Below are 144179 nucleotides of genomic sequence, written 5' to 3'. Positions count from 1 at the left end.
TAGAAAAAAACTCAGCGATATAGGTACGAATTGTAAAATGTAAAGTTTCACGGCCGGAACTGTCATGATTAATAAAATTCTTTTCCGGGCTATTATGCCGTGGTCTGATGGATTTCGCATTGTAACCCAACGTTTCGTCCCCATCTGCGGAGGACATCTTCAAGGGGGTTCGTGGCTTCCGTTAACTTCCGAAACACACACTGTCTCACTACTGACTGCAGCAAATTTTTGTTTTCGCGTGCTCCCGCGCATAGGCGTGACGTCACATGTTTTGAATACGCGAGCGCAATTGGCCGTTGTCGGTTGCCGCCGTCCGCTGTTGCTATCATCCCATGGCGGAAGACTGGTACACATCTTCTTCAGCACAGGCATCCAGATGTCATTCAATTTCACGCCCTCGTCCTTCCTATTAAAATTCCTGGGGTGTTTCATAATCTCTATAGCCTCTCTGTAAAGCCTTTCATGATATCCGCTTGTGGCTGCAAGTACTTGAGTTCTATCAAAATCAATGTGGTGGTCTCCTGACTGCAAAGCGTGTTCCGCAACAGCTGATCTATCAATCTCTCCCCTTCTACAATTGCCCTTGTGCTCTTCTAGTCGTTTTTTGACCGTTCTTTTTGTGGTACCCGCATATACCTCCCCACAACTACACGGGATCCTGTAAATTCCTGCTTTTTCCAGCGGTTTACGAGCATCCTTAGCCAATCTCAGGTGTTCTTGTATCTTCCGGGTAGGTTTGTAAATCACCGCGATATTCCGTTTTTTCAATATTTTCCCTATGCGGTCAGTGACGTCCTTAATAAAAGGCAGGAAAACTTTCGATTTTGCAAGCGCTTGTGCATTGCTATGATTTTCACGCGGCGGTCTTAACGCTCTTTTTATCTCAGCAGCCGAGTAACCATTCCTGAGTAATGCATCAGTGAGGTGTTCCAGTTCCGTATCCAGTAGCCCAGGTTCACAGATGTTCCTCGCTCTATCCGCCAACGTTTTTATTATGCCTCGCTTTTGTTGTGGGTGGTGGTTCGAATCCCGGTGTAGATAACGATCCGTGTGCGTGGGTTTCCGGTAAACGGTATGGCCTAAGCTACCATCCTGTTTCTTGTAAACTAGCACATCCAGAAAATTTAGTCTCCCTTCTGCCTCCTCCTCCATGGTAAACTGAATCTTCGGATTAATACCGTTTAGATGTTTGTGAAAACGGCCTAGTTCCTCTCTGCCATGCCTCCACAACACAAACGTATCATCTACGTAGCGGAACCAGATATTCGGTTTTTTGTTGGCAGTTTCTAGAGCCTGCCTGTGCTGAAGAAGATGTGTACCAGTCTTCCGCCATGGGATGATAGCAACAGCGGACGGCGGCAACCGACAACGGCCAATTGCGCTCGCGTATTCAAAACATGTGACGTCACGCCTATGCGCGGGAGCACGCGAAAACAAAAATTTGCTGCAGTCAGTAGTGAGACAGTGTGTGTTTCGGAAGTTAACAGAAGCCACGAACCCCCTTGAAGATGTCCTCCGCAGATGGGGACGAAACGTTGGGTTACAATGCGAAATCCATCAGACCACGGCATAATAGCCCGGAAAAGAATTTTATTAATCATGATATAGGTACGACATAAACTAAGTGCACTACAGTGAAATGACATCTCATTTCTGTATTACAGTCTTAACTCTAATTTATTTTATTCATTGACTCATCTTAGAAGCATGCTAAATATAAACAACTAACTTAGAGCCTGCTGTTTCCCTCGCTTAGACTGTACGGCCTGCAGTAATTTATTTGTTGTTTTCATTTAATCGATTTTTTATGTTTATCACAAATTGCAACATCTTCTATGATTTCCACGCTAATTAAGGTCGTCTAAACATGGCCTTTTCCGAATATACTTCTGGCCAAAAACCGTTTCCGGTATCTCGAGTCTAAATTTCCGTTAATCAAGCCTTTTTCGTCTTGTGGAGGTATTTCCATGGCAACTCTCATGCCCTAACAAATATTTATTTATATCTACCTGAGAAGAGAAATATCAGTTTTCATAAATTTAGCTTTGCATTTTTTAATGCTACGAAATATTTTTTGAAAAAAATTCATCCCTTATTGCATTCCCTCATGAGTTCAATTTCCAGAAACACTGTTACATTGATTTTTTTTTCTAAATGAGATGTCAAATATCAATTTTCATAGCTATAGCCCTAAAAGTCCTTTAGTACTTCCTTAGGAATTATTTGTTTTCTAACACACTTTTACCTACTATTTACCCCCTTAATTACTAAATTACCAAAAATGCTGAAACACGTATTTTTTACTTTCTGACTGAGTAACGAAATACCAGTTTTCATAGCTCTAGCTTCAAAATTCTCTTAACAGGAGCACCTTTCCAAAAAAAATTTTCTCCCCTATTCCACCCCTTAGGAGGAGTTTTGTGGACACTCCCTTCTTAATCAATGACTACAGTATAAATTCCACACCCTCTCCAAACTTGAAGCTTCTATCCTTAGCGGTTTGGACTGGCCGGTGATGGGTCAGTGAATCAGTCCGACACTATTTCAGCCCCGTCTGGGTTGAATTTTCAAAAACAATGAAACAAAAATTGTTTCATCTGTAACTGAGAAGTTACAGATGATTTTGGTTTAAAAATGCTTTCGCAAGGGAATGATTTCATAGAACGTTTATCCCCTTAGTTCATACCCTTAGTGGCTGAATTTCCAAAAACAGTGACATGCATATATTTTATTTCTGAAAGAAAAGCCAAATACAAATTTTCATAGATTTAGCTTCGAAAGTGCTTACACAATGAAATATTTCCATAAACGCTTTCTCCCCGCGTTTCACTCCCGCAGGGGTTAAATTTCAAAAACCGTGAAACACGTAGCCTTAATTTCTAACTCAGAAGCCAAATGTAAAATTTCATAGATTTAGGTTTAAAAATGCTTTCATAATAAAATATTTTCATTAAAAAATCTCATCCTCTATATCGCTCCCTTACGGGTTGAATTTCCAAAAACACTGAAACTCCTTTTTTTTACTTGTAAATGCAATAATTCTGGAGGTATAGATTATATATTAAATTAATAAATCCAGTTTCCAGGCATTTATTTCCTTACGCAAAATTATGGTTTCTTCTGATTCCCTCGTAGAATGGTCTGAAATAAGTAAATGTTCAGCAAATGTAGAATGATGCTCATTTCACACTTCCCTAACCAACAGGTGCGTATTATATCTGGCTTTAATAGCTCTACCAGTCTGCTCTATATAACAGCTAGGGCAATCTTTACAGATGATTTTATAGACGGCTGAATTTGTGAAAGGATCATGCTAAGTTTTTAAAGTAGGTACTGAATTTTCTTCAGACAATTATTTGTGGAGAAGGTAGCTTTACAACCGTATTTTGTGGTCAAAAGACGGTATGTCCTCAGAGACACATTACCAAAAAAAAAAGTATCGAAATAATGTTGCCATTTCCCTCTTCAATACTCTTCAGTTTGTTGTTACCTAGTGTAGAAAATTTTTTATTTGCCCTTTTCTTGCTACGTCTTCTTTAAAACCATTATTGCTAGCAATAGTCTTAATGAAATTAATTTGTGTTGTGTGTGTGTGTGTGTGTGTGTGTGTTGTTGTTGTTGTTGTTGTTGTTGTTGTTTTGGGGTAAGAGACCATACAGCGAGGTCATCGGTCTCATCGGACTAGGGAAGGAAGTCGGCTGTGCCCTTTCAAGGGAACAATCCCAGCATTTGCCTGGAGCGATTTAGGGAAATCACGGAAAACCTAAATCAGGATCGCCCGACCCGAGATTGAACCGTCGTCCTCCCGAATGCGAGTCCAGTGTGCTAACCAATGCGCCACTTCGCTCAGTAATTTCTTTCCGAAAATCGTATGGGGAATGTGGTGTTGTTAAAGCACGACTTCTTGCTGAATGGAAAACGCAACTTTATGAGTCTGTGATTGAGAGGAATCAGATGGAATAATATTTTCAGTAGGTTGTCTTACGATGAATATGGAAAGGTCGCTGCCACGTTTCAAATATGTACAATTTAGAAAGTCATTCAGAGGTCACGTTAGTTTCACTTCAATGCAGTATTTTTTCAGAAAACAATTCTCAAACACTTCATAGGTAGTCAATGATGCTCTCATTAAATGGTTCAAATGGCTCTCACCACTATGGGACTGAACATCTGAGGTCATCAGTCTCCTAGAACTTAGAACTACTTAAACCTAACTAACCTAAGGACATCACACACATCCATGTCCGAGGCAGGATTCGAACCTGCGACCGTAGCAGTCGTGCAGTTCAGGATGAAGAGCCTAGAAACGCTCGGCTACAATGGTCGGCTCATTAAGTTTGCTCATAATTCTTATCGCAAAACCACCTCTACTTGCACCATAAAAATCAATTGGATTGTATTTTCCATCATTTTAAAACATTTTGTAGATTCTGAATTAACTGATGGAACACCTATCTCAGTAGTAGTTTAATTTGTTGCTAAAGAATTTTATTCTGCCCTCACGTCTTTATACTGCTGTTCATGCTGCACAGCTTCTTCAATTAATACATATTCAAAATGTTGTCTATTTCTAAGCACCTCTGTCTAACACACTACCACTCTATCCAACAAAATGCTAACAGTTTTAGTCAGAATTTCTCCTAACGCATTTCCCTCAGAACACAGTTCTCATCACCTTTATCCTGTTCATTCTGTGACTTTTCCAACCTATCCCCGAAATCTTTTTCTACTTTATCGACTCTGTCGTTAGCCAGGCAAACTTCAGAAATCATGCCAACATCTTCCCTTACAGTTTCTAATTTGCAATCAATCATCCCTTCTGTATTAAATCTAGCTTTTTTCCATCCCTGCTTTTAAACTTTGTGCTACATTTGCCTCTACATTTACAATTTTCGAAGCTATCTTTATTTTCACAGTACTTAGCTCTGTACCCAAGGCTCCCATACTAGAGTGCATTCTCATACTGGATTGCATTTGTAGCAAAATTTTCATTACTTGAGACGACGTATCGTCTGAAAATTGCTCCCCCTACCTGATTTTGGACTATCCGTACTATCAATATGTTCAATTTCGGCACTCTTACGTTCAAAACAGGACTAACTGGTCCAGTAGTACTATGTGAACCACTCAGACTGATTGGTTGATCATTCGTTGTGGGCTACATCACTGTCGATGTCGCTGCAAGTTTGCCTCTGGTGAATGTGTAGATGCTGCTGTTGTCGACGATCTCGAAGTCACTGCTGGCAAATAAGTCTACGATTCCATGGCTATCACTGCTTCTGTGCTATTGCTGGCAGGTGCGGACTCAAACTCACCACGCCTCTGCGTAGCCTTCTTCTTTCTTGAACTTCCGCACCTAACTTCCTTTCACATAACTTTCACTAACAGCTCTCAAGCATGCATATACAGCAAAATATTTGCTCAGAGTTTCCATACAAACTGCCTACCATGCAATAGATTTCGGACCCAGATTAAAGAATATTGTAAAGTGTTAGAATGACAGTTGCATTTCTGAAAGGACTGCATTCGTATCCCGGATGAGAAAACCGCAATAGTGACGGTACCTAATGGTTACTACAGAGTGTAGTTGCTCTTCCTAACAGCGTCTCATGCAAGAAAATCAGTTACGTCTTTACTTTTGGTTACTTATACTTCTGGTATTGAGGCTACCTAAGGCTCTATTTAAAAAAAATAGCTCGATGTAGTTGCAGGAGCCGTGCACCTCTGCTTTGATGCCTCATAGCTAAATCGCTGCAAATACAACCTGTAGCAGTGGTTCTGCAGTCAAACCGTCTACGCACTTGGTTAGATTAGCGAGTTAATAAAATATACAGTAATTCAAAAAAAAAAAAGTCTTCAGGCCACGAGTGGCCTACCGGGACCATCCGACCGCCGTGTCATCCTCAGAGGAGAATGCGGATAGGAGGGGTGTGGGGTCAGCACAACGCTTTCCCGGTCGTTATGATGGTATTCTGTCGAGTAGCTCCTCAATTGGCATCACGAGGCTGAGTGCACCCCGAAAAACGGCAACAGCGCATAGCGGCCCCTATGGGCACCCATCCAGGTGCCCTCCACGCCCGACAGCGCTTAACTTCGGTGATGTCACGGGAACCGGTAAAATAAACAGTAATAGGAAATAAAAGTTTTACAAATAATTTAATGACAGTCATTCGAACCTAACGACTCTAACTGATGTAGACGACAGACAGTTATGTTGAATAATGCTGATTCAAGAAAGGACATCACAAATATACGGAAAGTTGTCCTACGATTTTCAATTAAAATAGCCTTATCAACTGCAGTAAAGTTACGTTGAGGCCGTTACGAGAATGGTAGCAAAACCCTCAAACCAAATAGTCATCAAAGATGTACGAAAACTAAGCCCATTTCATAATCACAATTCACGAAACATTCAGCACCTCAAACCAGGCCAGAGTCCAACATAACACCACACTCGATACAAAGAATAATAACTCTTTCTTTTTCAATTGTCAGTTCCATAGTCCAAGCAGTTCATGCTCCTACTCTGGATCGCCTTCGGACCTCTCGAAATACAAAGTTCCTTCAGCTATCAAAGTATGGTAGCGGCCGTTCACTGCCCAGACTCAGTCACATATATCTGATCGTCTACCATCGTTACCAGAGGTAGGTCTCCTTCTTCGAGACTGTAATGTAAAAAAATGTCACTGTTGAGCTCTTCAATAGAAAAGTCCCAGTTTCCACTTGATTCTCATTGTTTCTGCTGTTGTCTGCTTCCCCACTGTCTGAAGGCCATCCCCACAAAATTATACAGCTCTGCAGACACGATGTGATCCAACTTGACCACTTCCCGGACTAAACTAATGTATTACGACAGCATTTAAATAAAGAAATTTCAAAACATTCAGTTATATTCAGATGATTTAGAATAAATAAAAGTAATAGTTGGTTCATAGGTAAATAACGCAGTATGCTTGCGCAAGGGGGCTCACTTTAAGTGAGAATGAGTTATCGTTAAGTGTTACTTAAACATTTATTTGTGCCTTCTGACAGAAGCCTCTTTTGTTCGCTTTTCGGTTGTGGTGTCCACTAACACATGCGACTGACCCCTTTTTATTAGCACAGTTCCTTAAGAGCACCTGTTATCAACATTTGAATAAAGTTACCAGCAAAATACTACAGTTGAGTGATAAAAAACATATAAAAGAGGTAATAAATCAAGAAGTAGATGTATTGAATCAAAATATAGATACAAGTCCGTACTTTTGAGAAATAGTAGCAACTATGTCGTCTGAGGTAGCGCATGTTGAAATCGTATGAAGCGTTGTTAACTCAGAGGTTCATTTTGAAAATGTATATTCACTGTGAACTATTAACGTTTGTTGGTTTAAAGATACTGAAATATTGTACCACTGGATGCGCCTCCTTTATCTGAGACCAGCGATGTATTGAGGTTTGTATTAATACTTAAATGTAGGTTACTGTCAAATCTCAAAGGACTGTAACTTACCCATCTTTAAGATCGTCTGACACTCCGTCATTTCTTGGAGCACCTCTTGCACAAAGGTAGACGAACAAATCGCCTACATATTCGTAACGTTACAAGCTAAAGCCTTATCGCAGGTGTTGCTAAGAGGAAGGGTATAGGCTACATTGAAAAAATTTCTTGTGCTTTATGATCAATCAGTAGAGTTCCTTTTTTTTTCAAACCGAAAGAACCAATAAGTAACTTCATCCAAACATATTAATGAAATGTAGAATAAAAACTGATATTCTTTGGTTCTTACTTTAATTATGTTTTGGAGCTGTCAGGAGGGTCACAGATAGCCGTTTCTCTTAGTCTAGTTTTCTTGAGTCTAACTTTTTTCTGTGTCTTTAATGAAAACCAGGATAAATGTTTAGTACATCGTATGACTAACGACTCGTCCGAAATGAACCCACCTTTTAACTTAAAATTTCGATCAATACTACGCGATCAATTCCATATACTTTACATTTATCACATTGTCCTCAGAATTATCTTCAGTGTCTCAGCAACCTATGATTTTTACTTCTGGTTTGGAAAATCTTCTAGAGACTTTACAGAATCGCTTTAATTCTTGCTGTTAGCCTCCTACTTATCTCAGTGAATGTACTAAAAAAAATTTCATTGAAATAAACGAAGACTCTTGTGTAATTATTAATATGTTTCTCCTCCTTCCATAACCAGCATTGTTTTGTTTGATTTTGCGCTAGCAAGTTTAATCATAGTTGGGACTTTTTCAGTACAGTTTAGTTATTTCTTTACGAAAAAGTGAGAGACAATGTACCTGAATTTTGGGCCAATGGGATTATCACTCCTTTTTATATACAGTAATTATCTGTGGTAAATTTGTTAGATTACGTTTTAAGTCACTGGCAACCGCCTATCATTTTCAACTACAGACCGCCTATCATTTTCAACTACAGGTCTGTTTTATATTCAGCATTCCTTCCACAGCACAGAGATTAACAACAATGCATTTATGGAAGTTTACAGCTGAACTGTAATGTCAAATAACAACAACGAAACTCAAACGCTTTTTGTGGGTGGACAATAATAACTACTACTTGCCATTTCTAACTAAATTTTGTTTGGCAAACATTCACACCTCGCCTTAGTTTCTTAGTCGTCTTCAGGGGCTTATACCAAATATTTCTGCCATGTTTATTTTATCATTATTTTTTAAAATAATTTCTTTGTGCATTAAAGATGTTTAAATCAATATGTCCAAATAATCCCGGGTACGAAGAACACGAAATTCGGTTGCAAATGATGAGTAACAGTTATGTCTTTTCATAAGGTGAACAATATTGAACTAGCGACTGTGCTACGATGACAGCAAATATTAATAGTATCTACAGCAAAAATGGAAAAATATTATTTAAAAACTTTTAACTCCTAAAAACAGAAAGCATAAATTTTTGTATAAATTTTCTAAAAGAAACTTACATGATGATAATAGCACTGCAAGAAAAAATATTTACTGAGGAACATCTCTTCGATTTAGAACTACATGGAAGTGCCAAAGAAATTGGTACAGGCATGCGTAAATACAGTGATACATAAGCAGGCAGAACATGGCGCTGCGGTCGGCAACGCCTCTATAAGACAACCAGTGTCTGGTGCTGTTGTCAGATCGGTTACTGCTGCTACAATGGCCTGTTATCAAGATTTAAGTGAGGTTGAACATGGTGTTCTAGTCGGCGACGAGCGATGGGACAAAGAATCTCCGAAGTAGCGCTAAAGTGGGGATTACCCTGTACGACCGTTCCACGAGTGTACCGTGAATATCAGGAATCGTGTAAAACATTAAATCTCCGGCATCTCTGCGGCCGCAGAAAGATCCTTCAAGAACGGGACCAACGACGACTGAGGAGAGTCGTTCAACGTGACAGAAGAGCAACCCTTCCGCAGATTACTGCAGATTTCAGTGCTGCGCCGTCACCAAGTGACAGAGTGCGAACCATTCAACGAAACATCATCGGAGCCGAAGACCCATTCGTGTATCCTTGATGATTGCACGACACAGAGCTTTACGCCTCGCTTGGGCCCGTCAACACCGACATTGGACTGTTGATGACTGGAAACATGTTGCATGGGCGGATGAGCCTCGTTTCAAATTGTATCGAGCGGATGGACGTGTACCAGTATGGAGATAACCTCATGAATCCATGGACCCCGCATGCCAGCAGGGAACTGTTCAAGCTGGTGGAGGCTCTGCAATGGTGCGGAGCGCGTGCAGGTGGAATAATATGGGTCCCGTGATACGTCTAGATACAACTCTGTCAGATGACACGTACTTGAGAATCCTGTTTGACCACCTGCAACCTTCATGTCTCTTGTGCATTCCGACTGATTTGGGTAATTCCAGCAGGACAATGCGACAAACCACACCCCCAGGATTGATAGAGAGTGGTTTCAGGAACAGTCTTCTAAGTTTAAACACTTCCACTGACCACTAAACTCTCCAGACATGGACCTTATTGCGCATGTCTGGAATGCTTTGCAATGTGCTGTTCAGAAGAGGTCTTCAGCCCCTCGTACTCTTACGGATTTATGGACAGCTGCGCAGTATTCATGTTTTCAGTTCTCTCCCGGACTACTCCAGACATTACTCGAGTCCATGGCACGTCATTTTGTGGCACTTCTGCGTGCTCGTGGGGGCCCTACACGATTCTAGGCAGGTGTCAGTTTCTTTTGTTCTTCAGTGTATTTACCAATAGGTTCCCTGACATGTGACTGGCTCGAACACTTCCTACGTAACAGGACACAATACGTTTTCCCCTCCAGCGAGAGTTCATCAGAGACATACACTATGTGGCCTAAAGTATTCGGACGCCTGGCTGAAAATGACTTACACGTTCGTGGCGCCCTACATCGGTAATGCTGGAATTCAGTATGGTGTTGACCCACTCTCAGCCTTGATGATAGTTTCCACTCTCGCAAGCTTACGTTCAATCAGATGCTGCAAGGCTTCTTGGGGAATGGCAGCCCATCCTGACGGAGTGCTGCACTGAGGACAGTTATCGATGTCGGTAGGTGAGGCCTGGCACGAAGTCGGCATTCCAAAACATCCCAAAGGTGTGTAACGTTACAGTAGGTGTCGTTACATGATTAAAAATTAGTGCCAAAACAAATCTTCATATTATCTGATATACAAAAATCAAAATTAAATCGATATTTTATGCAATTAATTAATCTGAGCCCCAACAACGGCATGCCTGTAGAAACAATATGGGTCGACATGTTTCTTTTTTCATTCTTATGTGCACGTCTTGTGTCTTTATTTCCGTTTTTACCGTACCTGAAAATTGTGGTCAAGTGTGAGCGATTTGAATGTAGTAGAAGACGAACCAGAGAAGTGGTGGATTTCTTAATCTTCTACTAACCTAAACGGTGTCGGTGGAAGGCAGAGAGCAGGAACAGGAGGGTTTGGTCAAAGATGTGTAAAGCAAAACGTTTTCCTAGCAGAGGTTACTCATGAACCTCCCCCACCACCTCGGGCGGTTCGGAGAGAGCTCCGCGCGACGGTGACAGAGTGAGTTGTTCTGAAGACAGGCAAGCGACCAGACGTCCCCTCAGAACGGCTGTGTCGAACAAGGAGCTAAATGTATTTTAATATGTTATTAATTTGTTAAACTCAACAATTTCTTCTCGTAGCTATTTTTGCAACGATCATTAGGTACTGATTACAATTTTTGGTTCAGTTAACAGGTTGTAGAATAATGTGATTTCCGTTAGGCGCGACCAAGCCGCCTATAAATTCAAATCTCAACCCAAACCCTAAAAGTTATAGCTTGACTTCTTATTTTTAGTTGTGGTGAAAATTTTAAATTACAAAAAGCAAATCAAGCGTGCATTTGGCAAGACGAGTCGATTTGCTTCCTGCTCGACGCCAGCCACGAGGTGCATACAATTCTTCTGACTAAAAATGCTGTCGAAATTTTGCTTGCGGTGTGGATTTAGCGCATGGGAATGTCTGCATTTCAAAATTGAGCAGTGACCACGTGTTCCCAAGATCTCCCCACCCCACAGGACTCTGCAGATTAAGGCCAACGTGGCTTGTAATTCTCGAGTGAGAAAGACATAGGGTCTTTTATACAACTGTATCGTGAATGTTTTATCGATTTGTTAAATACAAAAAGATTACTGTTAACATGCGAAAGATTAGTCAAATATAAAGATTTTGTCATTTGAAGCTTACTTCCGTTAATTTATTTCTCTAGATGTCGGAAAAGAGTGTGATATTAGTAGCAAAACTTAGTTCTTGGCACAACATCAGCTCACGGCACGTAGTTTTCTCTGGCTACCCCAAGATTATCATCGCGTTATCCGTTGCGACCTTAATAAATTCCATCGGTAAAGAGATTGTACTGAAAATTTAGATGACCCTAAACCTTAATCAAATAACCGGCAAAATAATCAGAGAAAGTTACGTCGCCAAGGAAAAATAAGAATTTGCACAAAATATTCTATTACAGCAGGCTGGAACAAAAAAGAAATAACAAAAACGAAGTTCCTGCTAGTGAAAGTAAGCAACCCTTCATAGGCTGCCACCAGCAAAAGTAAGTAGCATGCAAAAAAATTGAGTTACAGGAGTTCTTTAGGATTCAGGTCAGGACTCTGTGCACGCAAGTCTGTTACAGGCATGTTATTGTCGAGTAACCACTCCGCCACAGGCCGTGCGTTATTAATAGGTGCTCGATCGTGTTGAAAGATGCGATCACACCATAACACCACCGCCTCAAAATTTTACTGATGGCACTACACATGCTGGAAGATGACGTTCACCGGACATTCGCCATGCCCACACCCTGCCATTGGAGCGCCACATTGTGTAGCATGATTCGTCACTCCACACAACATTTTTCCACTGTTCAATTGTCCAATGTTTATACTCCTCATACCAAGCGAGGCGTCGTTCGGCATTTACTGGTGTGATGCGTGACTTATCTGCAGCCGCTCGAACATGAAATCCAAGTTTTCTCACCTCCCACCTACCTCTCATAGTACTTACAGTGGATCCTGATGCAGTTTGGAATTCCTGTGTCATTGTCTGGATAGATGTCTGCCTATTACACATTACGACCCTCTTTAACTGTCGGCGGTCTCTGTCAGTCAACAGACGAGGTGGGCCGGTCCACGTTCCCACTTCACTATCATGTCGGAAACAGTGGACCTAGGGGTGTTTAGGAGTGTGGAAATGTCGCGTACAGACGTATGACACAAGTGACACCCAATCACCTGACTACGTCCGAAGTCCGTGAGTTCCGCAGAGCGCACCATTGTGCTTTCTCGCCATGTCTAATGACTACTGAGGTTGCTGATATGGAGTACCAGACAGTAGGTGGCAGCACAGTGCACCTAATATGAAAAACGTATGTTTTTGGGGGTGTCCGGATACTTCTGATAACAAAGTGTGGGTACGTCAGGAGTGTGCAGGAAGTGTGATAGGACGTCTATTACTTTCCGTATACATATATGATCTAGATTAGATTAGATTAGATTAATACTAGTTCCATAGATCATGAATACGACACTTCGTAACGATGCGGAACGTGTCAGGTTAATGAAAGATGTCTGTACAAGATATTACATTACACAAAATATTGCATGACACTAATGCTTAAGTTAGTTTTTTTCCCTCCCTTAATTTATATCTAAAAATTCAGCCAATGAGTAGAAGGAGTTGTCATCTAGAAATTCTATTAATTTATTTTTAAATGTTGGTTGACTATCTGTCAGGCTTTTGATGCTGTTTGGTAGGTGACAAAAGACTTTTGTGGCAGTATAATTTACCCCCTTCTGTGCCTAAGTCAGATTTAACCCTGCATAGTGAAGATCATCCTTTCCCCTGGTGTTATAGCTATGCATACTGCTATTACTTTTGAACTGGGCTGGATTATTAACAACAAATTTCATAAGTGAATATATATACTGTGAGGTTACTGTGAGGATCCCTAGATCCTTAAACAGATGTCTGCAAGATGACCGTGGGTGGGCTCCAGCAATTATTCTGATTACACGTTTTTGAGCAATGAATACTTTTCTACTCAACGATGAATTACCCCAGAATATGATACCATACGAAAGCAGTGAATGAAAGTAGGCATAGTAAGCTAATATACTGAGATTCTTATCACCAAAATTTGCTATAACCCTAATAGCATACGTAGCCGAACTCAGACGTTTCAGCAGACCATCAATGTGTTGCTTTCAGTTTAACCTCTCATCAATGGACACACCTAAAAATTTTGAAAATTCTATCTTAGCTACAGACATCTGTTCAAAGTCTATATTTATTACTGGAGTTGTGCCATTTACTGTACGGAACTGTATATACTGTGTTTTATCAAAATTTAAAGAGAGTCCGTTTGCTGAGAACCACTTAATAATTTTGTGAAAAACATCATTTACAATTACATCACTTAGTTCCTGGTTTTAGGATGTTATTACTATACTTGTATCATCAGCAAAAAGAACTAACTTTACATTTTCATCAATATAGAATGGTAAGTCATTAATGTATATCAAGAACAGTAAAGGACCTAAGACCGAACCCTGTGGGATCCCGTGCTTGATAGCCCACCCCCAGTTTGAGGAATCAGCTGTTACATTAACATTACATGAACCACTTATTTCAACTTTCTGCATTCTTCCAGTTAAGTATGAATTAAACCATTTGTGCACTGCCCCCCTCAAACCATAGTGATTTAGCTTCTCTAAAAGAATTCCATGATTTACACAGTCAAAGGCCTTTGAGAGATCACAAAAAATACCAATGGGTGATGTCTGGTTATTCAGAGCATTTAATATTTGATCAGTGAAAGCGTAAATAGCATTTTCTGTTGAAAAGCCTTTCTGAAAACCAAACTGACATTTTGTTAGTACTTTATTTTTACATGTATGAGAGGCTACTCTAGAATACATAACTTTCTCAAAAAATTTTGATAGAGCTGTGAGAAGAGAGATTGGGCGATAGTTGTTGACATCCGACGTATCCCCCTTTTTATGCAATGGTTTTACAGTGGCATATTTCAGTCTATCGGGGAAAACACCCTGCTCCAAAGAGGTATAAACATACGTGGCTGAGAATCCTGCTTATCTGTGGCGAACAAGCTTTAAGTATCTTGCTGGAAATGCCATCAATTCCGTAAGAGCTTTTACTTTTCAGTGAGTTTATTATTTTACTGATTTCAGATGGAGAGGTTCGTGGAAATACAGTTGTTTCAAACTGCACAGGTATGGCCTCTTCTATTAGAAGTCTTGCCTCTTCTAGTGAAGATCTAGATCCTACTTTCTCCACAACATTTAAAAAATGATTATTGAAAATATTTCCAATTTCAGATTGTTTGTTAGTACACTTGTCATTCAGTTTTATGGCACTAACGTCTTCCTGTGCTCTTGGTTGTCCTGTTTCCCTTTCAATAATATTCCAAATTGCTTTAATTTTATTATCAGAGTTACTGATCTCAGACATGATACACATGCTTCTGGACTTTTTAATAACTTTTCTTAGTACCGCACAATAGTTTTTATAATATAATATTGAACAATTTCGGGGTCAGTACTCCCTCTTGCTGTTAGATACAGTTCTCTTTTACGGTTGCAAGATGTTCTTATTCCTTTAGTTAGCCAAGGTTTTTTATATGTTTTCTTGGAATTATGTTTCACTGTTTTCTTGGGAAAACAATTTTCAAATACCCTTAAAAATGTATCGTGAAATAAGTTACATTTCAAGATTGCATTCCATATACTTTTCATCCCAGTCTAGCTCCTTTAGTCTTTCCCTAAAGTTTGATATGTTGGGTAGGGTGGGAAACACTATGAAGTTGTTTGCTGACGATAGTTTGGCCCAAGGGTTGGTGCCGAAGATGAGTGACTAGACGGCTTAGACAAAATTTCTGGTTTGTGGGATGGTGGCAGTTGTCTCTAAATGTACAAAATTGTAATTTAATGCAGATGAGCTGGGAAAACAAACTCGTAATGTTCGGATGATGCTTTACACAGTCAAGTCGTTTAAATATCTGGGCGTAACGTTGCGAACCGATATGAAATGGAACGTGTATTAGAGGATGCTTATGGGGAAGACAAATCGTCGACTTTATTTTATGGGGAGAATTTTAGGAAAGTGTAGTTTACCTCTAAAGGAGCCTGCATATAGGACGCTGGTGCGACCAGTTCTTGTGTACGGCCCCAATGTTTGAGGCCTATGAAAGGTCGAACCAAACGAAGACATCGAAGCAGTTCAGAAGCGAGTTGCTAGATGTGTTACCGATAGGTTCGAACAACGCTCACGTGTTACATAGATGCTTGGGGAACACAAATGGGAATTCCTGGTGGGAAGGTGACGTTATTTTCAATTCTACAATTCTACATCTACATCTACATTTATACCCCAACGGTGTGTGGCGGAGGGCACTTTACGTGCCACTGTCATTACCTCCCTTTCCAGTTCCAGTCGCGTATGGCTCGCGTAAAGAACGACTGTCTCAAAGCCTCCGTGCGCGCTCTAATCTCTCTAATTTTACATTCGTGATCTCCACGGGAGGTATAAGTAGGGGGAAGCAATATATTCGATACCTCATCCAGAAACGCACCCTCTCGAAACCTGGCGAGCAAGCTACACCGCGATGCAGAGGGCCTCTCTTGCAGACTCTGCCACTTGAGTTTGTTAAACATCCCCGTAACGCTATCATGGTTACCAAATAACCCTGTGACGAAACGCGCCGCTCTTCTTTGGATCTTCTCTATCTCCTCCGTCAACCCGATCTGGTACGGATCCCACACTGATGAGCAATACTCAAGTATAGGTCGAACGAGTGTTTTGTAAGCCACCTCCTTTGTTGATGGACTACATTTTCTAAGGACTCAATTAATTTCATATGTTCATTCCATTTCAAATCGTTCCGCACGCATACTCCAGATATTTTACAGAAGTAACAGCTAACAGTGTTTCTTCCGCTATCATATAATCATACAATAAAGGATCCTTCTTTCTATGTATTCGCAATACATTACATTTGTCTATGTTAATGTTCAGTTGCCACTCCCTGCACCAAGTGCCTATCCGCTGCAGATCTTCCTGCATTTCGCTACAATTTTCTAATGCTGCAACTTCTCTGTATACTACAACATCATCCGCGAAAAGCCGCATGGAATTTCCGACACTATCTACTAGCTCATTTATATATACTGTGAAAAGCAATGGTCCCATAACACTCCCCTGTGACACGCCAGAGGTTACTTTAACGTCTGTAGACGTCCATCTATTGACAACAACATGCTGTGTTCTGTTTGCTAAAAACTCTTCAATCCAGCCACACAGCTGGTCTGATATTCCGTAGGCTCTTACTTTGTTCATCAGGCGACAGTGCGGAACTGTATCGAACGCCTTCCGGAAGTCAAGAAAAATAGCATCTACCTGGGAGCCTGTATCTAATATTTTCTTGGTCTCGTGAACAAATAAAGTGAGTTGGGTCTCACACGATCGCTATTTCCGGAATCCATGTTGATTCCTACAGAGTAGATTCTGGGTTTCAAAAACGACATGATACTCGAGCTAAAACATGTTCTAAAATTCTACGACAGATCGACGTCAGAGATATAGGTCTATAGTTTTGCGCATCTGCTCGACGACCCTTCTTGAAGACTGGGACTACCCGTGCTCTTTTCCAATCATTTGGAACCTTCCGTTCCTCTAGAGACTTGCGGTACACGGCAGTTAGAAGGGGGGCAAGTTCTTTCGCGTACTCTGTGTAGAATCGAATTGGTTTCCCGTCAGGTGCAGTGGACTTTCCTCTGTTGAGTGATTCCAGTTGCTTTTCTATTCCTTGGACACTTATTTCGATGTCAGCCATTTTTTCGTTTGTGCGAGGATTTAGAGAAGGAACTGCAGTGCTGTCTTCCTCTGTGAAACAGCTTTGGAAAAAGGTGTTTAGTTATTACGATGGTCATCCTCTGTTTCAATGCCATCAATATCCCGGAGTGTCTGGATTTGCTGTTTCGAGCGACGTACTGATTTAACGTAAGACCAGAACTTCCTAGGATTTTCTGTCAAGTCGGTATATAGAATTTTACTTTCGAATTCACTGAACGCTTCACGCATAGCCCTCCTTACGCTAACTTTGACATCGTTTAGCTTCTGTTTGTCTGAGAGGTTTTGTCTGCGTTTAAACTTGGAGTGAAGCTCTCTTTGCTTTCGCAGTAGTTTCCTAACTTTGTTGTTATACCACGGTGGGTTTTTCCCTTCCCTCACAGCTTTACTCGGCACGTACCTGTCTAAAACGCATTTTACAATTGCCTTGAACTTTTTCCATAAACACTCAACATTGTCAATGTCGGAACAGAAATTTTCATTTTGATCTGTTAGGTAGTCTGAAATCTGCCTTCTATTACTCTTGCTAAAGAGAGAAACCTTACTCCCTTTTTTTATATTCCTATTAACTTCCATATTCAGGGATGCTGCAACGGCCTTATGATCACTGATTCCCTGTTCTGCACATACAGAGTCGAAAAGTTCGGGTCTGTTTGTTATCAGTAGGTCCAAGATGTTATCTCCACGAGTCGGTTCTTTGTTTAATTGCTCGAGGTAATTTTCGGATGATGCACTCAGTATAATGTCACTCGATGCTCTGCCCCTACCACCCGTCCTAAACATCTGGGTGTCCCAGTCTATACCTGGTAAATTGAAATCTCCACCTAAGACTATAACATGCTGAGAAAATTTATGTGAAATGTATTCCAAATTTTCTCTTAGTTGTTCTGCCACTAATGCTGCTGAGTCGGGAGGTCGGCAAAAGGAGCCAATTATTAACATAGCTCGGTTGTTGAGTGTAACCTCCACACACAATATTTCACATGAAAACTGTTGAGAAAATTTTAGAGAAACGGCATTTGAAGCTGACTGCAGAACGATTCTACTGCTGCCAATACACACTTCGCGTGAGGACCGTGAAGATAAGATACGAGAAATTATGGATCATACGGGGGCATACAGACAATCGTTTTTCCCTCGCTCTATTTGCAAGTGAACAGGAAAGGATACGTTTGGTAATGGTACAGGGTACCCTCCGCCACCCACCGAACGGTGGCTTGTGAAGCATGTATGTCGTAGTAGACGTAGATTTAAGGTAAAACCAGGACAGACGGTTATGAAGAGTGTACCACAGTTGGGAAATTTTCAGTATTAACAAAACCACGTTGAACTTACTAATATATTTTGAATCAATTAGTGACAGAATTTCCGACCTACTTTAATCCATCAAAGGACTTTTACACTACTTTAAATATATCTGCACCAAAAAATGAAAAAAACTGAACTCGGAAAAGTTCATCACGTTGCTATACGTAGACATTCTGCAATGGACGTACCTAATGTAAAATTTGCTATGAGTGCCGGTTTAGATTCAGACCACAAGCCTTCTGTCATCAAATTCAAGGTTAGACGAATCCTCAGAAAAAAGAACCAATTTCAACCGAAAAAGTTTTACATACAGGAGTTATGTAGAGAAAATAATTTCAAAATACTGCCAAAAAAAAAGAGTACCTATATAGTGGGGAAAACTTCAAAATGGCACTACGGAGTCTGCTGAAAAATGTGTTGCTCTTAGATAAAAATGGAAACATGCCTGATGGAATTATAATTGAACAGGTAATTATAAGAGGGAACGAGCTTGAAATCTGTGGAATGCAAATAAAACTAATAAGAACATCGAAAATCTTATAGCAGCCAGATAACTTGCATCAAAATTTCTCGAACACATCCCATTACAACATATGATATATCAACTAATGTCAGTTGTGTAATATTTTAAGTATGACAACAACAAGGACTTTTATTTAACATTCAGAAATAGTGGAGAGTCCAGGCCACCAACAACAGAGCAAATTAGAGAAGTCATAAACCATTTTAAAAATTGACAAAGCCTTAGGAGAAGAAAATACAGCTGGTGAATTGTGAAAACACTCTAGTGACAAGATTATCATATGTTTAACAGAAAACATTAATGAAATTGCTCTAGTTAATATTATGAAGGAATATGGGCTCGATAATAAAACAACAGGTGTAAATAAAGGAACGTTAACAAACACAACGTAGAAAGTAAAATCTGAGGCGTAACTGTCAAAACAGTTTGGAATAAAGTCAAGACTAATACAAGTAGGTGATTTGGAAACACTACTTTTAAAATGTGTATTTAAAAAAGTAGAGAGAGAACAGAGGGCATCCATCAATTTTAGGGGTGTTAATCTAGAAAGAAGCTAAAATCCAATTACCACAGATTGTCTTGTTTTTGCAGACATTATCGCTTTAATCACAGACTCATGGATAATGCTAAAGAACAAATCAGAGAAATAGAGGAACAAACAGCCAAAATAGGACCAAAATATCATTCGAAAAACCACAGTTCATGGAAAATTTCATTGATGGCCCCGTAAAAAATTAAAATTATTGACAGCGCACTATATGAAACAAACTATTTTAAAGACCTAGGAGAATGCATACTGAACTATACAAGAGAAAATATAGAAATAGGAAATAGAGTACATAAAATGAGAAAGGTATGCCATATGAGAAAAAACATATAACAAGAGAGCTTTGTCCTGGATCACCAAACTAACACACAATCGAACAGTAGTAAGGCGTGAAATACCTTATGAAGTAGAGATATTTAAACTAACAAGACTTGGGGATCTTGAAATACGGGAAAAAGTTGAAAGAAGAACTATAAAAGTAACAATAATGATTAACACAAATTGAGATTCAACAGACAGATATGTCTGCCAATGGGAAAGCTAACTGATGTAATGAGGAAAAGAAGGCTACAGATTCATAGCCACATATACCAAATGGATCGTAACAGACAAACCAATCAGATCTTCAATTACTAAACAACTACAAACCCACATGTTTTAATAAAATTGACAAAGATACGAAATTAAAATCGATATAATAGGTAACATACCATTTAGAGAAGGAACATCGAAGGCAGAATTTCAGGAAAGAAGTAAGTGTCCAAATGGAAAGAAGTAGACTCAGGAGGAAAGGAACGATATTCTCCAAGGATGAAGGAAGTCTAGGAGCAACGAACATTAATCACAACGATGTAAAACCAAAGTTCTTTTATGGTACCGCCAGAGAGGTTACTCTAATAAACAAATAAAACCAGGAACGTGAGAAGTCGGCGGTGAGACTACCGTTGCGGTTGACCTACTTACACTCGCTGATTCATATGTTATAATGCAGTCATACGGCAAGATTTTTCTTACGAACTTCCGAAAATTGGTATTCAGTCGGAATTAGTGTAGCGACACAAGTTTTAGCCAAGTTTCTACTTCATTAAACTTAAATGTACTTGTTTCGGAACTCGTGATTCAGGAGTGACGTCTGGATTTGGAAGTGACCACTTTTCAGCAAGAGTGGAAGCCCGGTGCTCGGCCGCTTGCGTCAACCTGGGGGGCGAGGCGGCCATCTGTTTCCCGACAGTGCAGCGAATGGGGGCGGTCGAGGATTGACGTATCTCCACATCGGTTGCCCCTTATCAGCGAAGGAACTCCATTCCGAGGGCTGCTTTCTATTCATAGCCTCCTCCGTCCTTCCTTAGCACAGTTCCGGAGGAAACTCCTCACACGTTCAGGGAACTCGTGACCAAAAAAGTCTCTCCCCCATAAATTTTTCACCTCGATTGCAAACGAAAGTACCGAGTGTGTGAAAGCCCTTATTTTCTGATTATCTATGCGCAGAAAGAATTGTCAGACTAGTATGTTAGTTGGATATTCACAAGAAACTTAACAGCTCATGCATCCAAGTTGCTGACAAGAATAAGGAACAGAAGAATGGAAAATAAGATTGTAGATGTCTTAGCTGACGATCGGTTTGGCTGTAGGAAAGATAAAGGCACCAGAGACGCAATTTTCACACCGCACCTGATAATGTAAGAAAAATCAAGACCCGTTTATATGATTTATCGATCTAGAAAAAGCGATAGGAACTGTAATATGGTGAAATATGTCCGAAAATCTCGTAAAAATTACCGTGACCTGTAGGGAATGACATGTAATATATAACATGTAGAAGTACCATGACGGAACAGTAAGAATCCAAGACCAAGAACGAAGTGACCTGATCAAAAAGGATGTAAGGCGGAATTGCTGTCTTCCTCCTCCAATGTTCAGTCTCTAAATTGAAGAAACAATGACGGAAATGATAGAAAGTTTCGTAACTGGGTTCGAAACTTAGGGTTAAAGGAACTGAATGATAAGATTCGCTGATAACATTGCTATTCCCGCTAAGAGCGACGAAGAATTACGGGACCTTTTGAACAGAATTAACAGACAAATGATCAAATAGACGATATGGATTTAGAGTAAACCGAAGAAAGACGAAGTTAATGAGGAGTAGCAGAAGTGAGATCAGTGAAAAATTTTCAGTTACTACGGACGACGAAGAGGACGAATTGACGGAGTTATTCCATCTTGGGAGCAAAATAAAACATAATGGAAGAAGAGAAGAATTAGTATGTTGGCTACAAGTGCTACTGTGAGCTGAAGAGGTTGGTGCAGGAGAAAAATTCATAGCGGGTCCCCGCATCAGACCAAACAAAGAATGATGGAAAAAAAACTGTAGCTAAAATCTGGATTAATTGCTCCTATAAAGACCCGAATATTCGTACTTGTATTAAAATACAGTCTCTTGAGTTAATGCTGTAAAGGGGGTGACTATGATGAGAGACGTACTGCATAAAATTTTCACGGTGTATGAACAGAGATTGCGTTGACGGTCTGGTCTGTATTTTTGTGCAGAACACGCTGCAGCAGACGTTTCATCCTTGGAGCCAACTGCATCTCTGGTCGCAAATGAAACCACATCATTTTCATCTCTTTCCTCCTGTTATTTCTTCAACAATTACTTGTTTGCTTGATGAAGACAGTGGTGGAGCTGTCAGTTGGCAGTTGATGGTTGAATGCTGACATCATAGTTAAAGGTAGTTTGCTTAAACCAGTTATGTTTGACACTGATGCAGGGTATGTATGGGTTGTGATAAAACCTTCAGCATTAACTAAGGCCAGAAGATGGCGCCCTGAAGTGCCGAAACTCGTAACTACACAATAAATAAGATCATAAGGACGGCTGAAGGCGTTTCATGTTCTGACAGCAGTGGCGGATATTATCGAATGCTGGGACTTTCATCGACAATTATCGAGGTAAGTGCACCGAGAGCAACCGAATTAATATTATTTAAGGTTGCAGGCTTTCGCGCCGTTGTCACAGAAGATACAGTCTTATATATTGTTAGGCATCTTAGTGTTAGTCTTCAGTTTCTACTTATACAGTCGACGTTTATGAGATGTCTGAGGACGTATGCAATTTCATTAGAGATGACGGCTATGGGATTCCAACACCATATGGAGGTGTGCAGCGACATCTGGGAATACTAATTTGATACATTTAATAAAAATAACACATGGATTAGAGCAAGGAATGTTTTTTTTTAAATGAAGAGCATGTCAATCACATTCAATTACAGGCCTGACCAATCAACTGAACAACTCGCTAAGGTAAAAGAAAAACGAAAATCGTGATGAAGCTTTACTTCGTTATGATATAACTTTACGGAAACAAAGATGACAAAAGTTTTACGTCGATTTTCACTGTTTTATGCTGAATTTAAATGTGCCCAAATACTCGTTTACTGCAGTCGAAATACACAATATATTAAGAGTGAAGTCGCGTATGAGACAATAGCTTGAATTTGCTTTAGAAGAAATTGTAATTCGATGATTTACAATTTAGAAAGTCGCAATATACCACTGTTTAATAAATGACTATACGTTCTACTAACATTTGAACTTACGGTGCTAAAATAGATAGATGCCCCAATTAAAACTGATAGTTACAATTTACAGTAGATTCAGAAATAAATTTCAACAACCAGATTGTTTATTCCGTTGGTGGAGCATTCATGTGGTCAACCGCTAGAGTGGCACATAATAGTACTAAGTGGAACGCATGCTAGGCCACGTGGCTCACTGTACAACTATCACTCCCACATATCAGTGCACTCACAGAGGAGCTTAGGTAATATTAAAAGAACTCTGAGATAGTACTTACCAATACCCGTTGTAATCCTACTGCACCGAACTTGTGGAGGTTTGTTATGTTGACCCTGAATGGAGCATTATGAATAGGGATATCCAATAAGAGAAGACAACCGTTCTTAGACCACCTTTCTCGTGAATTACCATAACATATGGTACTCAACTCACATTGGGCAGCCACGTTTTGACAATTCGAAGGACCTCCAGCCATCCAAAGTAGACAAGCACGTTAACTGTATTTGCCTGCAAACTCACAGAGCCTCGGCTCACTTAGACTTAACAACAACACCACAAGTTACAAGTGCCAACGACTACTAAATACACAAACCGCACAGAGATTTAACAAAGGCGCCGGGTGTGAGCACAGTAGCGAAACTGTTTAAACAATGGTCGGATTCATCACACATCTGAAACACAGTTACTGCAGTTACTAAGAGAACCGATAACACTGGAATACGCTGATGGAAAAAAACTGCACCATCAAAAAATAATTAATGAAATTTCGGGTGTACATTTGTCGAGCTAACACGTTGAATCACCAGACTGACGTACCAGTTTGCCGTCAAGTTGTGTGGGGTAATTGCGAGAGTGCACCTGCCGTAATACGATATCACACTCTACACCATAACTCCAGTCTAGTACATGTGGAATACCTACGTCTAATTTTCCGTAACATGCACGACGGTGCCATGCTTTAAGGCAACACTGGGTCGTCTGTAGCTCAAACGACACTGCAGTTGTCTTGTCAACAGAGATAGAAAAACAGACTAATAACCACATGCGTTCCCGCATCAACGCAACTGGACTTCGAACTGATTGTATGTAGATGACTACTATGTACTCACAACATTTATGACAAATCTCTGGAGTCCTTTAGTGTCATGGGACAATATGAGAGAGACAGGTGCAGTACGGTGAATAATAAACCTCGTTTATTAATCATCGAGGGAACTAGGAGAGGTTAAGTTACTAGACTCGCGCTTTGTAGGACTGGGGTTCATAACGCATTCTGGACATTCATATGAGATTTCCCAAAGATTCCCTAATCAGATTTACGCGAATGCTGGGGTTTGTCGTAAATGGACATGGCTGTTTTATTACTTCCCTGTTTTTTGTGTCTCCAAAGACTTTGTCGTCAGCGGGACGATACATCTAAATCATCCATGCATGTTTCATTCGTTTGCTACCCCGAGAAAGGAAAGGACATTGCTTGCATTGTTAATAAACTATTTGTTCTGGTGTAAGAATGTGCGATTTATTTTCGACCTTTAAATGTCTCTACATGTTTCGACACATTTCGTGAAAATCCATTAACCCTGTCGCAGTGGGTGAGCAAAGATATCATACACCCAGCTAAAAGTAAAAAGGGAGAATCTGATGAACGGTCTCAGGGAAAACTGGACGCTGAATTTGTCTGATCACAGTGAGGAATATGTATGCACTCATAAGGGTGGTCCTTTGAAGGTGACCACTACAAGCCGAACATAATAAACAAACATATTTGCAACCTCAGTCTATGTTGTTTCTGTTACAGTTTTTCCCGACAAAGTGCATAAACGCCTTCTGTAATTAACTGGTCGTGTGCTATCACTGACTTGGTCGGTTTTCATAAATTTGTAGCCTTAGAAAGCAATTAAAGTTAAAAAACAAAACGTACTATATTTGCAGTTCACAGTTAGGTCAATTACATATTATCAACTCCTCATTCTTTTACAACTTTTGTCATCGATAGCTCCATTTAGTACCACAAGACCTATTATTCTTTCCTCGTACTCTGTTCCTCATAAATCTTAATGACAACATCCTTCTGTTTTGTCTACCCTTGTATTATCCATCAACTCAATTTTCAGCGTGCTTGCATAGCTTGTTCCACAACTCATGTTAAACATTTCTCGAGGTTGTAGAGGGCACTAAGAAGAATAAGTTTTACGTAGCAACCCACGTCTGGAAACGTCATCCAATGACGCTGCACAGCGTCAAGGTAATAGGCGCCTTTAATGCATGTATATACAGGGAAATTGCGTTACAAACATTCTAGGGTGATGAAGAAGGATACCTGTAACAATTTGAGGTAAGGGTCCCTGTAAAGGAAACGAACGAGTCGGAAGTAACAAGCGAAAATCTTTCTGAAATCTTTTCACCGTGGGATACATGTACTGGTACTGTTATTGCTAAGATTGTAGGGTAGGAAACTTCCAAAGGTGGTAGTATGGAAGAGAAATATCTAGTAAACTTGGGCTCTAAAATCAGACCTTAAGGGCTATTAGCACTTGTTTGATAGAGATGTGTTCCATATTAGAGAAGATGGGCAAGTGCTCATAGTTCCGCAGGTATGCGTTTTAGAACCCATATTTACTGGACTTTTTTTCTTGCTTTCGTCCACACTACCACCCCTGAAAATTGCTTAGGCAGCCGTCTTAGCAAAAACAGTACAAGTACATGTATTCCACTGTCACAGGTATCCGAGCGACTTTCACTTATAACTTTCGACTCGTTCGTTTCCAATACAGGAACCCGGTCCTCAAATTGATACATTTATCCTTCTCCATCACCCTTTAGCGTTTGTAACGGAATCCCCCTGTATATACATCTATTTTCATTCGTCGGAACCTATAACCATGATGCTCTCTAGCGTCGTTGAATGACGCTTCAAGGCAAGAGTTCCTATATAAAATTTGTTCCACTGGGTCCCCTCTGCAACTTCTACACGTATATAACATGAGCTGTGGCACACCCTGTATGACACCTCAAACGCATCGATTCACTCATTTTACAGCTTTCCAACAATGATTCACTTGAATGTTATGGCATGTCTTAAACGTACATCGTAGGTTAGGTCTTTCTCAAATAAGGGTAGATTTTTTTAACTAGCAGACACCGTTTGGCTAGAAATTGTATTTTCTCCTGTGCTATTCTACTTCTTACGCCGTCCTTCCTTCTGCTAATTTTATTTCGATATAAGCACCTCTTCACTTCACTTATTACATGATAGTCAATCATTTTCACTTTGTAACTAACTTAGTTTCTGCTGCCCGTCGGTTCTTTCGGCTTCCTTTGGTTTTATTCCAGTCTATACTCTTCATCAGTAGCCTGCTAATTCCATTAAAAAAGTAACGTAGTTGATCCTCACTCACACAGAAAATAACCATATCATCGGCAAATGTTATCACTGAATTCCTTTTATTATGTATTTGAAATCCGTTGGAGTTATTTTCGTTTATTTCATTCTTTACTTCCTGGATATCCAGGTGGAAGAGTAGAGGAGAAAGACTGCATCCCTGGATTATGCCGTCCATATTTGTGGCCTGTTCGCTTGCTTACCGTTCGAAGCAAACTAATATGCCACACCAAATGGTGTCTTAGCCTTGAAAATTATTTCTGCTCTCTTGTAATATTTGCAATGAACGACAAACTAAACCTTCAATTCCCCTTCTCCTTTCGTTTCAGGACAGCTAAAAATGTTTAAGCAAGCTTCACGCATCTTCTAATAATCCTTAATCTGTTTAACAACAGTCCCTCCTACTAACAGCTTACTTTTCTACATTCTCGGAGCTATTTTATTTTGAGGACATTTCCACTTCATAATGTTGGTCCACTATTTCCATTCGTATCTTGTTTAGTTATGCCACTCTAGATCTTCACGCAGTTTCATCAGATAAATGTATTTTTCATTTGGCATTTCAAAGTCATGTTTCGTTTTCTTATTAGTCTGATGAGGCCCATTCTTCTGATGTGACATATTTTCCTAACTTCTCTTTTAATTTTCCTATGTACGCTCATATTTGCGTTTTACGACTCAATTTACTTATGTGAAGAATTAATTGTTCTATTGTTTTAAGATCTTTCTCCACCATTCTACTTATCCTTCCCCAGATTTCTTCAGTTTGCGATTGTCTTACTGCTCTTTAACGATATTTTGTATTCTATAGAGTGATTTTTTTATTCCACATTTAATTTGTGAAGTGGTAGGCAACATCCATCCCCTGTGATCTTCTACATCTACATCTACATGCATACATCGTAACCCACCGTACGGTGAGTGGCGCAGGATACCCTGTAATACTGCTAGCCATTCCTTTCCCGTTTCAGTCGCAAACAGAGCGACGGAAAAGCAACTGTTTATATGCCTCCGTATCAGCCCTAATTTCTCTACTCTTGTCTTCATGGTACTTACGCGAAATGTACGTTGGCGGCACTATAACCGTTGTGAGACGCCTGCGCTAGCAGGACAGGGTGGATTAGGTTGTGGAAAGGGGCCAAAATATGTTGCTGTCAGTTTTACTCAACATAAAAACTTTATTCATCAACACACAATATTACAGCTAAGAAGTAAAACACTCAAAACGTCAATCGACCTGCTTTGATTAAATTCAGATCGGCTAAAGGCCAGACTCAAAATCCAAGACACAAGGCCTAAGCAAGAAATTGAAATATAAGGTTCTTCTGGAGGTTTCACCCAAGAATATTTTCTAAATATCCAGTCTAAACAAGGTGAAGGACTTAGCAATTTAATTTTAATGGAACTTGGCTGGAGGCCGCATATTAGGCAATAAGAAGAGTTTCAACCAAAAGGCATAAGGCCTTATCTTATAACAAAAGCATAACAATCTTATGCCCTAAGTGCAATACAAGAACATTAATTTAAGAGACATTAAAACTCGGCTGAAGGTTGCACATCAAACAAATAACTAAAATCCAAAAAGGGAATTTATTACATAAAACACAAGGAACCGCGCTCTGAATTTTCCAAGGGTCGACCTGGGATTGTGACAAAAAAATGGTTCAAATGGCTCTGAGCACTATGGGACTTAACAGCTGTGGTCATCAGTCCCCTAGAACTTAGAACTACTTGAACGTAACTAACCTAAGGACATCACACACATCCATGCCCGAGACAGGATTCGAACCTGCGACCGTAGCAGTCGCGCGGTTCCTGGGAGTGTAACACTAACGCCCTTTTAGGTGATACAGGTAGCCCTTCCAACGACTGCTTAATCTGGAGGCAACCCAATCGACAGACAGCCTACCGACCAATCAACCAAATCAGTTCCGCTTCACGCAACCAGCAAAACGACCACAAGATTTCAAATACACGACACACAGAATATTTGCGCCCATACCGACCAACAACACAGCTATCGAACTACAGGCCGCGCTGGACAGCAACAACATGACGAGGAAAATACACTGCCTAAAATTACGTCAAATACCAGGGCAGGTAACCACAACGTCAACGGCCACAAGGCAGAAGATACCGCTGGTGAACTTCCATAACAGGGAATAAATAAAGTTAAATTTCACAGAAAGACTGCTGGGATCTTAGCCGATTTAAATACTCACACTCTGTTGGTCGCGGGAATGTCCCAAAAGCGACAACCAGGATCAAAGATGAAACGTAACCAGCTGAGGCTCAATAGTAAGCTAAGTGAGGACTCAACTTTCATGTTCAAGACCGGTGGGCGACGAGCTTCGTAGCACTCGCAAGCAGCACCTCTCACTCCAACCGCGCGTATACTCCGCCTGCGTCTCCAGACCGACTCTGAGCGACGGGGGCTTGTTTGCTGCTCCACGCCAACCAACCGACTGGACGGCTGGCTCGTCCGCGAATGCTGCTCCGCCGTGACTGCACGGCTGGTGCATCTCCCACTCACTGATAACCGACTCACGACGACCCAGAAGTACTATCGGTCGCTCCAGAGATGGTACGACAGTGCGCTTATCGATACGCGCTGCTGCTGCCACTCACGGGAAAGTAAGGCAGGAAGTTAGTGACGCCAGTAAATGGAATATGGAATAAGAAAACGAGGTGGCGCTACAGTAAAGAAGATGACAAACAAATAATGGGATGAATACGAGAGGTGCACGGCTCACGTTGTACAGTCAGCCTTAAATGCCGGATCTCCAAACCTTCTCACTAGTGCAAGAAAAGAACGTCACCATCACTTCAGTGATACCTATCAATTCCCACAGCATCTCCGTAATACTTGCGCTTTGTTCAAAACAAACGATAAGAAAACTAGCAGCCCATCTCTGAATTGCCTCGAGGCCTTCCTATAATCCGACATGGTGCGCGTCTAGGACCCTCGCACAGTACCCAACAATTGGTTACAGTAGTTTCCTATCTGTGGTCTCCTTTACAGATGAACCACACTTTCCTCATCTTCTCCAACTAAAATGAAATTGATCAGTCACCTTCCGTACTGCAGTCCTTACGCTCTCATTCCATTTCGTATTGCTCTGCAACGTTACGCACAGATATTCAATCGTAGTTCAAAAATGGTTCAAATGGCTCTGAGCACTATGGGACTTAACATCTATGGTCATCAGTCCCCTAGAACTTAGAACTACTTAAACCTAACTAACCTAAGGACAACACATAACACCCAGCCATCACGAGGCAGAGAAAATTCCTGACCCCGCCGGGAATCGAACCCGGGAACCCGGGCGCGGGAAGCGAGAACGCTACCGCACGACCACGAGATGCGGGCTTCAATCGTAGTGATTGTGCCAAGCAACACACTACTAATGCTGTATCGGAACATTACGGGTTTGTTTTTCCTTCTCATTTGCGTAACTTACATTTTTCTACATTTATTTCTAGCCGCCATTAACCACACCAACTAGAAATTTTTCTGTCATCTTGTATCCTCGTACAGTTACTCAACGACGACATCTTACCATACACCAGAGCACCATCAGTAAACAGCCGTAAGCCTGCCAGGCAGATCATTTATGTAGACTGAAAATAACAGCGGTCCTTTCACACTTCCTTGGGACATGACGAAACCGTTTTCTCTAGTAAACACTCGTCGCCGAGGACAACACACTGGATTCTGTTGGTTAAGAAATCTTCGAGCCACTCATATACCTAGGAAGATATTACGTATGCTTGTACCTCCGTTTACGGTCGGCATTGCGGCACTGTGCCAAATGCTTTACGGGAATCTAGAAATGTTGCTTTTATTCACGGTTCACTGGCTCTCATGTGAGAAAAGGGAAGGTAGAGTTTCACAAGAATGATACTTTTCAGAACCGTACTGATTGGGTGGACAGAAGGTTTTCCCTCTAGTGGAAATTCGTTACATTTTAACTACGAATATCTTCAAGGGTTCTGCAGCAGTCCGATATTAGTCTGTAATTTAGCTTGACCTCTCTTTTACCGCTCTTATATGAAGGGCATATTTCACTATTGGTAAAATTCCATTACCTCCACTGTTCTGCCTATAACGCTTCTACAATAAATGATCCAAAAAAAAAAACAGAAAGAAAGGTTCATCTCTAGCAAGGAGCCATATGCTTGGATATTTCTGGTATCTCACCTGCAGAGATTTCAGCTGTCATTTAACTTAAAGATTCTGTATCTCACAATGAACAAAAAAGGACTTGTACCACTATTGAAATAAGCCCTTCATATACGTGAGCACCCCGCTCTTTTTTTTTTTTCAGGCACTTGGGATTTTGCGCTGGGCGAAAGATTCGACATAAATGCAACCTAACTGAGGTGTCACTGCGGTAGAGTACTCTTTGTAAAAAAGAACTGGGTTTCCTTCGGGACCTAGTAACTTCTTGCTCCAATATTTAGGGATTCTCCTACATCGGGCTTTATGATCTCTCAAGAAATTTCGAAACATTTTACACAATTATGAAGAGTGTTATTGACGTTGTTTTTGAAGTTCGAAAGAGATTCTAAATCCTGAATTATATGCTGTTTCTTTTAGTATTTCTATTGGTACTTGAAATCCATCCAAGCCACACTCTTTTTATTTTTCTTTTGGTTAGAACTACCGAACGACCGAGGAGTGTCGTCACTTGTTAACTTAACTTTGTGTTTAACAGAGTGGATACATCTTTGCTTCTGTGCCCGGAACAACTTTTTAGTTGAAACTGTCTGACAGATTAAAACTGTGTGCGGGACCAAGACTCGAGCTCGGGTCCTTTGCCTTCGGCGGGCAAGTGCTCCACCATCTGAGCTACGCAAGCACGAATCACGACGTTCCCACAGCTTCAATTCTGTCAGTACCTCGTCTCCTACCTTCCAAACTTCACAGAAGCCCCTCTGCGAAGCCGTGTCTCCGCAATATCCTTTCTTCCGTTATAACACCCCCCCCCCCCCCTGCTTCCCAGGATTTGCGAAATTACAAGTTGACAATGACCGTGAATTATCAATTTTGACCCGCATCGGGATAAGGCACCCGAATCCGAAGTAAATAATGATTACTCCGCGGGAAACAGGAGGCGTTATAACTTGATCGTTATTGAATGAGTAATTTCATTCAATAACGAAAAAATGGCTCTGAGCACTATGGGACTTAACATCTATGGTCATCAGTCCCCTGGAACTTAGAACTACTTAAACCTAAGTAACCTACGGACATCACACAACACCCAGTCATTAAGAGGCAGAGAAAACCCCTGACCTCGCCTGGAATCGAACCCGGGAACCCGGGCATGGTCATTCAGTAACGGTCGGTAAATGAAATAACGGAAATAATTTGGAAATAAATTTTGCCAGTGTATATTTTGTCGAAAGAAATGATTAAGTTGTAAAAGCAATTAAAAAATTCGTCGCCAGCTCAACTGATGAGCGACAGTACTGTTAAGTACGCGAATATTTGTGTCAAGCCGGCCGTAGTAGCCGAGCGGTTCAAGGCGCTACAGTCTGGAACTGCGCGACCGCTACGGTCGCAGGTTCGAATCCTGCCTCGGGCATGGGTGTGTACTATGTCCTTAGGTTAGTTAGGTTTAAGTAGTTTTAAGTTCTAGGGGACTGATGACCTGAGAAGTTAAGTCCCACAGTGCTCACAGCCATTTTAACCATTTTTGAATTGTGTCAAAAATAAAGTTTACCTGTTTGTAGCGCAGCAGGTGGAACGGGAACTTTTACGTAAGTGCTGTGTCAGGCTCAGTAGTCATATAAAACAATGTCATAACAATCTAACTACACTTAAACATTAATGGTTAACTTTCAATACGTCTTTTGATAATTATTTTGTTCATAATTTGTCAGCTAAGTGCAATAATGACAACACAGATAATTATCTATCGAGATTTTGAATAATGAACTGTCATTATGTCTTTAAATTAGGTACTTTGCACATTTTAATCTACTGATAATGAAATATATTGCCAATAATTGACTAACTATATTTTAAATGATAATAATTCATTAATTGGGGGATTGTCAGTTGGAATAAGCTTTATAGTTTCGTGAAATATCCCTGAACTATCTTCAGCTGAATATCCATTTAAATAAATTTTAATAATCAAATTTATTACTTCAGTCTATTATTAAGTTACTACGTTTGGCGTAAGCTTATTGAGTGCAACAATTAACTACGATAACCTGTCCGGAATTTACTCTTCACCGTCAATGCAAATAATTTTATAATTAACAAATTTTCTCTTGAGAATGGCGTGACACACTCGGTTCAATAAAGTAAGGATCGGAAGGAACCTACTTGGTGTTATTGTCGGGTGGAACGTAACTGCAACACTTCGATTATAAAGTGCTTGTTATTAATTGTTCAACTTCAGAGAAAAGCACAGTCACTGGCAAGCCTTCTACAATTTTATTCTACGAAAAGTAAGTAGATCTTACTTCCCTCGTTGTCGGTGGATCGACGGAAGTCCACGGCAGCGACACAATGTGGCAGCCGGCTTTTACTGTTGCGACTTGGGCCCCACAGTGCGCTTCACATTCAAGTCCTCGTTTTTTCAGCACTATGGCCATTAATCCATAATAACTTGCCGGGCCATACTTCCAGATATGCCGACCATTACTTTCCCATCGTACTTAGATCCACACACCAGCCGTTAGATGTAAGAGAGCTAGGAACAGCAGCACTCGACTGTACGTCTTACTCCGAGCACGGCGTCACTGCTAGTATTGCCCGCTGGGCGCGGGAGCGACAAAACAGTGTCTCTGACTTCAACATTAACTAACTATGCCCTGACTGGCCAGTATTAAGTATTGCATAATTTAAACATAGTATTTACAATACATATTTACAATAGACAATACATCGTATACAAACAGTTAAGTAAGTGAAAAAATTCATAGCAAGGACTGCGTTGTAGCGTCACACCGTGAGTGCTACGTGTGCAAGGTTCGCAGAAGAGCTTCTGTGAAGTTTGGAAGGTAGGAGACGAGGTACTGACAGAATTAAATCTGTGGGGACGGGTCGTGAGATGTGCTTAGGTAGCTCAGATGGTCGGTAGCTCAGCGTCTTCGGTCATAGGGCTGCTCGCCGTCTGTAACAAAAAACTGAGTGAAGGAATCAACGATCAACTTGAACGGATGTCTTGTGAAGTCCGCCCAGACCAAATGCAACGAACAATACCGAACAAAAGAAGATGATAGAGCGCTTGCCGCCAAAGGTAAAGGTCCCGTTCGAATCTCGGTCCGGCACACCGTTTTAATCTGTCAGGAATTTTCATATCAGCGTACACTCCGCTGCAGCGTGGAAATCTCATTCCGGAAACGTTTCAGTTGTTTTGCAGATTATTTTCCCCCCAGTGTCTTGTGAAACACGCGGGCAGTGTCGCCAACTTTTCGGCTGCAGCTGACAGCTGCCACTGATGATGATCGGCTACAGGCCTGCCAACACAAGCCATTCCCGGCAATTACGCGCGAAACGTAGTCGCGAAACGGATCCAGCCAAGTCATTAACGCGGCTAACTTCATTAAAACACTGCCGCCATAATTGCGCCACCGCGGCCAGCGGCCAGTCTGCAACCCACCCCCCCCCCTCCCCCCCCGAAAACCTGCTACGCCCTGCCATGCCCTACCACACCCCAATAGAGCCCCTCCCACACCCTGCAATTTAATTCCGCCCTCCCACGCCTCCCCACCTCTCCCAGCATCGCTGCCTGGCTCTGTAAATATATACCTACAGGCTTCGGCTCAGTTATCAGCTAGGTTAATCGGTTTCCTTGTAATTGCGTAAAAACCTTGTTTATAAACGCAGTGCCACGCCCATAAACAACTGACTACCCCGTCCCCTGCCCCGAGGCAAAAGGAGAGAAAAAAAATTGGCTATATACTGGCTGTTGCGAATTAAGAATGCTGTAATTAATGAGGCGACTATGTTCCGTAAACGGTTTATTGTCAACAGTAAACTTTATTACCCTGGGGGATTACTTCCGGATTTAGAGTGGATGGGGTAATAGCCTGCCTGCATATCGCTGCGGCTACGCCGGTCCCCGACGGCGAACGTCACGCACCCGGCAGCTGCTTTTACGGCCTCTCTAGAAGCTCCAGTATTAGAAAAAAAAAATCTCATTTAGCAAAGCACGAGTCGACATGCTACTCAAAGAGTCTCACATTCCACAGAGTTTTTCACTGATCGAGACTGAATACTAAGATCGCTTGCAGCGGTTTCCATCAGTAACCGCTTTATGGTGAAATGCAGAGATATAAGAGGCACTGGACTGCCGCATCTTAAACCCCCTAAAGTCTATGTGATAATGAGTGACTTGTAACATTATGTGATTGCCTTATCATTTTAAATCATTCACTATTCGAGCAGTCGCTCGGCACCAGCTACAGTTAGCAAATAATGTTGCGAGAATGCAACAAAGGTGAACGTCCTGTGGCGTAACGTGTTTATTGTCGAAGCGCAGTCAGAGATGCAGTGAGTTACCGACTTTGAAAAGCGCGGCGCGATAAACGGACAGAAGAAGAACACTTTTACACCTTCTTTTGTTGTACGAGATATTCTCGATGAACAGTTACTAAATTTTTTGCCTTATCTCTCGTAACTTGTGTCGGACGCGCATGTCTTGCCGCCGTATTATTATTGTTAAACATAATATTTTTTTAGTGTAATGTAAAAGTACAATACTAAAAGTGCAATACTGCATAGCAGTAGATTTATTGTGCGAAGTGTATGTCAAAACGTCAAAGGCATTATTTTCATTACGAGAAGTGCCAGTCAAAACGGCATCCGTGTTAAATCCTTCATTGCAGTGTAAATTTATCTATTGATTGCCATAAATTCACAGTTAAATGGAACTGGTGTGTGGACTATTTATTTAGTATAGAATCTATGTCTCATTCCTTCATGAAGTTATTTCATTTTCTTTATGTTTCTGCCAAATAGAGAGTTCACATTCACGAATTCTTTCGTAGAAATCGGACGGAAGTTGCATGCGGTGAAATATTCTACTGGTAAATGCATGATAAACTACGATCCCTTAGGAAATTCATGTTGAATTATCCACAAATAATTATATTTTGAATAGGCATTTACGCTCCTCTGCAATGCAACTTCCGACTGATCAGACGATCCAACAAGTAACAGCTGCACACGGTCGGCGTTCACAAATATATTTCCACCGCTGATTATAGCTGTATGTTCCAGCACAAAAGTAAACATATTGTTATAATTAGCGGCTACCAACGGAGACATTTATAACTGTATGTTTACGTATACACATTACGTAAACATATCGTTATAGACTCTCCTCTTCAATGAGCTATTATTTACCATCTGTATGTAAGCAAATTTGTAAGCATAAACACGAAATGCTACCGCTATATGACTACATAAATTCAAACTCACTTCACAATTTTTATACATAAGAACATCTAATAATTATAAACTGAATCTGACTGCATACCACCGGTCTGTCTCTATGTACACAAAAACGTAAACGGTCGTTTGTTGTAAATAGTGTAACTCAAAGTCCTTGATCGATTGATTCGAAATTTTGACTCAACGTCACATTCTAATACAGGAGTGTTTGTAGGTACCTACGTCTTTATGCGTATAAAAACTCAGAGTATTCTAATGCAACGTTGTGTCCAAATTCCAAATCATTCGGTCAAAAACTTTCGGAGATTTTCGATTACAAAAGTAGATGTTTGTTTCTACAAAATATCAGAACTCCGAAAGTTCTTCGGGTATGGTTTACTGGTTTAAGATTAGAATACTTGTAATGAATCTGAGACTGCGTAAAGAATAAACAAGACTCAATGTCAGAGACAGGGGAGAAAGAGGATACAGACAGAACGTTGGAGAAAAATGGACATAGAAAATGGGAAGGAGATAGAGTGAGGGGCAAGACACGATAGGGAGGGGGGCGGAAACATAGGCAGAGAAATGGGAGGAGCTGATGGACTGAAACAGGGGGAAAGTGGGAGGGAGGAGGAGAGGACACGGGGGATGGAGAGAGAGAGAGGGCGACGGGGAGAAGATGGAGAGAAATGTAGATTACGGCGAATAATCAGTACTTACACTTATTAGAAACGTGTGATCTCTCTTTTCCTTATTTTCCTTTTAAGCAGATTGACCACAGCCATGTGTGGCTGGGTACAGCCAGTTGTAACTAAAACTACACTACTGGCCATTAAAATTGCTACACCACGACGATGACGTGCTACAGACGCGAAATTTAATCGACAGGAAGAAGATGCTGTGATATGCAAATAATTAGCTTTTCAGAGCATTCACACAAGGTTGGCGCCGGTGGCGACACCTACACCGTGCTGAAATGAGGAAAGTTTCCAACCGATTTCTCATACACAAACAGCAGTTGGCCGCCGTTGCATGGTGAAACGTTATTCTGATGCCTCGTGTGAGGAGGAAAAACGCGTACCATCACGTTTCCGACTTTGATAAAGGTCGGATTGTAGCCTATCGCGATTGCGGTTTATCGTATCGTGACATTGCTGCTCGCGTTGGTCGAGATCCAATGACTGTTAGTAGAATATGGAATCGGTGGGTTCAGGAGGGTAATACGGAACGCCGTGCTGGATCCCAACGGCCTCGTATCACTAGCAGTCGAGAGGACAGGCGTCTTATCCGCATGACTGTAATGGATCCTGTAGCCACGTCTCGATCACTGAGTCAACAGATGGGGACATTTGCAAGACAACAACCATCTGCACGAACAGTTCGACGACGTTTGCAGGAGCATGGACTAACAACTCGGACACCACGGCTGCGGTTATCCTTGACGCTGCATCACAGACAGGAGCGCCTGCGATGGTGTACTCAACGACGAACCTGGGTGCACGAATGGCAAAACTTCATTTTTTCGGATGAGCCCAGGTTCTGTTTACAGCATGATGATAGTCGCATCCGTTTTTGGAAGCGTCACGGTGAACGCACATTGGAAGCGTGTAATCATCATCGCCACACTGGCGTATCACACGGCGTGATGGTATGGGGTGCCATTGGTTACACTTCTCGGCCACCTCTTGTTCACATTGACGGCACTTTGAGCAGTGGACGTTACATTTCAGATGTGCTACGACCTGTGGCTCTACCCTTCAAGAATGGTTCAAATGGCTCTGAGCACAATGGGACTTAACTTCTGAGGTCATAGGTCCCCTAGAATTTAGAACTACTTAAACCTAACTAACCTAAGGACGTCACACACATCCATGCCTGAGGCAGAATTCGAACCTGGGACCGTAGTGGTCGCGCGGTTCCAGACTGTAGAGCCTAGAACCGCTCGGCAACACCGGCCGGCGGCTCTACCCTCCATTCGATCCCTGCGAAACCCTACTTTTCAGGAGGATAATGCACGACCTCATGTTGCAGGTCCTATACGGGCCTTTCTGGATACAGAAAATGTTCGACTGCTGCCCTGGCCAGCATATTCCCCAGATCTCGCACCAACTGAAAATGTCTCGTCAATGGTGGCCGAGCAACTGGCTCGTGGCAATACGCCAGTCACTACTCTTGATGAACTGTGGTATCGTGTTGAAGCTGCATGGGCAGCTGTACCAGTACACGCCATTCCAGCTCTGTTTGACTCAATGCCCAGGCGTATCAAGGCCGTTATTACGGCCAGAGGTGATTGCTCTGGGTACTGATTGCTCAGGATCTATGCACCCAAATTGCGTGAAAATGTAATCACATGTCAGTTATAGTATAATAAATTTTTCCAATGAACACCCGTTTATCATATGCATTTCATATTGGTGTAGCAATTTTAATGGCCAATAGTGTATGTAAAACAGCATGCATATTGATTCTGTAGGACAAATTACATATGATACACAACTTCGCCCAGATACATAGAGGTTAAAGCCAGACATTGTGGCTTAAGGAAGCCTTATCGTCTGTATACTGGTTGCTCTCACATTAGCCAGTTAAGAATGTACGCAAGTTTGACATAATACGCTTCTGCATACTGTCGTTCACGAAAGACACAGACTTCTTGCAACGAGGACAGTTAAACTGAAAAATTCATTATTGTGTATATTCTGCAGTATGAATTCATTTTGTTAATCACGTTTTTTTTTTATGCCTACAAGTCCAGCTTGAGGTCTTACTACCATCGTCGCTAAAGAGGTTGTACAATATTGGTGAGAATGATTGAAGAAAATATTACATACTGAGATTGAGTTGCGAATCCAGAGTAAAAGTTACTTCTGAAATGTTTGTGGCAATGCCATTACATGTGTTAAAAACTAAATAAATGCAATTGGATCAAACTGGAGCAGTATTAACGTTAAATCTTAAAAAAAAACAGTATCTATATAACAAATTAAATTATAGACCTCGATGAAATAAAACTAGTAAAAGATAATGAATAATAGTTCGCAGAGTATTACATACGGAAAGTGATACAGAAAAAGTGCAAACGATTTAATGTATGCAAGTGCGTAGACAACCACAATAAAGCAGATAAATACATGAAGCTAGGGGAAGACAATGAAAAGATAATCTGGGAAACTTTGAGAAACAGTGAGTTTTAAGTGAAATTTGAAAGATGATAAGTACTGAGTTGTGTTTGGTAATTAAATATAAATCAGGGCTGTTGGTCAGATGTTAGTTGATATCCAGGGCTTCCAACACATCGCTGTTTCGGCCTTAGTTTGCTAAGTGGATGGTATGGATCTGTGGCTGCAAACGTGAAGTCGTAATTCTGCAGTCTGCATCTGCGGTCATGTTCAGCCAATCTAGTTAACTTTGCCTCCGCTTGACTGACCAAGGTAAAACTTATCACAATCACGACAAGTGATTCTTTGCCCCCTCACCCCCCCCCCCCCCCCCCCGCACTGTTGTCTAGTAATTAGGCCTTTTCTCTGTTACTGGAAATACACCACTATCGAAAATAAATATAGTAGTTATGTTTTCAGGATTTCGGTGTTTTGGTTGCACCGTCTTTTACCTGTCCTAGGTATGGGATTGTACAATATATCCTGCAAATATTTGAAAGAACAGCAAAGGGAGTGTAGAGGTGGCGCATATTTTGCTACTTACGTTTCCTGTGTGGGGTGTAATCAGGTCAGAGTTTCAGCCCTTGACGAAACGTTAAATATATTTCTGTCTATAACAATTGTCTGAAATTTTCTTTGGACATGGTAACATTTCAGGGACGGTGCAACACCTAGCAGAAAGCTGTGGGCTACTGGGTATTGTGACCAAGACGTTTTCACTGTGTCTGTAGTTGAAGTTCTTATATAAATTTTAAAATAATGTATTTATGTACTTGCATCAATGGTTTGATCTAGGAAGTTTAGAGATTTATTGCCAATCTCCATTGTAAACTGAATAGTTGCGAAAAGTGTGTTGAGCTGCCTTGTTGTACCTGTTCACATTCACTGCACATTATCTACATACCTGGACCGGTATTTACTGCCAACGTGCACTCAAAGAGTCTTTTTTCAAGAAATGTTGTTCAAAATTGTCCGCTATATTTCAGCCTCTAGTGGACTGAGAGGGAACTCCTTAGCTAAGTCACCTTACAGTATACCGATTCCCATGGAACTGGAAACAGTTTTGTGCTATGAATGTCTGAGTAATCAGTCTCAAGTCATCCACTGCCACAGGGTTGACGTTAGATCTGTATTTCAATTGTGTCAGAAGATCAGTACACCCTCATACCGGAATTTATTTTATTTAGAAGGTGCACCGAGTTTCTACATCTACATCATACTCCGCAAGTCACCTAATGATGTGTCGTGGAGGGTACTTTCGGTACTACTATCTGATCCCTCCAACCCGTTCCACTCACTAACAATGGGAGGGAAAATGATTGTCGGTAATCCTCTGTATTGGCTCTGTTTTCTCGAATTTTCTCCTCGTGGTCAATACGCGAGATATATATGTTGACTGACTACTCCTGAAAAGTGCTGTCCCGAAATTTTAATGGTAAATCTCTCCGTGATGCACAACGTCTGTCTTGCGAGTGTTTAGCATCTCTATAACGGTCTCTCGCGGGCTAAACGTTCTCGTGACGAAACGCGCCCCTCTTCGTTGGATCTTCACTATCACCCCTACCTAATCAGTCCTACCTGATATGGATCCCAGATAGATGAACAATACTCAAGAATCGGGCGAACAAGAGCCTCATAAGCCACTTCTTTCGTGAATGAGTTACATTTCCTTAAGATTCTTCCGATGAACCTGAGTCTTGTGTCTACTTTTCCCACTATTTGTTTTATATGGTCATTCCCCTTAAGTCGCTCTGGATAGTTACGCCTAGATATTTTACGACAGCTGTCTCGAGCTATTTGTCATCAATAGTGTAGCTGTACAATAGTGGAGTTCTTTCCCTATGTATGCTCAATATGTTACATGTATTTACGTTCAGGGCCAAGAGTCTGCACCATTAATCAATTCTGCTAATTCTTACTGTCTTCTGGCGTTGATACTTTGGTATAAACTGCATCATCTGCGAATAGCCCTAAAGAACATGCCCTACTAGATCATTTATGTACATTGTGAACAGCGACGGTCCTATCACACTTCCTGTGTACTCCGGATATTACATTTTACCTCTGTCGATTTAGTTTCGCGCTTTTCATCTCATGTATGAATAACTTTGTAGGGCTTCTGTAAATCATTTATTAGCATGTCGGAGGAAGAAAATTATTGACGTTTTCTTTCAATTAAGCAAGTTTATTGTAAAGCAATAGTCCTACCTTTATCAAATTTTGTGGCAATGATATCTTGCTGGTGTAGTTTCTTTTCGAAAACCTTGAGAGTGTGTAGCATCAAGGCATTAAAGCACAGATGTTATCACACCAAAATTAATATCAATGTATTACGAATTTTGTGTGATTTGGTTTCATTACATTTATTTTACTGGATGTTGTTACGAGATTTGCTCCATTTTTACGTTAAACATGAGAAACATTTTATATAACCTCGCTAGTTCAAGCGTGTGGAGTACTAGGAGTGTTACTGTTGGGAAAACGGTGAGGAAGTCCCTCTTTGTATAGGAGGTGTAAATACGGCAATAGAAAAGTTGGGCAGGTGTGAGTGAAGGCTGCAGAAGGGGACAGCCACGACTGTGCGACGATTTATTATGTTGACAAAACCCCAGACCCTCAAACGAAGCTAAAGTGTCTTCTATTTATCTTAAATGAGCCTCGGATGGAAATCATATTTGTATGTAGCGGCCTGGCATTTGTGGAATGCGTGAGTTATTGGTTTTATTGTACTAGTTAAGCTGTTTTGTCAACTGCAGGTACATGTATCATTGACCGGCTTCATGTCACCTGTGTTATAGTTCTTTTTCTAATCCACGAATACTTCTGAGTGATTATAAAAGTGAAAGTATTTGTTTGCACACTTAGGTACATTGATATCGGAAGTCTTCAGTCTCCCACTCTGTGGGGTAAGTCAGTGTTCTACTGCTCCATGTGATCAGAAAGTTAAATAACTACATAAAATATTTAGTTAATATGCGTGCTTTTATTTAAATGCGTGTTTAACACTGTGTTTCATGTGCTTAAGGTTTGGAAGCAACAAAAGTGGAGCTTGAAGTCTTGTTACGAGACATATCAGATTAGGGGCCCAGTACTCCATTAACTGTGGTTGCGATCAGTTACATACTTTTCATGAAAGAGCATTGTGAAACTTCCTCCCACATAAAAACTGTGTGCCGGACGGAGACTCGAATTCGGGATCTCAGAAGAAGGTACCAAGCTCGAGTCTGCGTCCGGCACGCAGTTTTCCTCTGCCAGGAAGTTTCATATCAGCGCACACTCCGCTGCAGAGTGAAAATTTCATGCTGGAAATAGTACGGTGTTTCCATTCTGTACAACTGTCTATAGTAAAGGTGCTTCTAAAAGCAGCATTGTAGACCATAACAGTTTTACGGTCCCCATATTTTAGACAGTGTAAGTTAGTAATGAATCGACTTTCATTCAAAATCCATTAGTGTTTCTGTATTTTAGATACTGTATAGTTTAGTGCTAATTAACTTCCATTCAAAAGTATTGTTTCCAGTACGAATGCATGTGATTAGGAAAAGTTTTTTATGGAAGTATAGCTGAACATCACAACAGCTTCATGTTTCCCATATGCCAGACACCATGCTGTCCATTAATAAATTAATTTCAGTCAGTGAGTTTACTGTTGAAGCTATAGCCAACTGGTAAGCTTGCAAGCTAAATACTGTGACAGAGTTTGTTGCTTTATACATAGTTAACGATATGCGACCTTATGGTGGTTGTAAATGATTGATGCTGCTAGTGTGTCGTCGATTGATTCCATTTTCATTCAGAATTTTGAAATTGAAGTAAGTTTCAAACTTGGATAGCATTACAAAGTTTGAAAATTAATAATACTTATTCTGAAATTATTTGTGCAATTTCGCAAATACTATTACTACGGCCTGAGGAATCACATCATTGGTTCATCCTGTCATTTTAATACAATGCCTTTAATACAATGCTCTGCCTTAGACGAAAAGGATTTCACAGTCTGATTTCTTTAACTATTTGGACACAATCACACTCAAATTAATCCTGTAAAAGAGTAAGACTTATTTTGCGTGCAGTAAACAACAGTATTGAGTATTATACTAGTCTCCTGCGTGTTTCTTTATTGTAATTTAAAACACAAAATTGTAGAGTTACACTCAAATGCTCTGCCTTTCTTTAGTGCAGAGCAACTAAACTTTGAGCACACTTCTCTTTAACTATGATTTATTCAGTATCTACATTAAGTATATCTAGTTGTTTTTCTCATGGAGGTTTAGAAGGACCGTATTTACAACCTTTCTCAAGAACTAGGTGAGTTAGAAACTGCTGCTGGTGAAGCTAAGAGGCTGCAGCCCCTTCACTAGTCTTATCTGCGATGGGGCATTATCTCATTTAGGAAATATACTTACAGTGCCTAATCGGATAACCGAGATACGGCACTGCCGCTTGGCACTGCGCACTAGGCAAGAGATTCGCCATAAATTCAAACTAAGAGCCACTGGTGTAGAGTACTTTTTGTAAATCAGAGTTGGGACTCCATCACGGCCTAGCGACTTTTGCTCTGAAACTTCTTGTTTCTCCTGCATCAGGCTTAATGATTTCTCGTGATATTTCAAAACATTTTACTTAAAAGTGACGTCGTTTTTCATATTCGAAAGATATTTGAAATCCGTAATTTTATGCTGTTTCTTTTAGGATTTATATTTGTTCTTGCACTCCATCTACACTCCTGGAAATTGAAATAAGAACACCGTGAATTCATTGTCCCAGGAAGGGGAAACTTTATTGACACATTCCTGGGGTCAGATACATCGCATGATCACACTGACAGAACCACAGGCACATAGACACAGGCAACAGAGCATGCACAATGTCGGCACTAGTACAGTGTATATACACCTTTCGCAGCAATGCAGGCTGCTATTCTGGCCAGGGTAGTTGACTTACACCTTCTAGAGCACGTTGGGTGGCACGGGATATATGCGGACGTGCATTGTCCTGTTGGAACATCAAGTTCCCTTGCCGGTCTAGGAATGGTAGAACGATGGGTTCGATGACGGTTTGGATGTACCGTGCACTATTCAGTGCCCCCTCGACGATCACCAGAGGTGTATGGCCAGTGTAGGAGATCGCTCCCCACACCATGATGCCGGGTGTTGGCCCTGTGTGCCTCGGTCGTATGCAGTCCTGATTGTGGCACTCACCTGCACGGTGAGCGCCAAACACGCATACGACCATCATTGGCACCAAGGCAGAAGCGACTCTCATCGCTGAAGACGACACGTCTCCATTCGTCTCTCCATTCATGCCTGTCGCGACACCACTGGAGGCGGGCTGCACGATGTTGGGGCGTGAGCGGAAGACGGCCTAACGGTGTGCGGGACCGTAGCCCAGCTTCATGGAGACGGTTGCGAATGGTCCTCGCCGATACCCCAGGAGCAACAGTGTCCCTAATTTGCTGGGAAGTGGTGGTGCTGTCCCCTACGGCACTGCGTAGGATCCTACGGTCTTGGCGTGCATCCGTGCGTCGCTGCGGTCCGGTCCCAAGTCGACGGGCACGTGCACCTTCCGCCGACCACTGGCCACAACATCGATGTACTGTGGAGACCTCACGCCCCACGTGTTGAGCAATTCGGCGGTACGTCCACCCGGCCTCCCGCATGCCCACTATACGCCCTCGCTCAAAGTCCGTCAACTGCACATACGGTTCACGTCCACGCTGTCGCGGTATGCTACCAGTGTTAAAGACTGCGATGGAGCTCCGTATGCCACGGCAAACTGGCTGACACTGACGGCGGCGGTGCACAAATGCTGCGCAGCTAGCGCCATTCGACGACCAACACCGCGGTTCCTGGTGTGTCCGCTGTGCCGTGCGTGTGATCATTGCTTGTACAGCCCTCTCGCAGTGTCCGGAGCAAGTATGGTGGATCTGACACACCGGTGTCAATGTGTTCTTTTTTCCATTTCCAGGAGTGTATTTCTTTTTTTTAACTTTATTTTGCTTACCACTACCACACCGGAGTGTCGTCACATTTTGACTTGACTTGTTTGACACAACTGATACACTCCTCCTACTGTGCCCCAAACAACGTTTTAGCTGTTTTAGGTTTGTCGTCGGGGGTCCACAGCCGCTTGTGTATGTCCTGTATAGAAAACTTTGAGTTGCAGCGCGGTGGTGTTTAAGATTTCGTGTGACTTGATAGGAAATGCAGTTCCTTGCAGGATGTATCTTAACATTTGTAGTTTCGAAGGCGAGATAATGACGAGACGTGAAATGTGAGTAAACTAAAATCGGACCATTTCACTTTTGTGTGTAATATTACATTACGAACTTTACGTAATTCTGAAAAAAACCAAGAGATATAAGTTCCTAGGAGTAATAATGCGGAAACAAAGAAGAAAAATCTGGAATCACGAACGAAATTATATTGTCCTACTATCTACTGGGGAATAAAACTGGAAGAAAAAGCTTGTAAGTGTGTTGCTTTCGATTTCATAAGAAATGGGAAGATAAAATACTGAGCCGCACGGAGTGGCCGTGAGGTTTACGGCGTCATGTCACGGACTGCGAGGCCCCTCCCGCAGGAGGTTTGAGTCCTCCCTGAGGCATGGGTGTGTGTGCTGTTCTTGGCATAATTTAGTTTAAGTTAGTTTAAGTAGTGTGTAAGACTAGGAACCAATGACCACAGCAGTTTGGTCCCTTAGAATTTCACACTCCAACATTCATGGTGGTGTCTGTTTGTCCTATACAGTGTCTCCCTACCACTTTCGCGCAACGACGCTCTGAGCGTGTTTTTTAGGGAATTGACTAGTTTGAACCTGGGACCTGTTGCTGGTAAGGAGACACCAGACCACACATGACATGTGGAATTCAGAAGAGTTCAGTGAGACTAGCGATGATATAAATAAATACTTAATGATTTCAGCATCAGCTCCACTGCACTCCCTGTAAAAGAATCTTAATACTAACTAAATTTAGTGGAAGGGGTTCAAGACTTTCCTATTTTTAGTTAGCTGGTAAAATAACGTCGAAAAAGCAGTTACGTTTAGCATTGGAAATTTTATTCTACTCACAAAACATCGTTTATAAATTGCACTATTGATAAAAGGAAATGTTTTAATATAGGGTGGTAAAAACCAAATGCGTTCAACAAAACTGTGAACGAATATTCCCTGAGTGGGTTTCCAAGTTCTACAATGGATCGAAGGATGACCTATGCCATATCACATTGTGTGCTCATAGCAGTAGGCTGGCGACGTGGGTGTCCAGTCCGTCCCTTATCGTAGGGCCTTCTAGGTTAACACGGTTCTGCTCTCGACTTCTGTTCTCGTTTCTCCCCTCGGAACTGCGTCTGTCTCACGGTGGGAAGGTATGACATGCATTTAGGCATTCTCGTGTTAGTCTGTGGTATTCCATTTGCTCACTCGTTACTTGTATTATTTTGGTTAAGTTAATGTCACGATTTATTCGGAGCTATGTGACATATTACTGGATTTGCTTATCATGTCAGGGTTTTCATGGAAGGTGTTGCCTTTGCCTGACACCTTACAACACACACAAAGAAAAAAAAATTATGTGTAGGTAAATATATGCACTGCACAAGCAAGAAGTAAATGTCCAAGAGCAATTGTAACATTAACAGCAGCTTGAGTCCCAAGGGAAGGAATAATTGATGAGTCAAAGCATTTCACAAACGGTGATAAACCGGTACAATAAAAATTAGATTTTACTCGTGGTAGATCTTAATGCTAGATTTGCAAGTACGAGTTTAGTAATTCCAAAAATAGTAGACATATTTATAGAAAACTTACGTAATGAAAGCAACAAAATGCCACGATACTATACTACCTTTAATCATTTAAAAATCACCAACAGTTGCTTTAGGAAGAAATTTACCGGTTCACCAAGTGGATATATATTACAGATTACATAACGTTAAGTGAGGGAGTTTACCAGATGGGTTATAGATACTGGACTTTGTCGGAGATTGGATATTGGATCAAACAACCCTTTATTGTTGAAAATATTATCTATGCAAGTTAGAGAAAACCAAAGTAATCATTTAAGGTACAAAAGGAAGAACAAGTATTTAAGGAGTAGGTTCTACATTCTAGAAGGTTCCAGCAAAGGAGATCTCTGCCAAACTCGGAACACGAAAACGTTAACAACTCTGAAAACCGTAGACGACTTGGAAGAAGAATAAAAAAACTCGAAAAACAGCATCAACAAACACAGCTAATGAGGTTATGGATTGCAACTAGCATATAGAAAATGTATAGGGGACAGGAAATGGAAACCACAATCAAAGAAACTCAAGAAGTTTTCAAGAAATAATTCCACAAACGAAAATTATAATGAACGTAAGCAGAAAACATTTAATGGGAGACACAAACTTCAGACGGCACTCGCAGATTCACGAGAACGCTTTATGCTGCTATACAGTTTGGCAGTTGCAAGAGTCGTGGGGCATGAAAAAGAAGCAGTGGTTGGGAAGTGAGTGTGAGAGGGATGACATTAAATCTGTATACTGAGCATACGCTAAAGGAAACAAAATAAAAATTTGGAGTAGGAATTAGAATCCATGGAGAATAAATAATAACTTGAGGTTTGCCGATGACATTGTGTTTCTTTCAGAGACTGAAAAGGACGTATAAGTGCAGTTCAACGAAATGGACAGTATCTTGAATGGAGGATATAAGATGAACATAAGTAAAAGCCAAACGATAAAACAGCAATGTGGCCGAATTAAATCCGGTGATGCTGAGAGAATTAGATTAAGAAATGAGACACTTAAAGTAGTAAATGAGTTTTGCTATTTGAGGAGCAAATGATGGACTAAGCAGAGAAGATATAAAATGTAGACTGGTAATGGCGTTCCTGAAGAAGAGAAATTTGATAATATCGAGTATAGATTAAAGTGTCAGGAAGCCTTTTTCTCAAAGTATTTGTATGGAGTGTAGCCATGTGTGGAAGTGAACCGTGGACGACAAATAGCTTAGACAAGAAGAGAACAGAACCTTTCGAAATGTGGTGCTGCATAAAAGTGCTAAAGATCAGGTGGGTAGATCAAGTAACAAGAGAAAACATGAATAGAATTGGGCAGAAGAGGAATTTGTGGCACAATGTGACTATAAGAAGGACTCGGTTGGTAGGACACGTTCTGAGACATCAAGGGATCGCCTATTTAGTATTGGAGGGCAGCGTGGAGGGTAAAAATCGTAAAGGGAGCCAAGAGATGAATACTATAAGCAGATTCAGAAGGATGTAGGTTGCAGTAGGTACTCGGAGATGAAGAAGCTTGCACACGACAGAGTAGCATGGAGAGCTGCATCAAAGCAGTTTCTGGACTGAGGACCACAAGACCAAGAGAATAGTTTACACTGGAGGCAAACAGTCGCTTATAAAATGATAAAAACACTCACTATACATAAACAGGGTCGTATATGTGTCAATAATATAGGAGAGATGTAATGGAAAGATCTTTACAAAAATTACAATATGATGATAGTTGAAATCAGACATTACGCAAACAAACTGGCTGAGAGGCTTAGATCATATTAATGTGCAAGACATAACAGAGGCTCTGAAAGGTAGAAAGAACAAAAAATCCTCTAATATCGATGGCCAAAGTCGTAAACTCAAGACTAAAAAATATCATACAGAAATTGCATACATAAAAACAGTAGGTTTTAGAAAGGGACGATCAAGAGCTGACAACGTTTTTACATTAGAATTATGGAAAAGAGACGAGAATTCAATACGGAAAGCAATCTCGCTTTTTCAGATTTGAAAAGACATTGGATAATGTGGAGGAGAAATGCTATGGGATATAAGGGCTGAATGAGGTTATACATGTGTTCTGATAAATGCTATTAAAAGTCTACAGACACCGAAGTTGCTAAGGATGCGATAGACATAGTTACAAAGCCAATGCACAAGCCGTTGTGCCCGAGCGGTTCTAGGCGCTTCAGTCTGGAACCGCTCGATCGCTACGGTCGCAGGTTCGAATCCTGCCTCGGGCATGGATGTGGATGTGTGTGATGTCCTTAGGTTGGTTAGGTTTTAGTAGTTCTACGTTCTACGTAACTGATGACCTCAGATGTTAAGTCCCGTAGTGCCCAGAGCCACTTGAACCATTTCGAACACAAACATCACAGGTAAGACAAGGATAGTTTATGTACCGACTTTCTTCAGTACATACATAAGTGAAGTGATCAGTAAATGGAAAACAGTAAGTAAAAAAATACAGGTTTTTAGATCCTAACACTATACGAAATGCAATATTATATGCAGATGACCTATCACTGATTGCAAAAAATGGTTCAAATGGCTCTGAGCACTTTGGGACTTAACATCTAAGGTCATCAGTCCCCTAGAACTTAGAACTACTTAAACCTAACTAACCTAGGACATCACACACAACGATGCCCGAGGCAGGATTCGAACCTGCGACCGTAGCAGTCGCGCGGTTCCCGACTCAAGCGCCTAAAACCGCTTGGCCACAGCGGCCGGCTCACTGCTTGCAGAGAATGAAGATGACCTTCGGACGGGAAAGTTACAGAAGAAACACAATACAATCTAAAATTGTCTGCAGATAAAGCGAAAGTGATAGCTCTTCAGGATATAAAACCTTGTGTTACTAGTGCTTAAGTGTAAGCCAAGAAAATCTTTCTTAACGTAATAGAATCACACTTTTTTTTAACTTTTTGCTAATTCGTGTCTCTGAACTTTACGATATAAGATGTAGTCTTGTTGTTCAGGTCGTCAAAGGAAACCTGTTCTATATATGGGTGTTCTGAACCTAGTACTGACTGCTCAATCCTCTCTATCAGACACACTAAACTTGCAGTTCTTTTCACTGGGCTTATCAAGTCTGTTATAGTCCTGTCGCCTTATTCCTGCCTCGTATGACAACCTTGTACAACTCTACTCTCAGTTATCGTGTGTGTTTATCGTTCCACAATACAAGAGGTTGGTCATGCCTACTCAGCTACGCGTTCTTGTTGTAACCTTGAACGGCTGTGTAGCTTCTAACTACGGACTCACAAAGAACAATAACGTTGCGCTTCTAGCATGTTCCTTATTTAAAACCCACACTTTTATGCTTCTTAACCACGTGAAAACCTGTTTGTTTTAATGTTAAGGGTATCGTAATTGTTCCGAGACATTTTGGTGGAAATTTAGGCAGGTCGTTCCGTCGACAAAAAGTATTTAACATTTCACTGTTCTGCCTATCGTTTTGACAATGAAATTTACCACTAAAGGACATTGATAGTATTTACTACTAAACCAGTTACCAATGCAAATTCATGTTGGGATATATTGCTTCTGAAAAAAATGTACCTTCTAAATTCGGTCGCCAGTCCTGAAGGGACTGGTTTGAAAATTGTTCTGTTCATTGAACTAGAAGCAGTTACTGAGTTTTACAAAACCATAGCAGTGTCAACGATTACTTTTGGATGTGAAGCACGGGTGACAACGAGACACAAAGAAAATAGGAGAAAGCAGAAACTAAGGGAAAGCAACATGTGGACCGTATGGGTGAAGAAGTCCCCATACACGAGACGGGATCTCAGCACATGAAATGAATAAAAACGAGAAGAAGTACTTGTGTTAATTTGTTGAAAGGACTAGTACGATAGTTTAATGACACGTTGCAACAACTACTGTTTGCAATTTGGACTTAAGTGTGCACTCACATGACTAATCACAGCTAATTTCTTGTTCTGTCGCAAGAATATATCGTAAACACTCACACACACTCACTGACGAATGTTAATGCTTTTCTGATTTGTGCCCCACAACGGTTATGTGGGAGATTAGAACGTCAGCTGACGACCTAGTGCACTATTCTTAGTAGATTCGTTTGAAACTATCTACCATTTTCCCTGATATTTTTTTCTGGGTATCATATCTACGTGAGTATTGCACTCAGTAACCTGTATAATCTCCTTTTCATATTCTAGTCTTTGTCTCTCGCTCTTATCTTTGCCTCGAACGAAATCTGCTTAACGCTGTCTTACCTCACCATCTCGTTTTATTACTCCGTCTTTTGTAGATATTGTAGAATTAATCGTCCTTCCCTATACCTTAGCGTCAGTCTTGTAAGACCCTTGAACATCTTTTTCTGCCTTAAGTTGTTGAAACTTTTCCTTTGGTTTAAATCTACTTTATATTTGTAAGGACAGAGTTACTCTGATATCTTTCCATTTCATGGGACCAGAGTGATCTTTTGAAGGGACATCATATTCACCATAGACTTTTGAAATTATTTATTTTCAGTATTGAAATCCCATCCATACTGTCATTACCAAAAGGTGTACGGCAAAAGACTGTGAGCAAGCACGTTTCAAGCTTTATAATTATTCGGACATGTGCACATGCGACCACCATATCCAAGCCTTTTGACAATGTTGACATCGTTAACACGAATTCCAGTAAGTCACTATTATTGTACACTTTTGCAACTGAACTGAGACAGGTATCACGAAGATATAAGCGAAAGTATTTTCGCGACACTGCCTCAGTTCACTTGCAGACATGGTACAGTGACAGTGACTTACTGGGATTCGTGTTAAGGATGTTATCGTTGTTAATAAGCTCAGATGCGATGACGACATACTTACATGTCGGAGGATTTTTGAGGTTTGACTTGTACTGAAGCACAGCCTTCTGTAGAACACCATTTGATAATGACTGTAAGGCCGAAATTTCAATGGTGAAAATAAATAATTTTCACAATCCACGGCGAATATGATGTCTCTAAAACGTTCTACGTGATTGAGAATCTCCAAGTATTAGAAATCAATCAGACTGATGTTTGTCAAACATGCCTTTAAACTTTTTTCTTGTTCTGTAAATTATTCTGGTCATCTGTGAACAGCTTAGACTTGTTGATGGGTTTTTATTCGTCTGTCGTGCCTTCGACTTCAGGAGGTCGAACGCTAATCCTCCTTCAAGCTATTTGCCAAAAGGAATAAAATAATGTGTGCGAGCATGTGACTTCACTCAGTAATTACTGACGTAGTTAAGATTGTGAATAAATTTGTAGTAGCTGTATCATTTAATAAAGGTAATAGTGTAGATTCACGCGTCTATTGTGAATAAAATAATGCTTCAAGTGTCTGTAAGATGCAAGAGTTATGTTTCTCAAATTGATGCGTGTTCATTATGGATGCTGTAGAACTTCATCACTACAGACATCTGTGACCAGTCACTTAGGAAATATTTGTTTTCATCATCTAAGCTCATTCTCAGACGAGGCATGTAAAAGTTTACATATACATAATTATATAGCATCTTGCAATATCTCATATGAACTTCAAGGCTGTTTCATGGAAATGAAGACTTATACAACTAAGTTATGTTTTGCAGGGTCTTTCCTTCTATATGCCATTATCGAAAGACTGATGTCAGAGATTACTGACCGTACAAAATTGTGAGAGACTGGTGCGTCCCCTGAACCACGGCAACAGCTGACCAAGAGTCGCAATGCTGACGTACGTGCAGTGCTGCTCCTGTAATCCTCCCCCTCCCCCCCCCCCCCTCCGGCCCCCTCGAACATGTAGAGAACCTCACAACACGGCGGTCGAGTTTTAATATGCGCAGCGTGGCCATACAGTGGCAGTTTCCAGGCCGTGGCCACTGCTTTTTGCGGTTCGAGTGCTTACCCTGGCCGCGGGGTGAGTGCGGCAGGTTGTGAACCCGCTGCCACTCCCCACCCCCCACCCCCCCCCCCACCTCCACGAAAGACGACCCCCACCACTCTTCTTCCGCCCTCCCGCCCCCGCCCAGATACACCAGGCCTCTTCACGGATGACGGAGCCGATTTACGACTTGGCTGAGCTTCTCCTCGGGAAACTGCTGACGGCGTGATGGATGCAGGCCAGAGCTTTCGGATACGGCCTCTCCGTTACCTCGTAAAAAGGGAATGGCGTTGCAGTATGCTGCTACGACGCCCTGAGAAGGCTGCCAGTAGCTTATTTGCTCCGCAAAGACGGTCCAAGATAACGACATCTCGGAGCCTTTAGCGTCGGAGTTATTAGGCAGACATCTCTCGGTTGTTATTAGTGCAGATTGGCATCCGAGAAGTCACTACCAAAAAAAAACATACACGAAATACGAATGTACACTACTGGCCATTAAAATTGCTACACCAAGAAGAAATGCAGATGATAAACGAGTATTCATTGGACATATATATTATACTAGAAATGACATGTGAATACATTTTCACGCAATTTGGGTGCATAGATCATGAGAAATCAGTACCCAGAACAACCACCTCTGGCCGTAATAACGGCCTTGATACGCCTGGGCATTGAGTCAAATAGAGCTTGGATGGCGTGTACAGGTACAGCTCCCCATGCAGCTTCAACACGATACCACAGTTCATCAAGAATAGTGACTGGCGTATTGTGACGCGCCAGTTGCTCGGCCACTATTGACCAGACGTTTTCAATTGGTGATAGATCTGGAGAATGTGCTGGCCAGGGCAACAGTCGAACATTTTCTGTATCCGGAAAGGCCCGTACAGAACTGAAACATGCGGTCGTGCATTATCCTCCTGAAATGTAGGGTTTCGCGGGATCAAATGAAGGGTAGACCCACGGGTCGTAACACATCTGAAATGTAACGTCCACTGTTCAAAGTGTCGTCAATGCGAACACGAAGTGACCGAGACGTGTAACCAATGGCACCCCATACCATCACGCCAGGTGATGTGCCAGTATGGCGATGACGAATACACAGTTCCAATGTGCGTTCATCGCGATGTCGCGAAACACGGATGCAACCATCATGATGCTGTAAAGAGAACCTGGATTAATCCGAAAAATGAAGTTTTGCCATTCGTTCACCCAGGTTGGTCGTTGAGTACAACATCGCAGGCGCTCCTGTCTGTGATGCAGCGTCAAGGGTAACCGCAGCCACGGTCTCCGAGCTGATAGTCCATGCTGCTGCAAACGTCGTCGAACTGTCCGTGTAGATGGTTGTTATTTTGCAAACGTCTCCATCTGTTGACACAGGGATCGAGACGTGGCTGCACGATCCATTATACACATGCGGATAAGATGCCTCTGTCATCTCGACTGCTAGTGATACGAGGCCGTTGGGATCCAGCATGGACTTCCGTATTACCCTACTAAAACCACCGATTCAGTATTCTGTTAACAGTCATTGGATCTCGACCAACGAGAGCAGTAATGTCACGCTACAATAAACCGCAATCGCAGCAGACTACAATCCGACCTTTAGCCGCCCAAAGTGGTCGAGTGGTTCTAGGCGCTTCAGGCTGGAACCGCGCGCCTGCTACGGTCGCAGGTTTGAATCCTGCCTCGGGCATGGATGTGGGTGATGTCCTTAGGTTAGTTAGGTTTAAGTAGTTCTATGTTCTAGAGGACTGATGACCTAAGACGTTAAGTCCCATAGTGCTCAGAGCCATTCCGACTTTTATCAAAGTCGGAAACGTGATGGTACGCATTTATCCACCTTACACGAGGCATCAGAAGAACGTTTCACCAGGCAACTGTTGTTTGTTATGACAAATCGGTTGTAAACTTTCGTCATGTCAGCACGTTGTAGGTGTCGCCACCGGGGCCAAACTTGTCTGAATGCTCTGAAAAGCTAATTATTTGCATGGAACAGCATCTTCTTCCTGTCGGTTAAATTTCGCATCTGTAGAACGTCATCTTCGTGGTGTAGCAATTTTAATGGCGAGTATTGCATTTACTGAGGAGACAAAATTCGTGGGAGCCCAAAGTAGTGCAGCAGTTCGACGTGGCATAGACTCAACAAGTCGTCGAAATTCCCCTGCAGAAATACTGACCTATTTTGCCTCTGTAACTAACCGTAATTGTGAAAAGTGCAGGGTTTTTACGCACCAGCTTACCTGTCGACTATGTCTCTTCTATGGGATTCATGTCGGGCGATATTGGTGTCCCAATCATACGCTCAAACTGTCCAGAAATTCTTGAGAACATCGCCAACAACTTTGGTCTGGTGACGTGGTGTGATGTCATCCACAAAAAATTCATCGTTTTTTGGTAACATGAAGTTCATTAATGGCTGAAAATGGTATCCAAATAGCAGTCGAATCAGAGGACTCTATCTATTACATGTAAACACAGCCCAACCATTATGGAGCCACCATCAACGTCCACAATCCCTCGTTGAGAACCTCGGTCCAGAACAGGCCACAATTTTCCAGTCGTCTGTAGTCCTCGGGATGAGCTGCAGGCGATGTCGTTCTCTTAGCAAAGGCACTCGCGTCGGTTGTCTGCTGCCGTAGCCCGTGACAGCCAAATTTCGCCGCACTGCTTAAGGGAGTCGTTCGTCTTAGTCCAGCATTGATTTCTGAGGTTTTTTCACGCAGTGTTGCTTCTCTGTTAGCACCAACAATTCTACGTAAATACCGCTGCTCTCGTTCGTTAACTGAAGGCCGTCGGCCACTACGTTGTCCTTGGTGAGAGGTAATGCCTGAAATTAGATGTTCTCGGCACGCTCTTTACACTGTGGATTTCGGGATATTGAATTCCCGAAAGATTTCCGAAGTGGAATGTCCCATGCATCCAGCTGCAACTAGCATTCGGCTTTCAAAGTCTGTTAATTCCCGTCCTGAGGCCATAATCACGTCGGAAACATTTCCACATAAATGATCTGTGTACAAATGACAGCATGCTAATGCATTGCCCCTTCATACCTCGCGTACGTCGCACTACCGCCATCTTTGTATCAGTATATCGCTATCTCACGACTTCGTCACTCGTTCGCCAGCCGTCTGAGTGGTTTCCACATCTACATGTTCATACATAATCCGCAAGTCACCATATGGTGCATGGAGGAGGATACCTTTTTCATTACTGCAGTCAATCCTTTTTCTGTACCACTTGCAAATGGAGTGAGAAATAACGACTACATGCTCTCGTGCGAGTGCTGATTTTCCTTCTCTTCGCTTCCTATACGAGATATCTGCGTTAATGGCAGCAGAATCTTTCTCCTACCTGTTGCTGTTGTCGGTTTACTAAAAGTTTCTCAATAGTGTTTCACAAAAGTACGTCTTCTTCCTTTCAATGATTCCCTTCTTAGTTTATGGAGCATTTCCGTTAGCAAATCTAGCAGCGCGCACTTGATGTCTTCCTTTAACCGAATCTGATGGGAATCCCAAACACTGAAGCAGTACTCAAGAGTGGATCGCGCAGTTGTTCCGTACGCGGCGTCCTTTGTAGATGAGCTACGCTTTCGTAGAATTGTCCTGATGAATCTAAGTCACCCATCCGCCTTCGCTACAACCGACCTTACACACTCGCTCCACTTCGTCTCACTTTGAAACCAAATATTTCATCGATGCTACTGTATCAATCAGCAAATTACTAATACTGTTTTCGATCAGTACAGCATCGTTTGTCTTACGAACTCCATTAACTTACATTTTCCGCCATAAAGAGTTCTGTATCGGTAACAAAAGCCGCCAATAAAGACTGTCAGACATAACTGAGATGTAGACAACTTGGAAATGCAATGCCGCAGATTTTTCTGTGGCGCTAAATTTTATACAACGAGAACAGCGTCCTGGTACACATGGATAAATCACAGGTAACTAATGATGCTTAGCAGTGTCATGCTACGTAATTTCCACACTACTAAGGTCGATAACGAACTTCCAGCATGCTGTAATAATTGTAGGTCAGCAACTATTATTAATCGGTACAACAAAAAACGAGACAAAGTTACAAATTTCACTTTTTTTATTCACTCGATGACTAGTATCGGGCCCAACCCGTTTTCAGTTCATCGTAACAGATAGTCAAAATGGTATACCCGAAAATGCAAAAACTATGTCAAAAATGTATACGTATTAGAGTGCAACGAACAGCTTATACAGATCATACAGATCTGTGATTTAGGGGAATTCAAGTAAAACTTAAATTAGGGTGGCCGGAAGCGAGTTTGAACTGTCATCCCTCCGAATGCAAGTCCAGTCTACTAACCACTGCGCTATCTCGCTGGGTCGCATACAGATCTACATGATCTGTATGCGACCAAGCGAGGTAGAACAGTGGTTAACTTACGATATTACGTTCTGGTCACTGGCGATGTTGTTAACATCTAAACATACAGAGTGAGTTGTTTATTTTGTATATTGGTTCAAATGGATCTGAGCACTATGGTACTTAATATCTTAGGTCATCAGTCCCCTAGAACTTAGAACTACTTAAACCTAACTAACCCAAGCACATCACACACATCCGTGCCCGAGGCAGGATTCGAACCTGCGAGCGTAGCAGTCGCGCGGTTCCGGACTGAAGCGCCTAGAACCGCTCGGCCACCACAGCCGGAACGTTTTGTAGTTTATATACTGTCATTTCTACATTGTTTTATCTTTTTTAACGAAATTGCTAAACAAATAAACGCGTTTTAGCACTAAAGATATATGAGAATGAAGGTTTTTTAAAATTTTATTTCTTTATTTATTGTATCGGACTGTTCGTTCAGACACTCCCCGTCCCTTCTCCCCCATTTCTCGAAAGAAACATAGGTCCTAAAAATTACATACTTTCTTTTTCATTGTTAAAACGATTTTCATTTAAAGAAGCATTTCTGTTTGCGTTCTTAAGTATGTGTAGTGCAGGCTTCCTTTGTCCAGGTATTGTAAAACGTAAATAGGTATTTGCTTCCACAGATTTCGTCTGTTTTGTGGGAGAACAGTAGTAGTAAAACTACCCAGACAAGCAAGGTAAACAACAAAATAGAGGTTGAGAAGACACATGCTGCAGTAGCAGTGAACTCAGCGAAAATAGGTTAACTTGGAATGTTAACAGATGACACCGATTTCCCATGTTTCTGCCTTATGCCCTGTTTGCTGCATACTCAAGATTTTAGAAATCCACGTGCGGTGCAGCCAACTGGTCACTGATATCACCAAGCAATTCGCGACCAGCTTAGCTGCTGATATACATGCAGGCATTCGACACCCAACCACAAAGGGTAGTCAGTTTTGAGTAGAAAGTCGCTCGTGAGAAATGGGCTTAAAATGATGTCAAAAAGCGATCCTACACTCGGTGTAACACTTACGTAATACATCGATTATTTATTATCTGTACCATTTACTTCATTGACTTACAGATGAAACATGAAATTTTTCTCAGTTTTGTACATCTCTACAATTTTGTGATTTTCCATAAACGTCATTTTGTATAAACTACAGGATGTGCCAAACATGTTCATTAGTGTAGATCGTTCATGCATGGAGACTACAGTATTGTAAGCAGCATGAAAAGATGGAGGGAAGCCCCTCCATAAGGGAACGAATCTGTGGCTAGACTTCGAAGCACGAACTCTCAAGTTTTCAGTGAATTCAAGGTGACTATAAAAGTGGACTAAAGTGGCGAGAATGTAAATGGCTGCTAGTGGCAGCAACATGGCACTTTTTAGTTTGCTCTAAATTTATAATTACGGTGCCAGTAACAAGATATAGAGCACATTACATCAAGAGCCATAACCGCATCATCTGCGACACATCGTCTCCACATACACCTTCAGATAAAGTGGTGTTTTAGTTTTGCTCATTCACGAATGAACCAATGTTTATTTTAGTTTCTGCAATATATTTGTTAAAGTGTAGCAGTGTGTTATATACCTCACTTTTTGCAGAGTCTCTAACCTTGTTAGGATTCTACTCCAAATCAGTGTGTAACCCGAGCACTGGATCAGGGTGAAAGTGTTTAGAAAGATATAATAACATGATTTAAAGTAAACTTATAAATGAACTGGAATAATTTTATTAAAAGCAGTCCTTAGTAAATAGGAGTCATGTGTTAATTAAATATTGCATATTTACTTATTATTAGGATCATAGCTCCTTATAGTTCTGTTAAAAGCAGTAATATTACCGTTTCTCAAATATTATAGAGGATCCGAACGGAAACAATATTTACAAGGTAGGTTCTCGGCGTTACACCTGTATGGCCTACATGCCCTATACAAGTGCAACAGTTTCGTTGTAGTAGTGGTAGTAGTAATAGTAGTAATTTTATTTATGTGTAGAGTTCTTTTACAAGGATGTTGGACATGTCTTGATGTTATAACTTAAGAACAACAAAAACGAAGAAATTTACATATACAGGGATCTGTAGACTTACAGGGCTATAATGACAAGATACAGTGAAATTTGTTTATTTATGTTGATGTATTTAGGTGATTAATGCTTATGCTTCAGTGTGTAGATTAGTAAGAAAGTTACTTGACAGAACAATTCAAGGGTAGGCTTATTGTACTAGTAAGTTAAACATGAACAGTTTATTGAAAGTTTACGTATTTATTCTTCAGGTCTATATGTACTCAAATGCTTGACCTGCAGTACCAGATCTAAGTAATAAGAAATTAAGGGCTGCCATGGGCAAACATGTACCTGTGAAATGAAAAGGCATAGCAATATGTAATACCTATACGTTGTGTTCGTTCTAGGTAAAGTAATAGCTCTAAAAGTAGAAAGTATTAAGTATGTATTTGCGTATATGTATACAGGGTGTTCCATTGATAGTGACTTGGCCAAATATCTCACGTAATAAGCGTCAAACGAAAAAACTACAAACAACGAAACACGTCTGACTTGAAGGGCGAAACCAGATGGCGCTACGGTTGGCCCGCTAGATGGCGCGGCCATAGGTAAAACGGATATGAACCGCGTTTTTTTTTTTTTTTTAAATAGGAACCCACATTTTTTATTATATACTCGTGTAGTATGTAAATAAATATGAATGTTTAAGTTGAACCACTATTTTCGCTTTGTGATAGATGGCGCTGTAATTGTCACAAACGTATAAGTACGTGTATTACGTAACATTCGGCCAGTGCGGACGTTATTTGCCTCATCATACATTACCCGTGTTAAAATGGACCTCTTACCAATTGCGGAAAAGGTCGATTTCATGTTGATGTATGGCTATTGTGATCGAAATGCCCAACGGGCCTTTGCTGTGTTTCCTGCTCGGTATCCTGGACGACATCATCCAAGTGTCCGGACTGTTCGCCGAATAGTTACGTTATTTAAGGAAACATCATGTGTTCAGCCACACGTGAAACGTCAACAACGATAGGCAACAAATGATGATGCGGCTAATCCACACATCAGAAGCAGACAAACTGCGCGAGAATCGGAAATCTCAAAAACGTCGGTGTTGAGAATGCTACATCAACATCAATTGCACCCGTACCATATTTCTATGCACCAGGAATATCATGGCGCCGACTTTGAACGTCGTGTACATTTCTGCCACTGGGCACAAGAGAAATTAAGGGACGATGACAAAGTTTTAGCATACGTTCTATTTAGCGACGTAGCGTCATTCACAAACAGCCGTAACGTAAACCGGCATAATACACGCTATTGGGCAACGGAAAATCCACGATGGCTCCGACAGGTGGAACATCAGCGACCTTGGCGGGTTAATTTATGGTGAGGCATTATGGGAGGAAGTATAATAGGCCCCCATGGTGCAATGTTTGCTGATTTCCTACGTAATGTTCTACTGATGTTACTACAAGATGCTACACTGCATGACAGAAAGGCGATGTACTTTCAACATGATGGATGTCCGGCACATAGATCGCGCGCGGTTGAAGCGGTATTGAATGACATATTTCGTGATAGGTGGATTGGTCGTCGAAGCACCATACCATGGCCCGCACGTTCACCGGATCTGACGTCCCCGGATTTCTTATATGGGGAAAGTTGAAGAATATTTAGCATCGTGATCCACCGACAACGCCTGACAACATCGTCAGCTCATTGTCAATGCATGTGCGAACATTACGGAAGGCGAACTATTCGCTGTTGAGAGGAATGTCGTTACACGTATTGCCTAATGCATTGAGGTTGACGGACATCATTTTCAGCATTTATTGCATTAATGTGGTATTTACAGATAATCACGCTGTAACAGCAGAAATGATAAATTCACAAAGGTACATGTATGACATTGGAACAACCGGATTAAAATGTTCACGCGTACCCACGTTCTGAATCGTAATTTAAAAAACCTACCTGTTACCAACTGTTCGTCTAAAATTGTGAGCCACATGTTTCTGACTATTACAGCGTCATCTATCACAATGTGAAAAAGTGGTTCAACTAAAACATTCATATTTCTTTACGTACTACACGAATATGTAATAAAAATGGGGTTCCTAATTTTAAAAAAACGCAGTTGATATCCGTTTGACCTAAGGCAGCGCCATCTAGCTGACCAACCATAGCGCCATCTGTTTTCGCACTTCAAGCTAGACAAGTTTCGTTCTTTGTAGTTTTTTAGTTTGACGCTTATTTCGTGAGATATTTGGCCCGGTCACGATCAATGGACCACCCAGTATATGTAACACAACTACTGCTATACCAATAGATCGATTTCAGCCAAACTTACTTTCTGGAAAGAATCACTGTGGAGATAAGAACGTCTCAGAGTGGTGGGGGATGAAAGAGAAGCAAAGTTCACCAAGTACATACAGCCAGACTATATTCATCCAGTATTTCAGAAAGAGATAAATAAACTTTACATTTCATTAAAGTAACAGTCTTTGCACGTCATTCCAAATCTTTAAGAGACTTTTCTCGCAAACAGCCATCATAAAATGACGAAAGGAATGAAGTTCACCACTTCCTACATTTTCGATCTTTATGCAATAAAACTACCTCCTCAGGTATGACGTTTTAATTTATTGCTTCTTCACTACTGACTTCATTCGTGCTACATTTCGCACACAGTATGTATATATACCACTGAATGTATCTGCTAAATAATATCATTTTAGAAAACAAAGTTAAGCAGACATGACATGATAAACATTGAGCTGCGTGAAAACGAATCTGCAGGGGGAAATTTGGTAGAGATATAACTGAAATATGTGCGCAAGAGATATGTTAAATATAGATGAAATATATGTGACATCCAAACCTGGGTAAAGCTGCAGATGCAAAGCTCCTCCTAAATTCCCTGATGGATTTCAAGAATCTTGGTACACATACTGTTGCAGTGAGAACCACCACTTCCTATTACAGTTGGGGTGTTAAGAAGGTGAAAAAGAGAGAGAGAGAGTAGGGGGTAGGAGGAGATTGACACAGGTAGAGGAGGAGATGGACTGAGAGAAGGGGAGGAGAAGATGGCCAGAGAGAGGGCGGAGTAGCAGGTGGACAGAGAAACGGGAGAATATGGATGGAGAGAGGTGTATGACGAGATGAAGAGACAGAGTCGGAGGAGAACGAGGGAGAGGAGGAAACGTACTTAGTAGGAAGTGGGGGGGGGGGGGGAAGTGGAGTCAGAGGTGGGAATGAGTATATAGATGGAAGGACGGGAGAGGCGCTAATAGAGAGTAGGAAGAAGCAGATGGACAGAGAGAAGGGGAAGGAGCAGATGGACAGGGAGTGGGGGAGAAGAACTGAGAGAGGGGGGGATGAGGAGAAGGTCAGAGAGTGGGGAGGAGCAGATGGACAGAGAAGTAGGGGAAGATGGACTAAAGAAGACTGGTACAAACACAGGCAATGTGGGGTTCTCAGCTAGTACGAAATAAAGTCTGACTATCTTTCCATTAATTACTCGATCACGCTCGTCTAAAATCCTATCCAAATGGTAGGATTTAAGGGTGGTTTTGCTGATATAGTATTCCTCCTATGGAGTTAAACGGGGGACCCCCCCTGTTAGCTACAGTATATTACCCCCTGTGGACGTCGCCACAGTACAGAGCACACAGACAATGTTCCCTTCCTTTGCGAGCCCCCACTTCTCAGCCTTAACGCCGGGCTTTGACGTCGAGACCGCTCCACCTGGGGTGCACCCCGTGACCTCAGCGCCCGCCCGCCACCCGGCCATAAATCGCGGCTCGCTGGAGCGGCAGAGGCGGAGCCCGGCTGGCAAGTGGAGGGCGCGCCGCCTCACACCAGCAATTAGCGCGTCTGCAGGCGCAGTCGGCGCCATTACGACGCCCGGCTCCAGGGGCCGCCACAAAGCGGCCAATGACTCGGAAGAATCGCGCCGCGGAGGCGCAATCAGAAACTTCCGATTGACTAAACCGCTAGAAAAAGATGACGCAACGCCCCTTGGCCCGATAACGGTGTACAGTCGCTCGATATGAAGCGCCCTCAGCAGCGGAGAGTGCTTCTCGGTGCAGCACGGCGGGTTGAGGACTCGCGTCGAGTGCCAGTTACCGGCCCTCAAAGCTGGTTGTCTGCAGAAACGGTAGTGCGCTGGTGATAGAGAGCTTAGAGCTACGTGTTCCGTCAGCGCGGTGGCCATTACATCTACACCATGTGAGGCAGCGCGAATTTTTGAGGGTTTTTTGTGTATTGTCTTTAACAGTACCAGCTCCTTCATTAACTCAGCATCTCCGTTACACTCCCACGGCTTGTTGTATTTTATAGTAAGCTCTGTAAGAACGCAACGGGTAAAAACTGAATATGACAAATACAAATGGTGTATTGTAAAAATGGCAGCATCTTGGCTTTACTACCCAGAAAAGGACGAAATGGCTTCTGCTGCTCTTTGCGTCTACAGTGGAAGAGCGAATTAGCTTTATTAACCATTCGTTACGAACTGGAGGAACTCACTCCTAATATTTGTTGACATTTCGTACTGTACGGCACAATTAATAAATACTGACATTTAATACAAATACTGACAAAGACTCCTCATAAATATTCAAACATCTACACAAACAACTGCAGACGGTCTACTAATCTAATCCTTGATACTCATTCGTTTTGTGCCGTCCACCTACTACGCACCTTTTACTCGATTTCAATTCTACGCAGTACCAGTGTCATGGAGCAAGTGGGGCACGCCCTTTCACCACCACACTTCAGCCAAGGGTGGGATCCTGTCCAGCAACAGTAGCAGGCTCTTGGCTACATCAATCGCGACTGCACTATTTTGAATCGATCCAATCGGCATTTGCTAGATTGCCTAAGTGAGGCTAACTCACTGTTTGCAGAAACTGACGTATGATGCAGTATTCATAAAATATACACTGAAGCGACGCTGATATAGGCTTGCTCTTCAAATACAGAGATATGTAAACAGGCAGAATACGGCGCTGCGGACGGCAGCCCCTATACAAGACAACAATCATCTGGTGCAGTTGTTAGATCGGTTTCTGCTGCTACAATGGCGGCTTATCAAGATTTTGGACGTGGTGTGGTAGTCTGAGCACGAGCTATAGGACACAACCACTCCCAGGCAGTGATGAAATGGAAACTTAGAGAAAGCTTTTGACAATGTTGACTGGAATACTCTCTTTCAAATTCTGAAGGTGGCAGGGGTAAAATATAGGGAGCGAAAGGCTATTTACAATTTGTACAGAAACCAGATGGCAGTTAAAAGAGTCGAGGGACATGAAAGGGAAGCAGTGGTTGGGAAGGGAGTGAGACAGGGTTGTAGCCTCTCCCTCTTATTCAATCTGTATATTGAGCAAGCAGTGAAGGAAACGAAAGAAAAGTTCTCCATGGAGAAGAAATAAAAACTTTGAGGTTCGCCGATGACATTGTAATTCTGTCAGTGACAGCAAAGGACTTAGAAGAGCAGCTGAACGGAATGGATAGTGTCTTGAAAGGAGGATATAAGATGAACATCAACAAAAGTAAAACGAGGATAATGGAATGTAGTCGAATTAAGTGTGGTGATGTTGAGGTTATTAGATTAGGAAATGAGACACTTAAAGTAGTAAAGGAGTTTTCCTATTTGGGGAGCAAAGTAACTGATGATGGTCGAAGTAGAGAGGATATAAAATGTAGACTAGCAATGGCAAGGAAAGCTTTTCTGAAGAACACAAATTTGTTAAAATCGAGTATAGATTTAAGTGTCAGGAAGACATTTCTGAAAGTATTTGTATGGTGTGTAGCCATGTATGGAAGTGAAACATGGGCGATAAATAGTATGGACAAGAAGAGAATAGAAGCTTTCGAAATGTGGTGCTACAGAAGAATGTTGAAGATTAGATGGGTAGATCACATAACTAATGAGGAAGTATTGAATAGGATTGGGGAGAAGAGAAGTTTGTGGCACAACTTGACTGGAAGAAGGGATCGGTTTGTAGGACATGTTCTGAGGCATCAAGGGATCACCAATTTAGTATTGGAGGGCAGCGTGGAGGGTAAAACTCGTAGAGGGAGACCAAGAGATGAATACACTAAGCAGATTCAGAAGGATGTAGGCTGCAGTAGGTACTGGGAGATGAAGAAGCTTGCACAGGATAGAGTAGCATGGAGAGCTGCATCAAACCAGTCTCAGGACTGAAGACCACAGCAACAACCTTTGATACTAGTAGTTATCTTCTATAGGGAATTGTTTTCTTTGCGTGTCCCAGTCTCCTTCTTATATTCTCATTGCTATATCCGTCCCGTTACTTTCCTTCGAAGATAATTCTGTTCCTTCACTTATTCCACAATGTGGTGCCCAATTTTGATGTACAATAAGTCACTAACCTCATTTCCACTGATCGTCATTACTTTCCGTATTCGTCTGGTTTACTATAAACTCACGTTCATTGCTCTCTGTACTGTTCATTTCATTCAACAGGTCCTGTAACTCTTCTTGAGTTTCTCACAGGACAGCAATATCACCAGCGAGTGTTATCAGAAATATCCTTTCACTCGTAATTTTAATCGCACTCCTGAACCTCACTGTTACTTCTGTCGCTGTTGCTAAGATGTGCAGGTTAGAAAGTACAGGAGAAAGACTGCATCCATATCCTTGCTCTCTTTAATCCGAACACACCTTCTGTTCTTATTGTTTCCTCTTTGTTCTTGTACATATCTTCGTATTACCTTATAGCTTGTATCCACTTTCCTAAAAAATTTAAACATATTGTACCATTTTAAATCGTCGAAACGTTCATAATGTTCTGCAATCCTAGCCACTTTTGTCATGATTTAGCTTCATATTGCCCAAGCGCCGGAATTCAGCTAGAAACTAATGGTGACATAAAGTGTTTATTTCATAGCATAACATTAGCAGACTACGCAGGGAAATGACTTCTTTCAAGAAGTCTGACTATAAGCATGCTAAATGCTAATTAATTTCGTAACTGAAACCTGAGCACCATACACAGGCAAATTTTAGGCCTGCTGCGACTGCTACACAGGGCAGTACGAGGTACGATTTATCATGGTGTGACATGCGATCTGCATGTTGCAGACGTATCCTGGTGATGCAGCTGTTTGTCTATTCCAGCAGTTCCTCATTTGATCTTACGAAACTGAGTGGACTCCGTTCCAGGTCATCCTCCCTCATAAAAATTCGAGAAGATACCGAGAATCGAACTCGTGTCCTTGGGCATCCAAGGCAGCTACGCTAACTGTTTGTTCTACACAATTTAATTTTATCCGACCCTCTCCTGTGTGACCAATAACATGCAGCTACTACCATATTACGTCATACCACTGAAGAGGAATGCCTGGGGGGGAGGGGGGGGGCGGACAAAAGCAGACATCTTAAATTTAAGTCTCTGACTATTTGGCAGAGCGTGCATGCTGATACTGTTTCTTCTGCAACAAGTGTGCAAAACTCTGGTTGTGGGTATGTTCCCAATCGCTCAAAATTTATTTCTGGGGAGGGGGGAGAGAGCTACCTCGCGCAATTACCACCTACCCTTTAAATTTCGATTATGCTCGTAGTTAAGTGGATAACGCGACTCTACAGCCCTTAGACCATAAAATGGCCAATTTGCATAGATCTGAATGACGTTTTTGACTAGAACCATTCATTTCCGTATGATTTACTATGATTGAAAGTACCCCCCCCCCCTTAAACACGGGTTAACTGCATCTAATTTCGTGTAGTGAAGGTACCAAACAGAAAACATTGATTAGTTAAATACTCAGTATTTTTCACAAACACATCAGTTAGTAATGAAACATAAATTCGACTACGAAAATCGTGACAGTTCTATTTTCAAACTCAGGTGTAACTTTAAGTGGATACCTTCTTACTTGACCATCTATAAATTTACTACTTGATCCGTTGGGAATTTACACTGAAATAAACGATAATTCCACTCGATACAACCCTCAAATTTCTGACCCAGACAGTGACTGGAAGTAGGTGACTATCCCCGACAGTCAACACATTCATACACATACACAGACAGGCGATCGTCCTGGATTCCACAAGTGTGAAATCGAATTGTTCAGCAAATGCTGCGAATTATGCTCACCGTGACTCTGGTAGTGTTGTCTCTTTCTGTATGCGGCAGAACACGTGTAGTTGCGGTCGTCAGCATCGTGTCACAATATGGAGATAATGCAGGACCAACAGCGATGCAACACCAAGTCTATCCATCCTCTATTCCACTATAGCTACCGTTCACGGATTCGATGCGGACACCTCTATGGCCAAACGCCTAGTCTATGCCAGCACCTCCGCGTCCAAAAGCTTAGTTGCTTCTCTCGCGACAGTCACGAGCCTCCACATTACTTCCCGCCAAAACAGTGCTAGTTGCCGATCGCAAAATTAAGAAGCGTTATTTCCCGTTCGTGGGAATTCCCTCAGACTAGAGAATCTTGCCAAAATAGCGCGCCTCTTTCAGACGCAAATCACAATAGGAACCTCAACCCTACTACCCAAAAACGTTTACTTCAGTAGGCCCTAGACGTCCACACTACTATACTAACCACGCGTTCTTCCGCATATGCCGCTAGTGTTGCACCGCAGAACTCGAGAAATAAAGTAAGAGCCACTACAAGGCTTGACTCTGCTCCCTCTAGCCTATGTTTTCTACAAGCGGCAGACGGCTGTCTTCAAAGGAGGTGTACCAAACACTGTGCACTCGGCACCCACTGCTCGCAGAGCGGACATTAGCCTGTGCAGTCCCATAGGTGGTCAATAGCTTACTGTGGTGTCACCGCCAGACACCACGCTTGCTAGGTGGTAGCCTTTAAATCGGCCGCGGCCCTGTAGTATACGTCGGACCCGCGTGTCGCCACTGTGAGTGATTGCAGACCGAGCGCCGCCACACGGCAGGTCTAGTCTAGAGAGACTGCCTAACACTCGCCCAAATTGTGCAGCCGACTTTGCTAGCGATGGTTCACTGCCTACATACGCTCTCATTTGCAGAGACGATAGTTAGTATAGCCTTCAGCTACGTTATTTGCTACGACCTAGCAAGGCGCCAGTATCCGTACTGTTGATATTGTGAATCATGTACCATAAAGAGCGACGTTCTCCATGAATGGATTGAAGTGAAGTATTCCACTGGCTACGCCCGTTTTTCTCAATTCTAATTCCCTTGTCATGTTCCAGACCTCACGCCAGCCTGCGTGAGCTAAAACGCGTGCATTTCGGCCTCCTTTACTAACACGGTTGGCTCTCCTGCCAACCACAACACTTACCGCCCCACAGGATGGGAGCTTCGGCCTGTTCTCAGACTTTACCACCCGGGGATGGCCGCTCGTTGCCCCTGGCCAGTCCTATTTGGCCATCGCATTCCTTGCTCGGCGATTCAATTCCAACAAGTTTCTATTAACGTTCACAGACCACTGCGCCCACTACTGTGTTAATAAACGAAAGAAATGATAATTACGCAGAGCACCATACTCTCACTCACCGTGATTCTTCCACACCGGCAAACGCTGTCGTACCGGTTAACTCAGTCTCAACAACAAATTCACTGATTTTTATGAAAATGATTGCTCAATTGGACTCCTGGTTTGAAGTGAGGCATCAGTGTCCAAACGTCTAATTTGGCCGCTGAACCCATAGGACTATGCCGACATAGCAAACTACAATTCTATAGTATACCAGATTATCTTTGTTTTCTCTATCCAGGAAAGCTTTTGCAGTGCCTACGTTACTCCGAATAGGATACAAAGCTCCTTAGGACATACATCCACGTCCAGAGGAACAGGCAGTGAGGCGATTACAGCCATTATGAAATACAATAAATGTATTCGCAATTGCGATGGACAACCATCAGCTTTAAATGGAATAATGACAATGAAAATTTGTGGCAGACCAGGACTCGAATCAGGATTTCCCAAATCTTGCGAGAAAGCATGCATGTCCGAAGCATCTTTGCTTCGTACTTCGGAAATACATAGGCACTACAATTGTAACGTCCCCTTAGAAAAATTATACAAGACTGTGCTTAAACTGACACACAATATTTTTTTTAGCGCAACGCAATCTGACTTCCAAAAATCCCTACGAAAGAATGGCCCTGACTAGCATTAACCTATACGTTTCACAAATCACTTACCTCACAAAAATCTTCGTTACTCGAACTACTGCAATACAGCGAGCGCCACTACCGCCAGCTAAATAAAAGATTCAAACTACTGAAGGCACTAACTACTGATAGGTATAGTTAGCAAATGAAAGATTTTAATACAGAACAGACAATGTATTTACCTTAATAGTCATAATATATATGATAGTTCATGACATCCAGTCTTACAAATTACAAAACTCCGCCATCTCTCTCCCCACGTCCACCACTGCTGGCGGCTCACCTCCAACTGCGCAACGCTATGCGCTGTTAACATCCAGCTGCCCAACGCTACAATGGCGAGTATTACAACAATGCTAACCAGCCACAGACTGCACACGGCACAGCCAGTGATTTTTATACAGAGCGCCACGTGGCGGCGGCGTTACCAATAAAAAAACCTAAACAGTCTACTTACACAATATCGTATTTATACACCGACACCGAAACTTTAAATTGAACTGGGGTACATCAAAGTTAATCTGCTTTCAGCATAGTCTTATATTCCCGAAAATGAACGTAACAAACGTTAGCAGGAAAATAAAATAAGTCCAGTTTCAAATTAGGTTAACGACTGGGTGAGATATTCATTGTGAGAGGAACCCTGTACAAGGGAAGACTGCATGGAAGCTATAGCATCGAGATATCCAGCTTGCTGCTACAAAACTAAAGAACCTCATTTCAAATTGGGGTTAAGTCTTCAGCTTGGGCTGAACTTCCAGAATACATGAGAAGCGAACTGTTCACATTGCAGCTTGCGCTACCGCAGATTTGGAAACCTTACCTCTGCTCCAAGACGTCAGAGTGCTGCGAAACAAACACACATGATCGGCAGCTCCTGTCTCTATCAAGCAGAGTCCATAGCTCTCAAAATTCCATTCCTGGAAATGGCTCAAATGACTCTGAGCACTATGGGACTTAACAGACTTTCAGAATAATTAAATGAAGAGAGTAATTTTACTTATATCAGTACATGTTTTGTTTTTTCGTACCACCAGTGGTACTGTACCAACGTCTGTGAATCAGTGATGTAGACAATGCGGATGTAGATCAATAAATTTTTATTTTCTGGTTTTGCTTGGAGAAGAGACTTCACTCTCGTAAGACGTGTATATTTCTATTGTCTATTGCCAAACCGCAATTTATGAAAGAAATTTATATTTTATTTATAGGATAAAGTAGGAAAAATTAATATTTGTCATTTTGGAAATAAGTGTGGTAGCAGGGAATGTCTGCACCAAAGTATTGTTGGCAGGAGAGACCGCATATTGATATAATTTTAAAAAGGGCGGGAGAGACCGCGTATGGATTCATTTTAAGAAAAGAGTGGCAAAGACCGCGCATTGATACATTTTGTAATGGTAGCAGGGATTGTCTGCACCAGATAGCATTGTTGGCGTTAGAGATCGAACATTAGCGTTCGTAGTGAGATGTGAAGCGAGTCGGTAGCAGGACTCAACCGAGAAGTTGAGAGGAGCGGTGTGCCTGCCAGCCACCGCGCAATGATTTACAAGAGATTATAAACGGATGTACAGAGACATCAGCTAACTATTGTCATAAGAGGAACTAATTTTTTTTTTTTTTTTTTTTTTTTTTTTTTTTTTTTAGAAACTCGAGCCTACTGAAGGTGTGTTTGCCCAATGCTAGTTGTAACATTAGTGTAAAAAGTAAGTGCCATTTGGACGTTTGTGAAATAATATCATTATCAAAAGTAAATATTTGAAGAATCGTTTTCAGAATATAATTAATTTTTGCCAGCAATATTGCATTACTGATTATAATCCATCCCAAACACCATCAACGTAAAACTCTGCAAAATTTTATTGTTGTCAAGAAAAAGTTTAACTATGAATTACGTACCTTCAGTCAAATTAATTAAAGAATAACGTCAGCTTTGCTATTAAGGAATAACGTCAGATTTGGTATTAAATACTGCCACTTATTATGACAGCCCACTAGCAGCTAATAGACTATAGTAAAACAGAGTGTTGTGGTTGGCAGGAGAGCCATCCGTGTTAGTAAAGGGGGCCGAAATGCACGCGTTTTAGCTCACGCAGGCTGGCGTGAGGTCTGGAACATGACAAGGGAATTAGAATTGAGAAAAATGGACGTAGCTGGTGGAATACTTAACTTTAATCCATTCATGGAGAACGTATCTCTTTATGGTACATGATTCACAATATCAATAGTACGGATACTGGCGCCTTTCTAGGTCGTAGCAAATAACGTAGCTGAAGGCTATACTAACTATCGTCTAGGCAAATGAGAGCGTAGAAGTCAGTGAACCATCGCTAGCAAAGTCGGCTGTACAACTGGGGCGAGTGCTAGAAAGTCTCTCTAGACCTGACGTGTGGCGGCGCTCGGTCTGCAATCACTGATAGTGGCGACACGCGGGTCCGACGTGTACTACCGGACCGCGGCCGATTTAAAGGCTACCACCTAGCAAGTGTGGTGTCTGGCGGTGACACCACACAGAGTAAGTATATTCATGTCGCAGTTCCATGTAGCAGTCAGATGGCGATCCAGTAACAGTAAAAAAGGTAAGGAACAGTTTTAGGTTATTGCAGGTAACGACTGAGGGCCACGGCGACGACACATTATATGTCTCGTCGAAATAATCAGCAAATTACTTTTAATAAGAGCACTCCGTCTTCAGGCCACAAGTGGCCCATGGGGACAATCCGAGAGCCGTGTCATCCTCAAGTTGAGGATGCGAATAGGAGGGGCGTCTGGTCAGCACACCGCTCTCCCGGTCGTTATGATGGTTTTTTTTGACTGCAGCCGCTACTATTCGGTCGAGTAGCTCCTCAATTGGCATCACGGGGCTGAGTGCACCCCGAAAAATGGTCACCCATCCAAGTGCCCGACCACGCCCGACAGCCCATAACTTCGGTGACCTCACGGGAACCGGTGTACACACTTTGGCAAGGCCGTTGCCCCACGTTTAATAAGCAGCATTCAAATTTGTATGCGAAGATTGCACTTATTATTATTGAGAAGGAGAATTAATTTCAAAGGGAAGATTGCATTTGTTATTATTAAGCCAGAGATAGAAATCCTAAGGGAAGGTTTCATAGGTTATTGTAGAAGGGAAGGTTGCGTAACAAAACAGATATAGAGGAGACGGGAAGGTGTCACCCTAAACGTACCATAGTATAGCAGCATTTCGTGGTCTATGGCGGTAATCTCTTTCGATTTCGTTTGTTCACTCTCACCACAGGTTTTGCTTAACTCCACGATTACCGTATCAAATATCTTTATTCAGAGTCATCCAAAACGCAGTGATGGCGTTAATTTTAAAGTACCTGCATACGTTGACAAAATACAGGTGGAGGAGGAAAATTCATGGAAACCTCTGCTCAGAGCAGTGCTACAAAAGGAGCACTATAGAGAGAGGACTCTTCCTGCGCTCCACACGCGGCTAGTGCGACGTATTCCGGCATACGCAGACGACCGCGCTGCGCGCCGCTCCTTGTGAAAGCCGCCTCCACCTCGTTAACAACTTCTCGGAAGCAAGTTTTAACGATCAGCGCGCCCACACAAATGCCGTATCATGGCCGGCCGGCGACCGCCACAGCCGCAGCGCGACGCAGCCACCTCTGCACGCCCCGCGCCGCCGCCGGATTTGTCTTCCGGGAAGGCCGAGTCCTAGAGCAGCGTGACCGCACTGCACAATCCTCGACAAACGGGTTCAAGGAAGCTGACAACAACCTCTCGTTAACCTATTAGCGTAACTTTATCATTCTCTCTCTCTGTCTCTGTTTCTCTCTCTCTCTCTCTTTGCACCTACCTCTCCACAATTGTCTCTACCTCTTGCAAATGTACACTTCTGGCCAATAAAATTGCTACACCACGAATGAATGCAGATGATAAACGGGTATTCATTGGACAAATATATATTGTACTAGAACTGACGTGAAGGATATTCAAACGGTACAATAGTTTCCGCTCTACAGGGTGAGTCACCTAACGTTACCGCTGGATATATTTCGTAAACCACATCAAATACTGACGAACCGATTCCACAGACCGAACGTGAGGAGAGGGGCTAGTGTAACTGTTTAATACAAACCATACAAAAATCCACGCAAGTATGTTTTTAACACAAACCTACGTTTTTTTAAATGGAACCACGTTAGTTTTGTTAGTACATCTGAACATATAAACAAATAAGTAATCAGTGCTGTTTGTTGCATTGTAAAATGTTAATTACATCCGGAGATATTGAAACCTACAGTTGACGCTTGAAACCTCCGACGTTCAGTTGCGTGGTGTAACAAACACGGGCCACGGTCGGCGAGCAATATCTGCAGGGACATGTTTACAATGACGACCGTATTTACGAGTGTGGCTGTAGTGCACTGTTGTGGTTTGGTCTAGCTGTCGCAGTGTCTGCATGTATCGCTTGCTGCTATTGTTATTCTGCATTCGTCTCCGCACGCAGACCAACTGTAGTACACCGTGTTACCAGACGTCTCTGATAGTGTAGTGTTGTAGGAACTGTGACCATGGTGTATTCGAACTCTGAAAAGGCGGAGATGATACTCATCTATGGCGAGTGTCAACGAAATGCAGCTGAAGCGTACAGGGTGAATGCAGAACGGTACCCGGACAGAGAGCATCCAACGTGCTGCACATTGCAAAACATCTACCGCCAACTGTATGCAACAGGTATGGTCGTAGCACGCAAACGGGTCCGTAACAGGCCCGTCACGGGAGAAGCGGGTGCAGTTGGTGTGTTAGCTGCTGTTGCCATGAACCCACACATGAGTACACGGGACATTGCGAGAGCCGGTCGACTGAGTCAAAGTAGTGTCATGCGCATACTGCATTGTCACCGCTTTCACCCGTTTCATGTGTCGCTACATCAGCAATTACATGGTGATGACTTTAATCATGGAATGCAATTCTGTCAATGGGCATTAACAGAGAATGCGTTGCAGTTCTACCTGTTTACCGATGAAGCGAGTTTCACAAACCAGGGGGCAGTGAATCTACGGAACGTGCATTACTGGTCCGTCGACAATCCTCGCTGGCTCAGACAGGTAGAGCGACAGCGACCGTGGACTGTAAATGTATGGTGCGAAATCATTGGCAACCACCTCATTGGTCCTCACTTCATTGCAGGGGACCAAACAGCTCCAAAATACATCGCGTTGCTCGAAAATGTCCCACTGGAAACGAGTCGACGTATGTGGTATCAGCATGATGGTGCACCTGCACATTCCTCAATTAACACTAGGCTGACCCATGACAGGATGTTCGACGGGCGTTTCATAAGACATGGAGGACGCATAAATTGGCCAGCCCGTTCTCCTGATCTTACACCTCTGGACTTCTTTCTGTGGGCTACGTTAAAGGAGAATGTGTACCGTGATGTGCCTACAACCCCACAGGATATGAAACAAGGTATTGTTACAGCCTGCGGCGACATTACACCAGATGTACTGCGGCGTGTACGATATTTATTACTCCAGAGATGACAATTGTGTGCAGCAAATGATGGCCACCACATTGAACATCTATTGGCCTGACATGTCGGGACACACTCTATACCACTCCGTAATTGAAAACGGAAACCACGTGTGTACGTGTACCTCACCCCTCATGGTAATGTACATGTGCGTCTGTGAAAAAGACCAATAAAAAGGTGTTAGCATGTGGACGTAATGTGCTGTTCCAGTCTCTTATGTACCTAAGGTCCATCACCGTTCCCTTTGGATCCCTACGTAATTCGGTGCTCTCCAATACACACGACCGAACAGCGGAGGAGTGGTACTCAAGCGTCAACTTTAGGTTACAGTATCTCCGGATGTAATTAACATTTTACAATGCAACAAACGGCACTGATTACGTATTTGTTTATATGTTCAGATGTGCTAACAAAACTAACGGGGTTTTATTTTTAAAAAACGCAGGTATGTGTTAAAAAACATACTTCCGTGCATTTTTTTATGGTTTGTATTAACCAATCACGTTCGGTCTGTAGAATCGATTCGTCAGTATTTGCTGTGGTTTACGAAATATATCCAGCGGTAATGTTAGGTGACTCACCCTGTATAAGCAGCAGGTTTCGCTGCTCGCTCGCACCGGGAAATAGAAACAGGGGCGGCTCCGCAGCCAATTTTGTTACACGACGCGGCCGGCTGCTGGTGCAACAGAACCCATGTGGAAGAGTGGAAAGAAATGCGTCAGGCTTCATAATACGTATTTATATGTGTCGTGTATTATGCATTTCTTGTACGTGGATGTGAATCTGCACATGAACTTTCCTAATCCTTCTCACACCTTTCCGTAAACCGTGGCCAAATCTTTGTTGGGAAGTAGTTTTGTAGCATAGTAGTGCCAGCCTCACTCCTTGCTAGGGGATCAGAGAGACAGCACAGGCAGGTCAAAGTCAAAGACTTTCCAGAGTCACAAGATTTGGGGTGCAAAGGTTGGTCACGGCCAAGTGGTTCGACCACCTCCTCCACCGGGGCCCAGGAAGACCTCCGGGTGCCCGCCATATTCTGGGAGTGTGACAGAAGACGGGTAACTGAGCAGACGTGCCCTCAGTGCGTCTGTCTCAATGTTCACGCATGGAAGAGAGGTATCTGAATATTTGTACTAATCCTTTTATTTCCAGCTTCGGATTGTGTAAGGTAATTAATGTGATCGTTTAATTCCGGAAATTTGACCCCCTGTGTTAAAGTATCTGGTCCCCAGTTTGCCCGTTATCGTCCTCACATAGTGAATGTCCTAGGAAAAATATTGTGAGACTTTGGTGGTATACCTTTGACCCACGCAATTCCGTCTTACCCCTAGAAATGTGAGTGCAGATTAGTATATAATATACCCGAGCTATAAGTTGTAAAAATGTAATATCTGTAAACTGAAACAATTGCTGCTATCGTTGTAAAGTCGAGTGATAATGTTTAAAATAAATAGGAAATCAACTGTCATCAATCTTTGACATACCTTAAAAATCACAAAGAAGTCAGGTTAAAGGAATTTATTCAAAATAAAAGCTATAGAATTCAGGGACCCACACATCAGCGTGTGAGCCCTCCAGCCCCTTGCCTAGTATCGTACAGAAAGGACACGCTCTCTATGTAGCGCTCTCGAACTCCCCTCCCCAGTTATCCGTTGCGAAATTTTGATTCCGGGCTTGACGACATCAACTTTCATCTGGCGTCCCTAGGCAAGGAGGTAAGACGGTAAACTTTCACTATGTACAGCGGCACCACCCATCCGGAATGCATGAAACTATATACACTGAAGTGAGAATATTCGAGGACGTCGCACAACAAATTTCTAAATTGAAAACGGACCAGAAAAAATGTTTTGGTTTACTTATTGGACACCAGTCGTACAATAAATCAACAAAACAATAGTCCTCCTATGAGTGGAACATGTTTTTCGTCATCACAATTACAAAATTCTCTCAACGGTTGAGGAGTGAGGGAAATAAGGAGAAAGGAAGGAAGATTAGTGTTAAACGTCCCGTCGACAACGAGGTCATTATAGAGTGAGCACAAGCTTTTTTTTAGGGAAGGATGAGTACGAAAATTGACAATGCCGTTTCAAAGGAACCATTCCCGCATTTGTCTTATGCGATTTAAGGCGATCATGGGAAACTCGAGGCTGAATTTGAAAAGCAGTTTTCATAAATGAGAGTCCAGTGTGCTGACCACCACAATATCTCGCTCGAAAAAGATTATTCATACAAGTAAAATGTTGCAATTGGCACACATAACCAATATTAATCACCTCAGATTCCCCTTTAACTTCACGTGTTGTACGAGAAATGTCCACACCGCCCTTCCAGCGTGACATGAAATAAAAGTACTGATGCTGCCTAGATAGGTCAATATTATGGCCATTACGTTTAACATACCAGACAGCAAAATGCCACAACAACGTTTTGGCCAGTTGCAATATGTCACATGAACTTCAGGTTTTTACAATTTGATATTGATACCACGACCTGTCTTGTCTGCAGTCATACTAGAAACTAGTGGATCAATAAAATGTAACATACAGAATGAGACGGGTCGTATGATATTTACTGATTACGAAGTCAGGTCAAATTTCCAAAGAATTTGGCAGTGAGGGACCACTTATTACGATGACGCTGCTTCACTCTAGCCTGAATGCTCTCACTGATTCGGTTGGACTGTAAAAAGATCTATGCGCGAAACATGCAGCTATCACCGTCACACCTTAGCAAAAGATCTGACAGAGAACCTGAAAAAATTTTAGTCGTATGTGAAATCGATAAGCAGGTCTTAGGTTTCCTTTCGGTCCCTTGGTGACCAGCCTGGTGTAGCAAAATAAGATAGCAAAACGAAAGGCGAAGTTTTAAGTTTCACATTCAATAAATCGTTCACGCATGAGAACAGTGCAAACCTACCGTCATATCACCATTGGACAGACTCCCGTATCGACGACATGGAAATAAGCGTACCTGGCGTAGAGAAGCAACTTGTTATTGTTGTTGTAGTCTTCAGTCCTGAGACTGGTTTGATGCAGCTCTCCATGCTTCTCTATCCTGTGCAAGCTTCTTCATCTCCCAGTACCTACTGCAACCTACATCCTTCTGAATCTGCTTGGTGTATTCATCTCTTGGTCTCCCTCTACGATTTTTACCCTCCACGCAGCCCTCCAATACTAAATTGGTGATCCCTTGATGCCTCAGAACATGTCCTACCAACCGATCCCTTCTTCTGGTCAAGTTGTGCCACAAACTTCTCTTCTCCCCAATCCTATTCAATACTTCCTCATTAGTTATGTGATATACCCATCTAATCTTCAGCATTCTTCAGTAGCACCACATTTCGAAGCTTCCATTCTCTTCTTGTCCAAACTATTTATCGTCCATGTTTCACTTCCATACATGGCTACACTCCATACAAACATTTTCAGAAAAGACTGCCTGACACTTAAATCTATACTCGATGTTAACAAATTTCTCTTCTTCAGAAACGCCTTCCTTGCCATTGCCTGTCTACATTTTATATCCTCTCTACTTCGACCATCATCAGTTATTTTGCTCCCCAAATAGGAAAACTCCTTTACTACTTTAAGTGTCTCATTTCCTAATCTAATTCCCTCAGCATCACCCGACTTAATTCGACTACATTCCATTATCCTCGTTTTGCTTTTGTTGATGTTCATCTTATATACTCTCTCAAGACACTGCCCATTCCATTCAACTGCTCTTCCAAGTCCTTTGCTGTCTCTGACAGAATTACAATGTCATCGGCGAACCTCAAAGTTTTTATTTCTTCTCCATGGATTTGAATACCTACTCCGAATTTTTCTTTTGTTTCCTTTACTGCTTGCTCAATATACAGATTGAATAACATCGGTGAGAGGCTACAACCCTGTCTCACTCCCTTCCCAACCACTGCTTCCCTTTAATGTCCCTCGACTCTTATAACTGCCATCTGGTTTCTGTACAAATTGCAAATAGCCTTTCGCTCCCTAAATTTTACCCCTGCCACCTTTAGAATTTGAAAGAGAGTATTCCAATCAACATTGTCAAAAGCTTTCTCTAAGTCTACAAATTCTAGAAACGTAGGTTTGCCTTTCCTTAATCTTTCTTCTAAGATAAGTCGTAAGTTTAGTATAGCCTCACGTGTTCCAGTATTTCTACGGAATCCAATCTGATCATTTCCGAGGTCAGCTTCTACTAGTTTTTCCATTCGTCTGTAAAGAATTCGTGTTAGTATTTTGCAGCTGTGGCTTATTGAACTGATTGTTCGGTAATTTTCACATCTGTCAACACCTGCTTTCTTTGGGATTGGAATTATTATATTCTTCTTGAAGTCTCAGGGTATTTCGCCTGTTTCATACATCTTGCTCACCAGATGGTAGAGTTTTGTCGGGACTGGCTCTCCCAAGGCCGTCAGAAGCAACTTAAATATTTGAAAACAAATTAATCCCCAGGTCCAGGTGGAATCCAAGTTCGATTTTACGAAGTGTAGTCTACGGCTTTGGCCTCTTTCGTAGCTTGTATTTATCACCCAGCACAAAGCCCCAAGCGCATGGAAAAAAGCGCAGGTTCCTCCAGTATATAAGAAAGGTAAAGGAACGGACCCAACAAATTACAGACCAATATCCCTTACTTCGATTTTCTTCGGAATTCGAGAACATATTCCCAGTTCGAATACAATAAACTTTCTTGAGGCTAAGAACCCTATGCCATAGAAGCAGCATGGTTTTAGAAAGCCTACCTCATGCGGAACTCAGCTTGTCCTTTTCTCACATGATAAATTGAGAATTACGGTTTCAGGGCTCCAGGTGGGTTCCATGTTTATATATTGCCGGAAAGCATTTGACACGGTGCCCCGTTGCAGGCTGTTAACAAAGATATGAGCATATGGAATAAGTTCACAGATATGTGAATGGCTCGAAGACTTCTTAAATAATAGAATCCAGCATGTCTTCCTCGACGGTGAGAGTTCATCAGAAACAAGGGAATCGTCAGAAGTGCCCCAGGGAAGTGTGACACGACCGCTGTTTTTCTCTGTGTACATAAATGATTTGGCGGACAGTGTGGGCACCAGTCTGCGATTGTTTGCTGATGATGCCTTGGTGTCGCAGTTGAGTGACTGTGGGAAGATACAAGACGACTTAGACAAAATTTCCAGTTGGTGCTATGAATGGCAGATAGCACTACATGTGGAAAAATGTAAGTTAAAGCGGATGAGTAGGAAGATCAAACCTGTAACGTTCGAATACGATATTACTAATGTCTGGCTTGAGAGAGTCAAGTCGTTTAAATATCTGGGCGTAAAGCTGCAAAGCGATACTAGGTGTAACGAGCATGTGAAAACTGTGGTAGGGAAGGCAAATGGTCTACTTCGGTTTATTGGAAGAATTTTAGAAAGAGCGGTTCATCTGTAAAGGAGACTGCACGTAAGACGCTGGTGCGACCTATTCTTGAGTACTGCTCGAGTGTTTGGGGTCAGTACCAGGTCGGATTGAAGGAAGACATCGAAGCAATTCAGAGGGGGGTTGCTAGATTTGTTACCGGTATGTTCGAACAAAACGTACGTACAACGGAGATGCTTCGCGAAATCAAATGGGAAACCCTGGAGGGAAGGCGGCGTTCTTTTTGGGAGACACTATGAAGGAAACGTGGAGAATCGGCATTTGGAGCTGATTGTCGAACGATTCTGCTGCCGCCAACGTACATCGCGCTTAAGGACCACGAAAATAAGATACGAGAAATTAGGAGGAGTATAGAAAGTCATTTTTCCCTCGCTCTATTTGCGAGTGGAACAGAAGGGGATATGACAAGTAACGATACAGGGTACCCTCCACCACGCACCTTACGGTGGCTTGCGGAGTAACTATGTAGATTTAGATGTTGCTGTAGATGTGGATAAGCGCTGGCAGTGGTCATGTGGGGCTAACGTAAAGCCGCGTTTCGTCGCAGAACAAAATATGGCGCCATTCATCAACAGACCATGCTTCCTGATCATGGCCCCACTCTCTAAAAGGAGCCACTCCGGTCGTGGTGCTATCGGCAGCCTACGCGTTGGACAGTTATTCCTTTGTGCGGCTGCTTCCAGTTTCCGGACAATGGTGCGAGACCCCAATGAATGTAACAGCAAGTGCATCGGACTACCGTGGCAGACACAGATGTGTTGGGGTTACAACGTGCTTGATGCACAATACGTCGATCCTCTCCCAAGGGTCCAGTTCCCTTCCCTTACGAGTAATGTGGCTGCCCTCACGTTCCTATGCAGTCCTGTATTGGAACAATGTCACGTACATATACAACACAGCTCTTGATATTGCACCATTCCGCCAACCAGCGAAATCGAGACGCACAATCTGTCAGTTGTTTAAAACGCTGCCTCAAGAGTACCCGGTATCTCAGAGTCCTTGACAGTGGTCACTCAATATCTGACACTGGTTAGGACCTTCGTACATCTTACCACGCCTGGTAACTTCTACACTCCTGGAAATGGAAAAAAGAACACATTGACACCGGTGTGTCAGACCCACCATACTTGCTCCGGACACTGCGAGAGGGCTGTACAAGCAATGATCACACACACGGCACAGCGGACACACCAGGAACCGCGGTCTTGGCCGTCGAATGGCGCTAGCTGCGCAGCATTTGTGCACCGCCGCCGTCAGTGTCAGCCAGTTTGCCGTGGCATACGGAGCTCCATCGCAGTCTTTAACACTGGTAGCATGCCGCGACAGCGTGGACGTGAACCGTATGTGCAGTTGACGGACTTTGAGCGAGGGCGTATAGTGGGCATGCGGGAGGCCGGGTGGACGTACCGCCGATTTGCTCAACACGTGGGGCGTGAGGTCTCCACAGTACATCGATGTTGTCGCCAGTGGTCGGCGGAAGGTGCACGTGCCCGTCGACCTGGGACCAGACCGCAGCGACGCACGGATGCACGCCAAGACCGTAGGATCCTACGCAGTGCCATAGGGGACCGCACCGCCACTTCCCAGCAAATTAGGGACACTGTTGCTCCTGGGGTATCGGCGAGGACCATTCGCAACCGTCTCCATGAAGCTGGGCTACGGTCCCGCACACCGTTAGGCCGTCTTCCGCTCACGCCCCAAGATCGTGCAGCCCGCCTCCAGTGGTGTCGCGACAGGCGTGAATGGAGGGACGAATGGAGACGTGTCGTCTTCAGTGATGAGAGTCGCTTCTGCCTTGGTGCCAATGATGGTCTTATGCGTGTTTGGTGCCGTGCAGGTGAGCGCCACAATCAGGACTGCATACGACTGAGGCACACAGGGCCAACACCCGGCATCATGGTGTGGGGAGCGATCTCCTACACTAGCCGTACACCTCTGGTGATCGTCGAGGGGACACTGAATAGTGCACACGGTACATCCAAACCGTCCTCGAACCCATCGTTCTCTCATTCCTAGACCGGCAAGGGAACTTGCTGTTCCAACAGGACAATGCACGTCCGCATGTATCCCGTGCCACCCAACGTGCTCTGGAAGGTGTAAGTCAACTACCCTGGCCAGCAAGATCTCCGGATCTGTCCCCCATTGAGCATGTTTGGGACTGGATGAAGCGTCGACTAACGCGGTCTGCACGTCCAGCACGAACGCTGGTCCAACTGAGGCGCCAGGTGGAAATGGCATGGCAAGCCGTTCCACAGGACTACATCCAGCATCTCTACGATCGTCTCCATGGGAGAATAGCAGCCTGCATTGCTGCGAAAGGTGGATATACACTGTACTAGTGCCGACATTGTGCATGCTCTGTTGCCTGTGTCTATGTGCCTGTGGTTCTGTCGGTGTGATCATGTGATGTATCTGACCCCAGGAATGTGTCAATAAAGTTTCCCCTTCCTGGGACAATGAATTCACGGTGTTCTTATTTCAATTTCCAGGAGTGTATTAGACAGGAAGAAACAGACGAGATCGAATATGATGGTTTTTTTTTAAAAAAAAAAAAAAGAAAAGTAGTTTACACAGACTTTCCCCAAATTGTGAAAAAAACTATATTCATTTCAGCATAACAAACAGAATCATTCCAGCTATTGATAGTGCACTTCAGCAACAGTCAGTAAATAGAGCAGAATGTTTGCATGTTTTTGGGTGTTCAAGCTATTGGAGGCTCTGTAATGGTGTGGGTCGTGTGCAGTTGAGTGATACGACTCCGGTGACATGTACGTAGGCATCCTGTCTGATCATCTGTATCCATTCATGTTCACTGTTCACTCCGACGGACTTCGGAAATCCCAGCAGGACAATGCGACACCCCACACTTCCAGAATTGCTGCAGAGTGGCTCCAGGAACACTCTTATAAGTTTAAACACTTCGGCTGGCCACCAAACTCCCCAGATACGAACATTATTGAGCATATCTGGCATGCCAAGCAACTTGCTGTTCAGAGATATCCACCTCCTCGTCCTATTACGGATTTATGGACAGCCCAGAATGGTTCATAGTGTCAGTGCCCTCGAGCACTACTTCCGAAACTAGTTCGAGTCCCGATCACGTCGTGCTGCGGCACTTTTGCGTGCCCGCTGGGACCCTGTACGATATTAGTCAGCTGTAGCAGCTTCTTTGGTCCTTCAGTGTATACAGGGTGTTTCAAAAATGACCGGTATATTTGAAACGGCAATAAAAAGTAAACGAGGAGCGATAGAAATACTACGTTTGTTGCAATATGCTTGGGACAACAGTACATTTTCAGTTGGACAAACTTTCGAAATTACAGTAGTTACAATTTTCAACAACAGATGGCGCTGCAAGTGATGTGAAAGATATAGAAGACAACGCACTCTGTGGCTGCGCCATTCTGTACGTCGTCTTTCTGCTTTAAGCGTGTGCTGTTCACAACGTGCAAGTGTGCTGTGGACAACATGGTTTATTCCTTAGAACAGAGGATTTTTCTGGTGTTGGAATTCCACTGCCCAGAACACAGTGTTGTTGCAACAAGACGAAGTTTTCAACGGAGGTTTAATGTAACCAAAGGACCGAAAAGCGATACAATAAAGGATCTGTTTGAAGAATTTCAACGGACTGGGAACGTGACGGATGAACATGCTGGAAAGGTAGGGCGACCGTATACGGCAACCACAGAGGGCTACGCGCAGCTAGTGCAGCAGGTGATCCAACAGCGGCCTCGGGTTTCCGTTCGCCGTGTTGCAGCTGCGGTCCAAATGACGCCAACGTCCACGTATCGTCTCATGCACCAGAGTTTACACCTCTATCCATACAAAATTCAAACGCGGCAACCCCTCAGCGCCACTACCATTGCTGCACGAGAGACATTCGCTAACGATACAGAGCACAGGATTGATGACGGCGATATGCATGTGGGCAGCATTTGGTTTACTGACGAAGCTTATTTTTACCTGGACGGCTTCGTCAATAAACAGAACTGGTGCATATGGGGAACCGAAAAGCCCCATGTTGCAGTCCCATCGTCCCTGCATCCTCAAAAAGTACTGGTCGAGGCCGCCATTTCTTCCAATGGAATCATTGGCCCATTTTTCAGATCCGAAACGATTAATACATCACGCTATCTGGACATTGTTCGCGAATTTGTGGCGGTACAAACTGCCTTAGACGACACTGCGAACACCTCGTGGTTTATGCAAGATGGTGCCCGGCCACATCGCACGGCCGACGTCTTTAATTTCCTGAATGAATATTTCGATGATCGTGTGATTGCTTTGGGCTATCCGAAACATACAGGAGGCGGCGAGGATTGGCCTCCCTATTCGCCAGACATGAACTCCTGTGACTTCTTCCTGTGGGGACACTTGAAAGACCAGGTGTACCGCCAGAATCCAGGAACAATTGAACAGCTGAAGCAGTACATCTCATCTGCATGTGAAGCCATTCCGCCAGACACGTTGTCAAAGGTTTCGGGTAACTTCATTCAGAGACTACGCCATATTATTGCTACGCATGGTGGATATGTGGAAAATATCGTACTGTAGAGTTTCCCAGACCGCAGCGCCATCTGTTGTTGACAATTGTAACTACTGTAAAGTTTGTCTGCCTGAAAATGTACTGTTGTCCCAAGCATATTGCAACAAACGGTGTATTTCTATCGCTGCTCGTTTAGTTTGCATTGCCGTTTCAAATATACCGGTCATTTTTGAAACACCCTGTATGCATCCTGTAAACTGACTCGTACATTATTTCGAGAAGAGAATTGTTCAAATTATCTGTGGAACAAGTAACTAACTAAATATGAACAACACTAATGCATACTGGTAGCCATTATATGTGTCACAGGGAATTTCAGCACTCACCATTTACATAAACCCTCCCCGACCTATGACCTGTACAAACACGAAGCTAGGACGATCCAACCGTGTCTTTTGTGCACTTCACTGTTTTTGTCAGTCTTCAATCAAGGTGACATCAGCGATCAGAGAAATTACTTCACAGAAAAATGAACAAGCTTCTAATACATGGTAGAACTGCGAGATTTATGTTTCGTCCTTTGTTTTGTAGATTTCAGGAGAACGCAATCTACTGATTGAACATCTCTGTTTCAATAACTACAAGAAGATTAGCGTTTAACGCCAAGTTGACGATGAGATCACAAGAGCCAGTTCTAATTGGAGAACGATTTGGTTCAATTTCAAAGTAACCATCGGGGCATTCGTGTCGTTCCAGGGAAATCACGAAAACCTAATGTCTTATACGACTATCTTGGTTCTTGAAACGACTTCATGTGACGTTTCCAGTAGTGCACTGGTTCGGTGTACATTACAGAAAAAGTGAAAATATCAAGAAACGCAAAACAAGAGGTTCAAATGGCTCTGAGCACTATGCGACTTAACTTCTGGGGTCATCAGTCGCCTAGAACTTAGAACTAATTAAACCTTACTAACCTAAGGACATCACACACATCCATGCCCGAGGCAGGACTCGAACCTGCGACCGTAGCGGTCGCTCGGCTCCAGACTGTAGCGCCTAGAACCGCACGCCACTCCGGCCGGCCAAAACAAGAGGGAAATCTATTTCTTAAATAAAAACCGCCTTTCCTTGGTGCATTGTATTTTGATTCTGTAAGACGCGTATCGCCTTTTCACAGTAAGGCCCCTTCAGTAAGACCTACAATGATACAGTTTTCTTTTTAAAAGTATTATTTGTAGATTACGAAACAGTTAACGTCTCGATATTTATGTAAATAAGTGATTACTTACAGTTCTCCGTGTTCTTGGTACACTTCTGAGTTTCCTCTCATCTGATCACTTACTGAAGGTTTCACTATAACTTCGCTTAGAAAACATAAGTACGTTTTCATGTTCCGAACATTTTTCTTCACAATTTTCATATTGTTTGAAATTATTTTTGAGGCGCACTATTGGTCTTCTGTCATTAGTTGTAGATATTTGATCAAAAACTGTGATTTTAAGGCCACTACTGTGAGTGCACTATATGTCTCTTTCTGTTTGATTCGTTTACGTGCGTATTACCAACCTAACGTATATGCTGAAAACAAATGTCTATTCATTTTTTTAATATTAATAACTGCGTGTGTGGGCGGGGGGGAGGGGGAGGGGAAGGGGGGGGAGAGTGTGGGTATCTCGGTAGGTGGATGGAGGTTGGGGAGACATTAGGTATGTTGGTGATTATTCAGTATGAGTTGTATAGTGTTGAACTGGAGTGTAATACCTATCAGAGAGTTGTTGATAGTTTTGGGCTTCAGCTGATTTGTGTTTGATTGAAATTTTTGTGGAGGTGTTCATAGACATGTGAGTGGAAAAGGACCAGGTGCTATTATTATTATTATTATTATTATTATTATTATTATTATTATTATTATTATTATAATCTTCTGTTGGAGTGTTGATCTATTATTTTATCTGTGAGTGTAAACAATTAGTTGTTTGGCATGTGTGCTTAAACATTCAACAGGGTTTTCTTTTCTGTTTGGATTTCTGTGTGAGGTAATTTCCTTGCAGAATTAGGAGGTATTTTTTACTGTTGATTCTAATTATTTTCATGTTTTCTTCCCTATTGGTTGATCTTTTATTGTGTTCTCTTAGATGTTCTGCAAATGTGGATCGGTTTGTCTATGCTTCCAGGCTCTCATACGTTCTTTCTATCCGACATCAAATGTTCTGCCTCTTTGTGCTGTGTATCTGCCACCAAAAAGTTGACACTGTAATTGATATACACCTACTTTCTGATATATGTCTCTGTTACTTGTCAGCTTTGAGTGTGTTATTGGACAGAAACGTCTGTTGTGTATGCTATGTTTATGCCCTGTCTTTTGAAACAGTTGGTGATTTTATGTGTGAGTTTGTGTTTTTATGTCAATGTATAACGATTTTCGCGATTGTTCTGTGTAGTTGTTATCATACTGAGTGTTTGTGACTGTGTTTGATTCTGTGGCTATGTGGTTTCTACTCTTATTTCATGTTAAATTTTGTTGTTTAGATTTGTGACTATGCTATTAATGTAACCACTGTGTTTGGCTATATGCGCTATTATGACGAGCTGTTTTGGTAGTTTTCTTTGCTGAATTGCACTGTGTTGAGTCTATGGAGCATGCGTCGAAGCGCTGCTTGCTTTTGTGAGTGTGAGTAATTCGAGGATTGCGGAATGATGTCAGCTGCTGTGGGTTACGATAAATTTCAGTTTTTGCTACTGGTTGTTATATCTAGAAAGTTAATTTGCTGATTCTTTCTCTTTCCATTCTCAATTTTATATTTTTATATACCTTGTTAATATCAGTATGCAGTTTTTCATTTTTTGTTGGTGGTTCTTCTATTAAGCGGAGGATATCATGAATACACCTCAACCAATATATAGGACGGGCAAATAAAAGTGGCCCAGTAGAGAAAAGGAAATTCAGTACTATGCTGGAGCAGGTGTTGAAAGTCACCACCAGTCATCTCTTGACACTTTGGACAGAAGACACTAACATTCCAATAGAAGAGACCGTCCCCATTATCGAAAACCGTCTCAGCAAGTATAAGAGACTACAGTCTGCAGAAACTGAAGAAATGACCACGCTTTTGAAAATTATTCTCAAGTACAATTATTTCAGTTTCAATGGATAATTGTTCCATCAAAATGACAGCCTCGCTATTGGAAAATGCATCGCCGTGATTATGGATGACATTTTCATTTATCATTTCGAGATCAGATTCTTTGAATCTTACCACGTTCTGGCTGGTACAATTTCTTTCTACAGGCAGTACTTCTATGTTCGTCGTACTGTTCAAAAGTGATGTCGATGAGTTCATATCTCTTAGCGGCACACTGAATCGCTTCCACCCGAAAACTGAAGTCACATATTAAATCGCGAATCGGTGTTATGAATTCAAGTTATTTAATCTGAAATTGGGGCTAACAAATAGGAAAATTAGCTTTGGCATCTACAAAAAACGCACTACCACTTATAATATCATCCATGCGTCTTCCAGATATTTCTACAGGCGTAAGATGGCATTCTTTTGTGCTATGATTGACCGTATGCTTGAAGTCCCCTTATCCCCTCAATATCGTCCGCTGTAGTCACGGAAATTAATAACCTCATTATTAATAAATAATTACCATCAGTAACGCATACCAAGCCCATCTTGTGCAAAACCTTTACACGGAACGTACTAACAGGAACTCTAATACGTCTATTCTGAATAAAGAGGGCCCTACTGCAAAAAAATATTTTTCCATTCCGTTCTTAAGTGATATTTCCTATCGGATTGTGAAGTTATTTAAAAAAATACTGGCTCAGTGTGGCGTTGACCCCTAATAGTCTCACTAAGCTTCTTTTCATACAGAACGAGAGACCTCCTATTCATAAATGTCTAAAATCTGGACTATACAGAATTCAGTGCAGCATTTGCTCAGGCTTTTATATAGGACAAACAGCAAGGGCCCTTAAGTCTCGCTTGCGTGAACATTTATTGAACGAAGACGATGAGAATGCATATAAGTCAACGTTCACAGAACAACTAAAAACTAAAAAACAGTTACATCCACCGCTTTCGGTTTTTAATATGGAAATGTTGCACATAGTGGATAAACGTCGCAAAAGTAAACTTTCCGAGAAGGTAGAAATTTATAAGCATTCCCATCCGAGCTCCAAGATCTGCTGAATAATTAGCTCTCACTTAAAAACAGGCTGTTTTTTGATTGCATTTACTGTCTTTCCAAATGATTCATAAAACGCCTATTTGATTAATCAATGGTTTATATCCCATAGTAACAACGACCATTTTTACCTGTCGATTCAAATGACTTATAACCTCGCTATTTGCTTACTGCTTTTTACAGCATGTTAAGAAGTGTAATATTAGTGATTTTCGCCTCACAGACATTAGTATAGCTCAATAGTACACGCCTGAGGGCCTAAAGTTATGGAACAATTGTAAAGTAAAAGAAATGATCCATCGCATACCAGCGACAGAATCTATTATACTTTATCTTTGCCGTTCTTGGGCGGTACCTGTAAATCTCTGTGTTCATGTATCGATTAATGATATTAAAAAAAATTATGTTGTTTCAAGACAAATGAGGCAATTGGCGCCTCACCTTTTACTGTCTGTATTCCATGAAAGGCGGACGCGGACTTGCTGCGCTCCGCATCGGTATTTCATATTTTATGTGAAAATATTGAGTGAATATGCTAACTGTTATTCTTCCAATCAGAAAACATGTAGTTTCTTGTAACTGATTACGAGCAGACAGCATCAAGAGCACTTTTTGACTGTTATGTATAAAGTATTTGAACCACAATGGTCAGCTACTGTAATTTAATATGAAAAGGTATGTAGCATTAAAAAAAAGTGTGTTAAAGATAAGTGTGCTTGTTTTAGTAAATTGACCTCGGTGATTTCCATCTCCTCATTTACTCAATTGATAATTATTTTGTGTTAGTTCATTACCAGAAATTACGATGACGCTGATGGGCCGAACGCAGCATGAAGCAGAAGGAACATTATCGTTTTCCTATTATTTCTGAACCAACTTTCTTTAATTGTGCAGTGTTGCATTTCTTATAAAGTCTGTAAATGTTCTGGTCTCTTAGTGTTGTTCCGGGTATGAATACATCGCGAATATAAAAATCAACAAAATGATGTTTCTCTTATTCTGGTATTTAATACTCAACGTATGGTATTATAATAGTGTAATCAATCCCTGATTCTGTTTCCAAGTGGCCCAGCAAAATATTCACTTTTTCGACATTTTTTCAAAAAAAAAATAACAATTCTTTTTCTTTTTACCTCCCAAGAGCAACGCCACAGAAGGAACATTTACATCTGTTGTTTGCTCATTGCCTAGTCGAGAGATCTTACTGCTTTTTTAAAGTAATTTATTTTTTTAAATATGTTTTAATTTTAATGGCTAGTCAGAGGCGATGGCCACCTATTTGTATAGTGGTCAGTGTGTCTAATACATTTTCTTAGGCCGTTTTCTGGCTAAGATTTTAAGCCACTAACGTAGATGTGCCCTGCTGCATCTGGTATTTATAAGAGCTGTAGGTAGAGGTCCTACACAGAAAGACACCTAGTAAATCCACACTGCGACTTCGTGCTCGCCATGGAGTTGGATGTCTCAGATGGGCATACTTCCTTGCAGCACTCAACACTTGTATCCAGCAGCTGGCCTCAGTGTCGTGGTAGTTCAATATAGTGCGCCAGGAAAGTTAAATGTAGCACCGCTTCGCTATTAGCCCACGGCGAGTAGTTTATTATTAAATACACCTGATCGTAGTACCCATTTTTCAGCCCTTTTTACAAGATATGTCATTTTTGTCTAAAAAAATTATGTGCTTAATGACCACTTGACATAAGGTCTTAATGGAGTTTCATTTCTTAAAGATTGGTGTTCAGTTTCTTTTGACTTATGTTACAGACACGAAAGCCTTCATTGCGCTTAGTCTTCATAAGATAAAAGGCACACTAGCGCTCGCTGCTTCTTATATGTATATAAGTGAAATAGTTTATAATGAAACGATCAGTCCGGCGGTGCTGTTCATGATATGTCTCGTGGTTTCTTAATATTTTACTTACGATACTAATTTTTTTTTCACCATATCTTCGCATTTTTACTTTACTTTTTAACTGCTCGACAGTAATTACTAGACCGCGGATTTTAGGTAAAAACCTATTTTGTTCCTGAGTTCCTATCTACATAAAAATTTGTACTAATGTGTTTCATGACTATTTACACTAAATAGTGTTAATTGTATAGGACCTAAAAAAGCCTATTTCGACCTAAGTGCCTATTTTTGCCTATTTCGGCTTTAATATCCTAAAAAATGCCTATTTCATCATTTAAGACAGTGGCTCTAAGTTTTTCCACAGTATACGACAGATGGAAAAAAATATTTTCTGCCCAGCGTGCAGCAAGATGGCTAGATTATATGCGCTCATGCTTCGTATTTGCCTAACACTTCGGTCTTTTATTATTCTTTTATATTGCTATCCCTGTTAATACCAAATCCTCTTTATAGGTATTTTATTATTCATATGTAAAAAATAGATCACGGATCTTCAGGTTAAAACCTATTTTTTTCCTAAGCTCCAATTTGCATGTAAGTTGGTACTTATGCGTTTCATGACTAACTAAAGTGAATACCGTTAGTTCTATAGGACCTAAAATTGCGTATTTCGACGCTGACGCCTAATTTTGCCTATTTCGGCATCAAAATCCAAAAAAGTACCTATTTCGTTAATCTGACATAGAGTTCTTGTGTTTACAAAGATTAGAAAAAGGAACTAAAGTTAGGGCTTACGTCTCGTCAAAAGTGAAGCTCGTTAGAGACTGTTTACAATTCCTTTGCTTGCCTTACTACCAACAACACTCGGCACGGTTGAACGGTCATCCATCCAAGTACGCGACGAACGCGACAGTGCTTAACTTCGGTAAGCGAATGGGAACCGGTCAAAGATTTGAGTTACGCATTATAATCGAACGTGGGAGTTATATCTGAAAATATTTCGTTCGTAGGATTCTGGGCAGCTGTGTATTTTCGCAAAGAAACGGTTTCATAGGCCTCAAGCTGAGCACGGATTAAAAAGTCGCAATGTTAATCGTAGACGCCCTCTGTAGCTAAATTACTGCCCTTCGCGCGTTTTCTCGCTGCTGCCTACATGCAGTCCTATCAAACTACTCTGTTTCGTGAAAGGTATTATACGGGAAGTTTCCGGTTCGAAAAATAATTTGCCAGTAGTGAGATGTTTTCATCTGAAGCACCGGTAGATTCCATTCGCTTGTTCAGAAGGGGCGAAAAAAAAAAAAAAAAAACAGGTCATCGTTCACTTTTTCCCAGCGAAAACAAATCAGTACATTATGTAGCGACCGACGTGTTAAGTGTTACCGACGTTCTAAGTGCAAAATAAATTCTATTTTCTATGTGACAATACTACGCCATGCCGAAAACAGCTAGTTCAAAGTCTACTCATATAAGGCAGTGGCTGCAAGATTTTCCGCATTATACAACAGATGGGAAAATTATTTTCTGCCAAGCATACAACAAGTAGGTTAGTTGATGTTTTTCTTAGACTTCTTATTTTCATGTCACTTAGGATCATTTTTTTTTTCGCTATCCTTTAGTAATACGAAATACTCTTAATATACGATTTTAAACTGCATTTCCCTTTTCTCTCGTATTAGGTTTCGAGTGTTAAGAAATCTCACTTAACTAAGCATGCAGATGGAATCGCACATAAAGCTAATGTTGAACGAAAGTCAAAATTGAAGCAATCTCTTTTAAGCAACAAATCTGATGAATTCCGAAAAAAAACAAGTTCTGCAGTGATTTGTGTCATGCACTTGTGGCAGCTAACATCCCCTTTTGGAAACTAGAAAATCCTATTTTCAGAGGTTTTCTTGAGAAAAACTGCCATCAATCTATTCCTGCAGAGTCAACTTTACGTAAGAATTATGTGGATTCATCTTACAATGCTGCATTGCACAGAATCCGAGAAGATGTTGGAGAATCTTGTATAAGGATTTCTGTGGATGAAACTACTGGCAGTCTTGGCAGTTACATTGCAAACCTGATTATTGGCAAGCTAGATTTAGATGCTCCATCCAGGGCTCATTTGATTTACTCAAAACAGCTTGCAAAAACTAACCAACAAACAACAGCTCAGTTCGGGAACTATGGGCTTAAGGTGCGATACCCAAACGCAGTGGATGAGAATAAGGTGCTTCTGGTCGTCACTGATGCTGCTGCATATATGACAGCTGCGTTTCAACTATTAAAAGTATTCTACCTATTGACGCTGCACGTAACTTGTGTAGTGCATGGGATCAATCGCATAGCAGAGCAAGTAAGGCTACAATTTCCTAAAGTAAATAAAGTAATATCTATGGTGAAGAAAATTTTTGTTAAGGCACCGTCAAGAATACAGGCATCCAAAGAACAGCTTCCAGATGTCCCACTGCCGCCAGAGGCTGTTGTTACCCGCTGGGGCACGTGGTTGATAGCAGCAGAATACTATAGTACACATCTCTCAGCTGTCCAGAAGGTGATTGAAAGTATACCGGATGATGCTGCATCCGTAACTGCAGCAGTGGAGTTACTCAAAGATTCTTCTTTAAAACGGGACTTATCTTACATTAAGGTTCACTACACATTTATGGCATGAATAATTTCACAATTAGAAGGCTCAGGGAGACCTATCTACGACAATATTTCTTTGCTTGAAGAAGTCAAAACGTAAATTAATGAAGCGCCAGGTCATGTTGGGGAAAAAGTGCGGGCAAAAGTGCAAACGGTTTTGCAGAAAAACACTGGCCTGAAGGAGTTGTAAGCAGCTGCCGACATACTTAGTGGAAACTCCAGCACTCCTGACTGCGCCATTACTGTATAACATGTGCAGAAAATGAAGTATGCCCCTGTCACATCTGTTGATGAAAAACGTTCTTTTTCAGCGTATAAATTGATTCTGACTGACAAGCGCCACAGTTTTTCACTAGAAAAACCTAGAAGAGATTCTGGTTATTTATTGTGAAGCCAACTATGGTCAGAATATGTGAAACTACGAATGTATTAATTAAACCATTGCCACATCTTTTTTACTGAGATCTTTATCTTGCGGGAACCCAAAAATATTTGGAGTTATGTTCAACATTAATGTTGTAGATTGCTGTGCTCTGTAACTGCGTAAATATTCATTCTCCTTGTTTTAATGACTAATAAGATGTACATACTGTCAACACTGTGTATTGTAATTTAGTTTTATTTTCTCTGCATCATTTTTATTAGAGCCTATTTTAGGTTTTATATAGCCTAAATTAAGTACTGAAGAAGCCTATTTTAGGTGCGCAAAAAACACTTTTTTACGATCTAAAAATCCGTGGTCTAGTAACTACTATGTAAAAATTTTAACGAAGGTACGTTGGTAATCTGTTTATTACTGTGCACTTATTGTTATTAATCTTTTGTTAACTGCGATCCAACTCTGGTAATCACTAAATTCTTATTCTATAGCTATTGTTGTGGGACTCTATCGTCTAGAGTTTGTTTTACGGTTGCTTTCAGATGTAAGCTTAACTGTATGGTCTTCTCAGGATGGCAAATTAATCGTGAAAGTGATGTAAGTGAATTTCCTGATGAAAGTGGTTATGAACCCAAACCTCATCCACCAGTTGTGGAGAATGGCGGAACTACTCGGTCTGCCAAACAGCGATAACGAAAATGCAGTCACGCGAGGTAAGAATGGTCGCCTCTGGAACAAAGCTGTCCGTGTAAGAAGAGGACTGTCAGTTGCCGATAACATTGTAGTCCATATTCCACGTGTTCAAGGCAATACGAAGAACATGAAGCAAGAAAAAAAAGAGCATGGAGAAAGAAGCATAGGGGCCAGTCAATTGTTGAAAAAAATGTCACCAATCAAAACATTCAAGGTCTACATGATTCTGGTCTTATTACTCATATTACGAAAAAGCTTACATTACGCTAAGCAGTAAATTGCATTTAGAGGATTTATAGTTTGACGATTTTGGAATTGCATTGTTTCGGGCAACAATGAACCTAACAGCTTGTCTAAGATTCGATGAAGAAAGTTGGTTGGTTGGTTGCTTGGGGGGAAGAGAGCAAATTGCGAGGTCATCGGTCTCATCGGGTTAGGGAAGGAAGTTGGCCGTGCCGTTTCAGCCTGGAGTGATTTAGGGAAATCACGTAAAACCTAAATCAGGATGGCCGGACACGGGATTGAACCGTCGTCCTCCCGAATGCAAGTCAAGTGTGCTGTCCACTGCGCCACCTCGCTCGGTTGATGAAGAAAGTAAAAGGGCAGAAGAAAGGCAAGAATTACATAAACTGACTTGTGTCAAAGCAGTGTGTAATACTTTTGTAAGCAATTGCTAAACATTATACAATCCCCATGCTTGTTGTAGCATATATGGGCAGCTTGTAGGTTTCTGGAGCCGTTGCTCTTTCAAGGTTTCCATACAGGAAACAAATAACTATGGCATGAAATTTGTGACGATTAATTATGCCAGGACATTTTACGTGATAAATAGGGACGTTTACATTAGTGCAATACAGAAATAAATAAATATAATCAATACCGGAATTGTATGTAATAAAACTTTCTGATAAAAGATACGAGCCGAAATCTGATCCTGGATAACTGATTCCGTAGTGTTTCAGTAGCAGATCTTATTCTAGCGTCTTATAAATTTGAGATTCTGGGCACGCTCGGAAAAACAAATGCGAGATACCACCTTCATTTGTTTTTACAAAACCCGAGAGGACGTGTGTAAGTAGGCTATTTAGGTTTTGTTATTGGTTACCCACGTAGCCCTCTGTATTAAAATCACTGGCTATGCTGTGTGCAGTCTGTGGCTAGTTTGAATGTCTGCCATTGTAGTGTTGGGCAGCTGGATGTTAACAGTGCGTAGCGTTGCGCAATTAATGGCGAGCCGCCAGCAGTGGTGGATGTGGGGAAGTGAGATGGCGGATTTTTGAGAATTGATAATCTGGAGGTGTGTCCATCAGAAACAGTACATTTATAAGAATGGATGTCATGAACTGCTATATATATAGTATAAGTATTAAGGTAAATACATTGTTTGTTCTCTATTAAAATCTTTCATTTGCTAACTGTGCCTATCAGTAGTTAGTGCCTTCAGTAGGTTGAATCTTTTATTTAGCTGGCAGTAGTGGCGTTCGCAGTATTGCAGTAGTTCGAGTAACGAAGATTTTTGTGAGGAAATGACTTGTGAAACGTATAGGTTAATTTAGTCAGGGCCATTCTCATGTAGGGATTACTAAAAGTAAGATTGTGTTGCGCTAAAAAAAATACTGTGTGTCAGTTTAAGCACAGCCATGTATAATTTTTCTAAGGGGACGTTTCATATGTCGATCCTTAGCCGAGGATACCTCACTAGAATCTTCTGCTTTTTTTCTTGTAGTTTCTGTAATTAGTTTAACTATTGTTTATTGCTAGCGCGTAATTATAGAGGAAATTTTCTTTGTAATTATAGTGTTTCATTGTTGTAGAGTAAAACAGTTGTGGCATGCATGTAGATCTGCACCAAGTATTTCGCAGCTGCGCTTGCAATTAACGAGATATTATTTTCAGTCCTATGTTAATGTGTTTTTTTATTTTCCTCTTCAAATTGTGGTTTTCTGTGTTGTCGTGTGAAATATTGTGACGATAATGGCGTGTGAAAAACGTAATACTAGCCTGCAAAGTAAACTGAGAAATGACAGCGAAGACGAAAGCAGTGTGTTAGCGACGCCGAGTAATGAATTAACTAATGTTCAAAGTAGTAATTTGGTAATTGTGCATAGGGAAATGGAGCGGGCTGCAAATAATGGTGAAGGCGGTGAAACAATTAGTGAACAGGGAAGCATTATCGATTCTATCGGTCGGTAACAGCTCGCCTCAGGAATCCGAAATGACAGGACACAATCTTGCAAATAATGTAGATTCAGAATTTGCGTCCTAACCATTTTCTCACATAAGTCAAGACACATTTTCTGCTTGTCAAAATGTGAATATTGCCGGTGCAAATACACTGCCGAAAAGCATAGACGAACAGATTACAGACACTAATACATTATTATTGCAATTAATGCAACAAATGGAACAAAATCAGAGACAAACACAGCAAAAGCTTCAAAAATTAGACACAATGGAACAAAAACTTCAAACGTTAGACTCAGTTGAGCATACGCTTGAACAAACACGTGAAGATTTAACTACTGAGTTACATAAAATCGAATCGAAATGTCAAAACGTCTGTAATGACGTAAAAACACAAATTTGTGAGCATTTCCAACCTATTTTTTCGCGGCATGAAAATACATTACAGAATTACTAATCAGTCATAAAAGAACTGCAAACTATTGTTCATGAAAATCATGAGACCTTGCAAACTAAAATTGACTCAGTTGCATCTACCGATTCGGTTACGCAACTTGCAAAAACTCAGGAAAACTTAAAGGACACAGTAGATACGATTTCAACACAAATGGACACTCTGAAATTTGGTTCAGAAAAACACATTGAGGAAATAAGTACACTATCGGAGAAAGTAGCCGAACTTTCGGATCAGTTCACTAACTTATTTGCAAAGGTAGATGATGATCTGAATGACACACGACCTGTAGCCATCAGTGACACAGAAGAGTGTGAAAAAATTAAGAAATTCAAACAAAATCAGAATCAAATTAATACGCAACACAAAAGACAAATCCAGGAAGTACAAGATCAGTTGGCACAAGTAATACAAAAATTACATACTTCAGAAGATACTCGTGCTCCAACACGGGAAGAGAGACATAGGAATACGGAACATTCACAAAATAATAACACAGGTACACTTCGGAAATTACGAAAGAAATTGGCAAGGTACACCGAATTTTGAGATGGAACCGTCGAAACGAAGTAACAATGACCGATATGCGACTCGCTGACATGATGATTTGACTATAAACTGTTCATTACTACACATAAATTCAAAACATTTAAGAATTCTGGCAACGACATTCATCCACAAGCGTGGGTCCATCAATTCTCTCATTGTTTTCCTCCCAACTGGTCATTAGAGCACAGATTAGAATTTATGTGTGTCCACTTAGAGAATGAACCAGCTGAAAGAATGCGATCGGTCATTCACGATTTGCCACAGTGAAGGAGAATTTTATCATGCCTTCCTCTCAACATATTGGTGTCAAGCTACACAAGACTGAGTAAAACATAGCATCATAATGATGAAACATTTCGAACGTCCTGAATTTTCCAGTCTTGTGAAATATTTTGAAGACATGTTGCACAAGAATCAGTACCTGTCAAACCCATACAGCCCCTCAGAACTCATCCGCATTTGCTTAATCAAATTACCTGAACATTTACGACATATTATTTTGGCAGGACGTTGCAAAGACGACATTGAAGCTTTTCAGGGACTGTTACAAGAATTCGAAATTGACACTGACAATTACAGAACGCGAAAACAGGAGCATAACAATTACAGGTCACATCCGTCACAATTCCGCGATGACAGAAATAATAAATGGACTCGACAAGGCTATTCTCACAACACAAATCGTGACCAAAACAGACACCACCCGTATGACAACCGTTGGCAGAGTAGTAATAATTACAGGGAAAGATCACCTCTCCGCAGTAGTGACTATCACAGAGACAGGCAATATGGGAACCAAAATAATTATTATCAAAGGAGACAGAATAACTTCACGCGCAACGGTCCAGCGTGCAGTTACGATTCCGGGAAAAATTCTCCTACATGTGACCGACAAGAAAGAAACTATGGAATCAACCGACATGACGACAGACGATATGATCGTAACGACAGACGTGAATTGCATCAGAACTGGCGGGGTTCAAATAGGACAGGGCCCTCTCGCCAAGGTGAATTTGTAGAAGTTAGGTCTCCAAATCCCATAACGACGCGCGCCAACAAAGAGACAATAGGCAATGATTCATACCGCTGGCAGCCACAAAACGTACTTATGAAACTGACGACTCAGCTGCCATAGTTAGTAATTACGTAAAAATGGAAGACATTAGGGACATATTACTCCAGGAACACGACGTAAAGCCTAACAACATTGCATATCCTGTGATTCACATTACACTAAATGAGGTAAAATTTACGCCAGCAGTTGATTCTGGCAGTCCCATTTCAGTAATTTGTGAAACAGCCTTTAGCAAATTCAACAAATCGAACGATTGCCCCACACTTCCGTTACGTAGAATTAAATTACAAGGTGCAATCTTTGGAAAAAGTGTAAATGTACGCCAACAAACCAACTTAGAATTCGTTTGTCAAAGCCACAGCTTCTCTATGAACTTTCTTATTGTTCCTTTATTGTCGACGGAAATTATATTGGGAGAAGACTTTTTGAATGAATACAAAGGAATCTTAAACTTTCAAGATGTTGAAATAAGTTTAGAGAAAAGAAGGCAAGTCAATAGCTTTGAAATTTGAAGATTTGCTTTCAAACAATGACGAAGAAATTAATTGGCTTTACCTCCTGCTAGACAAGAGTTCGGAATTTTCGACGGAACTTGACACTAACAATCATTCTGCAAGTACTGACAGGGATGATATCGACGGCGCATTTGATACTAATGAGTTAATTCAGAATAAAATTCAAACAATTGTGAATTGTAATGATACTGATAGGCAGGACCTTCTTGAGATTTTACAAGCACATTCCACAGTTTTTACTCACAAAACAGGAACAATCAATGGATTTCAATACCAATTTCGTGTTCGTGAACATACTAAATTTTGCGTTAAACCATACGTAATTCCAGCACATTATAGGGACCGTGTTAGAACAGAAATACAATCTATGCTTGACGAGGGCATTATTGAGCCTGCAGTAAGCTCATACAACAATCCATTACATGTTGTGGAGAAGAAAAATGGATCGATCCGGCTTGTCTTAGATTCGAGACAAATCAGTACTATCACCATTCCTGAAACAGACAGGCCGCAAACGTTGGAAGAACTTACTCAAATTTTTAATGGTGTAAAATTGTTGTCTTCTATTGATCTCAGATCCAGCCTTTATCAGATCGAACTTCATCCAGAATGTAGAAAATACAGAGCTTTCCTCTGTTTCGACGTTTGTTATCAGTTTCGGAAACTTCTTTATGGTTTGAACATTTCTTCGACAGCATTCATTCGCGGGCTAAATTCCATATTACCTGAGTTCTTAAAACGTCACATCACCTTATATGTGAACGATATTCTGATAGCAGAAGCCTCATGGGAACAACACAATCGCATCCTCAACAGCGTGTTACATTTTTTTGCAGAATCTGGAATTAAAGTTAACTTAGAAAAGTCTGAATTCGGTAGGACAAAGGTGAAGTTTTTGGGACATATTATTTCTTCTGAAGGCATTCAGCCGGATCCTGAAACGTTAGAATCAATCAGAGCCATTCCAGTTCCATCCACAAAAAAACAAGTCCGCACTTTTCTATGTCTAGTAAATTTTTACCGTCGTTTTCTGAATATGGAAAATCTAGTTACACCAAAACTTTGTTCTCTCACTATAAAAAATATTATTTGGAACTGGGACGAACAAGCACAGTTGGAATTCAATTCTTTGAAAGAAGCGCTACTTAATGCGCCAATACTAGCTCTTACAGGTCTGTCACAAGATTTCTGCCTTAGCTCGGATTCTTCTAAGGTCGGTCTTGGTGCCCATTTATTTCAAGGAGCCATAGAAAATGACATTACTGTTCAGAAAACCATTGCTTTTGCTAGCCGAGTGCTAAAAAAATCTGAAAAAAATTATTCCGTTGCTGAATTAGAAGCTTTAGCTATCGTTTGGGCATTTAACAAATTCCGTTAATTTCTTTCTGGTTAGCACGTAAAAGTATACAGTGATAATCGTGCATTACAATTTCTTATGTCTTCAGAATTAAATCATGACAGGTTAAAACGTTGGGCATTGTTCCTGCAAGAATTCCACTTCACAATAGTCTACATTCCCGGCAAAGAGAACATTGTTGCGGACGCACTGTCACACGCACCGGCTGGGCTTGAGAAAGGTAACACAGAAGGCTACCTCGAGAAAAATTTCTGTATTCTTTACATTCAGAAAGTCGCGTTTGAAAACTTCATCACCACATTTTTAAGGACAATGCTCATGAACAAGATAAAGATCCGATTTGGAAAGACATCAAAAGTAAATGGCATGAGAAGACACACACTCAGATTCGACATTATTACCTGGTTAGAAACAACATACTCTTGAAACGCTGCACTGTTGATGACAAGCTATGGGTATTAGGCATTCCCGACGATTTTGTTAATAAGCTCATTTGGTACATTCATTTCAGCTATGCACATTTTGGTCCACGAAAATGTTATCGTATTCTGTGGACGACTTGTTTTTTTTTTTTTAAGAATTCGAAGAGTCTTATCTATTTGTAAACTTTGTCAAAAGGCTAAACCATCTACTGTCTCACATCGTGCTCCGTTGTTTCCTATCATTCCTTCTAAATTAAAAGAATTTGCTGCTGTTGATGTCTTAGGACCCCTTGTCAGAACATGTAATGGATTTTCGTACGTTCTAGTCGCTGTTGAACTTACTTCAAAATTTGTTTCTTTCACTCCGTTACGTAAAGCCACTGGACGGTCTGTATCCAACGCCTTTGTTAAAAATTTCTTACGTGAAGTTGGCCACGTTAGTAAAGTCATTTCAGATAACGGACCGCAATTCAGATCTGCTGTTTGGTTACGCATTCTTCGGAACCATAAAATCAAACCTGTTTTTATTTCATTGTACTCACCACATTGTAACCCGTCTGAACGGATTATGAAAGAAATCAATAAGCTTTGCAGACTTTAATGTCACAAAAAGCATCAGCATTGGGACAGATATTTACACTTATTTCAGAACGTGCTGAATGAAATGCCTCACGACTCCACTGCGTTACCACCTACTCTTGTACTAAAGAATGAAGAACCACCGAACAGAATCAGAGAGCTTGTACCTTTTCCGAATACACGTAAACTTCGACACAAAGACATAGTTGATTTAGCTATTAAAAATATAAAATCTACAGCAGACAAAAGGAGAAAACTACACGGTAAAGCAAATGCAAAGAAATTATACGCTCCTGGAAATTGAAATAAGACACCGTGAATTCATTGTCCCAGAAAGGGGAAACTTTATTGACAGATTCCTGGGGTCAGATACATCACATGATCACACTGACAGAACCACAGGCACATAGACACAGGCAACAGAGCATGCACAATGTCGGCACTAGTACAGTGTATATCCACCTTTCGCAGCAATGCAGGCTGCTGTTCTCACATGGAGACGATCGTAGAGATGCTGGATGTGATCCTCTGGAACGGCTTGCCATGCCATTTCCACCTGGCGCCTCAGTTGGACCAGCGTTCGTGCTGGACGTGCAGACCGCGTGAGACGACGCTTCATCCAGTCCCAAACATGCTCAATGGGGGACAGATCCGGAGATCTTGCTGGCCAGGGTAGTTGACTTACACCTTCTAGAGCACGTTGGGTGGCACGGGATACATGCGGACGTGCATTGTCCTGTTGGAACAGCAAGTTCCCTTGCCGGTCTAGGAATGGTAGAACGATGGGTTCGATGACGGTTTGGATGTACCGTGCACTATTCAGTGTCCCCTCGACGATCACCAGAGGTGTACGGCCAATGTAGGAGATCGCTCCCCACACCATGATGCTGGGTGTTGGCCCTGTGTGCCTCGGTCGTATGCAGTCCTGATTGTGGCGCTCACCTGCACGGCGCCAAACACGCATACGACCATCATTGGCACCAAGGCAGAAGCGACTCTCATCGCTGAAGACGACACGTCTCCATTCGTCCCTCCATTCACGCCTGTCGCGACACCACTGGAGGCGGGCTGCACGATGTTGGGGCGTGAGCGGGAGACGGCCTAACGGTGTGCGGGACCGTAGCCCAGCTTCATGGAGACGGTTGCGAATGGTCCTCGCCGATACCCCAGGAGCAACAGTGTCCCTAATTTGCTGGGAAGTGGCGGTGCTGTCCCCTACGGCACTGCGTAGGATCCTACGGTCTTGGCGTGCATCCGTGCGTCGCTGCGGTCCGCTCCCAGGTCGACGGGCACGTGCACCTTCCGCCGACCACTGGCGACAACATCGATGTACTGTGGAGACCTCACGCCCCACGTGTTGAGCTATTCGGCGGTACGTCCACCCGGCCTCCCGCATGCCCACTATGCGCCCTCGCTCAAAGTCCGTCAACTGCACATACGGTTCACGTCCACGCTGTCGCGGCATGCTACCAGTGTTGAACATTAGAAGAAACACTTGAGTCACAAATTCTTTCTAGTTTACAATGGACCTTACAGAATCCTACGTATACCACATGTTAATTGCGTTGAAGTTGAAACTCTGCGTACTAGGAAGAGTAAAGGTTTAAAGCACATTTCACGTGTAAAACCGTTTACTGAAAGATAATCTGTTTTTTAACTTAGTCTCTGCCATAAAACTTTTCACTTCACGCTACTAGTACAATTTGTCATACTGTGAAACTGTTAACATGAAACAATGCTTTGAAGTTTATTATCCAGCCCAGAACCTAGGGAACATTTTTAAACAGAAATTACGAATGCATTGTTATAATGCACAGACGACACAGTGTTGTTATTAGTACATTCTTGCTTGTTAGTTGCACGATTACGTAACGACTATCAGGCTTACATACTTAGAACATATACTGGCACTACTAATGAGATTTTAATGCAACATTTTGGTTTACTTGAAAATACATTCTGGATTTAAAGTACTCTCTGTGGGATACCAGATGACACAGTGGTTAGTTTATGTGATAGCTACAGGAGTTTATCACGACGCTACTAATGAGTGATCATTTACAATGTTGCTTTGGCGGTGTTTCTGTTTTATATCTGCACAGTTTTTCTGAATTCTTCTGGAAAGTAAAAGATGTTTTAGTAGTAACTTTTGTGGTATAGCTACAATGATATAGCCTATTTCGTAGCACAACAATACGTTACATTATAGTACTTTCTTGATAACGCTAAGGTACGTAATAACTACGATATCTATACGCAAAGCATTTCATTTTCGTTTATGATGAGGTAAGTACATTGATTTCAGCAGAACTTTGCTTACAGTGGACGATAACTACGACACTTCCACAGAGATTATCTTACAACAAGAGGCACATTTTAGCGCTACCGTACTTTTATTTGAGTGATTAATTTTGTACATAAAACATTTCTTAAATATATTTGAATTACAAAGGTACAAAGGTTTTCTGTGAGACATTTCATTCCATTGCTATAATCTGTAACACCTGAGGGTATAATTACATTAATCCTCAGGGGGTACACGCCTACTTTGTGTACCATGTGTTTGGCAAGTGCAAGGCCCTAGCTAATATGGTATTTGCTTATGTAACTTTACACATCGGTACCATATTTCTCTAACACATAAATTACACAGCAATCTGATCATTTGACTGAGAGAGACAAACATTTTTTTTTTACTACATCAGTGACAGATGTTTACGTAATTACAGAGTTGGATAACTTCACACATATGAAATTGTATTTTGTATGTACTTTGTGAAATGTTCGTATTTTTTTGGAACCATTGTGATACTATGAGGGCTTTGAATGATGTATTTGGTATGGGATCATGATTTTTAAAGTACTTTTGAGGTAGATGACACTATTGAAATTAGCAGAGAATTTTTTTGGTTTTGAAATTATTGCAGAAAGCTACTACGTTTTTGAGATTTGGCTGAGGTGTTATGATGTAATTATTATTACGACGACGATGTGTATTATGCTGCTGAACTATGTTTATGCTCAATAAGCTGATGTTATATGAGGAATTTGATTATGCTAAGTATCTGTTATGATGAAATATTGAAGAAGTGTCGACGAATATGTATTTGTGTAATAAGGTAAGGAATAATGAGTAATGGTTAGGGACTCTGACTTGTGAGAAAGGATTTTGGAAACGAAGAATCGTAGTTTAAGAGTTATGAAATGCATGTAAATGCGTGAATGTATCACAACAATTTTTTTTTGACACTGTTATATTTATAGGATTTTGTTTCTACAGATTTGTAACGCAAATATTTCGACCTGTGAACTTTTTATATGAGACTGTCACTGTAGCGGAAACGGCTGTCGTAAATATTTCAGTAAGAAAGGTAAGTGATCTTGACGTAATGCTTTTTGAGCGCCCAGCTGAGTGATAGTCGTCTGACAAAAGAAAACCATTAGGTGGAGAAAAAAAGAGGCCATTATCCTCGCTATGGACATTCCTTTGTAGAAATCATCGCGAATACGACACGCTCATTATTTGGAAAGATACTTAAATCTGCACACCTGTTTATGACAAGCGTCTTTCTACGAAAGTTGAGAGAATTTCTACCAACTTATGATACGCCACATGACTACTGAATAATATTTTTATGCTTTACTTTGTACACAGTTGCTTATTTCATTTGATATCTGGTTTCCAGCTGTGTTGCAACATTGGTTTTATAAAATAAAATAAAACTCATTTGCTAATGTGAACACTTTCTGCCAACCGATCTATTAAATAATAATTTTATGATCCACATTCTTCCAAAAAGGAGCACTTGGAATGGAAAGAACAATAAGAAGAGATTAATAACAGTAACTGCATACATAATTTTCTTTTCAACTACTTGGTAATTTTTTTGGTAGAGTAAGTTATTGTGATGCATCACTCTAGTGTTAAGATGTGACATAGGTACTAAATATGGCAATTTTTACTGTAATATTTTTTCTGCTTGTGCTTTGTCATGTTTAGATATAGGTCATAGCATTTGCTGCTGTTGTTTACCAGGCATAATGTTACTGAATTTGACTTTATATTACTCTGTTAAGCCAGTTTTACTACGGATTTATTTTCCTTGTTTGCTGCGCATTGCCTTATATTAGTTGTAATATTGCATTTGCTTTGGTAATTTATGCTGCTTGCTTAGCCAATTTGCATTTTTTATCATAGCTGTTTGTGTTAATTGCTTTGTGCTGCTGCATTGCCTCGTCCCTTAGTTCAGCACCTGAGCTCAGTAGATTTAAGTTAACTTAATATGGGGTAGGCTATATAAGAGAACGAGTTGTGATGAATTGGATGAAATGCATTGAGAAGCTATAAGAAAATGGTTAGTCCAAAAACGGATTCTGAAAGAGGATATGAATAAAAAAGTAGGATTTAGGGACAACAGGTTTGGGTAGGATTTTCATGGAAAATAAATAGTGAGGTAAGAAATATGTGAACATATAAATACAGAAAGGATGATTTGATAGGAGTTTTTGATGGAAAGAAATGTTGAAATAAGACGGAAGATCTATGGAATGAAGTTTTGGTTTGGACTGCAGTACCAAATGTCACACTGAAAACAAACTCTGTCCTGTCCTTTTGTGTTATCCCACTATGTGTTTCTGTGCCCTTGTGTATTTGTGTTCTTCCTGTCTTTCTGTTTTTGGCTAATGGGATTTATGTTGTAAAATTTTTCTAGTACTAAGCTACATTGACTATGATGAGGAATACTGTTATCCTCAAATATAATTTGCATTTATAATTGTTATTTTCTTTGTAAAGATGTTTACACATTATTTATTCTTTTCTGTTTCAATGCTCATGTGTGAGATTAATGTTTTGAAGCTATTCTCATTATTTTATTTATTTACTTATGTCATAATTCCTGTAACACCGATGTATATGTTTATTTCTATTCTTTTGTAAAGCCTGTATTACTACAAATGTTATCTGTATTGTTATGTTCTTTAATCATGTATTTTGTACCTTTGTTATTGTATTCTCATAAAATTGTAATTGACACCATTTCATCAAATTAAGTAACTTGTAAGCATTCATTTCACTCCACACTTTTCTGTTGGTCATAGTATATGTGCACAGTATGTGAAAAGAAGAGGACTGTTAGTGCTGTCACGTGTGTTAATGTTTCAGCAAGAGACTGGTTTAGGACATTCCAAAATGTTTTGTGATTGCACAGGTGGTGGTTCATGGACTTTCTATATTGTCTGCAAGACTCTTCAATGGTGATTGTGCACCTGCACAGTCACAACAGATGGCTTGTGGCCATCTCTTCAAGGACTACAGTGGGTCTGCATCTTTGATGACCCACCAATACCATTATTTCTACAAAGACTGCAGTGGGTCTGCATCTCTGCTGGCCCACCAATACCATAATCTCTAACAAGACTACAGTGGCCTGCTCTGTGATGACCTACCTACCAATATTCTTTCAACTTCGACTGACTCTCCTGTGGGTTTGCTCTGTTGTGGCCCATTACCTGTCTGCATGTCAAGAGTCAGCACTGTCTTTCCGTTGGAAGGACAACACCACTTTTTCAAGACTGCATGGAAATCCACTACTTCCAAGTGCATTATCTTTAAATGCTCAGACTTTGAGAAACACACTGCAATTTTACTGTGATGAACGATCAGGACTGTCTTTATGGACTGTGAGAAAGTTTTAGCTTTTGACCAACATTGTATCAATAAGTGTGTGCATTTGATGTCTTTGTTATTGGAATTGTGAATAAATTTTAACAAATATGTAATGGCCAGTGCCAAAAACAATTTGTAAAATGTTTTGTGGGGAGCATGGGGCTATGTAAGTAGGCTATTTAGGTTTTCTTATTGGTAACTCCACGTAGCGCTCTGTATGAAAGTCACTGGCTGTGCTGTGTGCAGTCTGTGGCTAGTTTGCATTGTTGTCTGCCATTATAGTGCTGGGCAACTGGATGTTAACAGCGCGTAGCGTTGTGCAGTTGGAGGTGAGCCGCCAGCAATGGTGGATGTGGGGAGAGAAATGGTGGAGTTTTGAAATTTGTAAGACTGGATGTCATGAACTGCTATGTACATTATGACTTTTGAACACTAGTGAGGTAAATACATTGTTTCTTCTTTATTAAAACCTTTCGTTTGCTAACTATGCCTATCAGTAGTTAGTGCCTTCTGTAGTTTGAATCTTTTATTTAGCTGGCAGTAGTGGCACTCGCTGTATTGAAGTAGTTCGAGTAATGAAGATTTTTGTGAGGTAAGTGATTTGTGAAACGTATAGATTAATTTAGTCAGGGTCATTCTCTTGTAGGGATTTCTGAAAGTCAGATTGTGTTGCGCTAAAAAAAATATTGTGTGTCAGTTTAAGCACAGTCATGTATAATTGTTCTAAGGGGACGTTTCACATGTCTTAATGGTCTATGAAGACCCTCCTACCTCATACAACAAGAATGACTAAGGTACTCTTTGTCGACCTTGCATAGATGTATCACCATTGAGGAAGAAACTGGAAACTAACAGATGGTAGTTTTCTATAAAATGACCAAGGGACCGACTGACACCTTTGATGAGTTATACGGCACATCCTCATTTGCGAGACACACAAGACGTTGGCCACTGCACACACGGTTCGCCATAATAGATCACGAAGTTATCAATGCAATGAGTCTGTATAGAATGGCCGAAACAGTAGAGCATTGAAGCATTTGAGACGTGGTGCTACGGACGAATGTTGAAAATTTGTTGGAATGATAAGGTAACGAATGAGGAGGTTCTGCGCAGAATTGGAGAGGAAACGAATATGTGGAAAACACTGACAAGGACAAGGAACAGGATGATAGTAAAACTGTTAAGATATCAGCGAATGACGTCCCTGGTACCAGAGGGAGCTGTAGAGAGCAAAATCTGTAGAGGACGACAGAGACTGGAATACATTAAGCAAATAATTGAGGACTTACGTTGCAAGTGCTACTCTGAGGTAAAGAGGGTGGCATAGCAAGGGATGAATGAGGGCTGCACTTTAAAAAAATTTAAAAAAATAAAAAAACTCCTACGGTATGACTCCAAGACGGCAGTTTATGAATAATGCCTGTCAGTCTCTTTGCAAACAATTCATAGAAATGAGTCTCAACTCCATGTCTGTAAGCAAGTATACATACAAGAATTTCTCAAGTTCTTCAAAAACCTCTGGTTGGGGACATTCCTAGAACCCCACATATTATGACTTCAAAGCGCAAGAGGCATTTCATGTGCCCATATTCAAAGGACAGAGAAACATCATTGGTGTGCTATAAATGTGGTATGTCGTCGAAATAAAGAATTAATGAATTTATAAATAATCCAGAAATATTTGTGGTTATGTGTGTTTTATTAAATGAATAGCCTCTTCATCTAACTAAACAGCAAATGAAATCCTTGGACCTGAATCACTTTCAAGTTTTATTAGTGAAAAGCTTCTATTACACTTTTTCTTCATCTCTAAAACTGAATGCGTTAATGCTAATTTTGACTGAGAAAGTACATGACAGAAGTGTATCAAAATGCCTTTACTTTTTGACTGTCTATTTTCATTATAAAGTACTTTACATTTAGATAGTATCTCCAACAAATAATTGAGGGTCACTATGACGCTAATGTACATCACATATGACAGTTTCAGAGGTGTACACTAGTTGGGTTAACACAGGACTATGAAGATATTTCGCGCAGTCAAAAAGTTTTGCCCATTCAGTTCCATTCCTATCATCAACCAAGTACTGGTAATGAAAGGATCTTCCACCCTTGGATTGAAACTGGGTTCAGGGCCATCACTGCAGTACTTGTTAGCAATCTCTGGTGTTGAAGTTTGTGGAAGTATCTAAAATAGGTTTGGAAACCTCTTATCTGAACCAGCAGTATCTGATGAAATTCTCAACTAATCGCCCAACAGCACCACTTTCCGAACGAAGAAAAAGCTGCGCATTATCTAAGGTCCGCAATTGTTTCACTGTGGTTTATCGGTAATTAGATAATTAGTAGGGCTCATCACTGAACAAAAGTTCATTTCCGGTGCACGATGGAAACAAAAGACCGTAATTGGATGGTGTTATCGCGTGGCCTGTTTCGCTAAAGCGGTCAGCAGCCTTTAAATCGATTTTTTTCAATTTCAGTTCATGTAGGCGTTAATTTCCGGAGTAGCGGAATAACTGTGCTTTTATCGTATTTCACGCTTTCGTTTTGCATCGAGGGCAATCATGTATGTTCCACAAACATCTTGATAGTTTCCGTATCGCTTGGCCCATTTACAAGAGTAACGCATTCAATTCAGGACTTCCAGTCTCCGAATGGAGAGCGTAGAGGATTTCACAGCCAGCATAATTTCATACAGCTATGTCATATTCAGTCTCAGTCGTATGACCAAGTTTTTGATGCACATTACGGTACTTCCACATGTTAGTCAGCTCTATTAAACTACGCATATCTTATTATATAAGTTCCCTTAAATATCCGTGATGTGAACTCCGGGAATACTACACTCCCTACAAGTTTTCATTGACATTGTTAGTTTCAGTACCTAGGCCTTTATGAATTGTATTGTATCCCACAAACATCTATCTGTTTCTCATAAAAGTCATTCTGTGGGCATAAAGCAGTGACCCATTTTTATGGAATAAAACTGGGGGTCCACCCTCTTGTGCACAGGGTTTAATTGTATCCGGTGCTTCGAAATCGTTGTAGTGTAGTCATCTGATCAGCTCGTAAACAGATATTTTAAAACACGCCAGTAGTCATTCCGTCTTAGTGACATATTCGAAACACTATCTTCAAGGCAAAGGTCCCGAGTTCGAGTCTCGGTCGGGCACACAGTTTTAATCTGCCAGGAAGTTTCACTATCTTCACTGTTTGGTTGTTTCATTTGGGGGGAGGGGACCTAACAGCACGGTCAACGATCCCATCGGATTAGGGAAGGATGGAAAAGAAAGTCGGCCTTGCCCTTTCAGAGGAACCATCCCAGCACTTGACTTAAGCTATTTAGGGAAATCACGGGAAACCTAAATCAGGATGGCCTGAACAGGGTTTGAACCGTACATGCTCCCGAATGCGAGTAGAGTGTGCTAACACTGCACCACCTCGCTCGGCTGTTCTTCATTTTCAGTGATAAAGAGGTAGAATTCATTTTATCTCTTGGAATGTTAAAACGAAGCTAAAGAAATGTAATAAAATATTTCTGCTTAGCAAGCGCAACAGGAAACAGATCATATATTTTTCATAGCCAACATCAAATATCTACAAGGTGCCAGAATGAGATTTTCACCCTGCAGTGGAGTGTGCGCTGATATGAAACTTCCTGGCAGATTAAAACTCTGTGCCCGACCCAGACTCGAACTCGGGACTTTTGCCTCTCGTAGGCAAGTGCTCTACCATCTGAGCTACCGAAGCACGACTCACGGCCGGTCCTCACAGCTTTACTTCTGCCAGTCTCGGTCGGGCGCACAGTTTCAATCTGCCAGGAAGTTTCATCTACAAGGTGATTCAGGTGCCACAACCGATGTCGTTTTATGCAACCCGCATTATGTCTTTATCACGAATGGTATCCAGACAGGCGGCAACCACGTAATCGATGTTAAGTTCCTTCTCAGAACTTTTGGGCGACTTCTTGCAAAAGGAATCATACTGTCAAAAATACAACTGAGGATTGACCATGAGTTACACCATATGTTCGGCACAAAATGTATGTTACTTATGCGATACGTATCCAAGAGTCTCCAGTCTTTCTTTGTGTAGTTATCAGTGTAATTGAATAGATATTGGATGTCTGTAAGTTTATGCCGTTTATAGTACTCAAACTTTCATAAACGGTTCAGAAACTTTGCCTTGTACAGTGCGTTTCACCACTGAAAACAATGGCGGGGCTACTCCTTTTATAGCACTTAATCTTTCGTAAATGGTTAAGAAATTTTGCCTTATGCAGTGTGATTCACGGTCGGAAACAGCGAAATTCACAGGAGGTATTAAAATAGGAAGAGTGAAAGTAACAGCTGACCGGTATCCAACCCAACAAAAAAATGACTCACAGGAGGTATTAAAATAGGAAGAGTGAAAGTAACAGCTGACCGGTATCCAACCCAACAAAAAAATGACTATATGTGTAAATACGCTAAAGTAGATCCACAAACAAAATTTATACAGTAAGTCTAAGATACATTACTTATTCTGCGAAGCCGTGCGGGATTATCCGAGTGGTCTTAGGCACTGTAGTCATGGACTGTGGGGCTGGTCCCGCTGGAAGTTCGAATCCTCCCTCGGGCATGGGTGTGTGTGTTTGTCCTTAGGATAATTTAGTTCTCCAGGAGAACAGTATAGATCTTATGATAGCACTAAAAGGACCACACCAGCTGCAAGTTTTAGCGTGAGACTATACGCGTCTCTGTTACATAGCAAACATTAAAAACACTGCGTCCCGTCCGGAGTGGCCGTGAAGTTCTAGACGCAACAGTCTGGAGCCGAGCGACCGCTACGGTCGCAGGTTCGAATCCTGCCTCGGGCATGGATGTGTGTGATGTCCTTTGGTTAGTTAGGTTCAAGTAGTTCTAAGTTCTAGGGGACTGATGACCTCAGACGTTAAGTCCCATAGCGCCCAGAGCCATTTGAATCATTTTTTTTTTTTTTTTGGATATCTTCCGATTCCTGTCTTCCTCTACAGCTTCATCAGATACTAAAGAAGTAGTGTTTTGGTGTCTAAAACGATATCTTATACCCAGATCTGCTGCTGATCGATATATTCCACATATTTCTCGACGAATGTGCTTACAACTTCCTCATTTCTTATCAGTCCACTTAATTGTCAACATCCTTCTGTAGAGACACATCTAAAATTGCTTCGCTTCCTTTTTCTCCGCTTTCCCCGCAGTCCTTCATTCATTGGCATACCATATTGTGCCCTAAACGTGTATTCGCAGACATTTTCTTCCTCGAATTAAGGTCAAAAACTGTTCAAAAGAATTAGGAGAACACGTGTCCGGTATGTTAAAATCCATTTTGCTATAAACGACATCTGTGGTCTTATTACATGGCTTGTGATCTTCTCTTTCAATGTATGCAACAATTAAAATGGTTCCCCTTATATTGGCAGTGTTATGCATTACTGTGTCAAGAGAGCCACCGGAGGAAGTGAGACCAGTGTCACAGTATTTCCCAGTGAGATACATAGATGGCAGTTGTTATTTGTAGACGTTGATTCTATCAAGGACGTGCAAGGCAAAATTTAATGCAGTGCATGTTTGGAAGGGCGGTCTGCTTGATCTAAAAAAGAGGACTTTGGGTGGTGTTGCTGGAGATGCCGTTGCCTCTCCACGTGTGATCCTTAGGTTTCCAACGCAACAGGGAGACAGGTCAGTACACAAGGGGAGATGGACAAGCTTACCGACGCGTTACAGTCTCTCGTGAAGACCGATATCTGGTAATTTCTGCGTGGCTGCGTCATTCGCATACCTCCAGAGCACTGAAAGACGATCTGAGAAGGGCCACTGGAGCCACTGTGTCCCATCAGACTCTAATGCACAGGTTTCGAGAAAGGACCTTACGATACTGACGTCCAGTTCGAGCAACCTGCTTGTCACGATAACATCTTACAGGCAGGTTTCAGTTCTCGTATCAAACAGCAACTTACATCACTGATGTGTCATTCGCAGACGAGTCCACACTGACGCAAGGTGATGGTCCTCTCCGTGTCCAGAGACTCGTGATGACAACGTACCATCAAACATTGTCCAGGAAATTGACAATTTCCAGCCTTATGCGACATTGTGGAGAAGCTTCAGTGTTAACGATCATACCAATCTTGTTGTTGCCCTTGGTTGCCTTACCCCCAGACACTACATCAAACAGATGGTGTTAGACCATGTGCTGGTTGCTGCATACGGTGGTGACCCTGTATTCCTTCTGATGTCAGGGTGTATGTGGAATGTGGCGGGCATCAGCAGGATATCTTGCGGAGCCTGGATATTGAAGTAGAGGCATGGCTGGCTGCGAGTCCCTACCCAAACGCCGTCTTGCATGTGTGAGAAACTCTTGACAAACTTGTTCGTCGTCGTCCTGTTGCATCACAGACTCACCAAGAACTCTCCTGAGATCTTCTTGACGAATGGGAACGGATACCACAGGGTGATATCCGTAAACCTATAAGGACCATGCCAGGTAGTGATAAAAGCTCAAGAACGGTATACATGTTCCTGAAACTCCGTAGTGGCATGAAAAGCACACAGGATGACGGGATTAATGGTTGATTTCACTTCGTCTTCGACACCTGTCGGGCATTTCAGTTTTTGTTATGTAAACGGTCGAGGGTGTAATGATGTTTTGTTGTGTACTTAATTTTTTAAAGCTAAAGGTATAATTTGGTAACATAGCCACTCCTCATTTTTTGCTCGATGTAGTAGGGCGAGCACCCAGTGTCTTGTATCCATAATAATTCTTTTCAGCAGCGTAGAAAATCTCCTTTTGGTGTAGAATCTCCTCTTTGCCTGTACTAGTCTGCTTTTTAGTCTTCCTTGGTTCCGTCGGTCATTTTATTTTATATCCAAGGTAGCAGAATATCTTCACTTTGTCTCGTTCGTGATCCACAATATTGACGGATAATTTTCTCCTCAATCTCATTTCTGCTGTTCCTCACAACTTCTGTTTTTCTACCGTATAGTTTGAATCCAAATTCTGTCTCAGTAGACTGTTCATCACAATCCACCGGCTGTTAAAATAGTGCACACATGTTATATGGGACTATCATAGGGTGACTTAGTAGCTGAAGTGTGATACGGTGCCTCAATGATTGACGAACCAGGGCATTTACATACAACTCTGTGTAGTCTTGGAAGATCTGAGGAATCACAGCATACTTCATAAAAATGTAAAATAAAGGGTAAAATGATCCAAATTCTCCTTCTGTTGTTTTGTGCCATTGTGCAAAATATAAATTATTTTAAGATATCAGAGTGTTAGTAGTATGGTACAGATATTCTGATCATTGCTACCTTAATATGTGCCCATTTCTGTGTAAAACATAATTTATTACCTGATGTTCTCTGCATGGTCATAACTGAACCTGCCAGTCTAGGCTATCAATTTTTCATCCACACATCCAATTTTAAGTACCAGACCCGCTGACTGGAAGAAAATAAATATTAATGTATTACGGTGCCACGTGTGCTTAAAGGTACTAACCATCTTGAAAAACATATTACTTGTAAGAGTAAAATTGTTAGTCTGCAAACCTCAGGCATGGATAGAAATAACTTTCAAAAGAAACTGACGCATCTGGAAAGACGACATCGATTTGGATCCGATGACAGCATACTGCACCAGGGAGATAGTAAATGTACTGACCACGTAGTGGTATAGCACCCAGAGCGCCATCTATGTGTATCCTTTAATGGGAATGCTCACAGCCAGAGAGCTCAGTATGGAGCACAAGAGTGAAGCAAGTGGGTAATCATAAGACAGAAATGCACTTGTGCTTCTTACAGCCAAGTGGGCGAGTTTTGAAAAAGGAAAAATTGTGGCCTTCCGAGTTGTCGGATTTCCTTTCGGAGAATTACCACACAAGTTGAACGTGCTGTGTTAGTTGTGCAACGATAATGGTATCAGTAGTCATGTGAAAACACTCACAGCTGTAGATGAGGTTCTGGACGTCCACGCAGAACACACGCCCGCCAGGGTTGTCGTACTGTAAGGGGAGCACTGGCAAATCGTACAAGTACCATAGCACAGACAAGAGGGCTTGTCAGCGTAGACATGTCGACGCGAACTGTTGCGAAACAGTTTTTAGCTGAGGGACTACGGGTACGAACACCTCTAGCCCTTCTTCCACTCACGCCACTGCATCGACACGCACACTTCGACTGGTGCCGTGAACGATCACTTGGAATCTACATCTACACTCCTGGAAATTGAAAAAAGAACACACTGACACCGGTGTGTCAGAGCCACCATACTTGCTCCGGACACTGCGAGAGGGCTGTACAAGCAATGATCACACGCACGGCACAGCGGACACACCTGGAACCACGGTGTTGGCCGTCGAATGGCGCTAGCTGCGCAGCATTTGTGCACCGCCGCCGTCAGTGTCAGCCAGTTTGCCGTGGCATACGGAGCTCCATCGCAGTCTTTAACACTGGTAGCATGCCGCGACACCGTGGACGTGAACCGTATGTGCAATTGACGTACTTTGAGCGAGGGCGTATAGTGGGCATGCGGGAGGCCGGGTGGACGTACCGCCGAATTGCTCAACACGTGGGGCGTGAGGTCTCCACAGTACATCGATGTTGTCGCCAGTGGTCGGCGGAAGGTGCACGTGCCCGTCGACCTGGGACCAGACCGCAGCGACGCACGGATGCACGCCAAGACCGTAGGATCCTACGCAGTGCCGTAGGGGACCGCACCGCCACTTCCCAGCAAATTAGGGACACTGTTGCTCCTGGGGTATCGGCGAGGACCATACGCAACCGTCTCCATGAAGCTGGGCTACGGTCCCGCACACCGTTAGGCCGTCTTCCGCTCACGCCCCAACATCGTGCTGCCCGCCTCCAGTGGTGTCGCGACAGGCGTGAATGGAGGGACGAATGGAGACGTGTCGTCTTCAGCGATGAGAGTCGCTTCTGCCTTGGTGCCAATGATGGTCGTATGCGTGTTTGGCGCCGTGCAGGTGAGCGCCACAATCAGGACTGCATACGACTGAGGCACACAGGGCCAACACCTGGCATCATGGTGTAGGGAGCGATCTCCTACACTGGCCGTACACCTCTGGTGATCGTCGAGGGGACACTGAATAGTGCACGGTACATCCAAACCGTCATCGAACCCATCGTTCTCAAGGGAACTTGCTGTTCCAACAGGACTATGCACGTCCGCATGTATCCCGTGCCACTCAACGTGCTCTAGAAGGTGTAAGTCAACTACCCTGGCCAGCAAGATCTCCGGATCTGTCCCCCATTGAGCTTGTTTGGGACTGGATGAAGCGTCGTCTCACGCGGTCTGCACGTCCAGCACGAACGCTGGTCCAACTGAGGCACCAGGTGGAAATGGCATGGCAAGCCGTTCCACATGACTACATCCAGCATCTCTACGATCGTCTCCATGGGAGAATAGCAGCCTGCATTGCTGCGAAAGGTGGATATACACTGTACTAGTGCCGACATTGTGCATGCTCTGTTGCCTGTGTCTATGTGCCTGTGGTTCTGTGAGTGTGATCATGTGATGTATCTGACCCTAGTAATGTGTCAATAAAGTTTCCCCTTCCTGGGACAATGAATTCACGGTGTTCTTATTTCAATTTCCAGGAGTGTAGATCTACATCCGTACTCCACAAGCCACCTGACGCTGTGTGGCGGATGGTGCCTTGAGTACCTCTATCAGTTCTGCCTTCTATCCCAGTCTCGTATTATTCGTGGAAAGAAAGATTGTCAGTATGCCTCTGTGTGGGCTCTAATCTCTCTGATTTTATCCCGATGGTCTCTTCGCGAGATATACGTAGGAGTGAGTAATATACTGCTTGACTTGTCGGTGAAGGTATGTTCTCGAAGCTTCAACGAAAGCCCGTACCGAGCTACTGAGCGTGTCTCTTGCAGAGTCTGCTACTGGAGTTTAACATCTCCGTAACGCTTTCGCGATTACTAACTGATCCTGTAACGAAGCGGTCTACTCTCCGTTGGATCTTCTCTATCTCCTCTATCAACCCCCACCTGGTACGGTTCCCACACTGGTGAGCTATATTCAAGCATTGAGCGAACAAGTGTACTGTAACGTACTTCCTTTGTATTCGGATTGCATTTCCTCAGGATTCCTCCAATCAATCTCAGTCTGGCATCTGCTCTACAGACGATCAACCCTATATGATCATTCCATTTTAAATCACTACTAATGCGTATTCCCAGATAATTTATTTAATTAAATGCTTCCAGTTGCTGACCTGCTATATTATAGCTAAATGATAAGGGATCTTTCTTTCTATGTATTCGCAGCACATTACACTTGTCTACATTGAGATTCAATTCCCACTCCCTGCTTCATGCGTCAATTCGATGCAGATCCTCCTGCACTCCAGTACAACTTTCCATTGTTACAACCTCTCGGTATACGACAGCATCATCCGCTAAAAGCCTCAGTGAACTTCCGATGTCATCCACAAGGTCATTTATCTATTTTCTGAATAGCAACGGTCCTACGACACTCCCCTGCGGCACACCTGAAATCACCCTTACTTCGGAAGACTTCCCTCCACTGAAAATTACATGCTGCGTTCTGTTATCTAGGATCTCTTGAAGCCAATTACACAATACACAATTACACAATAGTCCATATGCTCTAACTTTGTTCATTAAACGACTGTGGGGAACTGTATCGAACGTCATGCGGAAGCCAAGAAAGACGGCATCTACCTGGGAACCAGTGTCTATGGTCCTCTGAGTCTCGTGGACGAATAGCACGAGCTGGGTTTCACATGATCGTCTTTTTCGAAACCCGTGCTGATTCCTACAGAGTAGATTTCTAGTCTCCAGAAAAGTGATTATACTCGAACATAATACGTGTTCCAAAATTCTACAACAGACCAAGATTAGAGATATAGGTCTCTAGTTGGCACATCTGTTCGACGTCCCTTCTTGAAAACGTGAATGACCTGTGCCCTTTTCCAATCTTTTGCGACGCTACGCTCTTCTAGAGACGTACGGTACACAGCTGCAAGAACGGAGGCAAGTTCCCTCACGTACTCTGTGTAAAATCGAACTTGTGTCCCATCAAGTCCAGCTTCCTTTCCTCTTTTGAGCGATTTTAATTGTTTTCTATCCCTCTGTCATCTATTTAGATATCTGCCATTTTGTCATCTGCGCGACAATCTAGAGATTGAACTGCAGTGCAGTCGTGGCGTGCCTTCAACTTGAGCGACGAAATAAGCTTCTGATACCACTCAAGTAATGGTCGTTTGTGCATACGACGTAGACCTGATGAATAATGTCTGGTAAAGCGCATTCGTCCAAGACAGACTGGCCTCAAGCTAGGGCCTATGTTCTGGGGTACGATAAGGTACAACTCTAGCACACCTTGGGTGTTTCTGGAGGGGCGCTAACTAACACTCGGTAAGTGCAGAATGTTGTCAGACTCGTTCTGTAGCGTTCTTGCTACAGGACGGTTGTGTGTTGTTCCAACAGGATAACGACTGCCCACACTTTGCCCGTTAAACTCATCGTGATCTCCAAACGCGTAGTAAATTCCCTGGCCAGTACGATCTCCAAACTTGTCTCCAGTCGAGCACGTGTGGGTTATGATGGGACGAGAAATGACTCGTGTTACTCGTCAACCAACAACTCTTACAGAATTACATGAACAAATCGAGCAGGTGTGGCATAACGTATCCTAGTGCATTATTCACTAACTGTACGATCGAATGGATGCCAGAACCAGCGCCTACATTATCACCTACAGATGCTACACCATGAAATAATATGGGTGTTTCGGCATGGGTCGATATCCGGTACCTCAAAACCGCTTGTGCTGTTGATGTGCAAATGTAATTGTTTCATGTACTCCATATGCACTGTTGCAACAATACATCTTGAATGAATTGAAACCTTCTACCAGGATATACTAATTTTATTTCCGGTAGTATATCTGCTCTACCAACGGCCTTGTCGCATTGGTAACACCGGTTCCCGTCAGATCACCGAAGTTAAGCGCTGTTGGGCTGGGCTAGTTCTTGGATGGGTGACCATTCGGTCTGCCGAGCGCTGTTGGCAAGCGGGGTGCACTCAGATCTTGTGAGGCAAACTGAGGAGCTACTTGATTGAGAAGTAGCGGCTCCGGTCTCGGAAACTAACATACGGCCGGGAGAGCGGTGTGCTGACAACATGCCCCTCGATATTCGCATCCAGAGACGCCTGTGGGCTGAGGATGACACAGCGGCCGGTCGGTACCTTTGGGCCTTCATGACCTGTTCTGGAGGAGTTTAGTTTAGTTTTGGTATATCTGGTCTTCCCTAACAGCCGGGTTCTGATAACCTCAGACGTTAAGTCCCATAGTGCTTAGAGTCTAACACCCAGCGTAAACTGTAAGCCGACAGCTGTGGCCGAGCGGTTCCAGGCGCTTCAGTCCGGATCCGCGCTGCTGCTACGATCGCAGGTTCGAATCCTGCCTCGGGAATGGATGTGTGTAGTGTCCTTGGATTAGTTAGGTTTAAGTAGTTTTAAGTCTAGGGGACTAATGGCCTCAGATGTTAAGTCCCATAGTGCTTAGGGCCATTTGAACCATTTTTTTGTAAATTGTATATTTTCAAAGCTTTTTTTTATACAATGACACGGTACAACACCCAGAAGAATTTTAATCTTTCGGACACCGGCCGCTGAAGGATACCTAGTTGGCAAGAAATAATCATTCTGGCTCCCGTTCATTGTAATTGTGTGAGTGGGCCCGGTTTATGGTTCGAAATAGACACAGACACCATAACGTCGCAGACCTACTCCTGACTGAAGTACACCGTTTACACGCTGCAGTTTAAAAGCATCAACCGGGTGTTTGTACTTCAGATGCCTTGCTTCAATTGGAGAAATGCAACTCAGGACTGGTCAGACCACACTAAAAGGCCCCGCCCCGTCCCCCAACCTACTTTGTGTTCGGCTTATGCATAGTTTGGCCACATAAGACGTGCAGCTTTAGGTGGTGCTGTGAACGTAGCCCCTCTGCTAGGTATCAAACTCAAAATGGAGTATTTTCTCGGAAACATCTTGTGATTAGCCTGCTTTTAATTAGCAAGAGCAGTTACAGTCGGGTTCGAAACCAATTGTTACTAACAGGCCGTGATAATTGTCTCCGATTGCTCATGGTCGTGTTTTTTTTACGAGCACTGTTTTTACGCCGTGTTAATATCACTGCGGATGGTATCCCTTTTCCTGTAGACATGCTGCGTAGTCCGTGTTTATACACAAACAAAACGGGCAGCTTCATTCACGGTATGTGGACGTCCATACACGGTACTTCCTTTCAGTAACACATTTATAACTGATTTTCAGCCATTGGAAGGAAGATCTCAAAACGCAATTTGTTGCTGTGTTATCAGCATCTCGACAAACACTAGTAAGAAAGAGCGAGTGATGAACCGAGTGAGATGGCTGCACCGGTAACCACACCAACCACCTCCTTAAAATTTGTCGCCAAAGTAAGCTTTTAGGTTCGACGTGTAAATTGCTATTTTCATCTTAATTCCTCTGGGCAGTACGAGGGGCGTTCAGTAAGTAATGCCAGACAGTTTTTGCAGGTAGTTTCGTTGTGGGATATCGTGGAACATTCCCGCTGGAGCGCTTGTAGTTTCATGAAGTTCCGATTTGGGGAGGCGATATACGTAACGCTCTAATTGTTTGTAATGGAGCTGCTTTCCAGGCAGAGAGGTCAGTGATTTTCATTTGCCTGCATACCAGAGCGTAGCATATATTCATGGGAGATAGCAGAATGTTTATAGAGACCTGCCAGTGAAGAAATGCACGGTGAGTCGTTGGGCGAGGCGTCTCCCATCAACGCAACAAGATTGCGCCAACCCGTCCCATCTCTCCCATGTCCGCCGACAGTTCAAAGCTGTGGCTGCTGCAGTGTTGAAACATGCGGACACTATCAATCGAGGTGATCGACGGATCACAATCAAAGACCTCACTGCTCAACTGGACGTCTCTGTTGGTAGCACTGACACACTAGTCCACTAGTTGGGATGCATCTTGTGCATTCAGACTTCCATCTGTTTAGTCCAACGAAGGATGCACTCCATGGGTAACAGTACATGAATGATGGGGAGAGTATTGAGGTACCAAGATGCCGGTTCTGACTTCGACCTGTAGAGTCGTACCATACGGCCAAACATGCCCTCCCACTAAAGTGGTCTAAGGGGCGTCACACTGAAGAGTGATTACGTTAAAATAGGATTTTGTAGGCAAAACAGTGGGGGAATAAGGTGATGTATTAGAATCCTGAATTTAACCAACCTACTCTCAGAAAATGTATGTGCATCATTTATTGAATGCCCTCGTATAATCTGTTTAAGTAGGATGAATCTTTGAAAAAACGCCTAGCATTTAGTCGTATAATTAAAACCAAATCCCTCCCTCCCCCCCTCTCCCCCAATACAAGTGTAAACCGTATGTTTTGCCGCTTTCAACAACAGACACAATTTATGCTAGTTGTGAGTTTTAATACAATATGAGAAAGTTCTAGTTGTTTGCGACCATTCTATCTGGTGTCACAGATTCGTAACATGGAGGCATTTACCTCTGTGAGGTCAAACGGAATTTTCTGAGGGGTAAAAAGAAAAGGATTTAATTGTGTTTCATTCACAAAACTAAATTATTTTCAGACGATCATTACTATCATTAATATTTGGTAAGAACATATTAATGACTACGTAAGTTACCAATAATTATTACTCAGCCACCCTCTCCCCCCCTAATCTCGGTTCTCCTCTCCCCACAACCTCCATTAACAGCTTCCTCCCTCGCTCTCCATCCCCTCCCCCAAAACACTTGCAAAATGTGTGACACAACATGATGACGGTTACAGCTAGTGGAAAGAATTTATGATCATATTCCTCACATAGTCACCCACTACACACCTACTTTGTACCATGTGTCATGATAATGAAACTGACATATAAACCTGATACATGCTTAAATATTTCATGAAAATGCCTTCTCCAAGTTTTTGATCGTTCCCACAGTAGACCATAATAAATAGCTTCATTATTAGCTTCTCCAAAATAAAGGGACTAATGTACAGTTCAACGCCACAATACATGTATAATGGCTACTATATTCGTGTACAGCCTACATATTATTATTATTATTATTATTATTATTATTATTGACAGTGGTCAACCATAAAGCATAGGCAGCTTAACGTCTTCAAAACTCTGGCAGTTCAGAAGTAATAAATCCAACAATCAAGTGATTTACCTAGAGTAGGCCTAAGAAAACTGTACACAAACCATGTTGATATTAAACGAAGGTTCAGGGCGCGCGTAAAGCAACAGTCGCTAGGCAGAGGAGTAGTGCAGGTGAAGTTCATAACAAGTGTCTTCCGTCGTTGTATACAGTTAGTTCACATTTCTGAGAGGCCGGAACTACAGTCTGGAACCGCACGACAGCTACGGTCGCAGGTTCGAATCCTGCCTCGGGCATGGATGTGTGTTATGTCCTTAGGTTATTTAGTTTTCAGTAGTTCTAAGTTCTAGGGGACTGATGACATCAGATGTTAAGTCCCATAGTGCTCAGAGCCCCTTTTTTTTTTACATTTCTGAGAATGAGTTGCATGATCACTGACTCATTAGATCATTGCTTAATAAAACATGTACAAAAACTAAATATCCTTTATCTATTGTTATTTTAGAGCAGAAGTATAATGGTAGCTGAAATTAATTAAAATTTGTGTGAAGCCCAGAACAAGAACCCAGAATTCCTTCCTTACTGAGCAGGTGTGCTAGCCATTACATCACTGTAGCAATGTAAGTAACATAGATGGACGGTCCACCCTAGTCTAGTACTCTCCCTAACACAAACATCAGTTCAGGTCTTCAGCTTATTTTCTTTTTCGTAAATTCTCACTATCACTCTGGCTCTCAGCTATTGGAGTAGCGCCTCAGCATTGGACGAAATGGTGAAATCCCACCTATACCTCGGGCATACGTGATCAACAGCCAGTATCGGAATAGCACCAGAGAGCCTTGGCAACAGTGATGACTTAAAAAAAGGAAAAAAAAGCTGAAGATGTGAACCGAAGATTGTATTAGGGAGGTAATTGGACTACAGTAGTCTATGCAGCTGTGTTGTGTGTAATGTTGTTATGGTGTACTGGCTACTACGCCTGCCTATTAAGTACGGAGACCTGAATTCAAGTCCTGACATAACACAAATTTTAATTCATTTCTTCAGCTTCTGTCATTAGCATAGATAAAGTTGAGACTGAAATGTCTGAAGGAAAATTTAATTATATCAGGTCTACAAAAATAAAAGTCTTCAAAGAAAATTCTCTTTCCTTCTAAACTTAAGTTAGGTGCTTATGTTCTTGATCGAGAGGGGTGAAGTGCTAGCTAATCTGTGATTGCACTTGAGGGTAATAGTTTCGGGAAGACTGGGAACCAATTTACCACTGTTGGTAAGTGGAAGAATGTTGCCATCATTATGTATGAAATCTTCAAAGGGCTTGACTACACGTAGTATTTTGTAGAACAATTTACATTCACATACAGTAACACTTTTCCCTCCATCTCGTGAGGTTCCACGCTGTGTCGGGTTACTGTTGCAAATCCTTAATTACCCTAACGGAACTGTGTTTCAGTGTGCCGCATCCAGATTAACATGTGCTTTGGAACTCATGATTTCAATGCAAATTGTTTGGCGACAATGGAACAGCTGACGACGCTTTGTTTTTACCCCGGATGTTGTTGTAGCTCCAGCAGGAATTGTTTTGCTTGGCATTCATACGCAAACAGGAAACTAATTTGGCTGTTAATGGAATGGTAATATGGCCGAGTGACCAGACGCGCCCATTTCTTGTTTCTGTTTCAGGACGGCTAACACGAATCATGTACATTATACTACTTAGGAAAAAACGAAAATATAATAAGCACATTTCTTCACATTAACGCAACTTTCAGGTCGTAAGAAACAAGTGAAGCGTATTTATAGTTTTTATCTGAGATTGTCGTCTGCAATGATAAATCGGGCCATGTGAAATTCCTTTTTTCAGATTCTCACATATTTACGGTTGACGCACGTACGGTTGTAGTAGAAACTAAATGGCATTTTCCCGTGTTATTCCGGGTACGGAGCGAACTTTTAACCATACGCCAAAAGGTCGAATACCGAACGTGAGGCATAACGACTTTTATTTTTTTATCTTCCATTAATAAACTTTGCGATGCAGATTCTGTTTTTTTCACGATAGGACACGCATGAGATGTATGTGACGTCAGAAGCAGAGATGCGTTGTGTATTTCCACTCCACGCAAGAAAGGCGTAGTTTCCTTCATTTCACGGGCTGTTACACTTTGTCACGAGCTTTAGTGTTTTTTTCTGTTTCAGAACTGATTTATTTGTGGAAGCAGTGCATTCCAAATGGATTGGAGTGTGACATACACTACGTAAAGTACATTAGATATTCAACTGAATACGCACAGGAATAGAAGACCGCAAGGTATCGTTCAATTTGTTGAAAAAACTTCCAGAAATGCAGTCAGTCTCAGAAAAAGCATAGCGTACTTTACGAATTCGAAAAAATGGAGAGGGGTTTTTCGTTTCACAAGGTGGCTTAACCGGTGTTAGACATCATTCTTACTATATTAACCACAAACATAGACACTTGACATAACTAAAATCCACGCTGATGAAAAGTCGCTACAAGGTGGACTCCACTGAAGCAACAACGTATGTTGTTGCTGCACGCTAATTTCAACATCTCTAATTTTCAAGGTAGTAATGGACATGTTTAGGAAATTATAAAAAGGTACTATTAATAGTGCAGTTTTCTTTCCAAATAACTGCGTGTGAGCTTGCATTCGCGTTTACACAGTTAAACGTCACCTTACCAGTGTCAGCACTAAGTTATTCAATATACAGTTATACAGGTGCAAATAAACTCTCGTGTGGTAAAATTAAATGTGGGGCATTAGTCATTGGTGTTTTGAGACCTAATAGCGTCACTGATTTAACTCAAATGTTGAAGGACAACAATTCTTTTGGCGTGGGGTTCGACGCTTCCAACAATGCTTACCAAAAGTGTTAACCTATTCATGTGTGCTGAGTATGGAGAGAAAAATTCTATTCAAATTCATTTGAAAAAGGCAAATCATGGTATAGTGAATTGAAACTGTTGTACTCATATAGTCCACAGTTGCTGCAAATCTGGTATGTATGCAATGGCGATAGATATTGAAATGTAAGTAATGAAGACATTCAACTACGGCACTTCTTAAATTCAGCTGAAAGTTGACAGATTTCTTTCAATTTCCAGAGTGATATTTTCACTCCGGCTGGTTGATTGATTTGGGGGAGGTGACCAAATAGCGAGGTCAGTGATCCCATCGGTTTAGGGAAGAATATCGGCCAAGCCCTTTCAAAAGAACCATTCAGTCATTTACCTGAAGTGATTTAGCGAAATCACGGAAAACCTAAATCAGGATGGCTGGACGCGGGTTTGAACCGTCGTTTTCCCTAATGCGAGACCAGCTTGTTAACCACTGCGTCACCTCGATCGTTAAGTTTTCACTCTGCAGCGGAGTGTGCGCTGATATGAAACTTCCTGACAGATTAAAGCTGTGTGCCGGACCGAGGCGGAACTCGGGACCTTTGCCTTTTTCAGATATGTGCTTTATTTTTCTTCCAGGAGTGCCTGTGTTGCAAGTTTCGCAGGAGAGCTTCTGTGAAGTTGGGAAGTTGCGGGAACAGGTACAGGCGGAAGTCGAGCTGTGATGACAGGTCGTCAGCTGTCCTCAGGTAGCTCAGTCAGTTCAGCACTTGCCTCCGAAAGGCAAAAGTCACGAGTTCGTGGTCTGTCCAGCACACCAGTTTAATTTGCAAGGATGTTTCATTCAATTTGTTGCTACAGAATACAAAACTTCGCTCAGAAGTGTTCGTACAAAGGGTTAAGCCTAATGGTTATGATAGAAATGTAGGTGGAACATCTTCCTTCAATTATATCATACTTTTCTAGTGTAGACAATTGCTGCAGCTTCATTAAAAAAAACTTGGAAAGTGTGTCTGATTCAGAAAACCACTTTTTTAGTGGAAATATGTCTTCACTTTTCCCTGCACTTAAGTAACATTTTTTCCAAGGATGTAGTCCACTTAGAAAAAATGAATTGACGATTTGTGAAGTATACCGTGTGATGGAGAGAATGCCAGAATGGAGTTGTAACATAGAATAAATATTCTATGTTTTGGTTATGAGATGCAACAGTTTGCTAGGTAAATTGGAAGAATGTAGGCATATATATGAGGTCTGTCTGAAATACTTAAATAAATGGTTTGAGTTTGATAATATTAATTTTTTCCCTAATGGACTGCATATCACTTTCAAAAAGAAGTTTCTGAATATTTTGAAATTAACTGAACCGCTTTATATTGTTGATTTCCTTAGTGCAGTTAATATGTATTCAGAGATCGCTACGGTTCCTGATTTCTTTTTTATCTGAAGAAGGTAACGAACATTTGAAAGCGTAGTTAGCTATTATGACAATACCACATAGACGGATCTACATTATAGTATTGATAGGCGCATCGAAATGTAAAATGTTTAACTTAAATTTGTTTTGAGTGTATTTCCTTCCAATGCATTCGCGAAGAGAGTTTTCTTCATTATTAAGTGGAGGAACAAGAGAAACACATGTTCTGTTGTTCTAATAAAAATGAATTTTATAATTACTTCACCTGTGATGAAAGTTGTAGTGATTTTGATAAGACTGTCCCACCTAATAAAAAAAATGTTGAGAATTGCACGCACAACTGGTGGTAGAGGTAAAGGATTAAGGGATCCAATTCAGTTCGTTGCATCTACGGAAACGTGACGAAATGAGCCATAGACCGAAGACATCAGTATTTGATGGTGTAATTTCCTTATGGATTTCAGAAAGTGGAAAACAATATGCTGTAATAAAACAGCAGATAAACGTCTCATCACCTTAAGAAATGGAGCAATGGGAAGAATGTGAATAAAGTAAGACATTTAGGTTCGTAAACCACCTTAAAAAGGCTATTTATTCCCTTTCATTCATGATTAGAAAGAAAATTAATAAAAACATGGGTCACGATCAATTTGGATTCAGAAAAGGAATAAAAAATAAGGTGAAGTTGGAAGTTCCACAGTGACAAGACAACTTTTTTGCCGGCCGGTGTGGCTCAGAGGTTCTAGGCGCTTCAGTCTGGAACCACGCGACCGCTACGTTCGCAGGTTCGAATCCTGCCTCGGGCTTGGTTGTGTGTGGTGTCCTTAGGTTAGTTAGCTTTAAATAGTTCTAAGTTCTAGGGGACTGATGACCTCAGCAGTTACGTCCCATAGTGCTCAGAGCCATTTGAACAACTTTTTGGTTGGTTCGGAAAGACGCTTGGCAAGGTTGAGTAAAGTATATTCCCGAAGACCTTGAAGACACGGCCAGAAGACTGGTAATGGATCCAGGAAAGAGTCATAAACTGCTGCTAAGAACAGACTAGTGTAACAAACAAGACGCATATTGGAAATGGTTTTATAGATGTCGTCGTTTGCAGTCAGTGCTTTTCTGTGTTTACACTGATGCTGAGGAACTAGCAGATAAAGCACTACAAAAAGGAAAAGGATAACAGCACAACAGGATAGGACAAAGAGAACTAGGGTTGCAGAGGATCAAGCCTTGTTGGTAGAATAACAAGAAGAACTAAATTTTATGATTGAGATGGTCACAAAAGCGGGAAAAAATATGCAGAGGGTATTAGTGTAGCAAAGAACAAACCAATGAGAATCAGTAAAATTGTACCTCTGTAGTCAAAATCCCATAACAATGTAATGCACTTAAAACATGATTATCTTTTAAGTATGTAGGAAGTTTGATGGCACAATATGAAATCTACATAAAGAATGTAAGAAGTAGGATACATATTGATAAAAATATGAAAAATTGTTAATAGCGAAACATGATTCCTTTGACTGAAGAAAGAAAATCACCAAGTGTTTTGTCTGGGATGTAGTGTTATGTAGCAGCAAAACATGGACACTTGGGGAGAAAAATGGCAAACACGAAATGTTCTGATATTATGAGAAATGAAGCACTGTTTCCGAGTATAGTAGGGCAAACAGAACTTATGGAATGCAAAGAATGAGGCAACGTCTCGAGCGGGACGTAACATAAATAGCGAATGTTTGTAGGTAGCAACAAAGACTCAACGAAGGAAAGATGGTTTAGAAAAGACTTGAGGCACATGAAGACCTGAAATGCAGAATGATATTAAAAGTGGACCAAGTTACCAGTAGATTAAGGAAGAGGCACAGGACAGAGGGACTCGCTGCAAATGCAGCAGATAATTTTCAACAAACCCAAATTCGCACTTTATAACAGGAGCACAAGATAAAGGAGAGCATGGAAGAGTAACACAAGATATAATAAATGAGAGCGTGAAGATCTGAGTTCATTCGCCAAGAGAAAGATTAGTCCAAACACTTGTAGAGCCAGTTCGTATCCCACAGTCGTCGACTGCACAAATTTGTGAGAGAAAACGCACATGTTCATTCTGTCCAAAAGACCGCGTTGTTTAGCAGAAAAGGCGTAGTAGATGCTGCTGTGGTGGTCCCCTTTCATACGAGGTACGACACAATTGGCTACCCCATGTGACCTAACAATATCCATGGCAGTGTCGCTTCTATCTTGTGTACGGCGTGGGGTACCCAAGGGAGAGATCATTCCAACTGCACAGCAATCTCTGGCGGGTCTGTATTGACAGAAACGTCGGCTAGTGAAGATAAGTCATCAGACAGATAAACAAAATAACAGACATTGCGAAACAGTTCCTCACACTACCGTGAAAACATAAATGATGAAACCTATTTCCTTTCTTGAGAATCGAACTAGTTATCGCGAGAGGCAAATACGAGGGTTGCACATTTATTAACGTCCAATCAGTCGTGATATGAAAACTACAGTGAAAATGAAAAATGTTTTATTTACAACAGTTAGCTACCTCTTTCAGCTACTTCTCTACATAGTCACCCCACCGACTTAGGACTTTATCGCAGCGTTGTACTGAAAAATGGAAATGAGCGTTTGGCCGCATTGCCTGGGAGGCCCCTTGTGGGGCAGGTCCGGCCGCCGTGCTGCAGGTTTTATTACATTCGACGCCACATTGGCCGACCTGCGCGTCGGATGGGGATGAAATGATGATGAAGGCAACACATCACGCAGACACTGAGCGGAGAAAGTTCTCCAACCAAGCCGGGAATCGAAACCGGGCCCGTAGGACGGCAATCCGCCACGCTGACCACTTTTTTTCTTTTTTTAATTTTGTTCGTTGTTGATCGTTGTGTTTTGTCGTTGTGGACATCACATGACATCCGTAAAATTCGTTTTGTTGATCCTTCCACTCAGATTTCTTTTATTACATAGGCTAAACAACTCTATAACCGAACAAGCTGAGCTACCGTGTCGGCAGCCACTCATCTATCGTGGCGGACAGCGTTGTACTAACTTTCCAATACCCTCTCCATAGAAGTCAGCCTCCTGTGCTTTCCAACAATTCTCTACGCTGGTCTTCAGCTCCTTACCTGTGTCAAAATATATCTACATTTACATTTACAAATAGACTCTGCGAATCACAGTGAAGTCCATGGCAGACGGTACGTACCACAGTACCGGTTATTAGGGCTTTTTCCCCGATAAATTCACGTATGGAGCGCGGCGAAAACAATTGCTTTAATGCCTCTCTGCGTGCTGTAATTAATCTAATATTATCCTCACGATCACTGTGGAAGTGATGTGTAGGAGATTGTAGTACATCCTAGAGTTATCATTTAACTTCAAATCTTGGAGCTTTGTTAGTTTCTCGAGGTTGTTTCCGTCTATTTTCAAGAGCCTGCCAGTTCAGTTTTTTGAGCATCTCAGTGACGCTCTCCAGCAGGTCAGCAAACCTGTGACCATTCATACTGCCTTTCCCAGTATATGTTCCATATGCCCTGGTATTCCTATTTGGTATGGCTCCCATACTCCTAAAAGTATTCTAGGATGGGTCTTCATAGCCAGCAGTTCATGTGGGCTAGAATGAAATTCACAAGGAGCCATGTGCGATGTATATGGTGGGTGATCAAGCACGTCCGACCAAAAACGCTGCAGGGACGTAGTAATTGCCACTGCAGTGTGCGGCTAAGAATTTACTTGACGAAGGACATGTATGACAGTTGCATAATGTGGGCTGCATGAAATCAGGCGAAGTTTTCCAGCAGACATTCATATTTCGCAGGATTTACTATTTTCGAGGCATCTTTACGTCCTCAGCGTGCGCTGAAAATTGAAATGGCTGATGTGCGCGAGCAACGGACATACTGTATGTTGTCTTGAAGGGTACAATTTGACAGACCAGACCTCATCGATGGTGTCAGTGTTGAAACAGGAATCACTGATTCGGTCAAGAAGGCTAGGAGAGTATTCTTACTAGATAGACCAGATAAGCATTTGTTAGCATCCCACTTAATAAATGAATCGACTTCATTTACTTCCGGTATAATGGACGTGGAAAAATTATGGGCAAATTTTAAACATATTGTAAATCACGCACTGGAAAAGTAAGTGCCGAAAAAGTCGGTTTCGGACGGGAAAGACCCACCATGGTTTAACAGCGCAATTCGGAGAATGCTCAGGAAGCAAAGACAGTTGCACTCGCGGTACAAGAAATATCGGGAGAATGAGGACAGGCAAAAGTGAGTAGAGATTCGTGCTGGTGTAAAAAGAGCGATGCGTGAAGCATACAACCACTACCACCGTCATACCTTAGCAAAAGATCTTGCTGAAAACCCAAGGAAATTCTGGTCTTGCGTAAAATGGGTAAGCGGGTCGAAGGCTTCCATCCAGTCAGTTTTAAATTTTAAATCTACATCTACATCTACATCCGTACTCCGCAAGCCACCTGACGGTGTGTGGCGGAGGGTACCCTGAGTACCTCTACCGGTTCTCCCTTCTATTCCAGTCTCGTATTGTACGTGGAAAGAAGGATTGTCGGTATGCTTCTGTGTGGGCTCTAATCTCTCTGATTTTATCCTCATGGTCTCTTCGCGAGATATACGTAGGAGGGAGCAATATACTGCTTGACTCTTCGGTGAAGGTATGTTCTCGAAACTTTAACAAAAGCCCGTACCGAGCTACTGAGCGTCTCTCCTGCAGAGTCTTCCACTGGAGTTTATCTATCATCTCCGTAACGCTTTCGCAATTACTAAATGATCCTGTAACGAAGCGGTCTACTCTCCGTTGGATCTTCTCTATCTCCTCTATCAAACCTACCTGGTGCGGATCCCACACTGCTGAGCAGTATTCAAGCATTGGGCGAACAAGCGTACTGTAACCTACTTCCTTTGTTGTCGGATTGCATTTCCTTAGGATTCTTCCAATGAATCTCAGTCTGGCATCTGCTTTACCTACGATCAACTTTATATGATCATTCCATTCCATTTTGTATTTGAGAAATCTTTCACGCAGGTACATCGTACAAACATACCGCCGTTTGAATCTCGTACAGACTCCCGTACGGAGGACATAGTGATAGACATTCCTGGGGTTGTGAAGCAGCTGAATGGGTTGAAAACAAATAAATCGCCAGGTCCTGACGGGATTCCAATTCGGTTTTACAGAGAGTACTCTACTGCATTGGCTCCTTACTTAGCTTGCAATTATCGCGAATCTCTTGCCCAACGTAAAGTCCAGAGCGACTGGGAAAAAGCGCAGGTGACGCCTATATATAAGGAGGGTAGAAGGACGGATCCTCAAAATTACAGACCAATATCTTAACATCAGTCTGTTGCAGGATTCTCGAACATATTCTCAGTTCGAATATAATGAATTTCCTTGAGACAGAGAAGTTGCTGTCCATGTATCAGCACGGCTTTAGAAAGCATCGCTCCTGTGAATCGCAACTCGCCCTTTCTTCACATGATATCTTGCGAACCATGGATGAAAGGTATCAGACGGATGCCATATTCCTTGACTTCCGGGAAGCGTTTGACTCGGTGCCCCACTGAAGACTCCTAACTAAGATACGAGCATATGCGATTGGTTCCCAAGTATGTGAGTGGCTCGATGACTTCTTAAGTAATAGAACCCAGTACGTTGTCGTCGATAGTGAGTGTTCATCGGAGGTGAGGGTATTATTTGGAGTGCCCTAGGGAAGTGTGGTAGGTCTACATAAATGATCTCTTGGATATGGTGGATAGCAATGTGCGTCTGTTTTCTGATGATGCTGTGGTGTACGAGAAGGTGTCGTCGTTGAGGGACTGTAGGAAGATACAAGATGACTTGGAAAGGATTTGTGATTGGTGTAAAGAATGGCAGCTAACTCTAAACATAGATAAATGTAAATTAATGCAGATGAATAGGAAAAACAATCTCGTATTGTTTGAATACTCCATCAGTAGAGTAGCACTTGACACAGTCACGTCGATTAAATATTTGGGCGTAACATTGCAGAGCGATATGAAGTGGGACAAGCATGTAATGGCAGTTGTGGGGAAGGCGGATAGTCGTCTTCGGTTCATTGGTAGAATTTGGGAAGATGTGGTTCATCTGTAAAGGAGACCGCTTATAAAACACTAATACGAACTATTCTTGAGTACCGCTCGAGCGTTTGGGATCCCTATCAGGTCGGATTGAGGAAGGATTTAGAATCAATCCAGAGGCGGGCTGCTAGATTTGTTACTGGTAGGTTTGATCATAACGCGAGTGTTACGGAAATGCTTCAGGAACTCGGGTGGGAGTCTCTAGAGGAAAGGAGTCGTTCTTTTCGTGAATTACTACTGAGGAAATTTAGAGAACCAGCATCTAAGGATGACTGCAGTACAACTTTACTGCCGCCAACTTACATTTCCCGGAAAGACCACAAAGAAAAAATAAGAGAGATTATGACTCGTACAGAGGCATATAGGTAGTCTTTTTCCCTCGATTTGTTTGGGAGTGGAACAGGGAGAGAAAATGCTAGTTGTGGTACCAGGTACCCTCCGCCACGCACCGTATGGTGGATTGCGGAGTATGTATGTAGATGTAGATGTAAAATCTCGCTGGTGCTGAACAAGACTAATAAAGGTGTCCTGATAAAAGTGATGCGAGAGTTCTAGGGCAACAGACGCACCATGAAAATAATACAGGACTGTGTGTAATATCGGTTACAGCTATTGTAGAACGCAGGGTTAGCCTATCTGACCTACCCCGACTACAGTTCCGCGAACACAAACTACATAACATTATTTGAACTAAAACTGGAAGAAAACTAATCTTCTGTATTGATGTACTATTCGAAGCACAGTCCCAAACTAAGTCTCAATTAAATCTCCAGGAAGGCGGTGTCGAACCATGCACGATAATTCTATTCTCTGTTCTGTTTATACTGAAGATTAATCATTGTTTGTCTACCGGCCACTGTTTCTTACTCACTCAACGGCTTGAAGACACGACGAACATTCTGCAGGAAGTTCCTATCAATACTCGGACTGTCACCTTGCAACTCACGATTTCTGCTGACGTAAGGTTAATTCAGCGCGCATCTGTCTTCCTGGTGACGTTGCCGCTCCCGGGGACATGATTCTCGCGGGCAGCGTGATTGGTCTGCGCGCAACGATGTTCCTGCTGGAGACATATGTCCACAGTAATTGTGATACGAACTGTCGCAAACTCACTTGGTGTGGTATCGTAGAACACCACACTAAAGACGCTGTCCAGCCCATCTCTGCAAAGCTTCATCCAATTTTCACTGTAGTAAACATTTCAGGGTCTACCCGACCTGATTACACGAATAGCCCTAGTTTTTTCTCTCAAGATAACAAGTTCGAATCTGATGGAAGTGAGTGTGGCTGAAAGGTCTGGACTGTCACTTATCAATAAATGACCATGCTGAAACTGCTGTCATAATGCTGAAAGAAAATGCTACGTAGAGCATTAGTCTACTGGCCATAAGTTTATGATTTTTGCTCCGCTGCGTCAGCTGCTGTGAGTGTACGGTTTATGTAGCTAACGCCACAGGCTGGCTAAGGGACGAGAGCGAACTTCGCAGTCAGAGCCGCAACCAGCGTTAAAGATGGCCCAGGCTTTAGTGGGATAACAGCGGAGCAGCGCATTTGGCGCGGGTCGCGGTGGGCGCCGCGGCAGAGATGACGGGGCAGGCGGCGCGCTAATGAAGTGACGCAGATAAAGCTGACGAATGCCGCTGGCGTTATTACCGGCCCACGCGTAATGCCCCAGCGGGCTGCCTCGGGAAGTTAGCCGCTGCCAAGCGCTTGCAGAAAAACAGACGCCGCAGCTGATAGTGCCACGGGGGCCCAAGATGGACGGCCGCTGCGGAGGTGGCGACCCCACCAGGACATGGTATGGGGGTGCACATAAATTAAAGGCGCACTGTAAAGGCCATTACAATGGTTTAAGCCCTAGTCCTCGCATGAATTTACAGAGTAACAATGTGCTGCAGTTTTTTTTTTACTCAATGGAACTATATACCTAACTATACACTGAACTAAGCAATCATACACAGAATAAGATGTGGTACTGACCAACACATGTGTCATTCTCTGCCAAATTGTGTCATTGTGATGTAATATGGAGGGTCACTGCTTTCCCACAAATTACCAACTTCCTAGACATAAGACCTGATATATCTCATTTTTGTAGTCCTCTTTTGGCCTCACACAGCGTTACTTTAAAACTACCTAGTCTGCCACAAAATTTGTATTGCGTACATGCATATTGAAGCTACAAATGAAGATCCATAGCAAGGCCAGGATTCCAACTGGGTCTCCTGATCTCTTGGCAGATGCACTAACCACTATACCTGTCAGGCACAGTGGCTTTGCTTAACTACACAGATTACCCTAACATACCTCTGTCTTCAATCCAAATCCTCATTATACTCATAGTTGAATGTGTTGTTAAGTGATACATGGCTGACAAGATGCCATGTGGTGGCTTAGCAACATGGAAATCCCAAAAGTGAGAAGAGGAAGCAACAATGCGAGCTTAAATAACATGTAGCACTATGGCCAGGAAATGACCGTGTCAGAATTACAAAAACCACTGATAACATGAAAACTAGTTCCAGACATGCTATTAAATACCTATAGATAGCATTCAACTCGCACAAATGAGATGACCTGACAACAATGATTACCATTATATAAAAATCATTATCACCAAAATTATTATTTATGTTAAAAACTGTTTATTAAATCGGTAACAAATTATATAAATACGCAATATAGATGCATTAGAAACATTTAGACAGGGTCTGATGTCACCTTTAAAACGATCTCGTTTGAACTGTTGCCAAGCATGTACACAAATTGTTATTGATAATTTACTGAATAAAATATAAAATACTGCCAAGCTACATATTTCTTCTAGTGCACACTAATAACTAGCTTCAGCAGGAGTGATTTATTTCATTATTCCGTTATCTTCGTGTTATTTAGTGAGGAGTTTGGAAAAGGGATATTTTTAAGATTGAGATTTCAACACGTAGGACTGCAGAGCCAAATTTAATGAAGTCGCTTGTTAGACCAAATTGCTTCAGTTCCGTTTGCGGTATACCAAGATAATAAGCTGTCCATGTTAAGAACTGTATGACAGAAAGAATGACTCAGAACACAGACAAGGAAAAAAAAACCTTTGGTGAAATTAAAAACAAGTGCGGTAACTTAGAGAATGTAACGGTAATTGGTCTGTTAAATGCAGAGGAGAGAACGGATGAGTGGAAAGAGTATACTGAAGGCCCCCATGAGAGGAAGGACATATCTGATGATCTTATGGAGGAAGAAAGAGGAGTAGATAGAGAAGAGACAGGGAATTAAGTTTTAGAATCAGAATTTAAGACAGCTTCGGAAGGCTTAAGACCCAATAAGGCGAAAGGATAGGATACATTCCATCAGAATTATTGAAGTCTTTGGAGTAAGTGGCCACACAACGACTAACCAAGTTTGTGTGTGGAATGTGTGAGACTGATGATATTCCATTACACCTTCTGAAAAACATCATCCACACAATACCGAAAAGTGCAAGGACCAACGAGTGCGAGAATCATCGCACGATCAGTTTGACAGCTCATGCACCCAAGTTGCTGAGAAGACTAATATAGAGCAGAATGGAAAAAATAGGAAAAGGTAAGAGCATCAGAGAGAGAGTTCTCACATTCTAGTTGATAATGAAAGCAAGAGTAAAGAAAATTCAAGAGTCGTTCATGGGATCTGTGGATCTTGAAGAAATATACGGCAATATAAAATGGTGGAAGATGTTCGTAATTCTGACGAAACTAGGGGTGAGCTATAGTGAAAGAAGGGTAATACACAGCCTGGGCAAGAAACAAGAGGGAGCAAGAAGAGTGGAAGAACAAGAACGAAGTGCTCGGTTTAAAAAGTGTATAAGAAAGGACTGTAATCTTTCGCCTCTACTGTTGAATCTATACACCGGAGATACAATGAATTAAAAGACAGATTTCTGAGTGGAATTAAAATTCAGTGTGAAAGGATATCAATGATAAAATTCCCTGATGACACTGATTTGCTCAAAGCAAATGAAGAAGATTACACGATCAGTTCAATCGAATGCATACAGAATATGGACTGAGAGTAAATCGAAGAAATAGGAAGGTATGGGAAGTAGAAGAAATGATAATACACAGAAACTTAACATAAGAATTGCTGAATAGGAATTAGATGAAGTTAAGGAATTTTACTATCTAAGCAACAAAGTAACGTATGATGGACGAAGCAAGGAGGACATATAAATTAGACGCACTGGCGAAAGAGGCATTCCTGGCCAAGAGAAGTCTACTAATATCAAACCTAGGTCCTAATTCGAGGACGAAATTTCTGAGAATGTACATTTGGAGCACATCACTGTATGGTAGTTAAACATGAGCTGTGCTAAAACCGAAACAAAAATGAATCGAAGTACTTGAGATGTGATGTCACTGACGGATCTTGAAGATAAAGTGGACTAATAACGTGACGAGTGAGTAGATTCTCTGCAAAACTGGAAGGAGAGGAATACGGATACATGGAAAACACTGGTAAGAAGAAGGAACAAGATGACAGGACATGTGTTAAGACAACAGAGAATAGTTTCCATGGTACTAGAAGGAGCTTTAGAGGGTACACCTATAAAAGAAGATAGAGACTGAAATAATCTAGGAAATAATTGAGGACTTAGGCTATCAGTGCTACTCTGAGATGAAAAGGTAGGCACGGGTGAGGAATTCGTGGTGGGCCACATCGAACTAGTCAGAATATTGATGACTCAAAATAGAATTATATAATGCAATATTAGATAGGAAATTATGTAAACGTTAATGCCATATATGTTGTACCATATATAATCTTACGAATGGCGGTCTAGCTCTGTGTTGATGCACTGAGTACAGCAGTTGGCCAAGTTTTTAAAGAGAGGGGCAATTCAGAGCTTGTGGTACTTAGTTTTCGTTTCTTGGTTGGTGAGTCGTGTACTGGTGAGGTTCGTACGGCCAGAGTGCCACTTGAGGTCAAGAGTTTTTCGGAAATTAGGATTATTTCGGTGTGTACAGTTCGGGACTAAGAAATATACTGAGATCAGTAATAACCTGAGTGAAGTCAGGCAGAATAAATCTGTTGAGCTGTGGCGCGGCAGATCAGTTTACCTTTGCACAAATGTCCTCTTTGCTCATATCACGATGGTGGACAGCTCTTTGGTTGCGACCAGAAATTATGATCGAGTGGAGCGAAGGCTCAGTGTATGTTCACTTGGTGAGCGAAGAGAGAAGAAAAGCAACGTTTGATAGCGTTCGTTGAGACGGGGTGAGTTCTGATGCGCTCTTACTGGTAGTAGTACACTTGATACGGACGTGAATCGCGAATGGATGGAGAACGCCTGTATTCCCGTGGTGCCTTGAAGCGCGTCGTCGCGAAAAGGTTCACTGGCCTGCAGCATAGCGGACGGAAACTTCTACTGCAAGCCTTGGGAGGAGCCATGGCTATTGTGATACGGCAATGCAACAGTGAATTCTCACTTGGGTTATGAACATCCTTTGTATCCGGACTGATATGCCCGCTTGTTGCGGAGACTTTCTCTGTTTAATGGTGGGCTCTGATACATTCCCTTGGGATACTGTGTTTTCCATGAGGTAACCCAACAACGCCATAGCACTCTCGTTATCTACCACCAAGAGGTATTTTTATTATTTTTTATTTTATTTTATTTTTGTTTTAATTTTATTTTTTAAAGGAGGAAGCGAGTCCGGGAACGAGTTGAGTGTACTTATCCGATAAAATTGGCCTGATACTTGCGAAGTAACTTCAGGTGTGCTAAGCGCGGGCAAGTTTGGTGAGTGATATTGCCACAGTGGTCAAATAATCACGCAATTGTATAAGGCTCTAGTCCAAGCCGTTTATACATTTAATTGAATATTTTGAATCGGTACCTTAATCAGAACGATAGTTGCTATAACTAGAGCAGTTTCATTTTGTTCATCTGCGGAAATAAAAATGAGTTGCTTTTAAACTGTGTGTGTTCATTAGTTCTGAGTCTGTGCTTACATTTCCTTCACATATTCGAGGCAGCTGAGTAACTGTGCGTGTAAATCCTGTAAGTTGTACTGGTGGCTGACGAGCATTATCTGTGCATGGCTCAGTTGTCCCTTGTTACCGCTAAGTGTAATTACTCCGTCATCTGATTCCAGTGGCTACGCCCTCTGATCCTGGACATGAAGCATGAGTCTGTTATTACTGCAATTCCCGAGTCGACATGCAGCCTTATGGATGTGTGAAATTTGAGTATTTAAGTGGCTTAGAAAGAATTTTTTAAATAGAATGTTATGTAATCTTTTAACTTGGTTGGTTTCTTGCAATTTTGCTTTGGAAAGTTAAAGCAATAACAGCCCTCGGTCGCAAAAAAGAAGTCTTTTGACCTAGGTTTCGGCGCTACTATGAGTGACTTCATCAGCAGTAAAACACTGAAACTGTAACACAAGTACAAAATTATAGGAATAAAACTGTTTAAGTGTAAGTACTAACTAACAGTACAAGAAATAAACAGTACTTACATGTCACATATAAAATAAACATCAAGCGTTAAAGCTTTAATCACAAAATTTTTGAAATAGAGTACATGGAGGGGAAGACACTATGTGCTGCACACACATGTCGAGCTACAGGTAGCATCAGACTGAGACGCCGGCGTCAACAATTGTGGCCAGGTGAACATTACACCAAGAGTGCCATCTAGTAGCCGCAAATGCACACAGGCTACTTCACATTCAAAATGCAGACAGATGGATATTATGACGAAAATTGTTTCGTACATGAAGTAAAAAACAATATTTTATGTGACAGCAGCAGACATGGTAACATTTCGTCTACCCATCCCTCGGGCGGTATTTTTTTTTTTTCGCAGCGAGATCGGTCGCGGCATATCAAATTGATCATATCGCTTAGTCACGTGATTATTTATTAAATTTCATTAAAGAAACACACAATAAATTAAAAATATCTTTAAAGAAAGACGAAGAAGACATAAGAGCACAATAGCAATAGAAATATTATTCATTCAAATTTCTTTTGGTCAGTGTTGGATCGTGGCAACAAATGATAACATCACCTTTTTTCACTTGCTTCTTTAATACACTTCGCTAATTAAACTCATTATAAATGACAAATATCTTTACAGAAAGGCCAAGATGAGCACAATAACAATTGTAACATTACTTATTCAGTTGTATCATCGTCACTTTTGGACTGCGGTAACATATGAGGAATTTTACCACAGTCAGAACAAAAAGGTTCAATGTGCCTCAAACAGATTGGCTTTTGACACATTTTGCAACAATATTTTGTCAGTCTTTTCTTTACTGTTCAGTTGCTATACTGTTTCCTCTTTGTTGCAGTTGTTTTCTCTCATTTTCTTCTTTCGTCTTCTGCCTCATCTTCAAAAGTTGGCCTACAATGTTGTAGCCTCAGTTGAAGATCCCTATGAACTCATGTGGTGTCCAAACTTCTTCGAACCAAGTGAAGTATAACTAAAGCATAAGGTAGTTGTTTCAGGAATCCTTTTCTTCTGATACAATTCTCACTGTTGCCATAGTAAATTCCTTGTGCGTTGATTCCACTCACATTGCGCACTGCCAAAAATATAACTATGGGCCAATGGAGCACGTTTCTTGCAATATTGTACGAAGAGGTCAACTTATCCGTAGTGTCGACTCCACCTTTGGTGCTATTATAAAATGTTGCAATCGATGCGTTTAGTTTATCTCCAGTATCAACATCTATTGAATTATCGTCTTGCAGACTTGATGCTAGGATCACACACTTCCCCTTTCTAGGTACATAGGAAACTAAAGTACATCCTTTCTTGAACCCGAAAAGTGAAGTGTTGGCAGCCCTTCCTTTACTGGTAGCAAACTCCGTACGAATCTCACTCTTGTTTTTCTTCATAGTTCCAACAAAAGAAAGATTTTTCCTTCGTAACTCTTCTGTCAGCCAATACTGCGGTCACATTTCGACCTCAATGATAAATAGGTTTACATAGTCGCAGAATAACATCGCAAGGTTTATTGCTTACGTGATATAATCCTTCTGGTTGCAACCCATCGTATGTTTCCAAATTGTGCAGGTAAAATAGTTGGGAATCCAAAAGAGCATATATCTTAATCTCATATTTGTTTGGTTTGTTAGGTATGTATTGGCGAAAATTGCACACTGCACAGAATCCTTCCCGTTTCTCATCTACTGTAACATTTTCTCCGCTCGTATAGGATTTCTGCCAGTTCTTCATAAATACAGAAAATATTTCCCGAATCGCTGCTATCTTGTCGAATCATCTCCTTTCGCCGCGAGTTGCACGATTGTCAAACACTGCACGATTGTCAAACACTGCATAATGAATTTGCAACGTTTTATGTTCATTATGTGGCGACATTTCTCAGTGCCATCCCCATCAGTTTCCCACACATCCTCTAAGCTTTATCTGTTAATATTGTTTAATCCAGCTAAAAATAAGAGACCGATGAAGGCTTCCAATTCAATAACGTCTATTTTTTTTACGTCTCTCTCACACTTTGACGCTCTCAATATACGGACTTGTACACAAAACTATAATAGACAGAATTTCGTCTTATATGAGCTAATTCCGGCATTCTAAAGGCGATCTCGGTGCTTTTGCCGCACCTATAGGTCCAGGTAACTTCAGAATAATCGTACTCTTTGCGGTTGTGGAACTTTATTCTATTTTGTCTCTTTCTTCCTTCCAATACAGTCATGGTCGTTTTCCTCAAGTGCTTCTTCGTCATCTTCACTGTCTTGTTCCTCTGTTTCTGAATCTTCCGGCCGGACTTCAACTACGCCATCACCATCTCTGTCCATTTCTTCTTCAAAATCCTCTTTGAACATCATCTTTTGGATCTCTGCAACATGATTTGGGTCGAGGAGGTTGTATGTCTTATTGCAGCCTGCCATCATTAAGTATATCCCACCTAAAATCATAAAATTACTATAAAAAACACAGTCGGGCGCAGTGCATAAGTTCTATACTTGATATCTAAACGCTCCAAAAAGAATATAAGTGTATTTTACATTCTAAATTAGCTTTCTACTACTTACTAAGTTATGTTGTAATGTAACATAACGGGCGCGTTGTATCAAACTGAGCAATCAGTAAATATCTCGACAACAGAGCAATCGCTTTGATACTGAAGCACACAACAATAGAAAGCGTTCGGAGAATGGAACCTACTAGCGAGAAGGCGCCAGTGCTGCCAATCGCTGACATATAATTTACACCCAATATCGACGTGTATCAATGTGGACGGCCGCGCCCGACGGAAGGCTCCGTAAGAGCTTATAAGTACAGTTTAAATTCTGCCATAGCTGAGTAATCCCTGATAATACTACGAACTGTATCCGTGTCCTCTGCGTGGAAGTTGAGACATTGACGGCTCAACCACTGAGACGAATATCTTCTAAAACTTAAACTCCTAAAACTGCCATGTGTCACAAGCAATTTCTTGCACTGCTTACAAGTAGTCCAACACATTTTAAACGGGTCTATTCTCGAGTTGTTGGACAAGATACTTCAAGTTCGGCATGGTGCCTGATTGTTCGACGAACCACGAGCGTTTACGGACAGCCCTGTGAACACAGCTGCAGTAATCGATGAAGGCCACAGTATCGTCATCAAAAATAATCAAAACAAAGGACAACAGTTGGCAATAGAGTATGTTCCTCTTCTCGCCGATTCTTCTGAAAACTTCACCTTATTTTCTATTTTATGTGTCCACTTGATTTTCAGTATCCTTCTATAGAATCACACTAACAAAGACTGAAAATCCGACCAAACCTTCGGTATACAAATGTTATCTCTACGTTGCACAACGATCACTTTCTCCAAACCCTCTAAGGCCATACTATCCTCATAGCCATCCGTATCTATCAAATATCTCACTATTGAATACCATACGAACTTATTTAATTCTCTCTCACTTCTCCCACACTGAGCATCTGTAGATTTCCCACACTGCCAACAAAATTTCCCTGTCACTTCGTCTCTGCTTATCAACCCTTTTGTTCTGCTTTGTGTTTACCATCATAATATCCCAAACTTACATCTCAGATGCTCCACAAATTGTACCAGCGAAAATTCAATAGGCTCCCTTTACCCATGAGATCCGCCCACGTGACTATCCACCCTACGAGTTTTTAACAAAACACAACTTTTCCTCTATATATCAGGACTCCTCTGCATCCCCTCCCATACTTTTCCCACTCGCTTTCCAACTACTGACTCGGCTCTTGCTCACCGTCTCTTCCATTTCACATCTTTTCAAAAACACTCTCCGTCCAACGCCCTACTAGTTACTTTCACGAACGCAGCCCAGCAAAGTGAGGAGCTCCATTTCTTCTACTCGGCAGCCAACTGTTTTAAAGGAGACGACAATATTTTAAATATTTTTCTTTAAATCTTCAAAACACAACTGCCTGTACCAACAACTTTACATACATGTGCTTGTTTCATACTCTTTTAATTTCAAGAAATTCTTTTTGGATTTATATTAATGCCCTCGGACAATGAGAGAGAGCATACCTTGACATCCCACATTCACTCTCACGAGCAAACGAATATAGTAACAATAAAGGGAAAAATCCGCCGTAACAGTATGCAGCTTAATGTTCTCAATGCTACCATTCGCAGCAGTTACGTAGAAAAACTATGTATAACCTACCATGAGATCACTTTGCTGTTTTCTTTTGAAATCTCTGTCATCTATGCCGTGCAAACACCACTGCTGTTAAGCATACAAAGCACGTAACAAGCACTCCTTCAACCCTGGACACCTTCTATGGCTATGCGACTCCACTGGAAGAACAGCCATGAGTCAGCTGCGTCCATCGGCGAGAGCAGTATGCCAGTCACGTGGCATCGCAGCCCGGTCCAGTGGAATATCTGAGAAGGCATTCGTCTTGATAATCTCCCTGCCGGCACCAATCCGAGACAAGTTTGCATTTTAATGCAGCCCTACGGCTCCAAAAATGCTTAACGGGGCGACTCTATCCCTAGCGCAGACCAACCCTCCGTACAGAAACCCACCCCCAACCCCCTCCCCCTCCCACGGCACCCCTTTTCCGCCACCCTCCTCAGAACTATGTCACGTGTTGTGGCTTTGCCAATGAAGATTACGGGAGACCGAGCCCTCC

General features: G+C 41.8%; 1 pseudogene; it reads left to right on the top strand.

Annotated features, from left to right (window-relative positions):
* The first annotated feature begins 119409 nt into the window (after nt 1–119409).
* On the top strand, nt 119410–119527 carry LOC126291655 (5S ribosomal RNA; annotated as a pseudogene).
* The last annotated feature ends 24652 nt before the right edge of the window (nt 119528–144179 follow it).

The sequence above is a fragment of the Schistocerca gregaria genome, chromosome 1 (genome assembly GCF_023897955.1).
Source record: "Schistocerca gregaria isolate iqSchGreg1 chromosome 1, iqSchGreg1.2, whole genome shotgun sequence".
NCBI lineage: Eukaryota > Metazoa > Arthropoda > Insecta > Orthoptera > Acrididae > Schistocerca > Schistocerca gregaria.
The sequence above is the reverse complement of the archived record's forward strand: the minus strand, read 5'-3'. Positions and strand labels throughout refer to the sequence as shown.